Source organism: Rhipicephalus microplus, chromosome 7 (assembly GCF_043290135.1).
Source record: "Rhipicephalus microplus isolate Deutch F79 chromosome 7, USDA_Rmic, whole genome shotgun sequence".
Lineage (NCBI taxonomy): Eukaryota > Metazoa > Arthropoda > Arachnida > Ixodida > Ixodidae > Rhipicephalus > Rhipicephalus microplus.
In genome coordinates, this window is record NC_134706.1 from 56,879,350 (window position 1) to 57,023,528 (window position 144,179).

Consider the following 144,179-nt stretch of genomic DNA (forward strand, 5'->3'; position numbering starts at 1 on the left):
GAACGCGATAGCGAAATCTGGCCCCTAGTGTGCCCTTCAACCACTAAGTGCATACTTATTATTATGATGTGTTCCATACACACACACGCACACACGCACACACGCACACAGTAGATCGTACCAGGGCGCCCTTTCGTATGCGGGCCCCAACCTAGCCTCCCGTCAAACTTGCTTTCCCCCCTTTCCCCTCCGCTTTCTAAATAATAAAGTTTATTCCTCTTCCTCCTTACGGCTCTAGAAAGGCATGATATGTTTTCCGCTAGATGGACATAGCTCCCTATTTGTAGAGCTGTTTAAACGTTTCTGTGTATTTTTAGCGGCGATGGCTGCACTGTCCCGGCCCTTTTCAGCGTAGATTGAAGCTTGCCAAGTGCGCATAAAATCACCGAAAGGGCTTGTTTTCGTCGTGACACCTAACCAACTAAATGCGTTCAAGAGGCCCTGAAACACTTTTTCAAATAACCATGGAATGAATTCACTAGACGAGCTTATTGTCTCACGAATTCAACACAGCAAAATTTTTAAGAATACGTCCAGTGCAGGTGGAACTACCAAGGTCAGTCGTATGCTGCAATTGCATTATCTCTTTTCTAGTCCCGACAAAACCGATGGAAGCTAAGCAGGGAAGGGTGGCAGGGGCAAAGAAACTACCGAGCCTTGTGGCCTTGAGCACTTTTTTTTTCTTTGAATGCGCGGCAATATCAGTGTGATCACGCGAACACGCGTGGGCAAGTAGCGGCCTCCCGAGGTCATCTGAGTAACTTCAATTTTCGGTCACAGACGCACGGACAATTTTTCCCTCACAACCAACGGGGCCGACGCTGACAGCGGGATTTCTACAACACGAGCTCTCTAACGCTATCACGTTAAAACGTGAGCACTCCGTAGTCTGATGGCAGACACAATTAGCGCAGCCCGGCGGCAACCGGTGCGAAATGAGACATGGTGCCTTTCGCGCCGACAACCTTACTCGTACAGCACTGGCTCTGCCTTAATCGCGATGAAGGGACACCGGGCGTGCTCAAGTGCGCATGCGTCAAAGCAACGCAGCGCGGTGCGCGCCTGCCAGTATATGGCGGGAAGATTGGCGCCTGGGGTGGCATTGCCGGTGTGACGCAACGAAACGAACACCGGCGCACTCGCGCTCCGGGTCATGTCGTAGCCTATTGGTGTGTAGTCATGTTTAACATAACACGCATCTCATAATTATTACGTTTCCACTAGTCACATAACTTGATAACCCATTCAAGTGACGTCATACCAAATTTATCATATATGAAGCTATTGAAACAGCCGCGAGCGCATCATCAGTCTAGCATGTAGTCATGTTGTTACAAGGTACCCATGTCATGATTATAATGTTTGGACGTGTCATTGACCCCTGGCTTCTGTTCGCGTCACGTAATATCGAATTTGGTAAATGTGAAGCTAGTGAAACGGCCGTGAGCGGAGCGTGAGCGCATCATGTAGTCATATTGTTACATGACACACACCTGATGATTATCATATTTTAACCAAGCATATACCTTCGTCGTCCATTCCCGTCACCTAATACCAAATTTGGTACATGCGAAGTTAGGAAAATGGCCGCGAGCGTATCATGAGTTTGGCATGTAGTCATGTTGTTATGTGACATGCATATCACGATTTTCATGTTAGGGCCTGTCGCTTGTGTTCGCCACGCAATCATGTCACACCATACCAGCTCTGCAACGTGTCATGTGAACGAAACGACTGGAAGAGCAGCAAGACAATGAAATGAAAATCTTGACAATCATGATAAACATGTCATGATTTTCATGTTATGACTAGTCACTTATGCTCGTCAGTCATGTTATGCTATACCAATTTTGGTATCTATACCATTATCGAAACGGCCAGGAGAGCTAAAAGTCATAGGTGGCTGGATAGATAGATAGATAGATAGATAGATAGATAGATAGATAGATAGATAGATAGATAGATCCTTGAATACTCTTGCTACACAGCTCCAGAGTTGAGCGTGTCAACTTTAATACATGACAACTCTAGTATTTCCTTTTTATGCTAGTGCTCAACTTGATTGCAGCTCTTATTTGATTTTATTATATGGCTTTATGCCTGTTTACTGCGAATGTTTGTCTTTATTGCCTTTTTTTTCTATCTTCTGAAGCCTTACGTATTTTACTCGTTTTATTTTTATTCTGTTTGCCAATTTGTAAAGTTAAAATTGTGCATCCACTCTGCTAAAACACTATTTGAGGGTTGCAGTATTCATAAATAAATAAGATAGATAGATAGATAGATAGACAGATAGATAGATAGATAGATAGATAGATAGATAGATAGATAGATAGATAGATAGATAGATAGATACGCTGAAAGTCACCGAAGACCCTAAATTGTTTCGCATTGATAAAAAAAGAGAGGGAAATCTCGAGAGAAGACATCTCGGCTCTTCGAGTCCCTAAACTGTCGGCCCCAGTGCCGAATTTGTAATGCCTCTATTTTTATGCTGTCCATAAACCTTGCCTTAACCCATCGTCGTCTCGTCCACTCGTCTATCAGCTCTGCGCAGAAGCAGTCGCGAGCTGAGTAACAGACGCTATAAAACGGCTGGTGACCGTGTCGGCAGAGTTTGAAGCAGTGGCGCCTTCGGGACTGTGTTGGCGTCTCGCCTTCGTAACAGTGGGTACACGTTCAAGAGCTCCAGCCCATCAAAATTTTGTGGAGTCGTCCTCCACAATGTGTGTCAAAATCAAAACTGACTTTTTAAATGCGAAGCCACTCATAGTCAACCCTCACCCTCTCTCCTCTCCTACGCTTCCTATTTTTTGCTTCACAACGCAACGCAGACAGCGTCTTCTAGCATACGCTTGGTGCCCCCCACCCCTTCTTCTCCTGCAATCCCTGGTGTTAACGTCCAATCGCATATCCCCTTTCCGCTCTATTTTCTCCTACTCTTCTCCCTCTCTCACCTTGCAACACCTTTGCAGGTAGCGCTTGGTAGCGAGCTCTTAAAAAACCAACGGCTCGCACTCACGAGCTATCACTGGTAAGCCTGTATAAAAGGCATTGGGTCTTGACCTCCAAGGTAGTGGCAGTAGGGGATTTCTCCTGTGCCTTGTTTAAAAATAAAAATGCAACCATCAACTCCTGAAATGGGGAATGGGTTTGTGCCCACGGTAAATGCCTACGGGATTCTCTGGGCTGGTTGTTTTCGTCATATTATTCTTTGAAATGATAGAGGGTGCAAACAGTTTGAAAATAACATAAATCACCAATTTATTAGCAGTGGCAATGGTTCATGGTTAAGTGCTTTGTACCCACTGCTTATATGTATTTCAAAGCTGGACCATGAATTATTTATTATTTTATGATAGGTCTTAATTTTACAATCTGTTCATTACAGTATTGTTCCTGAAACTATAGCACACTTGTAAGTACACTTTATTGCACTAGCCAAAACTTAATGTATGTCGGTCTTGTTGGACATCATAAATTCTTCAAGATGGTTGTAGACTGAAAGGCTCAATTCTTCTTATGGCCAGTTTGTTCATTCTTGGTTGTATATAGCAGGGCTGCTAAAAAACACGGCCAAAAAATGTACCCTAGAATAGGCGCACAATTTTTTTATCACCTCCTCGTTCTAACTATTGAAGTGGGCTGCTAAAAATGCTAACTTTAAAGAATCGCAAAACACCTTCCTAAACACGAAAATTTACTAATCTATGACAAGATGAAATAATTTCTTTAGAAACGGTAATCCTCTGCCGTTCTTGAATTCATCGCTGGCGTATTACCTTTTCCTAAAATGGCAAAATCAAGTGTTCGTAAAAAAACTTTGCACTCTTACAGTCACGCCTAATCAACATTAGACCGCAGAATTGCAAGAAACCCTTTTGATTTCAAGGGCCTTGAGACAATCAGTCCTAAATATAATTTAAGTAAAGTGATAACCAGTTGGTATGGCAGGGTTTCTGTTGTGGCCTACTTTGCCGCAAATTGGCAACTTTCTGGGTCCTTTTCGCGACAAAAAGTGCTGTTTCACTTCATGGGTACATCCTGGTTATGTTTTGTCTTCTGTTGTGCCGCGTTGGGCAGCACTTTTTTTACAGAAAAAATGCAGTGGTTTTAAACGTTTCTGTCGAGTAAACCAACGCACAGTCACGGTCTCCTCTCTCTATCAGCAGACCGGTGCTGACAAAAGTATCCTGAAGCAGCGTCTAGCGATCCAGAGAAGTGGTGAAGTTGTAGGCATGTAGGCAAACGCGCCAGGGCAATATCGACTACCGGTAATTCTACTGAAAACATTTGTGCTCCTATAAAATTGCATGAAAATGATATTAGTAAATTATTTTGTTAAACACATTTGAGTGGTCGTGACAACATTTATAGTATTCCAGAAAAAAGAGTAAAAGTTGTGAATAATTTATTCATATATAATGTTGAAAACTGGAAAACGACAAATTCTGTTTTAAAGTATTCTACCATCAATTTAATTTTACTGATGTCCCAACTAAAACAATATGTTCAATTTTTGCCATAAATAGGGTTATCCAAGATAAAAAAACATGAAAGATCAGGCTTTCAAATGTTGTGGTCGTTTTCGCTGTGAGAAATTTTTACGTCTTTCATAAATTGACGTAGAACTACTGAAACTTTTTCTACCCATGTGAAGATTTAGTTATTGAAAAACGAGCTTGCAAAATTGACAAAAATGACTTTTTCGGGATATCGCATCTTAAATAGGCATTGGTCATTGCAATAAAACTATGCGAGATAACTCATCTCATGCACCAACGTATTGTCTAGGGGTGAGAAAATTGTTCTTGTAAATTTCGTTCAAAGTGATACAATAACTTTTGATCTCCAAAACCAAATAGCCTGGTAAACGCGGGCAAGGGCAAGCGTTTTCCGCAATATTAAGTAACTTATTCGAATCGGTTATCAACTTTTATGTAGTTTACGTTGTTTCACAACGTGTTAAAATATTTTTAATAATTTTGAGCATCGATAGCCTGGCTTTAGTCATTTATTTAGTGCGGTGGCACCATAAACCTTGAGACAGTAGACGGAAGACAATATGGGTTTCTAATTGGCTACAAAGTTAAAACAAAAAACCCATCTACCACTAAAGAGCACCATGTGTAGATATGAAGCAGCGGGCGCTAATGCTTTTTTTTACTGGTGGCGACGTTGACGCTGCTGATCATCGCGCTGTTTCGCAGGAGAGGAACCTGGGATGGAACAAGGTACACAGTGATTGACCAGCGCTTCCTAGTGGAACATGCAAATCACTGCTAATGGGAAATGAGACAGAACACTTTGATTAGACCCACAGATTTGTAGTAAGCTCTTAGTTAATGCGCACGCTGCAAACTTTTAATGGTAAAGAATGCACAAGAGGCATTTCCCACCAACAGTATCTTGAAGATTAAAATACAGTGTCTTTATACACGGAGTGACAAGTGAACGGTTGTGAAGCGCGAGCAGTCGGTTTTTTTAACCAAGAAGCTTGATAGAAAACGCAACCTGCGCCGACGTTGCGATGCGAAAGAGGGGAGAGCGTAGAGGCAAGGAGAGGGGGAGGCACATGTGCTATGAGAATGTACACACCGCGGGGATAAATGGCTTAGGCGAGAGACTGTAGCTTGTGCATCAGCGTGTCAATTCGAGAGAAGGGAGAAGGGAGGGGAGTATGAAAGGAGAGAGAGGGGAAGCTTGCACGCATGCGCAGTAAGAGTGGTCACCCGGCACACCAAGTCTAGGTCGACGTTTAGCTGCTTCGCATCTAAAACAGCTTCTTGAATATCTTGTACCGTTAGCAGGATCACAATGTAAAAGCATTCTGATACTTCTTTGCCAATTTCCATGGCAAAAGCGCATGTGACTGTGTCAGAGGCCCACTTGGTCGTCAGACGGCCGCAAGGAATTCGCAGAGGCCATAAGGTGGTCAGATGTTTACATCACAGAATTTCCAACAGGACACCAAAAGACACTATAGGAGTACCGATCAATCTTAACTGTAGAACGCATGCTCTAGGTGCTTTTGTGGGCTTCAATGAGGACTCCGTCAGTTGTTCACGTGAACTGTGAGAGTGTGGCTTCGCATTAGTGTATACATATTGGAACTAGTTAAATTTTGTTCCTTGATAACAGCTTTTCTTGACACTTGGGGAAGTAAGGCATTCAATTAGAGCACAGACATAAGCGTTTGGACTTTGTACTCATTCGTTGACTCTGCTTCAATTCCTGCAACATATATGCGTGACTGACTTGCTTGTTTTCTCTTAATTTTATTGATTGATATGTGGGGTTTAACGTCCAAAAACCATCATATGATTATGAGAGACACCGTAGTGAAGGGCTCAGGAAATTTTGACCACCTGGAGTTTTTTAGCGTGCACCCAAATCTGAGCCAACGGGCCTACAGCATTTTCTCCTTCATCGAAAATGCAACCGCTGCAGCAGGGATTCTATGCAGCAACCTACGGGTCAGCAGCCGAGTACCTTAGCCACTAGACCAGCGCTGCGGGGCACTCTGATGTTTTTCACTAAAAAACAACAATTATAGGTTTAGTAGCATTTAAAAGTGGAAGCTGGGGCTTCCAAAGCAATATTTATTGTTGTTTTTGTAGTTCGAGTTTTGGTGTATCATCCTCTGTTCGCATTTTCGACATCCTAGTTATTAGGATCGGAATGGGCTGCCATGTTGTTGGAATCCACTTTATCCTCTGACTTTCAAGGGTGTTCAAAGGCGTAATTCCGTAACAAAAGACGTTCTCATAGTAGGCGGTTTGACGTGATGCAGCTGTCTCTTTAGAGCATCAACATGGCGAATCATTGTGTGAGCAGTGTGGGCGCTCTCTTCTTGAAATGCGGAATTCAGCATACACAATAGTGCAACACCATTTACGTTTATTTTGGTGCAGCTAAACAAATCATATGCCTTCTGAGTCTGACTAACTTACAGCCTAAGCAGACTTGTTGTTGCTGTCAGACTTTGAAGTAGGCCACCGACACAGTTGCACGCACTTTTCATACGTGAGGTGACGAATAACTTTCACTGTGCTTTTGTATTGTGATCCTCCTTGTGGTATAAATTGTTGAACAAGTTTTCGTGTTACTTGTGTATTTATTTGGAAGCACAGCTTGTCGTCCCTCCACTGTCTCTTGTTGCATGGTGAAGTACCACTCAATAGAGGCCCAAAACAAGACTATCAATGCTCAAAAGCAATCAAAATAATCTAACATGTTGTAAAACAACATAAACTATGAACATAACCAATATTCGAATGCAATAGGATGATTGATATTGGGGAAGACGCTTCTGTTGGTCAGCGTCTACCATTGAAATCAGTTGTGCTAATCCAATACATTTTTTCCTTTAAAAATTTCACAAGAAGGAAAAAAATTGGCAGATCTCACGTATAGTGGGAATCGGAGATATGTAGAGCACGAATTCGGGAGATTCATATGTCACTTTATTATCAGCAACACGTTACAAGGTGAAGCTAAATTATGCCGTACAACACTTCCATATCATTATTTTAATGTTTGGACGTGTCGTTCACCTTCGTCATTTATTCACGTCACCTCATACTTATTTTGGTATATGTGGAGCTAGAGGAACGGCCACAAGCGTTATATGAGCGTAGCATGTAGCTATATTTTGCATGACATGCATATCCAAAATACTATGTCTTTTGGACGTGTCATTTACCTGAGTCATCTGTTTACGTCAAGTGATACCAAATTTGGTAAATGTGGAGCTGCCGAAAGGGCCGCGAGCAGGCTATGAGCGTAGAAAGTAGGTATGTTTTACATGACCAGCATATTATGATCACCATGTTTGGACGTGTCATTCATCTTCGACGTCCATTCAAGCCACAGAATACCAACTTCGGTATGTGCTGAGCTTGCGAAGTGGTCGCGAGCACGCTATGAGCGTAGCATGAATTCATGTTTGACATGACACCTATGTAATGATTATCATGTTTGTAAGTGTCATTTACCTTCATCGTCTATTCACGCGGGGATAGCGAAACGACCAGGAGCACACCATGAGCGTGGCGCGTAGTGATGACTTACATAATATGCATGTCATGATTTCTATGTTATGGTCGGTCACTTATGTCCGCCATGCTGTCATGTGGTTCCATACAAGTTTTGCGATATGCCATGTGAGTGAAACCTACCACAAGGGCTGCAAGCCCATGAATTCGAAATCATCACATTCATGACGTATAATGATATTCCTGTTATGACTAGTCACTTGTGCTTGCTATACAGTCATGGCATACCAATTCGCTTAATGATACCACAATCAAAACAGCCAGGAAAGCTAGACGTCATTGGCGGCTAGACAGACAGATAGATAGATAGATAGATGGATAGATAGATAGATGGATAGATGGATAGATAGATAGATGGATAGATAGATAGATAGATGGATAGATAGATGGATAGATAGATAGATACGCTTTATTTTGCCGAAGTTCTCTAAGAAATCTGTTACATTTAAAAATTCCACTTCACGGGAGATGGTGTTGGGGCACTCAATGAACTCTCTCATATATTTTTCTCGTGATGACCTTCATGCCTATTTAATGAGTAAATATCCCCAAAATATTTACGTGTGCTTTTAAAGCATGTGTTTTATAAACAATTGCTTACATTTGAAAATACTTTTAGCACATACTCGATCGGTTAATCGGTAACGATGTAAAAAAAATTTTATGTCTAAAACAACCCTGCCATTTTTACGCAAACAACCCTGGTATTTTACGCAACTTGCGTATTTTGTTGTTTTATATTTGTAAAAATACAAGGTTTTACTTGTGATGCCAGGTAATGTAACTGCAACGTTGTAAGGCTCTAAACAGAATTTGTCATTCTACACAGTTTTAAAGTAGAGTTGGAATAAATTATTTACAAATGACTTTTCTTTTTGCCGCAACAATAAAAGAGTGGTCTGGCGACTGCAAACTTTTTTGAATGAACATAATTCACTTTCACACTAATTCCATCGAGCTCATTTTTTTTACTTGATTTACCGGCAGTCGAAATTCGGGCTGGGACGTATCACTATGAATGGCCAATATTGCCGGCTAGCACTGCTAAATCTGTCCACTCTCTGTGCTGATGGTACGTGCAAGTTTCAGCAATTAAGCATCACACACTTGATTTCAAGTGGCGCACAGTACGCGTATTTCGCTTTTCTCTTGACCTGTGTGCATCTCTGAAGCACAATATTACCTTTCAAAACTCAACTGCTCAATAAATAAATGAACTCTACAATCGATCAAAAATGTCATCACCTGCCAGCCCACAATAAAGTGTACTTAAAATAAAGGTATTGAAGTTTTCACTTGCGCTCTTCTTAATCCTGAAACACTTTTCCAGAGCCGGCACCATGAAATTGATCAAAATGTAAGTAATGAAATATTTCGTTCTCACGTTTTGTTCTCTATGAAATTCCATATAACGGTTGCAGAATATAGCTTTAACAATACAAAACTTAGAAGAAGTGCTGGTTATCCATGCAATGAGTTGTCTTCAACCAAAAGCCTATTTCATTTCTAACCAAACTGTGCTAATGAATACAACCTTGCCTAATTGCGCTGCCGATACCAAATAATATAACACATGACAGTGTGATCTACACGTTCTACGCCCTGTGAAAAAAAAAACAGTGGTTCTTGTGATTGAAATAAAGCAGTGCGTTGCCAATCACTCAAAACGATATACACGCTAGTGCTTCACGTTTGAGTCAGCTCAGATGAATAGTAGGCTAGATCAAATTACCAATGTTATTGTCAGTAAAATTGTGCAGTACACTACATGCACGGAAATTCTGAATTTTTAGCTGAAACAATCACGCAGGAAGGAAGGAAGGAAAAATAGAGGGAAAAGAACGGCAGGGAGGTTAACCTGCTATAGACAGCCGGTTTGCTACCCTGCGCATGGGAGAGGGATGGAGGAGATGAAAGATAGAGAGCAGAGAGGGAAGAGAGAAACACCGCACATTCAGCAGCACACGCGTGCACACTCATATTTCAGTCTAGTCTTTCACGGTGTGTGACATTTCTGTTACAGTCGCTTGTTCAAGTCCGTGTCGTGTAGGAATTTCAACAGAGCTTTTGTCACCTTCTGTTGCAAGTTCTTCTCTCCGGCACTTGACAGAATAGTGTCCACAGACATTTGGCTGTTGTCGATGCGCGCAAAAGCGGACGCCAGTGACTGTCTCTGGATTTCATACAACGGACAGTCACACAGGATGTGGTGTAGCGTCTCTTCGCAATGACAGGCATCGCAGAGGGCGTTGTCGGCCATTCCCATGACAAAGGAATAAGATTTTGTAAATGCCGCTCCTAGCCATAAGCGATGATGAAGGGTGGCTTCTCGTCGGTCGAGCCCAGTGGGAATGCGGAGAGCCATCAAAGAAGACAGGTGATGTTGACGATTCGTCTGGTTGCTTGGTAGGCACCATAGTGAAAACGTGATTTCACGCGCAAGTCGTCGAAGATTACTGGCAGAATTGGTCCGCGAAAGTGGTATGGCTTCTTGTGTTTCTTCAAGGGCTGCCTGCGCGGCAGTATCGGTATGTTCGTTCCCTATGATGCCGCAGTAACTTGGCAGACATTGAAGCGTCACATGATGCCCTTTCTCGTGTGAAGAGTGGAGAAGGCATCGAATTCCGAAAACAACCTGTTCGTATGGCCCGTGACGCAGTGCTGAGAGCACAGATTGTGGGGCAGCCCTTGAGTCGCTGAAAATAGACCATTGTTGCGGTGGTTCCCGATTGACCACACAAAGTGCAGCGCGCAAAGCAGCTAGTTTCGCTGCTGTAGATGCCGTGGAGTGGTCAGTACTAAAGCTGATGGTAACACCTCTTGCTGGGACAACTACTGCCCCTGACGAACACTGGCGGTTCGTGGAACCATCGGTGTATACATGTATGCTGTCTGAATATTTCTCGTGCAAAAGAAGAAGAGACAGTTGTTTCAGCATGGGCGACGAAAGCTCAGATTTCCTCCGGATCCCTGGTACACTAAGATGCACTGTGGGTCGAATAAGACACCAAGGCGATATGGATGGTTTAGATGCAGGAGTAAAGCCCGAGGGAAGTTTATTGTTGTATTTCACAATCATTTTGGCGAACGATGCTTGGCGCCTCTCTGAAGGCAACAGTGCAAAGTGATGACAGGCAGCACGTGCGAAGTGTCTGATGTGCGTTCTCAGGACTTCTACAAAAATGTGAGTTTGTATCAGATAGTCACCAGCAATTGCAATTGTTGCTTCCGTCGACGTACATCTGGGCAGACCGAGGCACACTCTTAGCGCTTGGGCTTGTACTGCCTATAGAACACGAGCATTGGTCTTGCAGGTATTGCTAAGCACAGGCAAGCTATATCTCAGGAAACCGAGAAACAGGGCTCTGTATAGCTCCATCATTGCGTCTACTGACATCACCCACGTCTTTCCTGCCAGGAACTTGAACAGTTGGGAAATAGCGGTCAGGTGCTTCTTCATATAGGTCACATGCGGACTCCAACAGAGGTCCCTATCAATAATACTGCCCAGAAACCGGTGGGTTTTGGCGTAAGAAATCGGTCACCCGAAGATTGAGATGGCATAAGGGGTCATTGCTTTGCGAGTGAAGGCCACCAGCGCGCATTTTTCTGGTAATATGCTGAGACTTTGTTTTAACAAGTAGTTGGCAATCATAGTTGCTGCTTTTTGAAGCAGTGAACGTATGTGAGGGCGTGTGACTGCCGAAGTCCAGACACAGATGTCGTCTGCGTATATTGAGATTTTAATGGTGCTTGGCAAGTATTCAGCAAGGCCAATTAGTGCACGATTGAATAGCGTCGGGCTGAGACCTCCGCCTTGAGGAACACCCCTGGAAGTATAGGGTCGCGTAGTTGGGCCATCTTCTGTTAACACAAAGACTGATCTTGCTGCCAGGTAACTCGAAATCCATCGAAAGACTCGACCACCAAAGCCAACCACCACAAGAGCACCCAAAATGGCTTCATGTAGTACATTATGATAAGCGCCTTTCACATCTAGAAACAAAGCTGCAGATAGTCGCTTACGGGATGTTTCGTGCTGAACGTACGAAACAAATCAACGACATTGTCAATAGAAGAGTGGTCGCGTCGGAAACCAGCCACTGAATTCGGATAAATCTTGTAGTATTCAAGATACTACTCCAGGTGGCCTAGTATCATCCGTTCCATTATCTTCCCTACGCAGCTGGCCAGTGCTATTGGGCGGTATGAGGTGAGTTCGAGTGGGGATTTACCCTGCTTCAAGATGGGTAACCAGCGGCTTACTTTCCAGTCATCAGGAACATTGCCATCCTGCTACGAGATGTTGTAGAGGCTCAACAGTTCTCTCCTTGCACCTTCCCCAAGGTTGCACAAGGCTCGGTACGGAATGCCATCTGGGCCCGGAGAAGTTGAATGCCTGCAGAGAGCGAGTGCCGCCTCAAGATCCTCCATTGTCAAAGGGAGGTCCATGTGGTAGTCACGGGAACGGGGGGCGTCACGTGACCTCTCACTGGAGAATCTGGACAAGTGGCTTGGTTGGCGATCTGCGCACGGAAATCTTCTGCGACATCGATGTCTTGCCTCCTTTGAAATAGCGCGAGCACTTTGAATGGAAAGCGCTGTTTCGTAGAGTGACGCAGTCCTTGCACCGTTTTCCAATTGTGTGAGAGTGGCCTGCGAGGGTCTAGTGACTGGAAAAACGTTGTCCATCGTTCCGACGCTAATCTACCCATGCGACGCCGAATCTTCTTTTGCATCCTCTTGGCTGCCCTAAGATCGTGAATTGATTTTGTACGCCGATACCGACGCTCCGACCGGCGTCACAGTGCTCGGAGTCGCTCCAACTCTATATCGAAGTCGTTTCGTGTGGAAGATATCGTCACCGTGCGAGTGGCGTTTCGCATTGTACTCTTAATTGTATGCTCTAACCCAGATCGTAGGTCATCGCTGCAAGCATCTTCCATGTCAGATTTGAAGTTGGTCCATTGAACTGCTCAAATGATCGTTCATGGACCATAACTAGACAATCCTTTGATGTTAAGGTAGACTGTATTGCGACCACTTCCTCGTGTCTCAACATCTGAAAACCACTTGACGTATCTCGCGAGGGAGTTGGAGACAAAGGCAAGATCGAGACAGCTGCCGTATGTCACCCCTCAAAGAAACGTGGGGCTGCCGTCGTTCAGGAGAGTAAGGCCATAGTTGTAGGCGATGTTTACTAACTTGCGTCCTTTTGCATTTGTCCGCGTACTTCCCCATTCGTGATTGTGCACATTGAAATCACATATGATGACCCATGGTGCAGGACAAACTCTTAAAATATCCGCTAATCTCCTCGAATCGAGATTATTCGAGGGCGATATATAAACGCCTTTGAGAGTAAACATGAGTTTCTTCTTTTTCACAGTGATGCAGACATACTGATTGTCATCGTGAGGTGCAATTGGTTGCACAACATACGTCAGTTCACGACGAACAAAGACGATGATTTTGCTGCACGCACCGTTCGTTGAAGACATGACAGCTTCGTACACCGACAGTCTTATTGGTTTTGACCAATAGGGTTCACAAATGACGATGATTGGAAACACGTTGGTAAACACAAACTGACGAAAATCTAAAAGGCGTGATTTTAGTTCTCTGGCGTTCCATTGGATGACGGATGCAGCCTTGACTTCTTTACGAAAGGATGAGGTATGAGTAGCCATCTTCCTAGTTGATAGATTCAAGCACTGGGCTTAGAGCGTCCAATCGTCCAAGTGTGCTTCGAGCAGATGGTGTCTTCATGTCGACTAATATCGCTCGGATGGCTTCTATGAGGGAACGCAGCACCGAGATCATTTGACGATCAGTTTTAGGCAAATCTTCCATGGCTGGAGACGGCTCTGGTGTGGCTGCAACTTGCTGAGGTTCCTCGGCAGAAGAGCGCGTCGGGAGTGTGGGCCATTCCTCCAGAGAAGGAGGCTTCTCTGTTTTTTTCGTAGAAGTGGTGGGCCCTTTCGCGGTGCTACTAGATGGAACCGCTAAAGAGTGGGTAGGAGCGTCTCGGGAATGTGCCTTCTTTGAAGACTTTCGATGATGCCGACGCCGACGCCGGACCACTTCGGCTGCCTCCCTGTGTGTCGAGTTGTCTCGGGCCATTTGTCTGAGAACCGCGCGCTCCTTTTGGATTTGAGGACAGTCTTTCGACGAGGCAGCATGAGTACCGCTGCAGTTAGCGCACTTCAGAGTAGTCGCCCGGCAGGCGTCTTCAGCATGAGGTTCAGCGCAGCGGGGACACAGTCGTAAGTTGGGGCATACGCTCTTGACGTGTCCTAGCCAGAAGCACTGATGACATTGAAGTGGCTTTTGGATGAATGGTCGAACCGGATGTCTGAAATGTCCAACTTTAACGTGGGACGGTATGAAATCTCCCTTGAAAAACACTTTTACGCAGCGCATGTTTCCAAGGCGCCGCACTTGCGTAATGACAGTTCCCTCGTTTGCAGGCTTTATGAGGGTAGACAAGTCAGCATTAGGAATGGCGATGTCGATGTCATAAATTACATCGGCAATTGATTCATCGTTCACCGGGATAAAGGGGAGCATTTTAATGCCACCTAGCTCAGTCATTTGCTGCAGCTGTCCTAGCGCACTCACATCGTGCACGTCTATGGCGAGAATGTTCTTCTTTGGGTTTACTCGCACTTCTTTAATTTGTTGTGGCACCACACATTCGAGAGCAACAGAAAGGGCTTGCCTGTTCAGAAGCCGTAGATTGCTTGATGGATCTTCGGGCATGAAGATGATGACGTGCGGCCAGCGCGCAGGCCTTGACTGCACAGTCGCTGTGCGTGCAGGAGCTGATGCTGCTGTACTCGCCGTCCTTCTCTTCACCCTCTTACCCCAGACAGGTATAAAGCTGCCATCGGATGTGTCGTCTTCCGACATAGAATAGAAATCGGTGTCCTCAGTGTCACTGGGCGAGCCAGCTCGCTTCCTTGTGGTTGACGGGTGTGAGGACTTGTGACCAGGCGGGCCTCTGGCATGCTCCACGGCCATCACCGCAAGACGGAGAGGCGAGGCACCTCAAAAGACCGATGATTTCACTAAACAAATACAGAGCGCAGAAACAAGAGTTCTTCTAAAAAGACACTTCTTCTTCTTCTCCATCACATCATGCAGAGTTTTTTACAATGTATTAACCACAATAAACTACCAGGCACGAAGAAATGAATGCACTGTTCGCCTCATGAACATGAATATTTTACACTGACCCGTCTTATGAGGTGTGTTCTCCGTGAAAATAGTCAAAGGCACCCTTTTTTATTTTATCCTTTTCAACATGTAAATTTACACTGGACGATGCTGTGTTTTTCCGTCTACTGAAAAGATACGGCACGATCCACTGCCTGACTTTGTGTAATGGTATTCAATTTTGTCACCAATTTACACGCATATTAACGGCCAAAGTCAAGTTTGTGTTAGACGAATTTCATTTGCTTGCGTATGAAAGCAACACACTCTTCAGTGATTTGTCTGAAATTTAGGAACGTTTGAGGCATGCGTTGCTCCATATATTACGTCCGTCACGTAATGATTGTAAAATTGATGTCATTTACCTTTCATTGAAAGTTTGGGAAATATGTGTAACAAAAACATGACACACCGTTCTTAAAAATCTTCAAAAAGGGTTATTTTAGAAATGTTGGTGCCGTATCTTCGTACATTATTGGAAAGGACGTCGAAAGACGACAGCCTTTTGTTTGAAAACTTTGCATATAATATGGACGCCATCTCACAGTAATGCCAAGAAACGGAAGTCTTCTAGAACGCACAGCAGTGGGTAGGTGACAGCACCATGTTTTTTTAGCAAAGATCAAGAAACACAACTCTCTCATTCATCTGGCTTTTGTGATATGAATACACCTTCAGTTTAATATAAAATGGGCCCTTACCACCATCACTGCCACCAGGGTCATGACAGCGGGCATAGGCTGTTATAAAGATAACAGATTCCACCGGTAATATCTGTCTCACAGATTGGCTTGATCGCTTGTGCATTTTAAAATGAAGTAACATAAAAATGATTGATTGATATGTGGGGTTTAACGTCCCAAAACCACTATATGATTATGAGAGACGCCGTAGTGGAGGGCTCCGGAGATTTAGACCACCTGGGGTTCTTTAACGTGCACCCAAATCTGAGCACACGGGCCTACAACATTTCCGCCTCCATCGGAAATGCAGCCGCCGCAGCCGGGATTCGAACCCGCGCCCTGCGGGTCAGCAGCCGAGTACCTTAGCCACTAGACCACCGCGGCGAGATAACATAAAAATGTTTCGTATGTTTTTTTTTAAAACAAAGTAACACGCTACGTACCACTAATGTGTTGGGCCCAAATATGAATAATATTTGCTTTTTGATTGACAATGTTCAATAGCGTGAACACAAATGGGAGTTAGAAATGATGGGTCGCTCCGCAAGAGGTTAAACTTTTGCTCTCGTGGCTGAATCGAGTGACCGACAAAAACAGAAAGACAAACACAGGCATAACGACAGACCAAAATTGCAACATGGACGTATCCCAGGCAACACCATCATCTTTATTTGATAAAGGGTTATTCCGCAGCGGAATTACGACACATTGGGTGAAATCGAAGCACAGAAAGTTATGACGCTCTAGAAGCCAAGGGAGAGATGGTAGCATAAAGAAGGCGCACAATAGTCTCGAGGTTGCGGCTACCTAGAGACAAATAACCTACGATCGCGGACAGCTACCAACCCTGAGTAGAATGCATTTACTTGCGCTCGGGGCTCTCCTCAGCATCCCACCCCAACCTGTTTGACGGTGGCACCACAGGTCATCTGGTTATCAATGCGAAGCAAAAGTTATATCGCCGTAGTAGTGTCTCCCTTTCCGATATTTTCTGGAAAGCACCTTTACTTGCCAGCGAACATATTTTGACCGAACCACAGGGCTAGAAAATCACGCGCTGGTAGACGTCATCGGCCCAACAACTTATTCTTATATACAGAAAGCACATTACAAAGGTGCCTATTTTCTCATCTATGCTGCTGGCCAGTCATGGGAGCCCTTTACTCTGCCGGGGCGTAGGAAGTGTAGTTATATTGTGAAAATAGGCAGAAACTCGCTAAAACTAGTGAATCAAGTTATCCAACAGTTTCATTTTCTGTTCGGAGGGCAGTGATAGCGAAAATGAAAAAAAGCTTCAGTATAGGCGTCACCGATGCTTTGCTCCTGATCGCCTTTTATCATTGTAAGTTGTATCTGGCTTCGCCTTTTTGTGTTAAGGTACTCCAAATTGCACAATATTAGCAATATTAATATCATGACATAATAAGACTGAAATCACATTTGTTACGCTGAAGTCACTAGTGTGGAGCAAGAATTCCAGAAGAGAAACTGCACTGGCTCGGGGTTCCTTGAAAGTCACGAAATCAGGAATAGCACTTACACGCCCTCTGTCGTGCAACTTCGCTAGCGGAGAAGGAAAGATGCGCGCGCCGCTCACACCGCGCACTCGTGCAAGGCCACTGGTCACTTCCATGTAGGCGTGTTTCTGAGCGTCCTCAGCGGCTTAAAATTTTAACGTGACAGCGATAAAAAGTTGGCCCCATATCTGCATGTTACACTGCAAATGCCGTCGAAAGACGATAGTGTTGCGTCAGGAGAGAGTGAACAAAACGTTTATTTGAAGTTCTGCGCAATAAAATCGGTAGATGGTATTGCGGAGGCGCTGCGTTAGAGTGCCTCTAGCGTGCAGCGGAGGCGAACGAGCGCATCAAGTCACGTCCCGCATGAGATATGAGCGCTATCTGGCAGTTAGAAAACAAAGTGTGCGCGCCCTGCATGCTCGTCTCGGAGGTGATAAGGTGTACTACGCAAGGCGACGGGTAGGTGCCACCACCGTGTCGCTTTAGCAAAGCGTTGGAAACACTTGCCTTCTCGTGCAAGCATTGTATGGTCAGCGCAACGTGATAAACTCAATGGTCTTTAGAATTACTTATGTATGCCTTTTCTAGTAAGAGGTACACATAGAGAATATTGACGTGTTGTTATCGTGCCTCAGTTATGTGCAATGATTGCTTTTTATTTGACAATATTACAAGTATAAATGCTGAATCTAGATTAATATTGGTGGGCACTGCGGATGGGGTCAGCCATTTTCAATATCGTTTGGCCACTTTTCTGCTGTTTAGGATACCATTAAATACGTACAAACAGACAAATGTACAGACAGACAAACAAATTTTTTGCGTTGAAGGTCCCCAAGAAAGACTATTGCCTTTTAATATCGTTTCGCAATATCGCCGGAATCGGCGTCCTTACTTGTGAGTGAAAAATATAGTCGGTTTGTGACTGCAAAATCAGGACGCAAATAAAAAGAGCTGGAATGTTTTCCTTGAGCCATTAGAGTATTTGTTTGATGTTACACCGATTGATGTTACGAAATGCTACTCCTTCCACGCAGGCCGGCGTTTTTGTTTTAGTGTGATGAATAAGGCGGCGCGAAATAGCAAACGTAAGAAAATCTAGTTTTTTGAATTGGACATTTTCTGAATAGCATTTAAATGCTAGTACGCCAGCCATCATCACGCTACCGCTTCTTTCCACACACATCGCGTTGCGTCGCAACGATGGCCCCATCTCTTCCGTGAAAAGCAGGTATAGCATGATGAGGAAGACCAACCGCAGCTTAGGGTCAAATGTTCGCTCTACCACTGCCATAGGCACCGTTTCTATGCGTGCAAAAAGCACCGGCGGCGCCACATAACATCTGCGTGTTGTCTAGTGAAGCAAATATAGCTAAGGAAGTTGCTGTTGTCGCTCAAAAAACTAGGTATAACTGCATGAAACCCGGTTATTTTGACCGTACAACTATAAATCGCAAACCTTGTTTTTGGGAAATCAGTGTATGATCTACAAATTTACGTGACCATTTTTCAGCATGTCATGGCCTCACAAATAGACATTAAAAGCCACCGTAGGCATTTTAGAAGCATAAAAATGAAAGGATTCGCGCCGCCTAGGCTGGGGCGATAGAAGCCAATGTAAGAACTGGGGGCCCTGAAGCTTCGTCATTAGGCGCTGAACGCGGTAGCGATATCCTGTTTTTAGTGCGTACTTCAAAAACTTATAAATAGTGCATGAAACCTTCTCGAACTTGCTATGCACCCACTCACGTGTCTTAAGGGAATTGGCGCAGTAGCGTGTGCGCTTTTCCTAGTGGGTGACCGTCTTAAACCATGGAGCCATTCTGACAATCACATGTTCTGACGCCCGCCGGCACTGGGCGCTTGCACCACGTCTTATCACTGCAACATTTCAGGTCGCGTTATGAATCATGTATACCGGACGCATATGTTTGCAAAGCATGAAATCTACTCTCACTGCATTTGCAAGCAGAGGAAGCTCTTTTCGCCCCATTCACAACCAGCTGTGTCGCAGTAAAACTGCCTCTTACAGCGAAAATGACCTGCGTTCAATCCCCGCTCAGACCCCAATGACCCTGGTGCAGTCCCCACTCTGACCTATGCCTTTTTATCATTTATTTTATATGCACAGCACTCGTTTTTTTTTGGTCACGCAAAGGATTATGACTTTTCACTCGCAACCAACGACGCCAACTCCAAAATTTCTGCAAAACGAGGTCTTTATTGCTGTGAAGTTAATATCAAAAAATAGTATTAAAAGGCGAAGCTTTCACTGAACCCACGCAAGAGCTGAAACAGGGTGATAGTAGGTGATAGTAGGTGATAGTAGGTTAGTAGGTGATAGTAGTAGGGAAGCAACTTGTAGCGTGCCAGACATTATCTCTGAAGCGGAGACTCACCGAGGACACGGGGGCACCCGCAGTTGTGCCATGCAGCAAGCAGTTCGTCTCAGGAATCAGCGGTAAACAGAAATCTTTCATTCACGTCTAGGCAAGCAGTCATTTCGCAAGATTTGTTGGTGCCACAACTCAGAGGTGCCACTCGAGATATTTCCTTTGCCGTCACAGCCATGGCAAACTCAGACCATCTATCCAAGAAGCATGCTTCTATCAGTGATACTTCTAATGGACCCACTGCAGCAACTGAATCTTGACGCCTTTAAGTGTAACGGCCATTAGATCACCTCAAGGACAAAAAATTAGCACTTTCAAAGCATGAAGACGTCATCCTTGCAACCAAAAAAGAAGAAATTTAACGAGGAGATTCTCTACGAGGCTTGGCGGGACAAGTTGTGACTTCAAATGTGTGACAGGACAGCCAGAACGCAGGCTCGAGCTATCAAATCAACGTCTAGCTACTCCGAATTTACGAAATTGATCGACACAGCAGGCCCAGGTACTAGAGCAGTATCAGGATTTAATTCAGCTACAAAAGCTGTGAGATACAAATTTTTGATGATAGTCTCCGTGGATGTGAGTCTTTATAGACAATGTCAACGCCACAATCTTCAAAAACAGTGAACTGCCACAAATGTGAAAGCTCAAGGGACTCCTCATTTACTTAATCTACAACACAAAGTGGGCTATCGAGGATATCCGTATAGCCAAACAAACTTCGACTTTGCGATAAAGACACTCACAGACCGCTTTGGACACCGAGATCTGCTCGTGAATAAGCATGCCAATCGCCTTTCCGGGCTAAGCCCATTTGAAAAGCTCATCAGTGATCAGCAACTTTTGTGTGCTCCATGACAAATACGCTTTCATGTCATCCCCTTAGAATGCCTTTAAATTTCACCAGACCAGTACACGGTCTGGTGAAAGCAAATGGGATAGGGGGTTGGTTTACGGAAATGCGCGTGCTTTGAATGCGCTTCCATAAGCCTCATGAACTTCATGGCTTCAATTCAGGCTGGGGGGAGGGGGTGCGCGATGGGCAAGGCGGCTGCTGATATAACTGTATGGACTGCTATTTGGGCCTATTACTGACTTCAGCATGTGTAGGTGGTGCACCTGCATCAAATACATGACGTACAGGAGCGGCCTCGGTGTAACGCAGCACGCCAGCCCCAGTGACTGTTAGGTCGGCCTAGGTTTCTGCGGTGAGGCTGCCTGGAATTTTATTGCGGTGCTTCGTAACGGTGAGCTAAACGCAATCTGCTGGAACGCGCTTATGAAATGTGTCGGGAATGGCGCATTTCAGTAACATATTTACTTGCAGTAAATATTACGCCCAATCTGCGTTTTCAGGATTGTTTCATAGTGCTATCGTTGATTCGTTTTGTCACAGTCGGACTGGATATGCAAACGAGCAAACGTAACAGTCACGCGCCTTTTCAATCTGGCTGTGGTTCTACAGGCCGACGAACATAACATAAAATTCGTCATTTCTATTCAGCTAAAAAGCAGCGCAGAGGTATCTTTTGTAACTGGATTTAAACTGAACAATTCAATTACTCAAAAGCATTGTGCAATGAATAAAAAAAAGAATGAAAAGAGAAGGGATGACCAGTCCTTTTTCCTTCTTGCTACGCAATGATTTTTGCTTTGACACACATTAATTTTGAGTGGACAGTGGTGGTAATTTGTTTGTCGTTCCACTAAGTGCGGAAGTGCACCCATGCAATAAATGTGTCAGAAATATTTCTTGATGATATGTTTTGAAGGCCTGGGATGTTACTATATATTTTGAAGCTGTTACTGTCTACTCTGAAAATCTTTTTTTAGAAAAATCAGCATGGCGGCCTCAGAGATAAGTTCCGGCCGGGCGTGTTACAACATCGTCAACCCGAGGCCACGTGTTAACTATCATGGTCTGCCTATAAATTGTAGCGTGCTGCTAGGTCGGTGCGCACCTTTTTTGTAGTCTTCATTGTCCGCTAGCACCTGACTACGTGGGGCTGGCCAATTAGCTAGTTGGCTGGACGGCATACTTTGAAATTAGGCCCCGACATGCTTTGATCAAGCTAATCTTACCAATCTATGGTAAGGTCGAGACAGTGGCGTAGCCTGGAGCCTACCAGGCTCATGCGCCCCTCCCTCAATTTTTTTTCGCCGTGGCACAGAGAGCGAAATATAACCATTTCAAGAGGGTGCCCCTCCTGAAAGTAAGAAGGTGCCGCCCCCCTCGCAAAAAAATTTCTCGCTACACACCTGGGCTGAGGTCATTACGCCACATCTTGAGAAGACCACGCTATTGAAGCTAGATAAATCTAGCACCGGGCAAACTAAAGCATGCGAGTTAATGAGCTAAATAAACAGCCCCAATTAACGCGACTTCCTTTATGAGCACACTAAGTCATACTATGCTTATTACCTCTGCCAAATATGATGACAATTAGTATCGTCCTGATCGAGATTACGTTTATTAGCTCCCTACTGATCATGGTCTTTGTAAATACACCCACGACAATTTCGCTTTAATTAAAATCTTACCAATGAAGGCATCACTGCTCATTGTATTAGTGGTTAAGCCTTAGTCAATTAGTACAATCAAAGTTAAGACAGAGCTGATGCGTTTTTCACTTCGAAGCCGACCAAGAGCACCAGTAGATGACCAAGGTAAGAAGCTGCGAGGAGCTAGGTTATACCTCCTGCCTTACACAACTCTAATACAAGCTCATCAGATCATTTCATACGGGAAGAAGCTGCCGCTTTGTATTCAACTCATCAAATGCTCGACAGTCACATCGGTACCGTGAAAGCCACGAGTTCAACTGGGGCGTTATCAGAATCAACTAGTATAAATCCGAGTTCACGTGCCAACCAGACTGATTGACAGACGCCCGTAGCAAAGATCGGATACGCCCACCACATTTGCTCTTGCCCAGGAGCAGTACTCACGTCTAGCGGCGCGATCAATCTATCAGCTTCATTGAGTAGACTATGCACACACGCACGCAGAAGTAAAAGTCATACGATGACGCTTTCAATCCCAGTCACGTTCCCACAATGATGCGAGTGCCCCTTGTGCCCACATGTTCTTATATTTATCTGCAATATTTCATAGAAGCGAAGCGAGCAGCGAGAGAGTGCTGCGTGTGTACCCTTGAGAGTGGGAATTTCTATGCTGAAAATTGAAGAAAAGAACCTGTCTGAAAGAGATTAAACGCCCCCGAACATGCCTGCGGGAGGCGTTTGCTGAGTTTGCAAAAAGATGGCGCAACAATCACCCCGACGTCGCTGTACTGTTCAAATGTTGAGTAAGTAGAGGCGCTGACGTGTTTGCAGGTGGTGTTTTTTTATAACCACCGCAAATGGCCCAGATATGTTTCCAACGCCATGCGCATTCTTATAGCCATTTTTATCAAGGCTGCTATACCGTACTCCACACTACCTTCATGCCATAGCCGCCGCAGAGCGAGCTTGGAGTGAACTCGTCTTCCCGAGGAGCTCGGATCATACTGCATAGCACCCCTGGGTAGATTAGCACACACGCGTAAATTTAGGCGCAAAATCGAAATCATCCCTAATTATTGAGGCAAATTTCTACAATATGCTAGTTGGCGTGATATACATTTTATAAATATTTTATGTTTGGTGATTGGCATTTAGCCGTTCGAGATTTTGCCCAAAGTAGGTGGAGTCTTATGCCATATGAGAAAGAATGTCAGGAGTTGGAAATTTAAGAAAACACCATATAACAATGCATTTTCTTCCACCTCAAATTGCGATGCATTGGAGGAGTAGTTAGAGCACTCGGCAGGAGATCCTTTTATCGCGAGTTTGACCGCTGCCACAGTGTTCACATTTCAGTGAAACTAATATAGTAAAGGCTCATGTACTGTTCGACATCCATTCGCATTAAACAACATCAGATGATCTAAATTATTGAAGGCCTTCGCTATGGTGTTCTTCCTTATCATAGGTTGGCTTTGTAAGGAAAACCTTACATAGTATCAATAGATCAGTCGCACTCTTGCATAGGTGATCTAGCGCGCTGAGGTTGTTTCGCTAATTCGGCGGTGCACGTTTGACCTGAAACTCGCTCATTGTTTAGCACAATGGGTTGAAAAATATGCTAGCATAATTATTCGTGCATAGTCGCGATATGCGTTTAAGTTACTTCAAATTGATTTTCGTTTTTTTTTGTACATTGCGAATTTTCAGATCAAGGGAAGTCGAAGTTACGGTGGGGAACTGGAACACGAATGGTAAAACAAAGGTTTACCTCACTCCTGCTAAGCGAGGTACGTATTGATACTGTGCATGTATTATATACCGAATACATAAATTAAGTATTTCTCACGAAATGTGCAAAAAGCACATTTCCTTAGCCCAGGTAATATCAAAGCAATAAGTGTCGCTGAAATATGCTTTGAGCAGCCATATATTTTCCGCATGTGCGTGTTTACAGACTTATAGCTCAAAACGTGAATGTAAATATGTGACGAGCGACATCCCTCGCGCCTCTATATTTCCACTTCCTCTCTATGAACATTATCAATGGTTATTAGGAACGCAGACACGACCGTACAGAAAACACCCATGGTGTAAAAATTTTTCATGTTGCATGGAACGGCACATAGTTTTTAGCATGCTTGAGCCTTAAAAAAGTATCTGGCTTGTACAATTAGGAGACGCAGGTGGAAACCATGCAATCTTTCTTAACTAGTGAAGTACTCTCTCAAAATAAATCAAATCAAAGTTTTCTTTCCGTTATGTAATATAGAATGTTATGGATGTGAAAAAAAGGTGTGTTTTAAAACGGCTGCACTAGTTTACAGCACCTTCAGCGTGAATTCTACTAGACTTGAGAAGTTACCACAAAAGAAAAAGGCCACAGCTTCAGCGCTTGAACTTCACCTTAGAGGATTTCGTGAAAGCCGTCTGTGGCGTGTGGTGCGCGTTCGCATATGCGTCTTTAAAACGTGTGCGGAGAAAAATGAAGAGAAACAGCACAGATTTTGCGTGGCTGCGTAAGCAACTATGACGTTGAAAACGTCAAGTGTGAGAGTGCAAGAACAGGTAACGCGACGTCAACGAGAAAAAAATCAAACACATTCAAAGGTCAAAACACGCAGATTTCATGGGTCAATCACTGGGTAGCGCATGCTATTAACTAGTTAACCACACTATGATATTTTAACAAGAAAGTGCTTTATGCTATGATTCCACTCATTTATTACCGTCACGGATATGTTGTTTTAAAATATTGCTGCGTGTATGAGCCATTGTTGGCGACAACGAAGCAGCGTGAGCATCCTTGGCCGAGGGCAAACGACGAAGAAGTCGTCGTACTTTTGCCGACGTCACCAGGGGCAGGTCCCATAGCCCGCGATGGGGCAACTAGACGCAGCGACCTCGTGGGGGAGGGGGGTTGCCAATAATCGAATTTTAGGACTGCCCATACCATTGCAAGACATTTTTTCTCCGTCGTAGTGTAGTTAGCCTCCGCTCGGGACAGCGTCCTGCTGGCGTAGGCGATCACCTTTTCGTTGTCGCCACCACTGGCACATACGCGCGGCAATATATACGAAGAAATTTCACTGCAAAAATTGTCCCCGCATCTGCATGTTTCACTTCAAATGTCGTCGAAAGACGATAGTCTTGCGTGTGGAGGCAGTGAACAAAACGTTTATGTGATGTTCTGTGCGAGAGAGAAAATCGGAGAATTGTATTCTGAAAGCGCTGCGTTAAAGAGTCTTGATTCGTGCAGCGAAGGCTAACGAGCGTATCGAGGCACGTTATACACGAGCGCTATCTGGCAGTTTTCTTCGAAAACGAAGGAAGGAGGGTGCGCCCGCGGAGAAAGATGCGTGCCTGTCTCGGAGGCTATGAGGAGCATGAAAAGCGACGGGCAGGTGCCATCACAGTGTTGTCTTAGCGAAGCGTTGGAAACACTTGCCTTTTTGGGCATCGCGTTGCACTGTCAGCGCAGCGTGATAAACGCTACGATTATTAGAATTCCTTGTGTGCGCTTTCTAATCTGTAAAGGCACACATACAAAGCATTGACGTGTTGTTATGGTGCATCAGATATGCGCAATATTGCTTTTTAGTTGACAATCACACAATGCATCAACGCGAAACTTGAGCAATATTGGTGGGCGTTGCGGATGGGGTTGGCCGGATTCTTGCTGATAGAATTCGACCTGAAACGTTTTGTGAGAGCAGAGTCATCCTTCTGCTAAAGAGTGGTGGTGAAGCGTCAGACCTAAAGGCATGGAGACCCATTTCTTTACTGAACTCTGACTATAAGATATGAACTGCTATTTTAGCGCATCGCATATCATCCGCCTTACCTGAAATAATCAGTAATGTGAAAACTTATGTTCCAGATCGTAGAATTGTTTCTTCACTTGCTTTGACCCGTGATCTGTTCACCTTTGCTACGAGAACACAAGTGTCTGGTGTTTTTGTCGCCCTCGACCAAGAAAAAGCTTTTGACAGGGTTGAGCACAGTTATCTTTTCGTCGTGTTGAAATGCTTTGGTTTTCCTACTCGTCATGTCGAGGTTCTTCGTCTGCTTTATACTGACTTGGAAGCTTGCTTAGTAGTGAAGGTCCACACCACTGAACCCATCGCTGAGAGTCGCGGTATAGGACAAGGATGCCCTCTCTCTGCGCTTCTTTTTGTACTCTGTATCGAACCTCTGCAGGAACAGATCAACAGATGTAGTTCAATACGCAGATTCCCCCTTCCTGGCCTGATTGAAGTGAAAGTGGCAGCCTATGTTGACGATAGTTCACTTTTTCTCAAGAATATGGATAGCTACAGCTCTTTCTTGCAACTCTTTCACACCTACAGCAGCCTTTCGGGAGCACAAGTCAATCCATATAAGAGTAAAGCAATGCGCTTTCGTAGCTTCGCTGAACAGTTTCCCGATGGAGTCCACTGGGTAGACGGAGTAAAGGTTCTGGGGGTCACCTTCCTTGCATCCGGTGAAGTAGCCTGCACCACCCGGAATGAAATTAAGTGCAAAGTTGATAAATGCATTGAGATTGCGAGGACTTTTTATTTACCTTTTAGTGAACGTGCGTAGCCCCGCCGCGGTGGTCTAGTGGCTAAGGTACTCGGCTGCTGACCCGCAGGTCACGGGTTCGAAACCCGGCTGCGGCGGCTGCATTTCCGATGGATGCGGAAATGTTGTAGGCCCGTGTGCTCAGATTTGGGTGCACGTTAAAGAACACCAGGTGGTCGAAATTTCCGGAGCCCTCCACTACGGCGTCTCTCTTAATCATATGGTGGTTTCGGGACGTTAAACCCCACATATCAACCAAAACTGAACGTGCGTATCTCATCAAGGCAAGCATAGAAGCGTTTCTTTTTTGTATCGAAACTTGCATGGCCACCTCGACGAATTTTGCTAAGAGTAGTAACCACATGTGGCTCCTTTTTTTAGGATTGCCATGCGGAAAGCGTCGCCAGAGCACAAGTCCACCTACCAACAAAAATGGGAGGTTTTCGCATTCCGGACTTCGAAGTTGTGTGTCGTGTGTCGGCCTTGAGAACAACATGGAAACTCATCTCAAATACGACATACAGAGGACGAGAACTCACAAAGTACCTCTAGGGAACTTCCCGTCATTTCTTTAGATTAGTAGACGAGGCGGGACCGGCTGCTGAGCGGCCGCCGCCCTACTATACGTACGTGTTGAAATGTCTGCAATTTTTTTTCAAAATAACTTACTACACGGCGAACTCATGAATATGTCACTCACTGAAATATGTGAATGTATTGCTGTACAAAATTTAAACGATGATCAGCACAAGAAATGCCGCAAAAGTCGACGCTGGTTCATGAAAACCACCACCCTACCCGCTGAAGTCCGAGGCTTCACTTGGTTGAAAGAATGGCATGCGTCGCCAACAGTCGACCGCCTTGTGGCGTGGGGTGTGGCGCCCTCCGCCTCATGTCCGCAGTGTAGCCGGACGGAAACTCTAAATCATGTACTTTATGAATGTCCTATGGCACGTAATTTTTAGAGTTAGGTGACGAGCATGTTTGAAGTCAGGATGCAATGGCAGTCGCGGCACAGAGGCATTTTTGTTGAGTTGATAGCGTGTATTGGTGCTTTTGTATTGTGGAATTGGAGGGGACTAGCATGCGTGCGGGGATGCCCTCAGAGGGCCATGTTTCCTCTTCTACATCTTTTAAGAACGATGATGCTAACACACTTGAACGAACAGTTATTCGTTCTGGGGGAGGGAGCCTTCCTCCTGCGGTGGTCAACAGGATTTATTATTCTCAGAAAGAACAATGTGTCCATGCCTTGCCTTCATTACTGGGAAAGTATACTAGTGCTTGTGATTTCTCTGAACCTACTTCAGTATTGTATAAGTATTTACTTATTCTTATACGCATTTTTAAATACTGTATTTTGTTCCTTTTCATGAATTGTACGTACCCTTGAGCGTAGTTTACTTTATGCACGTTAGAATTTCTGTTTACAGGTACAAACAATTCCTGTTGTGCATTTGAATGTATATTAAGATATATTAGCATGTCGTGAGAACGAACAATGTTACACGTGAATGTTTTCTGTGCATGTATGATTTTTTTCAGAAATAAAATTCTCTAAAACATGCCCATAGAACTGATGGGGACAACTATGATTTTCTATTGAGGAAGTGTCCCCTGGACACTTGGGGACGGCTTTAAGCTCTCCCATAGTAGAGTACCGAGTACTCTAAATTGTTTGCCACTTTTTATAAACACACACACAAACAAATGTACAGACAAACAGACCAAAATTATGGTTTCGATGGCACCTAAGAAAAAACTATCGCCTATATGTCGAAAGACAAACAGACAGGAGAAGTAAGCGCAGGAGGGGAGTGTAGGAGAGGGGAAAGGGCGAGAGTCAAGCATGCACTGTAAGCATGGCCACGTAGCATACCGGATTAAGCTCGACCAGTAGATCGTTCGCACCTGAAAAACCAGAAAAAAAGCTCCTCCGTGCGCGCAGTACCAGCAACGTCTCGCTTGTTAGCGCGCGACGTAAACCACTTTCAAAAATTGGCCCCGTATTTGCATGCTACACTGATAGTCCTGCGTCTATAGAGAGTGAACAAAAGGTTTATTTGATGTTCTCCTTAAGAAAATCGGTGAATGGTATTCTGGAGGCGCTACGTTAGAGTGCCTCGAGCGTGCAGCGGAGGCGAACGGGTGCATCAAGTCACGTCACACGTGAGACAAGAGCGCTATCTGGCAGTTATCTTGAAAAACGAAGCACGCGGCGTGCGCGCCCGTCTCTGAGATGATAAGGGGTAGCACGCAAGGCGGCTGGTAGATGCCACCACCGTGTCATCTTAGCAAAGCGTTCGAAACACTTTCCTTTTCGTGCAAGCGTTGCATGGTCATTGCAGCGTGATAAGCGCTAGGGTCCTTAGAAATATATATGTATGCCTTTTCTTGCAAAAAGACACACATGCAGATTACTGACGTGTTGTTCTGGTGCCTCAGATATTCGCAATAATTGCGGTGGTTTGAGGTATTGTTAGGTGCCATTCAGTGTACCGTTAGGAACAGACAAACGAACAAATGTACAGACAGACAGACAGACAGACAGACAGACAGACAGACAGACAGACCAAATGTTTGCGTCGAAGGTCCCCAAGAAAGACAATCGTCTTTAAATAACCAGTGCGTGCACGTTTCTTACCTTGATAACTGCAAGCCAGCTATATACACTGTGTACAGTTGGCTGTCTTGAGAGCTCAGCAACTTCAGAGCAATTTCAGCATTAGAGCCAAGATTGCGTGAAGGTCATGCGTTCATGCGCACGTGCTATGCAAGTCCAAACCTCAAGCCATCCCACTTCGTTGCAACACAAGCGCGCCTCCACATCACGTGGTCAAAGTCGGTTCCATGTCGTGGTCGCACACACGCGCGTTTTTTATCTTGGTATTCGGCTGCTATGTATTTCTTGTGCTCCCACTGTAAGCTTGCTTTCAAATTAGAATGGATAAAAGGGGAACGAAGGTCACTTTATTCGCTGCCACGGCCGCGTTTACAAAAGGAGAGTGCTCCTCGCACACGAAGTAATAAGTGTGGCAGCTGTTCACGCTCGTTCATGCATATACTATGCGCCTGTTTAGTGCGTCTTTCTTTTTGTTTGTGGAACGTGCTTCACTGTGATAATTTTGTCGACGCTCGTCCTGTGTGTGCTTATTTCGTGCGTGCTTTCTGCTTGGGGTGCCCGCACGAAGTTTCGAGCTACTTGCTGGTCGCGTGACATTGCAATTTGTTGCTATAGCATCCATTCCTTCACCCTTAAATTGTGGCGAAAGAACGTACACAGAACGGTCAAGTACCTCGGTGAAGACAGTTTTTTTTTGTTAAACCTGTTTCCAAAGAGAGGAATCATTTTTTTGTTACCATGGTATCTATAAGTTTAGATGAAATCTACTGAAGTTAAAGTAGGGTGTCTGTCTGTCTGTCTGTCTGTCTGTCTGTCTGTCTGTCTGTCTGTCTGCCTGTCTGTCTGTCTGTGTCTGTCTGTCTGTCTGTCTGTCTGTCTGTCTGTCTGTCTGTCTGTCTGTCTGTCTGTCTGCCTGTCTGTCTGTCTGTCTGGCCGCTAGCCAGCCAGTGATCTGCTTCAGCTAAACGATTTCGTAGTGTTCTTCCTACGTTATTATGCACAGAATTCATGGTATGTCGGTATTCAAACTGCATTGAAAGTTTCGTTAGCTGAAGAGCTGTGCATATTTGTGTGGTAGCAGCATGTATGGGGGCATTATTTAAATAACCACGAATTCTTTTTAAGTTCGCGCTCTTTGGCCACGTTTTTTTGTGTTTGTAAACCCAACTATTCATGAAGTGTCTACTCGGCGCTGCATTTGGGTGCAGCGAAACAAAATAAGCTGAGCATGCTATGCAGTGCATGCTCTACGCCTTGCAATGAAACACATTGCCGCTAATGTTATTCACGCAATAATTTAGGTGATGTCGTTAAAATGAAGTTACTGATAAATTTTACGTGCAAATTACGTGTAAGTGTTAAGAACAACACGAATATTCTTGCGATTCTTCCAGCAAATGGCATATCAGAAGTCGACAAGTCACTTTTTGGTCTATGGAACGAATACAACATTCTTATGGCGAAATCAACTTGTGTGACTCTTACATTTCCATCAACCATAAATGGTGAGTTCTATGATAGCATTCGCAATGCTTATAGATTGTCACGCCGCCAGGTGGAATTCAGGACCGTCCCCCCAAGGAGGGTTCGTGAACTACTAATTGGAAGTACTATGCTGTCGCTGCCTAGATCAGCTGCGGTCACCTCATTGTCAACACACTTCCAAGGATCTAACACAACGACATTGTGAGTTTTCTGCATCTGAGCGCGAACCGCCCTTCCACGAACAGAATAAATCGTATTCGTTGTTGCGAGCCATGAAGTTTTTGTGAAAATGCATCGCAAACTGAACCACGAGTGGTGGCCCACGTGGTATACCTATCAGCTTTCCGAGCGTTTTTAATCCAAGAAGGTGATACTAACATTACCATCTCCACTTTGCATTGAAAACTTTCATAGTTTTATTTTCATATACCATTTGCCATTTTTGTTTGTGGTGCATGAGTTTCATAACACTGTTGTTCGTGAATCCTATAATTTTGGTGCATGAATTCCATAACACCTCTGCAACTTTTGGCGCTTTGCCACGTTCGTGCGGACAGCGATCGCGTTGCGTTCACATTGAGTGTGTGCCTGCTCTCCCCTACTTCAGCAGGAGTACTCCAGTTTCCTCCGTCGAATCAGCAGAAATAGATGCTGCAGACTCCAAAAAATATCTAGTGGATCCGGTCGATTGTTCTTGGTTTACTGCTGCCCGCCGACGCAAGCCCAAGACCACAACTTAAGCTGCACCCGAGGCCTTCCCTACCAAAAATCAAGTGACTACCACGGCCGCCACCCCTACCTCTGGATGACGTAAAGTTGGTCTTAAGACCACAAAGAGGCTTCGCCTGAGTCAAAGGGCACATTACGGGGGGGCACGCACCAACTTCATGACTGCTGGGCTGCCGGTAAAAACGGTCAACATGCTCCTTTTTCGTATACAAGCGGAACGCAGCATAGTGATTGCGAGTACGCCAGACGAAACTATTGCTACAAAGTTACAAGCAATCACTGACCTAATCAAGGATCGCAGAGATATGAATCGCCCTCTTATATAACCGCAACAGACAACTATTTCAAGGGCGTCATCATCGGTCTCGAGAACAATACTTTACCCACCGAACTCCTCGACGACATTGTGCACCCGACGTCGAGTTCTGCACGCCCGGTTGATGGAATCTACAGACATAGCGTTGACAACTTTTGCAGGCCTTCTATTTCTACGCTATGTCTGCTACATACAAATGCTACATTCATCGACCTCCTAAAGGAGTTTACGAAATCTGCCTTGCATTTTAACATCAGACAGATATATGTCCAACTCCGACAAAAAGCCAATGCAAAGCCTGTGGAGTTGAGAAACTAGCACCGGAGCACAGCAGTACAACTTAATGCCTCGACTGCAAGGATGACCACCTAGCTACGCAACGTAAATGTCCTACCAGAGAACAGAAACCTCCAAACAAGCATTACGTGAAGAATGCACTGGAGGTGAAAACACTAGCACAACCACCTGCATCACCAACCAAGGGACACCAGCCCCAGTCCAGTACGAGGCGCAGCTAATCCAAGAGCAGGAGGAAGTCTCAGGACAGACCATTAGAATCCTTAAACAACACGCCAGGAACCACATTCAAAACCAGCACCACAACTCTGAAACTGATTCCCAAAATAACTGAGTTGAAACTGCAGAGAGACAAGAATCGCCACCAGCCAAGAAGCCAGCGGCCGAATGACAGAGGTTAGTTGGGCAGCGGGGCCCCACAGCCTGAAATATTCTTTACGTCATGCCTCCCATTTACCCTCATCACACACACACACACCCGAACATACCTCTCACATCTAACGTGGCCCGCCGCGGTGGTCTAGTGGCTAAGACACTCGTCTGCTGACTCGCCGGTCGCGGTATCAAATCAACAAATCCCGGCGGCGGTGGCTGCAATTCCGATGGAGGCGAAATGCTGTAGCTCCGAGTGCTCACATTTGGGTGCACGTTAAAGAACCCCAGGTGGTCGAAATTTGCGAAGACCTACACTACGGCGTCTCTCATAATCATATGGTGGTTTTGGCAAGTTAAGCGACTCATATATATCACCAATATTATATCTGACGCACATGACTGCGCTAAGCAAGAGCTGCTAGATGCCCTAGCAATACTGAGGGACTTGCTCAAGGCTGAAGTTACCAAGCATGATTACTCAGGCAAATAATGATTTCCGTAAAAAACTTAGGGATATGTTGAAGGCCCAAGGCCAAGCACTTGTAACAGAGCTAAAGCAGCCCATACAAGTAAACTTTAAGTCATTTAGTACAGGGCCCAAAACTCATTCGCAGTAGCTTCCAACACATAAAGTCTGACCAAGCTACCACACCCTTACATCCGTCCACCACATTTAACTCAGGACACAGTCCACAATAAGCAAGATGGGCTGCACGCAACGCCTTAGTCTCACCGTCACAATGTGGCAGTGGAAATTCAGGGGGTTTCAACGAAAGAGGAGCTCATTGTAACAGTACACAGCCACTTAAGCGCGCCCTCCGGGTATTGTGGCTCTGCAGGAGACGCACTGCACAAATACCTTTTCGGGCTTCCATACACACACCGATCACGAAACAGCGTTATATTCACAATACTCCTATTGAAGCACTTGACAGCTATAGAACACTTACTTTCGTCATTCATTTTAAATGTTCGGGTAGAAATTTCTCCTCGAAAACGTAGTCAGCAGAGCTTGTGTATACTGTAGATCTACAGCTCTCCTAAATCTTGGACGGATGATGATTTCGCGTACCTTATAGCTGAAACGTTGAAACTAGGAGAACAAGTTCCAGTGGTCGGTTATTTTAACGCCCCACACACTTCTAGGGATACCTATCGGCCACACGTAAATGTACGAAGTTAAAACGCCTCATCTGCATGCACAGATTTACACTGCTAATAGATGCACAAGCACCAACCAGAATAGGAACCATCACAACCAGAGATACGTGCCCTCGCCTACACTTTGTATGAAGAGTAAGCATTTATAGCCGGTCAACCCTGCATGAAACGTTACGCAGTGATCATTGTATCACTTCCACGACGCAACATATCTCCCACTCCCGTTCTTCAGAGTAGGAGGTCAGTCTCACTAATTGAGAAACATTTTTAAAAAGAATGCGATCAGACAGACAACACTGGGCTACTTTTAAAGTGAATGGCTGCAGTGCCTCAAGCTGAGCCTAATAAACCAACGAAGAGGATAAGCACTGTAACCGCAATCCCAAATGTAGACAGGCGCTTTCTACGCCTGTGGGAAGCACGCAAAAGCCTCATAAAACGCTGGCGTAGGCAGACGCACAATCACAAGCTTATATTGGCCGTAAGAAATATTTGGTTTGCGTGAGGCTCAAACTCACAAAATAGCATAAAAAGAATATATATATATATATATATATATATATATATATATATATATATATATATATATATATATATATATATATATATATATATATATAATATGAAACCACGTCCGGTATGGCAGTAACCAGGTTATCTTTTTAATTCAGACGCACAAGCCAGAAGATGAAGTACATAGTCAGCGCTCATACTATTTTCCCCCCTTCGCGAAAGAGGGCAGCAAGTTAGAAAGGGTTGGGGCGCCGAATATATCGTTGCAGTCGAGAGACGTGGGCGATATCTGTGTGGCGGCGACGGCGATCAGGAGCCGCGTTGACAGGAGCGACGCGATAGTTGACTTCAGATGTTCGTTCCAGGACGGTGTATGGACCGAGATATCGGTGAAGGAATTTTTCGCAGAGCCCAGGTGCACGAACAGGTGTCCACAAAATGACTTCGTCGACTGGGCGGAACACAACAACTCGACGCTTTGCATCAATGTCGATTTTTCTCTTGTCCTGAATGGTAGCAGTGTTGGCGTGGGTAATTTCACGGCAGCGGGCCACGCGAGTGGTGAACTCTTCCGGAAGAGATGAAGATGGATTGGAAGATGTGAACAAAAAGGTGGTGTCCGGAACAAAAGTCAGTACACGGCCATACACGAGAAAAAAAGGGCTGAAATTCGTCGTACGCTGTATGGCAGTATTATATGCCAACGTGATGAAAGGAAGTATTGTGTCCCAGTTTTTGTGATCCGGTTGCACGTACATAGAGATAATGTCGGACAAAGTTTGGTGAAAACGCTTGAACAGACCATTAGTTCCTTGGTGATACGCTGATGTGGTCTTGTGGATGGTGTTAGAGGCCTGTGGGACTTCCCCAAGGACATGTGAAAGAAACGTCTTGCCACGGTCACTAGCACACGTGGCGCGCCAAGTCGTAAAATAATAGCGCGAAGGAAAAAAATTGGATACTTCAGAGGTAGCATCAGACGAAAGAGCTGCCGTCTCCGCGTAGCGAGTATGGTGGTCTACAGCAGTAACAATCTATTGTTGACCGGCTGGCGTAAGCGGAAAAGGTCCCTATAAGTCTGTGCCCACAAATTCAAAGTGAGTGAACGGGCACAGCAGTGGTTGAAATGGCCCCGCCGGAAGAGACGTGGTACGTTTTCGGTGCGGGCATGACGCGCAGGAAGCGACGTACTTGGCGACAGAAGTGGAGAGGCCAGGGCAAAACCAGCGAGTCTTGAGGCGGTCGTAGGTCTTGTGGAACTCTAAGTGGCCAGCTGTCGCATCGTCATGAAACGCTTGTAGAACTTCCAGACGAAGTGAGCGAGGAATGACGGGAAGCCATTGGTTACCGAGAGGATGGTAAATTTGCCGACGTAATTTTCTATCTTGAAGCTTGAAACAGGCAAGTCGTTGTCTTAGGCGGCTGTTTGGAGCACGCGATAAGCCAGTGAGCCGGCCCGTGTGACATACGATGATGATCGCTACAATTGTTTGGTCATACAGATGAAGATGAAGTACATAGTCAGCGCTCACAATATATATATATATATATATATATATATATATATATATAATAATTTTATCACGTGGAAAATAACAGTAGTCAGTCCGCAGCCACAACACAGCTCACTGACAACGTCCACTTCTTTTCTCTCGATCTGGGGCGCCCTTTTTGGTTATGTCTCACGATGCCTTGTTACAGTCAGCTGAAACCACGTAACACAACCCCCGGCGGCAAAAGCGCCGACCCGGCGAGCTTATGAGCCACAGCAGGAGCAGTGTGGTAACGCTTGAGCCTTGATACGCGGGTGATGTCCCGGCACAGCAGAGCAGAAGATCATCAGGAACAATTTCATATGTAGGGTCGGTCACTCGTCTGAGCACGAGGTATGGGCCCGTGACACGAGAAAAAAACTTCTCTGAAAGGCCTGCATGTCACCTAGGGGACCAAAGAAGAACAGGGAAGCTGTCGGAAAGTGTTCGTCGCGATGCCGTTCGTCGTAACGATGCTTCTGTGAGTCTTGGGATGCCGTTATTCTGCTGCGAGCAAGATGACGGCAAGGTCAGCTCGGGCAATAGCGTCGCGTGCATATTCAGAAGTAGACTGCGCAGCGGCTGGCAGGAAGGTATGCAACGGCAATGTAGGTTCGCGTTCAAACAGAAAGTAAAATGGGGAGTACCCAGCAGTGTCATGCTGGGAAGAATTCTACGCGAACGTCACACATAATCGGTCCAAATCACGATGGTCGGCCGAGACGTATTTCCATAACATGTCCGTCAGGGTGTGGTTTAAACGTTCTGTAAGCCCGTTTGTCTTGGGGTGGTACGATGTCGTGAGCCTATGTTGGATAGAGCAAAAACGCACGATATCGCCAACCACTTTCGAAAGAAACGTACGGCCTCGATCTGTCAGCAGTTGACGACGGGCTCCATGCACTAAAATAAGATCGCGTAGTAGATAATCAGCGACACCTGTAGCGCAGCTTGTTGGCATGGCTCGTGTAACTGCATAGCGGGTCGCGTAATCTGTAGCAACCGTGACCCACTTCTTTCCGCAAGCGGTTGTTGGGAAGGGACCGAAAAGGTTCCAAACCCACAGGGAAGAATGGCTTTGATGGAATGTCGATGGGCTGAGGATACCCGGCCGTGAGTCCCGACCGCTTCTTGAGGCGCTGGCAAATTTCACAAGCGTTGACATAACGACGTAGAGAGCGTGAAATGCCAGGCCAGTAGAAGCGGCGGCGCACACGGTCATATGTGCGAGAGGCACCAATGTGACCCGTTGTTGGCGTGTCATGGAGCTCGTGGAGGACTGTGCCGTGCAGGTGCTTTGGTATGACCAGAAGTAGGTCGTGACCATTGGGCGATAAATTACGCGTATATAAGGTGTGGTCTTTTAAGGTAAACATGCGAAGGGAAGTGTCTGGCGGTGAAGATTTGAGCTGTTGTAATAAGCGGCTTATATCCAGATCACGATGCTGCTCCTCCCCGAGGTGAAGCAGCTGGGAGATGGAAAGGACGCCACTCACAGAATTATTGCTTGTATGATCGCAGACAAAAATAAAACCAAGGGCCACAGGGTAGCGTGACAGACAACGCACATCTTTATGCAGTTTTCCTTTATGCAGTTTTCCTCATTTACTACGGTGTAAGAATACTCATGGAGGCGGAGTGCCCAGCGGGCGAGACAACCTGTGGGATCTTTGAGGGAGGCGGGCCAGCAAAGAGCGTTGTGATCGGTGAGAACTATAAATGGTCAGCCGTATAAGTAATGGCGAAATTTTGCGACTGCGCAAACCAGCGCAAGGCATTTATGCTCTGTGATGGAATAATTACGCTCCAAGGGGGACAGCAGCCTACTGGCATAAGCTATCACGCGATGCTGCCCACGTTGTCACTGAGCCAACACAGCACCTATTTTGTAACCAATGGCATCGGTATGGACTTCGGTTGGTGCCATAGGGTCGAAGTGAGCCAGAACAGGAGAGGAAGTGAGCAAAGTGGTGAGGTCGCAGAATGCTGCTGCTTGCGAGAGACCCCAGGTAAACGTCTCATCTGGTTTGAGTAAATCTGTTAGGGGCCGAGTAGTTTCCGCGAAGTTCTTGATGAACCGCCAAAAGTACGAGTATAGCCCCACAAAGCTGCGGACATATTTGGTGGTTTTTGGCACAGGAAAATCTTTCACAGCTTGAACTTTCTCCGGGTCCGGTTTTACGCTGTAAGCGTCAACAATATGCCCAAGTATTGTAATGCGGCGGCGACGAAACCGGCACTTGGATGAACTCAGCTGAATGCCGGCGAGACGGAATACATAAAGAATTTTGGACAGTCTCTCAAGGTGCACATCAAAAGTGGGAACAAACACAATTACGTCATCCAGATAACAGACACGTAGACCACTTGAATCCATGGAGCAGGGAGTCCGTCATTCGTTCGAAGGTGGTGGGGGCATTACATAAGCCGAAAGGCGTGACATTGAATTGGTGGAGGCCATAAGGTGTTACAAAAGCCGTCTTCTCTCGGTCCATAGGGCCCACAGCAATCTGCCAATAACGAGAACGAAGATCGACGGAAGAAAAGTAGGTGGCCCCACGGAGGCAATCAAGGGCGTCGTCAATTTGTGGCAGTGGGTATGCGTATTTCTTGGTGATATTGTTAAGGTGATGATAGTGCACACAAAATCACGACAATCCTTCCTTCTTTTTAACTAATACAACTGGGGATTCCCAGGGATTGGAGGATGGTGCAATAATGTCCTTCACTGGCATCTTGTTCACCTCCTTCAGCATGATGCTCCGCTCAAAAGCAGACACTCGGTAGGGACGGTGGTGAACAGGGTTGGCATCACCTTTTTTTATTAAACGTATGTAAGGAGAGGTTGGTGCCAATGCGTGGCGCCAGCTGCCGCTCTCTCTTGCACAAAAGTCAACATCACACATTTTGTAGCAAACACAAGGCTATACATATGTACATAGCACAACACTTACACACTGAGTTCACGTTTTTTCACACTGTGTGTCCACACCACACAGAAATGAGTCCACACTGCGTAGAACTGTGTCCGCACCACACTGGGCTTGTAAAAAAAACCACACAAGTAATCACGCCAATTCAATTGCTCACACAAAAACGTGAAAGTTCATTAAAATGTCTAAGGTGATCTTGTCGTTTTAATACTGACATGTTTTCAGAAAGGTTTTCCCAAAAATGTCGTATTGAAACACGAAAATACTGCTTTGAAATATACCGCGGTGAACATTTGTTTTTGTTTAGTACTTTTGAGCTATTTCTGATTCCTCCAGAAAGTGAACGACTGCACGTGCTGCAGGGGCTTGTAGCTTTCCTTTTGGCCATGGACCCAAGATTTTCGGAATTGATGGAGGTCGCTTATCCAAAAAATTGAGTTTTTGAAAAAGGTTCTTCCGAGGTACGTCATGCTTTTTACAATGCAGAAGAATATGCTACACGTCTTCTTGAGGTTCTCCACATGAGCAAGTCCTTCGTGTGTGCGATGCTGGACAAAGGACGTCTGTCCTAGAGGTCAGTCGCCAAAATCGAAAAGATCCTGATAGGCCTCGAGAAGATGCTGTAGGGCTTCGACGGAGAAGATGCTGAAGGGTTTCCGCGGAGGTGGAAAATCAGTGGCGATCATGTCTACAGTTTGACGGCTGCTCGAATGTGCTGCCAGCGGTGTGCGTTGCGTTGACAAGAGGGTATCTAAAGCAAGCACTTTGGTTTGTGAATGGAGCAACGGACACAGGTGCGCTACAGAAATGCCTTGTGGAAGCACATGATTCATGTAGCCGAAATTAACAAGAGGTAGACAAGTTTTGTTATCTGTGATGCTGAGCACCATATAGGGCACTGCAACATTGTGCGCAAGGAGTACGTTAGTGAGAGGCGTAGCGTAATAGTCACCGTCGGGCACAGCTGGTGAGCACAGGAAATTGATATACGTCACAGTTTCGGAGGGTAGGTGAACAAAGTCACTGCATTGTAATCGGCATGTAGGTTGGTATGGGGCGTCACTGATTTTTGGCAGTTCAAGGCGGAGCACGCCAGCAGAGCAATCAATCAGAGCAGAATTGGCAGCAAAAAAAAGTCGAGGCCTAGTATGAAGTCGGGACGACAGGTGGCTAGGACAGTAAAAAGGGCGACCACTTGATGATTGGCTACGGTAAGTTGAACTGTGCCCATATCGAAGACAGCGGCTGTTGCACCATCTGCGACTTGGACGGCACTGGTAAAGCAGGCCTTGGGACCTTCTTTATGCGACGACGAAAATGCGAACTCACAATGGAGACGTGAGCGCCCGTATGAATCAAAACTTCAACAGGTGTGCCAAAAACATATACTTCAAGGTTGTACCGGTTCAACCGAAAGGGCAACAGAGGATATTTGGGTAAGGTAGATGGGGCAGCTTCACCTCCGGAAGCTGCACAGCCTATTTTCCGAGGACATGCGGCGGTAAAACGTAGCGAGGGAGAGCGGTGACGCGTATTTGAACGAGAAGGGTGGCTTTGAGGTGGCGGCGACGACGGGACAGGGTGGCTGTAATCCTCAGGGGCAGTAAATGCTGTAGACTCAGTGCGGTTCGGATAAATGGTGGTTTGGTGGACGAAATGAGTTACTGTAAGTGAGGTACGAGCCAGAAGGCATAGATGGCCATTGATTGCAGCAGTAACGAGCGATGTGTCCCACGTGACCACTGCGGAAGCAGTTTGGCTTATTATCAGCTGTTCGCCTTTCAGACGGGTTCCTGGTTCGAAGAGTGTACGGACGACGACGTCTCATGTCCACAGAAGCTATCGAGGGATCAGTATTATCCAGGGTGGGTGCAGTGGACAGGATACCTAGGTTAGTGAATTCCTGGCGGACAACAACTTGCATCAAGGAGACAGCTGGCGTTGAAGCGTCGGGCAACGTCGGTTTTTTGGCAGCCTGGTAAGCGACCTCGAGTTCACGTCGGACAATGCGTGTCACGTCTTCTGTTGCAGACGGCTGACAGAGAGTGGCTTCGCAAGACGACGTTGCAGCGGTGTTGGGTAGGCGCTGGAACTGGTGTAAAATGCGTCGACTCTTCGCCTGTTCGAGACGGCGGCACCCTTTGATAACGGCGTCGATGGTCTGTACGTTCGTAAATACAGTCAGGCTGAATGCATTGTCGGCGATTCCTTTTAAAATGTGCGATATCTTGTCAGACTCAGTCATGTTGGGATTGGTCCTTTGACACAACGCTAAGACGTCGTGAATATAAGTCAAGTAGGGCTCGGTGGGCGTCTGTGTACGTACGGCAAATTGCTTTCGGGCATCAAGCTGTTCATTAAACGGGTTACCAAAAAGCTCGCGGAGCTATTGTTTAAACATTTCTCAGCTTGTGATTTCGTGCTCGTGGGTGTCAAACCAGATGAGAGGTGTCTTGTCAAGATAGAATATGACATTCGCCAGCATAACGTTGGGTCCGATCCATATTGCTTGCTGACGGTCTCGTACAAACTAAGCCACTTGTCTACATTCGCGTTGTTCTCTCCCGTAAAGCACCAGAATCACGGGGATGCGTTAGGGCGACGTACCGAGTTTCTGTCGCTGCCGAGGTAGGTGGCGAAAGCGTATTCTCACCCTAAGCCATGGTAGCAGACTTAAGGAAGCGCCCACTGCTTAGCTCTATTGCCATAGGAGCACCTAGCACTTCCACTCAATATTACGTCTAAAATAACAGTAGTCACTCAGCAGCCACAACTCAGCTCACCGAAAACGTCCACTTCTTCACTCTCAGTCTGAGGCGCCCTTTTCGGGTACGTCCTAGTATGCCCTTTTACAGTCAGCCGAAACCACGTAAAAAATATATATATAGTTTACCGGTGCACATCGGTGCCAGCGAGATACAAGACGATCACGTTTGCGCGTCGCGTGCTCGGCCTCCTGTTTTCAGCACTGCAGCTGTCTTGCTTGCCTTCGCACGTCTCTAGCCGAAACTCTTCCGAAGAACACGTTTGTTACATTTGGCGGAGTGATTCGGCTGTTCCCCTTCTCCTCCTGGAGCTCTGCAACCGGACTTTATCGTCTGCCCCCGAAGTTGCCAAGGACGCTGCTCCTTCCATATTTCCACCTACGCCCACGTCAGTCATGTGTGCTGGGATACTACATCAACATGACCCATGACCCTCCGGTGTTCAGCGACACCGAGGAACTTGACGACGAAGACTGGTTTGTGGAATCTGAGCGTGTTAGTGGTCCAGAAAAATTCACTTCAATAGTGCAACTGTCATATTTGAAAACTAGGAGGGAGCACTAGCGCCGAATACCCCCTTCTTACTGCTGCGAAATGAGCAAAACATTCGTGAGGAAGTGGCTCGTCAGCTCTCTATTGTCACATCTGTCATTTAGAGTCCCACAACAAAGAACCACTTGCTCTGTCGTGTCAATCAGTCTCAAGTTACTGAGGCGCTCCCACCTTCTGTACCGCCAACTCAGCTTGCGGTGCCTCTCATTTATGCTAAGGCTGGCACCCATTCCTATAAGAATAAGTAACGGCCTCAGCATAAGGCGATATGCTCGACCAACACCCGCACCATGCGCCTCAGTCACTAACTTCTACTCACCGCCATGCCCTGTTCACCCAGTACGCCCTGTTTCTTCCGAAATGTAGTCCTCTTGCCTCCAGGACTCCCTCACAACCTTTGGTGCACCTTAGACAACAGGCCCACCAGCTACGCCTGCTTTATTCCTGGCCATGTTGCACGTCACTGTCCTTGTCCCCGCAGTCTTTTTTCCAACGACGACATCCCCAACCTCGGCTATATGCCACCGCATCTAGCACACCCTGTTTATGCAACTCGTCCGGCGCTCATTCGTGCCGTGACAGTTCTCCCTCACGTCGATGTCCTTCTCCCCGGCGTCATTGCATTTCTCCATTTCCAACCCAACGCAAGAGGAAAACTAAGTGCCGCAGTTCCTAACGCAAGAGCTGCGCCCTCGTCGAAAACTTTAAGGCATCATCTTTCGCCTCCAAACGATTTATTTTCATGACTAACGTTCTTGTCAACACAGGAGCTGCAATTTCTGATTTAAGGGAAATTTTGTGCTGCAAATTGCAGAAATCGGCAAAACACATTTGTGATGTTTTATTACGGATGGCGAGCTCACAGTAGGTAATGCTTCAGCGACATGCACATTCTGTGTTTTTATTGGAGATCCGCTAGGTGGCGTGAGGCGGTGAGGACGTGCTCACATCACTCTCCGCTTTATGAAACGCTTTCAGGCGAAAATTTCATTCAAGTCTACTTGAAGAGTGCGTCATCTTTTCCGTGAAGTTGCGAGGACTTGAAGGACACCAAAATCTGGGACCTGGACCAGCTTCACGAGAAATTATCAACGTTTGAAGATACGACGTGCACGAACGCAGCTTACCGTATCACCGGCTTCGGTCGGCGGCGCCGGGACGCTAAACCGGGCGCGGTGCGGCGACGGGTGCGTCGACTGGCTCAACACTATTCGACCGACTTTCTCCGACATTTTCTGACCGAGTTGGAAGGCAATGGTGAGTGCCATTTAACCTCCTTTTCGGACTGTGCGTCTTGCGCAGAGGAAAACGGAGGTCGGCCCATTCCCCTGTTTCTACTGAGCATGCATGCATAAGGACGCCTAGAAATTCTTCGTCTACATGGACGTTGACGAAAACCCTCCCGGCGCATCTCCGGTGTCGGAGAATCAACCGAGCGACGCGAACAGCGTCTCGTCAAATGAGGAACCAAGTAACGACGCGCGAGCGCCCAGCGCCGCGTCTCTCGATAACAAGAACGATGACGACGCGGGTCTGGCTCTTACTTGGACGGAGGACGGCTGGCACACCGTCCTTTCACGCAGAAGAAAAAAGAACCTTAAAAAAAGCCAGAAAGAACCCGAAAAGGGACTAGAGAAGAAAAACGAAAAGTCAGCAGGCCATCCGCTTGCCGACGCAGCACGGGACAGCCAAGTCAAGCGCGATTTCCAGCGCAGAAAACGCCGAGGACCGACGCCCCTTCCAAAGGAAGACATAAAGGTTATCCTGAGACCGCACAAGGGCCTCACAGTGAAAAATCTATTTGGATCCGAGCTCTCTGTGGCAGTGATAGAGGCCTGCCGGAACAGCTTTGGAGGAGAAAGTTTTTTGCTGCGGGTCCACCCCGGATCGAACATCATAATATTGTCCACGCCACACGAACAAGTGGCAGGCAGGCTGAGAGAGATCAACCAATTGAAAATGAGAGGACGGATTCACCCCTTCAATGCGTACGTGGCCGACCCAGAAGACGTGCTGCGAGGCATCGTTCACGGACTACCACCCGGAACCACTCAGGCCGACCTGATGGCAAACCTACGAATACGGACACAAGGGGTGAAGATAGAGAGAGCCAGAATGCTGGGCTCTTCGAAGTCAGCAATAATAACTTTTACGGGTGACGTGCTCCCCAGGTGTGTCTATTTTATGGGTGCAGAGGCGATCTGTTATCCATACAAGCCTACCATACAGGTTTGTAAGATTTGTCGATCAACTGGACACCGAACCGACGTGTGCCCGACTCCGAACGCCAACGTGTGCTACAAGTGTGGGACGTGTGATCCTACTCAAGAACATTAATGTGCCCTGAACTGCGCCATATGCGGTGAAGAGCACGCTACAGGAGACAAATCATGCAAAAAGAAACTGAAAAATGTGGCCCCCCGAAAATCACGAGTGGAGACGCCTCGAAGACAAACAGAGTGTACCTATGCCGAGAAGGATTTCCCATCATTTGAGCAACACCAGCAGAAACCTCGTCGTTGGTTCAGCTCAGACCGAGAGGAAGCGACGCTTCAGACGCGGCAGGCATCTAGATCCAGCTCCAGATCACGATCAAGATCGAGATCATCATCAAAGACCCCGCAACAGCGGAATATTAGCAAGCCTGCGGAGGCCCCTGGCAAGCCAAACTTGAAGAAAACACCGAGCAGCAGCTTGGAAACAAGCTCCGCCCATGCCAGGAAAGAAGAAGCAGTAGCAGCAACCACTGGCCTTAGTACGCAGGACGTACAAAACAACCAACCAAACAAGGTGAGCTGGGCGAGTCCAGTGCCTCCCAATGTTCCTGCAACTGATAGCCCACAGTATAGGAAAATTCTAGAGGAGAACAAAAGATTAACACAAGAAATTAAACAGCTTAAAAATCAAATGACTGCGGAGCGGAAAGAGTATAAAATGGCCATCTCGTCAATGGAAATCAAATTAGAAAATGCAATTAAGAAAATACAAACCCCAGGGTCGATAGGCAACCCCACCGTGGGCAATAAAGAGGCGCGAGAGCGTCTAGCCCACATGAAGGATAGTGCAGAAACGAGCGCGGAAACGATAGACGAAGACTCGTTCGCTAATCAATCAGAAAGCAGTGAACTAGTAAAGCGAGTGCAGACGCAGGTTCAAGCAAACAGGGAAAGCATAGCTACTTTACATAAACTTCTAAGTGATTTCATGGCGGAAATGAAAACGTTTGTCGTAGAAGAACTGAAAATTCAGAGGCAGTATGTTAACGATGCTGTGGGAGGCTTGCAGAGGGCACTAAACAAACGCTCCATGTCCGCTCCAGGTATTGACAAACCATCCAAAGCGGGCCGCGACAGCATGGGTACGACCATGCAGCATGGCCAAAAATAATATAAAAAGTGTAGAACATTTAGAGATTTGGCAGTGGAACTGTCGCACTTTTCATAAGCGCGCCGCAGCACTCCAAAATTACATGAACTCGGTACCAATTCAGCCAGACTTAATATGCTTGCAGGAGGTTGGGCCCAAGATGGTCAAACTGCAGGGATATTATTGTTTGCAAGATCCAAATTATCCCCGCGTAGCCTCGCTGGTTAGCAAAAGTATTGCAGCAAAGGTTGAGCACATAGAAAGTCTGCGGATAAATCATCAGATAATCACCCTTCTTCCTCTGAAGAGAGGCAAAGTGAAAACCGTAATATTAAATATATACAGCCCTCCCAAAGAGAAACACGAGGACTTTGGTGCACTGCTTAAAAATGTCGTCGGTATTGCAGGGGCGAAAGATCGACTTGTGGTATTGGGCGACTTTAACGCACCCAGCACCACATGGGGTTATTTGAGAGATTCCCCTAAAGGAACACGTCTCGAACACGCCGTATCCAAACTAGGATTGAGCTTAATTACTCTACCCACAACACCTACGAGGCTGGGTAACAGCGTAAGTCGAGACACGTTCCCAGATCTGACATTCACACGTAATGTTAACGACGCTAACTGGACAAACCTGGAAGAGAATCTTGGCAGCGATCACTACATAATCAGTATTTCCCTCTCAACTCCAAAACTCCGCAGGGTCATAGGAGACGTGGTGATCACTGACTGGGAAAGATACAGACGACGTGATCCCTCACCCGACTCTGTACCGCAGTCGATTGGGGAATGGTCAGAGTACATAATCTCAACTCACAAACAAACATCTAAACGTATCGCAAGAACAGCAGAGACTCCTGCAGTCGACAGGCACCTGCTCCACCTGTGGGAGAGCAGGCGCCGTATGCTGAAAAGGTGGAAAAACCAGCGACTCAACCGGAACCTTCTCCGCAAAATCGCTGCTTTAGGAGAGGAGGCAAATCAATACGCTAACAAAATTGCAACTGAGGGATGGATCCAGTTCTGCAGTTCACTACAGGACACTCTGAGCACTGCGAAAACTTGGGCCATCCTAAGGAACATGCTTGACCCAGAAAAATCAAAATCGGCCTCGAACAGAACACTACAACGAATAATGCATGATTTTCCGGGCACAGAGGAGGGGTTAATACAAGCACTTAAGGACAGATACATAGGAGAGAATACCGATAGTTGCAGTATTGAAATGCAGTACACTGGTGCGAAAAACGAGAGACTCGATGCCCCAATCACCACGGGAGAGGTCTTTGCGGCTGCCCAAGCAGCCAAGAGAAATTCTGCCCCTGGCTCAGATCAAATCACAAATGCAATTATAAGGAACCTCAGCGATAAGGTTATAGAGGCACTGACAAACCATTTTAATGACAACTATTGGCTCAAAGGAAATATACCCGAGGAATGGAAAGTAGCCAAAATTATTATGATACCGAAACCCGGGAAGAAGCCCTCCCTGCAGGCACTCAGGCCCATATCTTTGACGTCATGCATGGGAAAGCTTTTTGAAAGGGTTATTCATAATCGGCTCCAAAACTTTATAGAGGACAACGGCCTTTTTCCAGCCACTATGCTGGGTTTCCGCAATGGCCTCTCTACCCAAGAAGCATTTCTCCTATTACAAGAGGAAGTATTGAGCTGTATACCAACAGGAGGAGAACATCTAATACTAGCCCTTGATTTAAAAGGAGCATTCGACAATATCTCGCATAAGGCCATCCTAACAGAATTAAACAACATGGGATGTGGTACAAACACCTACAATTACATTAAGGCATTCCTCACAGAAAGGCGGGCTTCGATAAGCGTAGCACAAGTCACGTCAGACGCTTTTGAGATGCCAAACAAAGGTACCCCTCAAGGAGCCATCCTCTCTCCCCTGCTCTTTAATATCGCCATGTTAGGACTCACGCGAGCTCTGGATGGAGTTCCGCAGTTAGGATACACTCTCTATGCGGACGATATCACCCTATGGGCAACGCGTGGATCTCTAGCTAACAAAGAGCAGACACTTCAAGAGGCTGCAGCAGCAGTTGAAAACTTTGCGAAGGCAAGCGGGCTCAGCTGTGCCCCAGAAAAATCTGAAATTATCAGGGTACATGGAAAAAGATACAAAAGTAACGGAAGCATTGACATAAACATTGAAGGTGTCAAAGTACGTGAGGTGACCGTCGCACGTATTCTGGGTTACTGGATTCAAAGTAATGGACGAGCGAATCATACAATAAACATATTAAAATCAGTCACGAAACAAGTTGCACGAATGATCCATAGAATAACACATCACAAACAGGGCATGAAGGAAGGAGACACAATTAGATTAGTACAGGCACTTGTACTGAGTAAGGTTACGTATAGTCTTCCTTTCCACGTGTTAAACAAATCAGAAGAAGAAACCATCGAGTCCATAATTAGGGGCGCCTACAAAGTGGCCATAGGGCTACCGGTAAGCACACCAACCCAAAAGCTTTTGGACCTCGGTATATATAATACATACCCTGAGCTAAAGACAGCGGTACTGACTGCGCAGAGAAATCGTCTAAGTCAAACGAAAGCGGGGAGAGAGATACTTTCTAGGGTGGGCTTTCCGCCATACCCCCAGAACATGGACGAGGTTCTTGTAGAAATCCCGGATCCCGTCCGCAGCAAGATCTCGATCTCACCGCTGCCCAAGAACATGGACGTAAAAACAAACAGAAAGCGCAGAGAGGAGAGAGTGCGATGGCTCCGAAAAACATTCAAAAACAAATCAAATGTTTTGTATGTGGACGCTTCAAGGTACAATTTTAAACGGTCAGTTGCATCGGTACTTAGCAACGACAACTGCATGGTGACATGTGCATCACTGTACACGTCCTCGATCGCCAAGGCGGAATGCTTTGCCATTGCCCTTGCAATCAGGGCGCAGGAACAAAGAGATGAACCGCAGACAACTATCATTTCCGACTCGCAGGAAGCGTGCCGTTTATTTTTAAGAGGCCGCCTTCCGTTAAAAATAAGCAAGTTCTTAGGCGGGAGCTTGACGAACAAATACAGACTGATCTGGTGTCCAGGACACGCAGGCCTGGAGGGGAACGAAAGTGCTGACGCTTGTGCTCGAGGGCTCACGAACCGAGCAGAGCTTCAACAGCACATTCAATCCTTTGAAACACTCCAGGAGGAAGCTATCGAGGAGGATAATGACCCATCCAGAATGGCCCCTCGCGAAATTCTTGCTAACCAGCGAGGCATGCGACAAAAATACAGCGCCCCCCACAAATCATTAGAAGGGGAGGACGCAATTGACCTCCGCCGAATTCAAACGGGGGTCTTTCCTAATCTTCAAAGGTTACACAAAATTTTTCCAACGCTGTATGGGCATGCTTGTCCGTGGTGTGGCGGCTCGCCATCGCTCTACCACATTTCGTGGGGATGCCTAAAACGACCACCAAATTTAGATACCTTTTTAGGTCAGTACAAGCTTTGTAATACTTTCGAGCAATGGGAGGCACAGCTCGCCAGCTCTGACCCAGAGGTGCAGCTTGCACTTCTGCGGCACGTCAGACAGACGGCGGCAGCCAGTGGAGCCCTGGACTTGGGGCCCCGCCCATCAAGCTCATGACCCCTGTCCCAAACCCTTGCAAATAAAGTTTTTCCTTCCTTCCTTCCTTCCTTGTGTTTTTATTAGTGACGCATTCTAGGTCTTCGTTGTCGTCCCGCATGCGTCCCATGACGTGATCATCGCTTTGAATTTCTGTTCTCGTAATAATGTTGTCGTTGACTGCGCTGAAGATTGACTCGATTTGTTGTATTTCAGTACCAAAGTCGTCTTGTGCCTAAATTGGTGATCGCTGCTTACGCCACCATACTGCCCTGTTTACACCGTCTGAAGAACGTGCACGCCTGTGGAACCTCATGCTCCTGTTAGCCGTGGTTATTCTTGTGCATGTTGCTAGTGTGGTCTACGCAGACCATACATACCCTTGCTGGTAACTCTGCTACGCTGCAAATATGTTGGACGTTTGGACAGTTTTGATGGCTTCTCCCCTTTGGATACAACATGCGATAAGACACCATTGACGATAAATGCCCTCACTTCCGCCGAGGTTACCACCTCCACCGTCCAAGATGACCTGCTGCCGAGCATCAATAACGCACTTACGCTAGTGCAGCGCACAAAAGTTGTTCAACTGCTTGAATGCTTTTGTGGCTCTTTTGACGTTAGCCAGCCATTAGTGGGGCGCACAACCACAGTGGTTCATCGTACTGACACTTGTCACCGTGCTCCCCTGCGACAGCGTCCCTTCCGAGTGTCACTGGCTGAATGCCGCGTTATAAGCGACCACGTCGATAACACGCTGAAGAGTGGTGGGCTGAAAAGGGTTGAATATATCACTTTGACAGTAATTAGAAAATGTAAATAACGACCTTTGTAATCAGTACAGTTAGTCCGTCTTGTCAAAGGGAGCATTAAATATCTTCAGGCGGAGAACCCATTGCCGCTTTTAGATTTCAGAAAAGCGGCCTCTACTAATAACAGCTCTAAGATATGGAAACTTGTCTCTATCTTCCACAGATACAGATTCGGCTGGCACGCGTGACAGCCAATCAGCATTGCTGTGCTTGCGACTCAACCTGTAGACGACTGCTATGTCATATTTTTGCAAGGCTTCTTCAAGCAGGTCGTCCTGAAGGGTCCTTTAGGCCTAAGAGCCAGCACAGTGAGTGATGGTCACTCACTGCTTGAAACCGTCTATCATACAGATATGGTCAAAATTATCATAAGCTCCATATTACCACTAGACATTCTTTTGCCGTCGCCCCTTTTGTCAGACCACGTTCGTCTTTTTTTCCAAACGGTGACCACGTATCGCGACTCTTCGCAAGCATACTTGACACCCGACGCAAGGCCTTCGACTCTTTCTTGGTGCCTGACTCAGGCTAACATCAGACTATCAATATTTGGCATCCAAAAAAAGCAAATATGTCGCCACCTGCTCTTAAGCAGCTTGTTATACGAGACGTATACCAAGGCTGTATATAAGTATACACGGACGGCTCCGTTTAACCGACCAGCTGAGTGGCATCTGTTATGATACCAGTAAAAGCCACAAAAGAACTTAAGACCCCCCCCCCCTTATTACAAGGACGGCAGCGGTGTTCCCAGCTCTTCGAGCCACACTGCAATTTGTTAGCGATCAACGGCCATAACATGAACTATTTTCAGTGGTTGAAAGGCGGCATTGCAATCCCTTTTATCACCTTACAACCTGGCCCGCACGAACAACTGGTGTATGAGATTGCTGAAGATACTCATCATTTAACTGAAAAAAGCACAAAAAATAGCCTTTTGATAGCTTTAAGGTCATTGTGAAATCATTGGCAATGAATGGGCCGATACAGCTTCCTGTTTCGACCATACTCAGAGCAATGAAATTTCTATTCCGCTCTCCAGAACTGACGCTGCACCGAAACTCCGCATGCTTGCTCGCGAGCGCCCCACACTGCAGTAGAGCGAGCCACATTTCCCGCACGCAGGATTACATACCCTATACCTAACTCTCAATCTTAAAATTCCTCCAGAACCCGGCCAAGGCGACGCTACTATGCTGCGCAGGTTACGGTTGGGTGTCCATATACCAATGCCTCCGTGTTCCGCATCATAGGAGCCCACCCTGCAGCATATGACTATGGCGGCACTGATGAAACATCTTGGCATGTTCCGCGTGAATGCCCACAGTAATGCTTGCAGAGACAGTCACTCTGTAATGCACTAAGCCAACTGGACAATCAGACTCAGAATAAAAAATCCTGTGCTACAGACAAAAGTTTATGCCGCAGAAGAAAGCTGTGAAGGCGCCTGTGCTTCCTGCGTTTAACCGATCTCTCCAGGCGACTGTGTTGAGAACGCAATGCATGTGCGGGCATGAGTTTTTTTTTTCCTAATTCATTTTATATTTCTTTATCTCTTTTATCTTTAGGACCCTTACTTCCCAACTCCTGCACGGGGTAGCAAACTAGTTCTACCGGCTGGGTTAACCTCCTTGTCTCTTCGTTTTATTCTCTTTTTGCGTCGCTTTTTTTTGCGTCGTATGCAACCTAACGGCACTAAGTCTGCCAGTACGAGACCCTCGTACGAGACTTGGTGCCGTTATGTTGCATACGACGGACTATTGGTCAGCTACCAGCTCGTAATAAGTTCGTGGGCTACGTGATGCCACACGGGCTCATAAAAGAGTGTACACACTCGCCGCCATGGCTACAGATGGACCTGACTGCCACTCCCACGTTTAAATTATTTTATAAAACTTAATAAGGTGGATGGAGGGATAGCAGCCGTGATAGCTCAGTCGTAGAGCATCGAAAGCGTTATTCGAAGGACGTAGGTTCGATTCAAGCTCACTGCAAGTCATTTATTCACCCACATTTGTTTCTTCTTATATACATTACATTGGTTTTAATACCTTCCCCTATACCTTCCTTGGCATTATTTTGCGTTAGATCTCATAAGAATAAATAAAGGAGCAGACTTACGAAAATTAGATACTTTCTTACTCTACGTTCTGGCCTTCCTGGAGAAGGCCGAAACAAGGGATGTTTATACATTACATATATATATATATATATATATATATATATATATACTTTTTTTCTTATTCATTAACGAAGGTCTCGTACTGGCAGACTTGGTGTCTTTAGGTTGTATACGAGGGACTACTGGTCAGCTGCCCGCTCGTAATAAGTTCACGAGCTACGTGACGCCACACATGCACATAAAAGGGTGTTTCACACTCGCCGCTTGGCTTATACATGGCGCTGACTGACACTCCTACTTCTAAATTCACACCTAAACACAAAAAAGTGGACGGAGGGAGGGCCGCTGTGATAGCTCAATGGTTAGAGCATGGAACACGTGATTCGAAGGTCGTAGTTTCGATCCCTGCTCACGGCTGGTTACTTTTTCACCCACTTTTCTTTCTTCTTATTTACATTCCATTTGTTCTAATAACTTTCCCTATGTATTCCTTGGCATTACTGTCTGTTAGTTCTCATTATTATTGTGTAAAAACACGGAAAAACGAGCCCTTAGGTATACACTTCTTTTCTTATTCATTAACGAGTGTCTCGTACTGGCAGACTTGGTGTCATTAGGTTGTATACGAGGGACTAATGGTCAGCTGACCGCTCGTAATAAGTTCACGTGCTACGTGACGCCACACATGCGCATAAAAGGGTGTTTCACACTCGCAGCTTGGTTATGGATGGCGCTGACTGACACTCCTACTTCTAAATTCACATCTAAACACAAAAAGTGGACGGAGGGAGGGCCGCTGTGATAGCTCAGTGGTTAGAGCATGGAATGGGTGATTCGAAGGTCGTAGTTTCGATCCCTGCTCACGGCTAGTTACTTTTTCACCCACTTTTCTTTCTTCTTATTTACATTCCATTTGTTCTAATAACTTCCCCTATGTATTCCTTGGCATTACTGTCTGTTAGTTCTCATTAATACTGTGTAAAAACACGGAAAAAGGAGCCCTTAGGTATACACTTATTTTCTTATTCATTAACGAGTGTCTCGTACTGGCAGACTTGGTGTCATTAGGTTGTATACGAGGGACTATTGGTCATCTGCCCGCACGTAATAAGTTCACGTGCTACGTGACACCACACATGCGCATAAAAGGGTGTTTCACACTCGCCGCTTGGCTTATAGATGGAGCTGACTGACACTCCTACTTCTAAATTCACATCTAAACACAAAAAAGTGGACGGAGGGAGGGCCGCTGTGATAGCTCAGTGGTTAGAGCATGGAACGCGTCATTCGAAGGTCGTAGTTTCGATCCCTGCTCACGGCTGGTTACTTTTTCACCCACTTTTCTTTCTTCTTATTTACATTCCATTTGTTCTAATAACTTCCCCTTTGTATTCCTTGGAATTACTGTCTGTTAGTTCTTATTGATATTGTGTAAAACACGGAAAAAAGAGCCCTTAGGTATACACTTCTTTTCTTATTCATTAACGAGTGTCTCATACTGGCAGACTTGGTGTCATTAGGTTGTATACGAGGGACTAATGGTCAGCTGCCCGCTCGTAATAAGTTCACGTGCTACGTGACGCCACACATGCGCATAAAAGGGTGTTTCACACTCGCAGCTTGGTTATGGATGGCGCTGACTGACACTCCTACTTCTAAATTCACATCTAAACACAAAAAGTGGACGGAGGGAGGGCCGCTGTGATAGCTCAGTGGTTAGAGCATGGAATGGGTGATTCGAAGGTCGTAGTTTCGATCCCTGCTCACGGCTAGTTACTTTTCACCCACTTTTCTTTCTTCATATTTACATTCCATTTGTTCTAATAACTTCCCCTATGTATTCCTTGGCATTACTGTCTGTTAGTTCTCATTAATACTAAGTAAAAACACGGAAAAAGGAGCCCTTAGGTATACACTTCTTTTTTTATTCATTAACGAGTGTCTCGTACTGGCAGACTTGGTGTCATTAGGTTGTATACGAGGGACTATTGGTCATCTGCCCGCACGTAATAAGTTCACGTGCTACGTGCCACCACACATGCGCATAAAAGGGTGTTTCACACTCGCCGCTTGGCTTATAGATGGAGCTGACTGACACTCCTACTTCTAAATTCACATCTAAACACAAAAAAGTGGACGGAGGGAGGGCCGCTGTGATAGCTCAGTGGTTAGAGCATGGAACGCGTCATTCGAAGGTCGTAGTTTCGATCCCTGCTCACGGCTGGTTACTTTTTCACCCACTTTTCTTTCTTCTTATTTACATTCCATTTGTTCTAATAACTTCCCCTATGTATTCCTTGGCATTACTGTCTGTTAGTTCTCATTATTATTGTGTAAAAACACGGAAAAACGAGCCCTTAGGTATACACTTCTTTTCTTATTCATTAACGAGTGTCTCGTACTGGCAGACTTGGTGTCATTAGGTTGTATACGAGGGACTATTGGTCAGCTGCCCGCTCGTAATAAGTTCACGTGCTACGTGACGCCACACATGCGCATAAAAGGGTGTTTCACACTCGCCGCTTGGCTTATAGATGGCGCTGACTGACACTCCTACTTCTAAATTCACATCTAAACACAAAAAAGTGGACGGAGGGAGGGCCGCTGTGATAGCTCAGTGGTTAGAGCATGGAACGCGTGATTCGAAGGTCGTAGTTTCGATCCCTGCTCATGGCTGGTTACTTTTTCACACACTTTTCTTTCTTCTTATTTACATTCCATTTGTTCTAGTAACTTCCCCTATGTATTCCTTGGAATTACTGTCTGTTAGTTCTTATTGATATTGTGTAAAAACACGGAAAAAAGAGCCCTTAGGTATACACTTCTTTTCTTATTCATTAACGAGTGTCTCGTACTGGCAGACTTGGTGTAATTAGGTTGTATACGAGAGACTATTGGTCAGCTGCCCGCTCGTAATAAGTTCACGTGCTACGTGACGCCACACATGCGCATAAAAGGGTGTTTCACACTCGCCGCTTGGCTTATGGATGGCGCTGACTGACACTCCTACTTCTAAATTCACATCTAAACACAAAAAAGTGGACGGAGGGAGGGCCGCTGTGATAGCTCAGTGTTTAGAGCATGGAATGGGTGATTCGAAGGTCGTAGTTTTGATCCCTGCTCACGGCTGGTTACTTTTTCACCCACTTTTCTTTCTTCTTATTTACATTCCATTTGTTCTAATAACTTCCCCTATGTATTCCTTGGCATTACTGTCTGTTAGTTCTCATTAATACTGTGTAAAAACACGGAAAAAGGAGCCCTTAGGTATACATTTCTTTTCTTATTCATTAACAAGTGTCTCGTACTGGCAGACTTGGTGTCATTAGGTTGTATACGAGGGACTATTGGTCATCTGCCCGCACGTATTAAGTTCACGTGCTACGTGACACCACACATGCGCATAAAAGGGCGTTTCACACTCGCCGCTTGGCTTATAGATGGTGCTGACTGACACTCCAACTTCTAAATTCACATCTAAACACAAAAAAGTGGACGGAGGGAGGGCCGCTGTGATAGCTCAGTGGTTAGAGCATGGAACGCATGATTCGAAGGTCGTAGTTTCGATCCCTGCTCACGGCTGGTTACTTTTTCACCCACATTTGTTTCTTCTTATTTACATTCCATTTGTTCTATTAACTTCCCCTATGTATTCCTTGGCATTACTGTCTGTTAGTTCTCATTAATACTGTGTAAAAACACGGAAAAAGGAGCCCTTAGGTATACATTTCTTTTCTTATTCATTAACAAGTGTCTCGTACTGGCAGACTTGGTGTCATTAGGTTGTATACGAGGGACTATTGGTCATCTGCCCGCACGTAATAAGTTCACGTGCTACGTGACACCACACATGCGCATAAAAGGGTGTTTCACACTCGCCGCTTGGCTTATAGATGGAGCTAACTGACACTCCTACTTCTAAATTCACATCTAAACACAAAAAAAGTGGACGGAGGGAGGGCCGCTGTGATAGCTCAGTGGTTAGAGCATGGAATGGGTGATTCGAAGGTCGTAGTTTTGATCCCTGCTCACGGCTGGTTACTTTTTCACCCACATTTCTTTCTTCTTATTTACATTCCATTTATTCTAATATTTTCCCCTGTGTATTCCTTGGCATTACTCTCTGTTAGTTCTCATTAATACTGTGTAAAAACACGGAAAAAGGAGCCCTTAGGCATACACTTCTTTTCTTATTCATTAACGAGTGTCTCGTACTGGCAGACTTGGTGTCATTAGGTTGTATACGAGGGACTATTGGTCAGCTGCCCGCTCGTGATAAGTTCACGTGCTACGTGACGCCACACATGCGCATAAAAGGGTGTTTCACACTCGCCGCTTGGCTTATGGATGGCGCTGACTGACACTCCTACTTCTAAATTCACATCTAAACACAAAAAGTGGACGGAGGGAGGGCCGCTGTGATAGCTCAGTGGTTAGAGCATGACATGGGTGATTCGAAGGTCGTAGCTTCAATCCCTGCTCACGGCTGGTTACTTTTTCACCCACTTTTCTTTCTTCTTATTTACATTCCATTTGTTCTAATAACTTCCCCTATGTATTCCTTGGCATTACTGTCTGTTAGTTCTCATTAATACTGTGTAAAAACACGGAAAAAGGAGCCCTTAGGTATACATTTCTTTTCTTATTCATTAACAAGTGTCTCGTACTGGCAGACTTGGTGTCATTAGGTTGTATACGAGGGACTATTGGTCATCTGCCCGCACGTAATAAGTTCACGTGCTACGTGACACAACACATGCGCATAAAAGGGTGTTTCACACTCGCCGCTTGGCTTATAGATGGAGCTGACTGACACTCCTACTTCTAAATTCACATCTAAACACAAAAAAGTGGACGGAGGGAGGGCCGCTGTGATAGCTCAGTGGTTAGAGCATGGAATGGGTGATTCGAAGGTTGTAGTTTTGATCCCTGCTCACGGCTGGTTACTTTTTCACCCACTTTTCTTTCTTCTTATTTACATTCCATTTGTTCTAATAACTTCCCCTATTATGTCTGTTAGTTCTCTATAATACTGTGTAAAAACACGGACAAAGGAGCCCTTAGGTATACACTTCTTTTCTTATTCATTTACGAGTGTCTCGTACTGGCAGACTTGGTGTCATTAGGTTGTATACGAGGGACTATTGGTCAGCTGCCCGCTCGTAATAAGTTCACGTGCTACGTAACGCCACACATGCGCATAAAAGGGTGTTTCACACTCGCCTCTTGGCTTATAGATGGAGCTGACTGACACTCCTACTTCTAAATTCACATCTAAACACAAAAAAGTGAACGGAGGGAGGGCCGCTGTGATGGCTCAGTGGTTAGAGCATGGAATGGGTGATTCGAAGGTCGTAGTTTTGATCCCTGCTCACGGCTGGTTGCATCTTCACCCACTTTTCTTTCTTCTTATTTACATTCCATTTGTTCTAATAACTTCCCCTATGTATTCCTTGGCATTACTGTCTGTTAGTTCTCAATATTACTGTGTAAAAACACGGAAAAAGGAGCCCTTAGGTATACACTTCTGTTCTTATTCATTAACAAGTGTCTCGTACTGGCAGACTTGGTGTCATTAGGTTGTATACGAGGGACTATTGGTCAGCTGCCCGCTCGTAATAAGTCACGTGCAACGTGACGCCACACATGCGCATAAAAGGGTGTTTCACACTCGCCGCTTGGCTTATAGATGGAGCTGACTGACACTCTTACTTCTAAATTGACATCTAAACACAAAAAAGTGGACGGAGGGAGGGCCGCTGTGATAGCTCTGTGGTAAGAGCATGGAATCGGTGATTCGAAGGTCGTAGTTTTGATCCCTGCTCACGGCTGGTTACTTTTTCACCCACATTTTTTTCTTCTTATTTACATTCCATTTGTTCTAATAACTTCCCCTATGTATTCCTTGGCATTACTGTCTGTTAGTTCTCATTATTTCTGTGTAAAAACACGGAAAAAGGAGCCCTTAGGTATACACTTCTTTTCTATTCATTAACGAGTGTCTCGTACTGGCAGACTTGGTGTCATTAGGTTGTATACGAGAAACTATTGGTCATCTGCCCGCACGTAATAAGTTCACGTGCTACGTGACGCCACACATGCGCATAAAAGGGTGTTTCACACTCGCCGCTTGGCTTATAAATGGAGCTGACTGACACTCCTACTTCTAAATTCACATCTAAACACAAAAAAGTGGACGGAGGGAGGGCCGCTGTGATAGCTCAGTGGTTAGAGCATGGAATGGGTGATTCGAAGGTTGTAGTTTTGATCCCTGCTCACGGCTGGTTACTTTTTCACCCACTTTTCTTTCTTCTTATTTACATTCCATTTGTTCTAATAACTTCCCCTATTATGTCTGTTAGTTCTCATTAATACTGTGTAAAAACACAGAAAAAGAAGCCCTTAGGTATACACTTCTTTTCTTATTCATTTACGAGTGTCTCGTACTGGCAGACTTGGTGTCATTAGGTTGTATACGAGGGACTATTGGTCAGCTGCCCGCTCGTAATAAGTTCACGTGCTACGTAACGCCACACATGCGCATAAAAGGGTGTTTCACACTCGCCGCTTGGCTTATAGATGGAGCTGACTGACACTCCTACTTCTAAATTCACATCTAAACACAAAAAAGTGGATGGAGGGAGGGCCGCTGTGATGGCTCAGTGGTTAGAGCATGGAATGGGTGATTCGAAGGTCGTAGTTTTGATCCCTGCTCACGGCTGGTTGCATTTTCACCCACATTTCTTTCTTCTTATTTACATTCCATTTGTTCTAATAACTTCCCCTATGTATTCCTTGGCATTACTGTCTGTTAGTTCTCAATAATACTGTGTAAAAACACGGAAAAAGGAGCCCTGAGGTATACATTTCTTTTCTTGTTCATTAACGAGTGTCTCGTACTGGCAGACTTCGTGTCATTAGGTTGTATACGAGGGACTATTGGTCAGCTGCCCACTCGTAATAAGTCACGTGCTACGTAACGCCACACATGCGCATAAAAGGGTGTTTCACACTCGCCGCTTGGCTTATAGATGGAGCTGACTGACACTCCTACTTCTAAATTCACATCTAAACACAAAAAGTGGATGGAGGGAGGGCCGCTGTGATAGCTCAGTGGTTAGAGCATGGAATGGGTGATTCGAAGGTCGTAGTTTTGATCCCTGCTCACGGCTGGTTGCAGTTTCACCCACTTTTCTTTCTTCTTATTTACATTCCATTTGTTCTAATAACTTCCCCTATGTATTCCTTGGCATTACTGTCTGTTAGTTCTCAATAATACTGTGTAAAAACACGGAAAAAGGAGCCCTTAGGTATACACTTCTTTTCTTATTCATTAACGAGTGTCTCGTACTGGCAGACTTGGTGTCATTAGGTTGTATACGAGGGACTATTGGTCATCTGCCCGCACGTAATAAGTTCACGTGCTACGTGACGCCACACATGCGCATAAAAGGGTGTTTCACACTCGCCGCTTGGCTTATAGATGGAGCTGACTGACACTCCAACTTCTAAATTCACATCTAAACACAAAAAAGTGGAAGGAGGGAGGGCCGCTGTGATAGCTCAGTGGTTAGAGCATGGAATGGGTGATTCGAAGGTCGTAGTTTTGATCCCTGCTCACGGCTGGTTGCACTTTCACCCACTTTTCTTTGTTCTTATTTACATTCCATTTGTTCTAATAACTTCCCCTATGTATTCCTTGGCATTACTGTCTGTTAGTTCTCAATAATACTGTGTAAAAACACGGAAAAAGGAGCCCTTAGGTATACACTTCTTTTCTTATTCATTAACGAGTGTCTCGTACTGGCAGACTTGGTGTTATTAGGTTGTATACGAGGGACTATTGGTCAGCTGCCCGCTCGTAATACGTTCACGTGCTACCTGACGCCACACATGCGCATAAAATGGTGTTTCACACTCGCCGCTTGGCTTATAGATGGAGCTGACTGACACTCCAACTTCTAAATTCACATCTAAACACAAAAAAGTGGACGGAGGGAGGGCCGCTGTGATAGCTCAGTGGTTAGAGCATGGAACGCATGATTCGAAGGTCGTAGTTTCGATCCCTGCTCACGGCTGGTTACTTTTTCACCCACATTTGTTTCTTCTTATTTACATTCCATTTGTTCTATTAACTTCCCCTATGTATTCCTTGGCATTACTGTCTGTTAGTTCTCATTAATACTGTGTAAAAACACGGAAAAAGGAGCCCTTAGGTATACATTTCTTTTCTTATTCATTAACAAGTGTCTCGTACTGGCAGACTTGGTGTCATTAGGTTGTATACGAGGGACTATTGGTCATCTGCCCGCACGTAATAAGTTCACGTGCTACGTGACACCACACATGCGCATAAAAGGGTGTTTCACACTCGCCGCTTGGCTTATAGATGGAGCTAACTGACACTCCTACTTCTAAATTCACATCTAAACACAAAAAAAGTGGACGGAGGGAGGGCCGCTGTGATAGCTCAGTGGTTAGAGCATGGAATGGGTGATTCGAAGGTCGTAGTTTTGATCCCTGCTCACGGCTGGTTACTTTTTCACCCACATTTCTTTCTTCTTATTTACATTCCATTTATTCTAATATTTTCCCCTGTGTATTCCTTGGCATTACTCTCTGTTAGTTCTCATTAATACTGTGTAAAAACACGGAAAAAGGAGCCCTTAGGCATACACTTCTTTTCTTATTCATTAACGAGTGTCTCGTACTGGCAGACTTGGTGTCATTAGGTTGTATACGAGGGACTATTGGTCAGCTGCCCGCTCGTGATAAGTTCACGTGCTACGTGACGCCACACATGCGCATAAAAGGGTGTTTCACACTCGCCGCTTGGCTTATGGATGGCGCTGACTGACACTCCTACTTCTAAATTCACATCTAAACACAAAAAGTGGACGGAGGGAGGGCCGCTGTGATAGCTCAGTGGTTAGAGCATGACATGGGTGATTCGAAGGTCGTAGCTTCAATCCCTGCTCACGGCTGGTTACTTTTTCACCCACTTTTCTTTCTTCTTATTTACATTCCATTTGTTCTAATAACTTCCCCTATGTATTCCTTGGCATTACTGTCTGTTAGTTCTCATTAATACTGTGTAAAAACACGGAAAAAGGAGCCCTTAGGTATACATTTCTTTTCTTATTCATTAACAAGTGTCTCGTACTGGCAGACTTGGTGTCATTAGGTTGTATACGAGGGACTATTGGTCATCTGCCCGCACGTAATAAGTTCACGTGCTACGTGACACAACACATGCGCATAAAAGGGTGTTTCACACTCGCCGCTTGGCTTATAGATGGAGCTGACTGACACTCCTACTTCTAAATTCACATCTAAACACAAAAAAGTGGACGGAGGGAGGGCCGCTGTGATAGCTCAGTGGTTAGAGCATGGAATGGGTGATTCGAAGGTTGTAGTTTTGATCCCTGCTCACGGCTGGTTACTTTTTCACCCACTTTTCTTTCTTCTTATTTACATTCCATTTGTTCTAATAACTTCCCCTATTATGTCTGTTAGTTCTCTATAATACTGTGTAAAAACACGGACAAAGGAGCCCTTAGGTATACACTTCTTTTCTTATTCATTTACGAGTGTCTCGTACTGGCAGACTTGGTGTCATTAGGTTGTATACGAGGGACTATTGGTCAGCTGCCCGCTCGTAATAAGTTCACGTGCTACGTAACGCCACACATGCGCATAAAAGGGTGTTTCACACTCGCCTCTTGGCTTATAGATGGAGCTGACTGACACTCCTACTTCTAAATTCACATCTAAACACAAAAAAGTGAACGGAGGGAGGGCCGCTGTGATGGCTCAGTGGTTAGAGCATGGAATGGGTGATTCGAAGGTCGTAGTTTTGATCCCTGCTCACGGCTGGTTGCATCTTCACCCACTTTTCTTTCTTCTTATTTACATTCCATTTGTTCTAATAACTTCCCCTATGTATTCCTTGGCATTACTGTCTGTTAGTTCTCAATATTACTGTGTAAAAACACGGAAAAAGGAGCCCTTAGGTATACACTTCTGTTCTTATTCATTAACAAGTGTCTCGTACTGGCAGACTTGGTGTCATTAGGTTGTATACGAGGGACTATTGGTCAGCTGCCCGCTCGTAATAAGTCACGTGCAACGTGACGCCACACATGCGCATAAAAGGGTGTTTCACACTCGCCGCTTGGCTTATAGATGGAGCTGACTGACACTCTTACTTCTAAATTGACATCTAAACACAAAAAAGTGGACGGAGGGAGGGCCGCTGTGATAGCTCTGTGGTAAGAGCATGGAATCGGTGATTCGAAGGTCGTAGTTTTGATCCCTGCTCACGGCTGGTTACTTTTTCACCCACATTTTTTTCTTCTTATTTACATTCCATTTGTTCTAATAACTTCCCCTATGTATTCCTTGGCATTACTGTCTGTTAGTTCTCATTATTTCTGTGTAAAAACACGGAAAAAGGAGCCCTTAGGTATACACTTCTTTTCTATTCATTAACGAGTGTCTCGTACTGGCAGACTTGGTGTCATTAGGTTGTATACGAGAAACTATTGGTCATCTGCCCGCACGTAATAAGTTCACGTGCTACGTGACGCCACACATGCGCATAAAAGGGTGTTTCACACTCGCCGCTTGGCTTATAAATGGAGCTGACTGACACTCCTACTTCTAAATTCACATCTAAACACAAAAAAGTGGACGGAGGGAGGGCCGCTGTGATAGCTCAGTGGTTAGAGCATGGAATGGGTGATTCGAAGGTTGTAGTTTTGATCCCTGCTCACGGCTGGTTACTTTTTCACCCACTTTTCTTTCTTCTTATTTACATTCCATTTGTTCTAATAACTTCCCCTATTATGTCTGTTAGTTCTCATTAATACTGTGTAAAAACACGGAAAAAGAAGCCCTTAGGTATACACTTCTTTTCTTATTCATTTACGAGTGTCTCGTACTGGCAGACTTGGTGTCATTAGGTTGTATACGAGGGACTATTGGTCAGCTGCCCGCTCGTAATAAGTTCACGTGCTACGTAACGCCACACATGCGCATAAAAGGGTGTTTCACACTCGCCGCTTGGCTTATAGATGGAGCTGACTGACACTCCTACTTCTAAATTCACATCTAAACACAAAAAAGTGGATGGAGGGAGGGCCGCTGTGATGGCTCAGTGGTTAGAGCATGGAATGGGTGATTCGAAGGTCGTAGTTTTGATCCCTGCTCACGGCTGGTTGCATTTTCACCCACATTTCTTTCTTCTTATTTACATTCCATTTGTTCTAATAACTTCCCCTATGTATTCCTTGGCATTACTGTCTGTTAGTTCTCAATAATACTGTGTAAAAACACGGAAAAAGGAGCCCTGAGGTATACATTTCTTTTCTTGTTCATTAACGAGTGTCTCGTACTGGCAGACTTCGTGTCATTAGGTTGTATACGAGGGACTATTGGTCAGCTGCCCACTCGTAATAAGTCACGTGCTACGTAACGCCACACATGCGCATAAAAGGGTGTTTCACACTCGCCGCTTGGCTTATAGATGGAGCTGACTGACACTCCTACTTCTAAATTCACATCTAAACACAAAAAGTGGATGGAGGGAGGGCCGCTGTGATAGCTCAGTGGTTAGAGCATGGAATGGGTGATTCGAAGGTCGTAGTTTTGATCCCTGCTCACGGCTGGTTGCAGTTTCACCCACTTTTCTTTCTTCTTATTTACATTCCATTTGTTCTAATAACTTCCCCTATGTATTCCTTGGCATTACTGTCTGTTAGTTCTCAATAATACTGTGTAAAAACACGGAAAAAGGAGCCCTTAGGTATACACTTCTTTTCTTATTCATTAACGAGTGTCTCGTACTGGCAGACTTGGTGTCATTAGGTTGTATACGAGGGACTATTGGTCATCTGCCCGCACGTAATAAGTTCACGTGCTACGTGACGCCACACATGCGCATAAAAGGGTGTTTCACACTCGCCGCTTGGCTTATAGATGGAGCTGACTGACACTCCAACTTCTAAATTCACATCTAAACACAAAAAAGTGGAAGGAGGGAGGGCCGCTGTGATAGCTCAGTGGTTAGAGCATGGAATGGGTGATTCGAAGGTCGTAGTTTTGATCCCTGCTCACGGCTGGTTGCACTTTCACCCACTTTTCTTTGTTCTTATTTACATTCCATTTGTTCTAATAACTTCCCCTATGTATTCCTTGGCATTACTGTCTGTTAGTTCTCAATAATACTGTGTAAAAACACGGAAAAAGGAGCCCTTAGGTATACACTTCTTTTCTTATTCATTAACGAGTGTCTCGTACTGGCAGACTTGGTGTTATTAGGTTGTATACGAGGGACTATTGGTCAGCTGCCCGCTCGTAATACGTTCACGTGCTACCTGACGCCACACATGCGCATAAAATGGTGTTTCACACTCGCCGCTTGGCTTATAGATGGAGCTGACTGACACTCCTACTTATAAATTCACATCTAAACACAAAAAGTGGACGGAGAGAGGGCCGCTGTGATAGCTCAGTGGTTAGAGCATGACATGGGTGATTCGAAGGTCGTAGTTTCGATCCCTGCTCACGGCTGGTTACTTTTTCACCCACTTTTCTTTCTTCTTATTTACATTCCATTTGTTCTAATAACTTCCCCTATGTATTCCTTGGCATTACTGTCTCTTAGTTCTCATTATTACTGTGTAAAAACACGGAAAAAGGAGCCCTTAGGTATACATTTCTTTTCTTATTCATTAACAAGTGTCTCGTACTGGCAGACTTGGTGTCATTAGGTTGTATACGAGGGACTATTGGTCATCTGCCCGCACGTAATAAGTTCACGTGCTACGTGACACCACACATGCGCATAAAAGGGTGATTCACACTCGCCGCTTGGCTTATATATGGAGCTGACTGACACTCCAACTTCTAAATTCACATCTAAACACAAAAAAGTGGACGGAGGGAGGGCTGCTGTGATAGCTCAGTGGTTAGAGCATGGAACGCGTGATTCGAAGGTCGTAGTTTTGATCCCTGCTCACGGCTGGTTACTTTTTCACCCACATTTTTTTCTTCTTATTTACATTCCATTTGTTCTAATAACTTTTCCTATTATGTCTGTTAGTTCTCATTAATACTGTGTAAAAACACGGAAAAAGGAGCCCTTAGATATACACTTCTTTTCTTATTCATTTACGAGTGTCTCGTACTGGCAGACTTGGTGTCATTAGGTTGTATATTAGGGACTATTGGTCAGCTGCCCGCTCGTAATAAGTTCACGTGCTACGTAACGCCACACATGCGCATAAAAGGGTGTTTCACACTCGCCGCTTGGCTTATAGATGGAGCTGACTTACACTCCTACTTCTAAATTCACATCTAAACACAAAAAAGTGGACGGAGGGAGGGCCGCTGTGATAGCTCAGTGGTTAGAGCATGGAATGGGTGATTCGAAGGTCGTAGTTTTGATCCCTGCTCACGGTTGGCTACTTTTTCACCCACTTTTCTTTCTTCTTATTTACATTCCAGTTGTTCTAATAACTTCCCCTATTATGTCTGTTAGTTCTCATTAATACTGTGTAAAAACACGGAAAAAGGAGCCCTTAGGTATACACTTCTTTTCTTATTCATTAACGAGTGTCTCGTACTGGCAGACTTGGTGTCATTAGGTTGTATACGAGGGACTATTGGTCAGCTGCCCGCTCGTAATAAGTTCACGTGCTACGTAACGCCACACATGCGCATAAAAGGGTGTTTCACACTCGCCGCTTGGCTTATAGATGGAGCTGACTGACACTCCTACTTCTAAATTCACATCTAAACACAAAAAAGTGGACGGAGGGAGGGCCGCTGTGATAGCTCAGTGGTTAGAGCATGGAATGGGTGATTCGAAGGTCGTAGTTTTGATCCCTGCTCACGGCTGGTTGCACTTTCACCCACTTTTCTTTGTTCTTATTTACATTCCATTTGTTCTAATAACTTCCCCTATGTATTCCTTGGCATTACTGTCTGTTAGTTCTCATTAATACTGTGTAAAAACACGGAAAAAGGAGCCCTTAGGTATACACTTCTTTTCTTATTCATTAACGAGTGTCTCGTACTGGCAGACTTGGTGTCATTAGGTTGTATACGAGGGACTATTGGTCATCTGCCCGCACGTAATAAGTTCACGTGCTACGTGACACCACACATGCGCATAAAAGGGTGATTCACACTCGCCGCTTGGCTTATATATGGAGCTGACTGACACTCCAACTTCTAAATTCACATCTAAACACAAAAAAGTGGACGGAGGGAGGGCTGCTGTGATAGCTCAGTGGTTAGAGCATGGAACGCGTGATTCGAAGGTCGTAGTTTTGATCCCTGCTCACGGCTGGTTACTTTTTCACCCACATTTTTTTCTTCTTATTTACATTCCATTTGTTCTAATAACTTTTCCTATTATGTCTGTTAGTTCTCATTAATACTGTGTAAAAACACGGAAAAAGGAGCCCTTAGATATACACTTCTTTTCTTATTCATTTACGAGTGTCTCGTACTGGCAGACTTGGTGTCATTAGGTTGTATATTAGGGACTATTGGTCAGCTGCCCGCTCGTAATAAGTTCACGTGCTACGTAACGCCACACATGCGCATAAAAGGGTGTTTCACACTCGCCGCTTGGCTTATAGATGGAGCTGACTTACACTCCTACTTCTAAATTCACATCTAAACACAAAAAAGTGGACGGAGGGAGGGCCGCTGTGATAGCTCAGTGGTTAGAGCATGGAATGGGTGATTCGAAGGTCGTAGTTTTGATCCCTGCTCACGGTTGGCTACTTTTTCACCCACTTTTCTTTCTTCTTATTTACATTCCAGTTGTTCTAATAACTTCCCCTATTATGTCTGTTAGTTCTCATTATACTGTGTAAAAACACGGAAAAAGGAGCCCTTAGGTATACACTTCTTTTCTTATTCATTAACGAGTGTCTCGTACTGGCAGACTTGGTGTCATTAGGTTGTATACGAGGGACTATTGGTCAGCTGCCCGCTCGTAATAAGTTCACGTGCTACGTAACGCCACACATGCGCATAAAAGGGTGTTTCAAACTCGCCGCCTTGCTTATAGATGGAGCTGACTGACACTCCTACTTCTAAATTCACATCTAAACACAAAAAAGTGGACGGAGGGAGGGCCGCTGTGATAGCTCAGTGGTTAGAGCATGTAATGGGTGATTCGAAGGTCGTAGTTTTGATCCCTGCTCACGGCTGGTTGCAATTTCACCCACTTTTCTTTGTTCTTATTTACATTCCATTTGTTCTAATAACTTCCCCTATGTATTCCTTGGCATTACTGTCTGTTAGTTCTCAATAATACTGTGTAAAAACACGGAAAAAGGAGCCCTTAGGTATACACTTCTTTTCTTATTCATTAACGAGTGTCTCGTACTGGCAGACTTGGTGTTATTAGGTTGTATACGAGGGACTATTGGTCAGCTGCCCGCTCGTAATAAGTTCACGTGCTACTTGACGCCACACATGCGCATAAAAGGGTGTTTCACACTCGCCGCTTGGCTTATAGATGGAGCTGACTCACACTCCTACTTCTAAATTCACATCTAAACACAAAAAAGTGGACGGAGGGTGGGCCGCTGTGATAGCTCAGTGGTTAGAGCATGGAATGGGTGATTCGAAGGTCGTAGTTTTGATCCCTGCTCACGGCTGGTTACTTTTTCACCCACTTTTCTTTCTTCTTATTTACATTCCATTTGTTCTAATAACTTCCCCTATGTATTCCTTGGCATTACTGTCTGTTGGTTCTCATTAATACTGTGTAAAAACACGGAAAAAGGAGCCCTTAGGCATACACTTCTTTTCTTATTCATTAATGAGTGTCTCGTACTGGCAGACTTGGTGTCATTAGGTTGTATACGAGGGACTATTGGTCAGCTGCCCGCTCGTAATAAGTTCACGTGCTACGTGACACCACACATGCGCATAAAAGGGTGATTCACACTCGCCGCTTGGCTTATATATGGAGCTGACTGACACTCCAACTTCTAAATTCACATCTAAACACAAAAAAGTGGACGGAGGGAGGGCTGCTGTGATAGCTCAGTGGTTAGAGCATGGAACGCGTGATTCGAAGGTCGTAGTTTCGATCCCTGCTCACGGCTGGTTACTTTTTCACCCACTTTTCTTTCTTCTTATTTACATTCCATTTGTTCTAATAACTTCCCCTATGTATTCCTTGGCATTTCTGTCTGTTAGTTCTCATTATTACTGTGTAAAAACACGGAAAAAGGAGCCCTTAGGTATACATTTCTTTTCTTTTTCATTAACAAGTGTCTCGTACTGGCAGACTTGGTGTCATTAGGTTGTATACGAGGGACTATTGGTCATCTGCCCGCACGTAATAAGTTCACGTGCTACGTGACACCACACATGCGCATAAAAGGGTGATTCACACTCGCCGCTTGGCTTATATATGGAGCTGACTGACACTTCAACTTCTAAATTCACATCTAAACACAAAAAAGTGGACGGAGGGAGGGCTGCTGTGATAGCTCAGTGGTTAGAGCATGGAACGCGTGATTCGAAGGTCGTAGTTTTGATCCCTGCTCACGGCTGGTTACTTTTTCACCCACATTTTTTTCTTCTTATTTACATTCCATTTGTTCTAATAACTTTTCCTATTATGTCTGTTAGTTCTCATTAATACTGTGTAAAAACACGGAAAAAGGAGCCCTTAGATATACACTTCTTTTCTTATTCATTTACGAGTGTCTCGTACTGGCAGACTTGGTGTCATTAGGTTGTATATTAGGGACTATTGGTCAGCTGCCCGCTCGTAATAAGTTCACGTGCTACGTAACGCCACACATGCGCATAAAAGGGTGTTTCACACTCGCCGCTTGGCTTATAGATGGAGCTGACTTACACTCCTACTTCTAAATTCACATCTAAACACAAAAAGTGGACGGAGGGAGGGCCGCTGTGATAGCTCAGTGGTTAGAGCATGGAATGGGTGATTCGAAGGTCGTAGTTTTGATCCCTGCTCACGGTTGGCTACTTTTTCACCCACTTTTCTTTCTTCTTATTCACATTCCAGTTGTTCTAATAACTTCCCCTATTATGTCTGTTAGTTCTCATTAATACTGTGTAAAAACACGGAAAAAGGAGCCCTTAGGTATACACTTCTTTTCTTATTCATTAACGAGTGTCTCGTACTGGCAGACTTGGTGTCATTAGGTTGTATACGAGGGACTATTGGTCAGCTGCCCGCTCGTAATAAGTTCACGTGCTACGTGACGCCACACATGCGCATAAAAGGGTGTTTCACACTCGCCGCTTGGCTTATAGATGGAGCTGACTGACACTCCTACTTCTAAATTCACATCTAAACACAAAAAAGTGGACGGAGGGAGGGCCGCTGTGATAGCTCAGTGGTTAGAGCATGGAATGGGTGATTCGAAGGTCGTAGTTTTGATCCCTGCTCACGGCTGGTTACTTTTTCACCCACTTTTCTTTCTTCTTATTTACATTCCATTTGTTCTAATAACTTCCCCTATGTATTCCTTGGCATTACTGTCTGTTGGTTCTCATTAATACTGTGTAAAAACACGGAAAAAGGAGCCCTTAGGCATACACTTCTTTTCTTATTCATTAACGAGTGTCTCGTACTGGCAGACTTGGTGTCATTAGGTTGTATACGAGGGACTATTGGTCAGCTGCCCGCTCGTAATAAGTTCACGTGCTACGTGACGCCACACATGCGCATAAAAGGGTGTTTCACACTCGCCGCTTGGCTTATAGATGGAGCTGACTGACACTCCTACTTCTAAATTCACATCTAAACACAAAAAAGTGGACGGAGGGAGGGGCGCTGTGGAAGCTCAGTGGTTAGAGCATGGAATGGGTGATTCGAAGGTCGTAGTTTTGATCGCTGCTCACGGCTGGTTGCATTTTCACCCACTTTTCTTTCTTCTTACTTACATTCCATTTGTTCTAATAACTTCCCCTATGTATTCCTTGGTATTACTGTCTGTTAGTTCTCAATAATACTGTGTAAAAACACGGAAAAAGGAGCCCTTAGGTATATACTTCTTTTCTTATTCATTAACAAGTGTCTCGTACTGGCAGACTTGGTGTCATTAGGTTGTATACGAGGGACTATTGGTCAGCTGCCCGCTCGTAATAAGTCACGTGCTACGTGACGCCACACATGCGCATAAAAGGGTGTTTCACACTCGCCGCTTGGCTTATAGATGGAGCTGACTGACACTCCTACTTCTAAATTCACATCTAAACACAAAAAAGTGGACGGAGGGAGGGGCGCTGTGGTAGCTCAGTGGTTAGAGCATGGAATGGGTGATTCGAAGGTCGTAGTTTTGATCCCTGCTCACGGCTGGTTGCATTTTCACCCACTTTTCTTTCTTCTTACTTACATTCCATTTGTTCTAATAACTTCCCCTATGTATTCCTTGGCATTACTGTGTGTTAGTTCTCAATAATACTGTGTAAAAACACGGAAAAAGGAGCCCTTAGGTATATACTTCTTTTCTTATTCATTAACAAGTGTCTCGTACTGGCAGACTTGGTGTCATTAGGTTGTATACGAGGGACTATTGGTCAGCTGCCCGCTCGTAATAAGTCACGTGCTACGTGACGCCACACATGCGCATAAAAGGGTGTTTCACACTCGCCGCTTGGCTTATAGATGGAGCTGACTGGCACTCCTACTTCTAAATTCACATCTAAACACAAAAAAGTGGACGGAGGGAGGGCCGCTGTGATAGCTCTGTGGTTAGAGCATGGAATGGGTGATTCGAAGGTCGTAGTTTTGATCCCTGCTCACGGCTGGTTACTTTTTCACCCACTTTTCTTTCTTCTTATTTACATTCCATTTGTTGTAATAAATTCCCCTTTGTATTCCTTGGCATTACTGTCTGTTAGTTCTCATTAATACTGTGTAAAAACACGGAAAAAGGAGCCCTTAGGCATACACTTCTTTTCTTATTCATTAACGAGTGTCTCGTACTGGCAGACTTGGTGTCATTAGGTTGTATACGAGGGACTATTGGTCAGCTGCCCGCTCGTAATAAGTTCACGTGCTACCTGACGCCACACATGCGCATAAAAGGGTGTTTCACACTCGCCGCTTGGCTTATGGATGGCGCTGACTGACACTCCTACTTATAAATTCACATCTAAACACAAAAAGTGGACGGAGAGAGGGCCGCTGTGATAGCTCAGTGGTTAGAGCATGACATGGGTGATTCGAAGGTCGTAGTTTCGATCCCTGCTCACGGCTGGTTACTTTTTCACCCACTTTTCTTTCTTCTTATTTACATTCCATTTGTTCTAATAACTTCCCCTATGTATTCCTTGGCATTACTGTCTGTTAGTTCTCATTATTACTGTGTAAAAACACGGAAAAAGGAGCCCTTAGGTATACATTTCTTTCCTTATTCATTAACAAGTGTCTCGTACTGGCAGACTTGGTGTCATTAGGTTGTATACGAGGGACTATTGGTCATCTGCCCGCACGTAATAAGTTCACGTGCTACGTGACACCACACATGCGCATAAAAGGGTGATTCACACTCGCCGCTTGGCTTATATATGGAGCTGACTGACACTCCAACTTCTAAATTCACATCTAAACACAAAAAAGTGGACGGAGGGAGGGCTGCTGTGATAGCTCAGTGGTTAGAGCATGGAACGCGTGATTCGAAGGTCGTAGTTTTGATCCCTGCTCACGGCTGGTTACTTTTTCACCCACATTTTTTTCTTCTTATTTACATTCCATTTGTTCTAATAACTTTTCCTATTATGTCTGTTAGTTCTCATTAATACTGTGTAAAAACACGGAAAAAGGAGCCCTTAGATATACACTTCTTTTCTTATTCATTTACGAGTGTCTCGTACTGGCAGACTTGGTGTCATTAGGTTGTATATTAGGGACTATCGGTCAGCTGCCCGCTCGTAATAAGTTCACGTGCTACGTAACGCCACACATGCGCATAAAAGGGTGTTTCACACTCGCCGCTTGGCTTATAGATGGAGCTGACTTACACTCCTACTTCTAAATTCACATCTAAACACAAAAAAGTTGACGGAGGGAGGGCCGCTGTGATGGCTCAGTGGTAGAGCATGGAATGGGTGATTCGAAGGTCGTAGTTTTGATCCCTGCTCACGGCTGGTTGCATTTTCACCCACTTTTCTTTCTTCTTATTTACATTCCATTTGTTCTAATAACTTCCCCTATGTATTCCTTGGCATTACTGTCTGTTAGTTCTCAATAATACTGTGTTAAAACACGGAAAAAGGAGCCCTGAGGTATACATTTCTTTTCTTATTCATTAACGAGTGTCTCGTACTGGCAGACTTTGTGTCATTAGGTTGTATACGAGGGACTATTGGTCAGCTGCCCGCTCGTAATAAATCACGTGCTACGTAAAGCCACACATGCGCATAAAAGGGTGTTTCACACTCGCCGCTTGGCTTATAGATGGAGCTGACTGACACTCCTACTTCTAAATTCACATCTAAACACAAAAAAGTGGACGGAGAGAGGGCCGCTGTGATAGCTCAGTGGTTAGAGCGTGGAATGGGTGATTCGAAGGTCGTAGTTTCGATCCCTGCTCACCGCTGGTTGCAGTTTCACCCACTTTTCTTTCTTCTTATTTACATTCCATTTGTTCTAATAACTTCCCCTATGTATTCCTTGGCATTACTGTCTGTTAGTTCTCAATAATACTGTGTAAAAACACGGAAAAAGGAGCCCTTAGGTATACACTTCTTTTCTTATTCATTAACGAGTGTCTCGTACTGGCAGACTTGGTGTCATTAGGTTGTATACGAGGGACTATTGGTCATCTGGCCGCACGTAATAAGTTCACGTGCTACGTGACGCCACACATGCGCATAAAAGGGTGTTTCACACTTGCCGCTTGGCTTATAGATGGAGCTGACTGACACTCCTACTTCTAAATTCACATCTAAACACAAAAAAGTGGACGGAGGGAGGGCCGCTGTGATAGCTCAGTGGTTAGAGCATGGAATGGGTGATTCGAAGGTCGTAGTTTTGATCCCTGCTCATGGCTGGTTAATTTTTCACCCACTTTTCTTTCTTCTTATTTACATTCCATTTGTTCTAATAACTTCCCCTATTATGTCTGTTAGTTCTCATTAATACTGTGTAAAAACACGGAAAAAGAAGCCCTTAGGTATACACTTCTTTTCTTATTCATTTACGAGTGTCTCGTACTGGCAGACTTGGTGTCATTAGGTTGTATACGAGGGACTATTGGTCAGCTGCCCGCTCGTAATACGTTCACGTGCTACGTAACGCCACACATGCGCATAAAAGGGTGTTTCACACTCGCCGCTTGGCTTATAGATGGAGCTGACTGACACTCCTACTTCTAAATTCACATCTAAACACAAAAAGTGGATGGAGGGAGGGCCGCTGTGATAGCTCAGTGGTTAGAGCATGGAATGGGTGATTCGAAGGTCGTAGTTTTGATCCCTGCTCACGGCTGGTTGCAGTTTCACCCACTTTTCTTTCTTCTTATTTACATTCCATTTGTTCTAATAACTTCCCCTATGTATTCCTTGGCATTACTGTCTGTTAGTTCTCAATAATACTGTGTAAAAACACGGAAAAAGGAGCCCTTAGGTATACACTTCTTTTCTTATTCATTAACGAGTGTCTCGTACTGGCAGACTTGGTGTCATTAGGTTGTATACGAGGGACTATTGGTCATCTGCCCGCACGTAATAAGTTCACGTGCTACGTGACGCCACACATGCGCATAAAAGGGTGTTTCACACTCGCCGCTTGGCTTATAGATGGAGCTGACTGACACTCCAACTTCTAAATTCACATCTAAACACAAAAAAGTGGAAGGAGGGAGGGCCGCTGTGATAGCTTAGTGGTTAGAGCATGGAATGGGTGATTCGAAGGTCGTAGTTTTGATCCCTGCTCACGGTTGGTTACTTTTTCACCCACTTTTCTTTCTTCTTATTTACATTCCAGTTGTTCTAATAACTTCCCCTATTATGTCTGTTAGTTCTCATTAATACTGTGTAAAAACACGGAAAAAGGAGCCCTTAGGTATACACTTCTTTTCTTATTCATTAACGAGTGTCTCGTACTGGCAGACTTGGTGTCATTAGGTTGTATACGAGGGACTATTGGTCAGCTGCCCGCTCGTAATAAGTTCACGTGCTACGTAACGCCACACATGCGCATAAAAGGGTGTTTCACACTCGCCGCTTGGCTTATAGATGGAGCTGACTGACACTCCTACTTCTAAATTCACATCTAAACACAAAAAAGTGGACGGAGGGAGGGCCGCTGTGATAGCTCAGTGGTTAGAGCATGGAATGGGTGATTCGAAGGTCGTAGTTTTGATCCCTGCTCACGGCTGGTTGCACTTTCACCCACTTTTCTTTGTTCTTATTTACATTCCATTTGTTCTAATAACTTCCCCTATGTATTCCTTGGCATTACTGTCTGTTAGTTCTCAATAATACTGTGTAAAAACACGGAAAAAGGAGCCCTTAGGTATACACTCCTTTTCTTATTCATTAACAAGTGTCTCGTACTGGCAGACTTGGTGTTATTAGGTTGTATACGAGGGACTATTGGTCAGCTGCCCGCTCGTAATAAGTTCACGTGCTACTTGACGCCACACATGCGCATAAAAGGGTGTTTCACACTCGCCGCTTGGCTTATACATGGAGCTGACTCACACTCCTACTTCTAAATTCACATCTAAACACAAAAAGTGGACGGAGGGTGGGCCGCTGTGATAGCTCAGTGGTTAGAGCATGGAATGGGTGATTCGAAGGTCGTAGTTTTGATCCCTGCTCACGGCTGGTTACTTTTTCACCCACTTTTCTTTCTTCTTATTTACATTCCATTTGTTCTAATAACTTCCCCTATGTATTCCTTGGCATTACTGTCTGTTGGTTCTCATTAATACTGTGTAAAAACACGGAAAAAGGAGCCCTTAGGCATACACTTCTTTTCTTATTCATTAACGAGTGTCTCGTACTGGCAGACTTGGTGTCATTAGGTTGTATACGAGGGACTATTGGTCAGCTGCCCGCTCGTAATAAGTTCACGTGCTACGTGACGCCACACATGCGCATAAAAGGGTGCTTCACACTCGCCGCTTGGCTTATAGATTGAGCTGACTGACACTCCTACTTCTAAATTCACATCTAAACACAAAAAAGTGGACGGAGGGAGGGGCGCTGTGGTAGCTCAGTGGTTAGAGCATGAAATGGGTGATTCGAAGGTCGTAGTTTTGATCGCTGCTCACGGCTGGTTGCATTTTCACCCACTTTTCTTTCTTCTTACTTACATTCCATTTGTTCTAATAACTTCCCCTATGTATTCCTTGGCATTACTGTCTGTTAGTTCTCAATAATACTGTGTAAAAACACGGAAAAAGGAGCCCTTAGGCATACACTTCTTTTCTTATTCATTAACGAGTGTCTCGTACTGGCAGACTTGGTGTCATTAGGTTGTATACGAGGGACTATTGGTCAGCTGCCCGCTCGTAATAGGTTCACGTGCTACCTGACGCCACACATGCGCATAAAAGGGTGTTTCACACTCGCCGCTTGGCCTATGGATGGCGCTGACTGACACTCCTACTTATAAATTCACATCTAAACACAAAAAGTGGACGGAGGGAGGGCCGCTGTGATAGCTCAGTGGTTAGAGCATGACATGGGTGATTCGAAGGTCGTAGTTTCGATCCCTGCTCACGGCTGGTTACTTTTTCACCCACTTTTCTTTCTTATTTACATTCCATTTGTTCTAATAACTTCCCCTATGTATTCCTTGGCATTACTGTCTGTTAGTTCTCATTATTACTGTGTAAAAACACGGAAAAAGGAGCCCTTAGGTATACATTTCTTTTCTTATTCATTAACAAGTGTCTCGTACTGGCAGACTTGGTGTCATTAGGTTGTATACGAGGGACTATTGGTCATCTGCCCGCACGTAATAAGTTCACGTGCTACGTCACACCACACATGCGCATAAAAGGGTGATTCACACTCGCCGCTTGGCTTATATATGGAGCTGACTGACACTCCAACTTCTAAATTCACATCTAAACACAAAAAAGTGGACGGAGGGAGGGCTGCTGTGATAGCTCAGTGGTTAGAGCATGGAACGCGTGATTCGAAGGTCGTAGTTTTGATCATTGCTCACGGCTGGTTACTTTTTCACCCACATTTTTTTCTTCTTATTTACATTACATTTGTTCTAATAACTTTTCCTATTATGTCTGTTAGTTCTCATTAATACTGTGTAAAAACACGGAAAAAGGAGCCCTTAGATATACACTTCTTTTCTTATTCATTTACGAGTGTCTCGTACTGGCAGACTTGGTGTCATTAGGTTGTATATTAGGGACGATTGGTCAGCTGCCCGCTCGTAATAAGTTCACGTGCTACGTAACGCCACACATGCGCATAAAAGGGTGTTTCACACTCGCCGCTTGGCTTATAGATGGAGCTGACTTACACTCCTACTTCTAAATTCACATCTAAACACAAAAAAGTGGACGGAGGGAGGGCCGCTGTGATGGCTCAGTGGTAGAGCATGGAATGGGTGATTCGAAGGTCGTAGTTTTGATCCCTGCTCACGGCTGGTTGCATTTTCACCCACTTTTCTTTCTTCTTATTTACATTCCATTTGTTCTAATAACTTCCCCTATGTATTCCTTGGCATTACTGTCTGTTAGTTCTCAATAATACTGTGTTAAAACACGGAAAAAGGAGCCCTGAGGTATACATTTCTTTTCTTATTCATTAACGAGTGTCTCGTACTGGCAGATTTTGTGTCATTAGGTTGTATACGAGGGACTATTGGTTAGCTGCCCGCTCGTAATAAGTCACGTGCTACGTAACGCCACACATGCGCATAAAAGGGTGTTTCACACTCGCCGCTTGGCTTATAGATGGAGCTGACTGACACTCCTACTTCTAAATTCACATCTAAACACAAAAAAGTGGACGGAGAGAGGGCCGCTGTGATAGCTCAGTGGTTAGAGCGTGGAATGGGTGATTCGAAGGTCGTAGTTTCGATCCCTGCTCACCACTGGTTGCAGTTTCACCCACTTTTCTTTCTTCTTATTTACATTCCATTTGTTCTAATAACTTCCCCTATATATTCCTTGGCATTACTGTCTGTTAGTTCTCAATAATACTGTGTAAAAACACGGAAAAAGGAGCCCTTAGGTATACACTTCTTTTCTTATTCATTAACGAGTGTCTCGTACTGGCAGACTTGGTGTCATTAGGTTGTATACGAGGGACTATTGGTCATCTGCCCGCACGTAATAAGTTCACGTGCTACGTGACGCCACACATGCGCATAAAAGGGTGTTTCACACTTGCCGCTTGGCTTATAGATGGAGCTGACTGACACTCCTACTTCTAAATTCACATCTAAACACAAAAAAGTGGACGGAGGGAGGGCCGCTGTGATAGCTCAGTGGTTAGAGCATGGAATGGGTGATTCGAAGGTCGTAGTTTTGATCCCTGCTCACGGCTGGTTAATTTTTCACCCACTTTTCTTTCTTCTTATTTACATTCCAGTTGTTCTAATAACTTCACCTATTTTGTCTGTTAGTTCTCATTAATACTGTGTAAAAACACGGAAAAAGGAGCCCTTAGGTATAGACTTCTTTTCTTATTCATTAACGAGTGTCTCGTACTGGCAGACTTGGTGTCATTAGGTTGTATACGAGGGACTATTGGTCAGCTGCCCGCTCGTAATAAGTTCACGTGCTACGTAACGCCACACATGCGCATAAAAGGGTGTTTCACACTCGCCGCTTGGCTTATAGATGGAGCTGACTGACACTCCTACTTTTAAATTCACATCTAAACACAAAAAAGTGGACGGAGGGAGGGCCGCTGTGATAGCTCAGTGGTTAGAGCATGGAATGGGTGATTCGAAGGTCGTAGTTTTGATCCCTGCTCACGGCTGGTTGCATTTTCACCCACTTTTCTTTCTTCTTATTTACATTCCATTTGTTCTAATAAATTCCCCTATGTATTCCTTGGCATTACTGTCTGTTAGTTCTCATTAATACTGTTTAAAAACACGGAAAAAGGAGCCCTTAGGCATACACTTCTTTTCTTATTCATTAACGAGTGTCTCGTACTGGCAGACTTGGTGTCATTAGGTTGTATACGAGGGACTATTGGTCAGCTGCCCGCTCGTAATAAGTTCACGTGCTACGTGACGGCACACATGCACATAAAAGGGTGTTTCACACTCGCCGCTTGGCTTATAGATGGAGCTGACTCACACTCCTACTTCTAAATTCACATCTAAACACAAAAAAGTGGACGGAGGGAGGGCCGCTGTGATAGCTCAGTGGTTAGAGCATGGAATGGGTGATTCGAAGGTCGTAGTTTTGATCCCTGCTCACGGCTGGTTACTTTTTCACCCACTTTTCTTTCTTCTTATTTACATTCCATTTGTTCTAATAAATTTCCCTATGTATTCCTTGGCATTACTGTCTGTTAGTTCTCATTAATACTGTGTAAAAACACGGAAAAAGGAGCCCTTAGGCATACACTTGTTTTCTTATTCATTAACGAGTGTCTCGTACTGGCAGACTTGGTGTCATTAGGTTGTATACGAGGGACTATTGGTCAGCTGCCCGCTCGTAATAAGTTCACGTGCTACGTGACGGCACACATGCGCATAAAAGGGTGTTTCACACTCGCCTCTTGGCTTATAGATGGAGCTGACTGACACTCCTACTTCTAACTTCACATCTAAACACAAAAAAGTGGACGGAGGGAGGGCCGTTGTGATAGCTCAGTGGTTAGAGCATGGAACGCGTGATTCGAAGGTCGTAGTTTCGATCCCTGCTCATGGCTGGTTACTTTTTAACCCACTTTTCTTTCTTCTTATTTACATTCCATTTGTTCTAATAACTTCCCCTATGTATTCCTTTGCATTACTGTCTGTTAGTTCTCATTAATATTGTGTAAAAACACGGAAAAACGAGCCTTTAGGTATACATTTCTTTTCTTATTCATTAACGAGTGTCTGGTACTGGCAGACTTGGTGTCATTAGGTTGTATACGAGGGACTATTGGTCAGCTGCCCGCTCGTAATAAGTTCACGTGCTACGTGACGCCACACATGCGCATAAAATGGTGTTTCACACTCGCCGCTTGCCTTATAGATGGCGCTGACTGACACTCCTACTTCTAAATTCACATCTAAACACAGAAAAGTGGACGGAGGGAGGGCTGCTGTGATAGCTCAGTGGTTAGAGCATGGAACGCGTGATTCGAAGGTCGTAGTTTCGATCCCTGCTCATGGCTGGTTACTTTTTCACCCACTTTTCTTTCTTCTTATTTACATTCCATTTGTTCTAATAACTTCCCCTATGTATTCCTTGGCATTACTGTCTGTTAGTTCTCATTAATATTGTGTAAAAACACAGAAAAAGGAGCCCTTAGGTATACACTTCTTTTTTTATTCATTAACGAGTGTCTTGTACTGGCAGACTTGGTGTCATTAGGTTGTATACGAGGGACTATTGGTCAGCTGCCCGCTCGTAATAAGTTCACGTGCTACGTGACGCCACACATGCGCATAAAAGGGTGTTTCACACTCGCCGCTTGCCTTATAGATGGCGCTGACTGACACTCCTACTTCTAAATTCACATCTAAACACAAAAAAGTGGACGGAGGGAGGGCCGCTGTGATAGCTCAGTGGTTAGAGCATGGGACGCGTGATTCGAAGGTCGTAGTTTCGATCCCTGCTCATGGCTGGTTACTTTTTCACCCACTTTTCTTTCTTCTTATTTACATTCCATTTGTTCTAATAACTTCCCCTATGTATTCCTTGGCATTACTGTCTGTTAGTTCTCATTAATATTGTGTAAAAACACGGAAAAAGGAGCCCTTAGGTATACACTTCTTTTCTTATTCATTAACGAGTGTCTCGTACTGGCAGACTTGGTGTCATTAGGTTGTATACGAGGGACTATTGGTCATCTGCCCGCACGTAATAAGTTCACGTGCTACGTGACGCCACACATGCGCATAAAAGGGTGTTTCACACTCGCCGCTTGGCTTATAAATGGAGCTGACTGACACTCCTACTTCTAAATTCACATCTAAACACAAAAAAGTGGACGGAGGGAGGGCCGCTGTGATAGCTCAGTGGTTAGAGCATGGAATGGGTGATTCGAAGGTTGTAGTTTTGATCCCTGCTCACGGCTGGTTACTTTTTCACCCACTTTTCTTTCTTCTTATTTACATTCCATTTGTTCTAATAACTTCCCCTATTATGTCTGTTGGTTCTCATTATTACTGTGTAAAAACACGGAAAAAGAAGCCCTTAGGTATACACTTCTTTTCTTATTCATTTACGAGTGTCTCGTACTGGCAGACTTGGTGTCATTAGGTTGTATACGAAGGACTATTGGTCAGCTGCCCGCTCGTAATAAGTTCACGTGCTACGTAACGCCACACATGCGCATAAAAGGGTGTTTCACACTCGCCGCTTGGCTTATAGATGGAGCTGACTGACACTCCTACTTCTAAATTCACATCTAAACACAAAAAAGTGGACGGAGGGAGGGCCGCTGTGATGGCTCAGTGGTTAGAGCATGGAATGGGTGATTCGAAGGTCGTAGTTTTGATCCCTGCTCATGGCTGGTTGCATTTTCACCCACTTTTCTTTCTTCTTATTTACATTCCATTTCTTCTAATAACTTCCCCTATGTATTCCTTGGCATTACTGTCTGTTAGTTCTCAATAATACTGTGTAAAAACACGGAAAAAGGAGCCCTGAGGTATACATTTCTTTTCTTGTTCATTAACGAGTGTCTCGTACTGGCAGACTTCGTGTCATTAGGTTGTATACGAGGGACTATTGGTCAGCTGCCCGCTCGTAATAAGTCACGTGCTACGTAACGCCACACATGCGCATAAAAGGGTGTTTCACACTCGCCGCTTGGCTTATAGATGGAGCTGACTGACACTCCTACTTCTAAATTCACATCTAAACACAAAAAAGTGGACGGAGGGAGGGCCGCTGTGATAGCTCAGTGGTTAGAGCATGGAATGGGTGATTCGAAGGTCGTAGTTTTGATCCCTGCTCACGGCTGGTTGCACTTTCACCCACTTTTCTTTGTTCTTATTTACATTCCATTTGTTCTAATAACTTCCCCTATGTATTCCTTGGCATTACTGTCTGTTAGTTCTCAATAATACTGTGTAAAAACACGGAAAAAGGAGCCCTTAGGTATACACTTCTTTTCTTATTCATTAACGAGTGTCTCGTACTGGCAGACTTGGTGTTATTAGGTTGTATACGAGGGACTATTGGTCAGCTGCCCGCTCGTAATAAGTCACGTGCTACGTGACGCCACACATGCGCATAAAAGGGTGTTTCACACTCGCCGCTTGGCTTATAGATGGAGCTGACTGACACTCCTACTTCTAAATTCACATCTAAACACAAAAAAGTGGACGGAGGGAGGGGCGCTGTGGTAGCTCAGTGGTTAGAGCATGGAATGGGTGATTCGAAGGTCGTAGTTTTGATCCCTGCTCACGGCTGGTTGCATTTTCACCCACTTTTCTTTCTTCTTACTTACATTCCATTTGTTCTAATAACTTCCCCTATGTATTCCTTGGCATTACTGTCTGTTAGTTCTCAATAATACTGTGTAAAAACACGGAAAAAGGAGCCCTTAGGTATATACTTCTTTTCTTATTCATTAACAAGTGTCTCGTACTGGCAGACTTGGTGTCATTAGGTTGTATACGAGGGACTATTGGTCAGCTGCCCGCTCGTAATAAGTCACGTGCTACGTGACGCCACACATGCGCATAAAAGGGTGTTTCACACTCGCCGCTTGGCTTATAGATGGAGCTGACTGACACTCCTACTTCTAAATTCACATCTAAACACAAAAAAGTGGACGGAGGGAGGGCCGCTGTGATAGCTCTGTGGTTAGAGCATGGAATGGGTGATTCGAAGGTCGTAGTTTTGATCCCTGCTCACGGCTGGTTACTTTTTCACCAAATTTTCTTTCTTCTTATTTGCATTCCATTTGTTGTAATAAATTCCCCTTTGTATTCCTTGGCATTACTGTCTGTTAGTTCTCATTAATACTGTGTAAAAACACGGAAAAAGGAGCCCTTAGGCATACACTTCTTTTCTTATTCATTAACGAGTGTCTCGTACTGGCAGACTTGGTGTCATTAGGTTGTATACGAGGGACTATTGGTCAGCTGCCCGCTCGTAGTAAGTTCACGTGCTACCTGACGCCACACATGCGCATAAAAGGGTGTTTCACACTCGCCGCTTGGCTTATGGATGGCGCTGACTGACACTCCTACTTATAAATTCACATCTAAACACAAAAAGTGGACGGAGGGAGGGCCGCTGTGATAGCTCAGTGGTTAGAGCATGACATGGGTGATTCGAAGGTCGTAGTTTCGATCCCTGCTCACGGCTGGTTACTTTTTCACCCACTTTTCTTTCTTCTTATTTACATTCCATTTGTTCTAATAACTTCCCCTATGTATTCCTTGGCATTACTGTCTGTTAGTTCTCATTATTACTGTGTAAAAACACGGAAAAAGAAGCCCTTAGGTATACATTTCTTTTCTTATTCATTAACAAGTGTCTCGTACTGGCAGACTTTGTGTCATTAGGTTGTATACGAGGGACTATTGGTCATCTGCCCGCACGTAATAAGTTCACGTGCTACGTGACACCACACATGCGCATAAAAGGGTGATTCACACTCGCCGCTTGGCTTATATATGGAGCTGACTGACACTCCAACTTCTAAATTCACATCTAAACACAAAAAAGTGGACGGAGGGAGGGCTGCTGTGATAGCTCAGTGGTTAGAGCATGGAACGCGTGATTCGAAGGTCGTAGTTTCGATCCCTGCTCACCGCTGGTTGCAGTTTCACCCACTTTTCTTTCTTCTTATTTACATTCCATTTGTCATAATAACTTCCCCTATGTATTCCTTGGCATTACTGTCTGTTAGTTCTCAATAATACTGTGTAAAAACACGGAAAAAGGAGCCCTTAGGTATACACTTCTTTTCTTATTCATTAACGAGTGTCTCGTACTGGCAGACTTGGTGTCATTAGGTTGTATACGAGGGACTATTGGTCATCTGCCCGCACGTAATAAGTTCACGTGCTACGTGACGCCACACATGCGCATAAAAGGGTGTTTCACACTTGCCGCTTGGCTTATAGATGGAGCTGACTGACACTCCTACTTCTAAATTCACATCTAAACACAAAAAAGTGGACGGAGGGAGGGCCGCTGTGATAGCTCAGTGGTTAGAGCATGGAATGGGTGATTCGAAGGTCGTAGTTTTGATCCCTGCTCACGGCTGGTTAATTTTTCACCCACTTTTCTTTCTTCTTATTTACATTCCAGTTGTTCTAATAACTTCACCTATTTTGTCTGTTAGTTCTCATTAATACTGTGTAAAAACACGGAAAAAGGAGCCCTTAGGTATAGACTTCTTTTCTTATTCATTAACGAGTGTCTCGTACTGGCAGACTTGGTGTCATTAGGTTGTATACGAGGGACTATTGGTCAGCTGCCCGCTCGTAATAAGTTCACGTGCTACGTAACGCCACACATGCGCATAAAAGGGTGTTTCACACTCGCCGCTTGGCTTATAGATGGAGCTGACTGACACTCCTACTTTTAAATTCACATCTAAACACAAAACAGTGGACGGAGGGAGGGCTGCTGTGATAGCTCAGTGGTTAGAGCATGGAATGGGTGATTCGAAGGTCGTAGTTTTGATCCCTGCTCACGGCTGGTTGCATTTTCACCCACTTTTCTTTCTTCTTATTTACATTCCATTTGTTCTAATAAATTCCCCTATGTATTCCTTGGCATTACTGTCTGTTAGTTCTCATTAATACTGTGTAAAAACACGGAAAAAGGAGCCCTTAGGCATACACTTCTTTTCTTATTCATTAACGAGTGTCTCGTACTGGCAGACTTGGTGTCATTAGGTTGTATACGAGGGACTATTGGTCAGCTGCCCGCTCGTAATAAGTTCACGTGCTACGTGACGGCACACATGCACATAAAAGGGTGTTTCACACTCGCCGCTTGGCTTATAGATGGAGCTGACTCACACTCCTACTTTTTAATTCACATCTAACACAAAAAAGTGGACGGAGAGAGGGCCGCTGTGATAGCTCAGTGGTTAGAGCATGGAATGGGTGATTCGAAGGTCGTAGTTTTGATCCCTGCTCACGGCTGGTTACTTTTTCACCCACTTTTCTTTCTTCTTATTTACATTCCATTTGTTCTAATAAATTTCCCTATGTATTCCTTGGCATTACTGTCTGTTAGTTCTCATTATACTGTGTAAAAACACGGAAAAAGGAGCCCTTAGGCATACACTTGTTTTCTTATTCATTAACGAGTGTCTCGTACTGGCAGACTTGGTGTCATTAGGTTGTATACGAGGGACTATTGGTCAGCTGCCCGCTCGTAATAAGTTCACGTGCTACGTGACGGCACACATGCGCATAAAAGGGTGTTTCACACTCGCCGCTTGGCTTATAGATGGAGCTGACTGACACTCCTACTTCTAACTTCACATCTAAACACAAAAAAGTGGACGAAGGGAGGGCCGTTGTGATAGCTCAGTGGTTAGAGCATGGAACGCGTGATTCGAAGGTCGTAGTTTCGATCCCTGCTCATGGCTGGTTACTTTTTAACCCACTTTTCTTTCTTCTTATTTACATTCCATTTGTTCTAATAACTTCCCCTATGTATTCCTTTGCATTACTGTCTGTTAGTTCTCATTAATATTGTGTAAAAACACGGAAAAACGAGCCTTTAGGTATACATTTCTTTTCTTATTCATTAACGAGTGTCTGGTACTGGCAGACTTGGTGTCATTAGGTTGTATACGAGGGACTATTGGTCAGCTGCCCGCTCGTAATAAGTTCACGTGCTACGTGACGCCACACATGCGCATAAAATGGTGTTTCACACTCGCCGCTTGCCTTATAGATGGCGCTGACTGACACTCCTACTTCTAAATTCACATCTAAACACAGAAAAGTGGACGGAGGGAGGGCTGCTGTGATAGCTCAGTGGTTAGAGCATGGAACGCGTGATTCGAAGGTCGTAGTTTTGATCCCTGCTCATGGCTGGTTACTTTTTCACCCACTTTTCTTTCTTCTTATTTACATTCCATTTGTTCTAATAACTTCCCCTATGTATTCCTTGGCATTACTGTCTGTTAGTTCTCATTAATATTGTGTAAAAACACAGAAAAAGGAGCCCTTAGGTATACACTTCTTTTTTTATTCATTAACGAGTGTCTCGTACTGGCAGACTTGGTGTCATTAGGTTGTATACGAGGGACTATTGGTCAGCTGCCCGCTCGTAATAAGTTCACGTGCTACGTGACGCCACACATGCGCATAAAAGGGTGTTTCACACTCGCCGCTTGCCTTATAGATGGCGCTGACTGACACTCCTACTTCTAAATTCACATCTAAACACAAAAAAGTGGACGGAGGGAGGGCCGCTGTGATAGCTCAGTGGTTAGAGCATGGGACGCGTGATTCGAAGGTCGTAGTTTCGATCCCTGCTCATGGCTGGTTACTTTTTCACCCACTTTTCTTTCTTCTTATTTACATTCCATTTGTTCTAATAACTTCCCCTATGTATTCCTTGGCATTACTGTCTGTTAGTTCTCATTAATATTGTGTAAAAACACGGAAAAAGGAGCCCTTAGGCATACACTTCTTTTCTTATTCATTAACGAGTGTTTCGTACTGGCAGACTCTGTGTCATTAGGTTGTATACGAGGGACTATTGGTCAGCTGCCCGCTCGTAATATGTTCACGTGCTACGTGACGCCACACATGCGCATAAAAGGGTGTTTCACACTCATCGCTAGGCTTATAGATGGAGCTGACTGACACTCCTACTTCTGAATTCACATCTAAACACAAAAAAGTGGACGGAGGGAAGGCCGCTGTGATAGATCAGTGGTTAGAGCATGGAACGCGTGATTCGAAGGTCGTAGTTTCGATCCCTGCTCACGGCTGGTATGACAACAAGCCGACAAAACTTCTAAGTTCCTTCAAGTTCTTTGGCTTCGGAAAATCGGCGACTGCTCGAAGCTTGGCGGGGTCGGGAAGTATGCCGTTCCGCGATACGACGTGGCCAAGAATGGTGAGATGCCGGGCACCAAAACGACACTTCTTGAGGCTGAGTTGAAGGCCGGTGTCGGTGAGGCGTGTGAGGACGTACTCCAGCCAATTTAAATGGGTGTCGAAATTGGTGGAAAAAACAACTACGTCATTGAGGTAGCATAAACATGTGTTCCACTTAAGGCCTCGTAAAATAGTGACCATCATTCTTTCAAAAGTGGCTGGAGCGTTACAAAGGCCGAAAGGCATAACGGTAATTTCGTGTAATCCTTCGAGTGTGACTAATGCTGTTTTCGGTCGGTCAGATGCCTCCATAAGAACTTGCCAGTATCCACACCGTAAATCCAGCGAAGAGAAGTATTCTTCTCCCTGCAAACAGTCAAGGGCGTCGTCTATTTGCGATAACGGGTAAACGTACTTACGGGTGATCTTGTTTAAGCGTCGGTAGTCGACACAGAACCGAATGGAGCCGTCCTTCTTCTTAACAAGAACGACCAGTGACGCCCAGGAACTGTTTGAAGGCTGTACAATACTTTGCTGAAGCATGTCAGCAACCTGATCGTCAATAACACGGTTCTCCGACGCTGGGACTCGGTAGGGGCGCTGCCGTAGAGGCGTATGGCTTCCTGTGTTAACCTTGTGAGATATGTTCGATGTGCGACTGAGGCCAGAGGCGTGGCTGTCAAAAGAAGTACGAAATTTTGCAGCAGGTTCACCAACTGGCGTCGTTCGGAAGAAGACGTTGCGACATCGATGGAGCGGTGGAAAGCGTCGAGGAGTGACTGGTCAAAATCAGAGTCAGAAATGAGTGCGCTGAGGTCTGTAGAAAGTAAACTAGATGGAGCGTCAAAAATGTGACGGGCATCGATCGGATGCACGTGACCGAGACATTCACCATAGAATAAAGGTAAAGGCCCTTCTAGCGTATTGTACACGAGCGTCTTCGTGACGCCATGGTGGAGAGTAAGGAGAGCAACGGGCAGTGGAGAACATTTGCGTTGAATGAACAGGGCAGAGGGAGTAAATAAAACATCACCGTCGGAAATAGCGTGACACGACACAGTCACCAGCAGAGAAGAGCGCGGTGGTACGGTGGTGTCGTCGGAAACAGACAGTTTATAATACGGCAGGGAGGCTTCGACAGCGTCAACATCAGGAAGTGCAGATAGCTCAAGTTTAGCGCGACAGCAGTCATTGACGGCATTATTATTCGCAAGGAAGTCCCAGCCCAGTATAATGTCATGGGAACACGAGGGCAGCACTATGAATTCGACGATATACACAATCCCTTCGATGACGACTCGTGTAGTACATGCTGCGAGAGGTGTTACACTTTGTGCGTTAGCCGTTCTAAGAGAGAGGCTGGATAATGGCGTCATAACTTTGTGGAGCTTGCGGCACAAGTTGATGGAAAGGACGGATAGAGTGGCTCCGGTGTCGACAAGCGCCATGACGATGATACCATCGACTGACACTTTAATGACGTTAGCTGGATGGGGGCGAGGACTTGTGCAGTCAGCAGCGTGCGGCCAAGCACAGCAAGCATGAACTTATGCTGATGGCGATGCCCCTGAGGCACCAAGAAATGGCGCTGAGGCTCTCTTCTTCACTACAATATATATATATATATATATATATATATATATATATATATATATATATATATATATATATATATATATATATATATATATATATATATATATATATATATATGCGTGTGTGTGTCTGTGTAAAGAAAAACGTGTACGCTTGTCAAAAACTGCTGATTTGTCAATGTGTCAATAGGAGGCAGTTCTTCATGAAGAGGTCTTAATGAACACTGGTCCCCCATCGAAACTTCGGCCAGCGTACACGTTTCCGCTATTTGTATACGGCAACAGAAGACAGCCCTTTCGTAATCTACGTTATGTGTGCGTGTGTACTTGTGTGTGTGTGTGCGTGCGTGCACGTGCGCATCTGTGTGGGACACAGAGGAAGCAGTGGCTCTCGAATGATATGTTAATAATTGTACCCCAACTGCTTCATTTAACACCACCGTTGCACGACCCCGTCCTCAAAAACTCATGTACAGCAATACCAGCATTAAGTGTTCTTCATTAGATTTTTCTTTCACAGGGAAACCACACTGCATGATATGGGGAATACGATCTGGTGAAAAAATTGAAGAGAATGATTGCTACAACAGCTCCTACTCAACCTGCGGTGAGCTCTCTATAGCAATAGAAAACCCAACGACTGATCCCTGCTATTCATACGATGTAAGCGAGGAAATTGCTACAAAACTTGCTTACAAGAAGGAAGGAATTGTAATATAGCCATTATGTGTGGCAACCAGTCCATAAAGGTAACTAAGCTACCATGCCTTGGAGTAATAAACTAGTATTTATAAACCATTGTTGAATACTACCGTTCTTACTCCTTCACTAAAGGGTTAAGCACAAAAAACACTCTATATAATATTCAATAGCGCCGGGTGCTCAGCCTTTTTGCTGAATAATTCATCTGATTTTCACGTTGTGCTGGGGCTGTGAAATCTAGAAGCAAATGTTTGAAATGAAACTTGAACCTATCACTTCGTGAAATTGCGTCCATTTAAATAAATATCACCGCAATGGCTTACCGAAGCCCTGACTCGAACGAACATTGCATTAGGACCATAGAGAGTTTAGAGTTTCAGCAGAAGCACACCCTCCGCCGATGAATTATCACTATAGAGCGCTTTAACTTACCAGACAATAATTGAGACACAAAGCAATATTCAACATACGGATTCAAAGCGTTGATTGATACAATGGTAAATTTTAATCTAGAGAAAGTAGTCAGCCATACAAAGCAATCGCAAGGTACTGCAAACAACAAACACATCAAAAATTGACATTATTGGAAGACTATCCGACCACGGTATCCCGATATTTCAGCTCAATTTTCATGTTCTATTTCGTGAAAGTTCTTTAAAAGCAAAATCATTGACTTTGAGAAACGAAACGACGCTGGCGTTCTTACTTACCTGGTACACGAGTTCACAACATTTTCTGAATGGGCGTCTGATCTGTCGGCAGACATGAATGCCGCCTGTAAGAATTGTAAGGGAGTAAAACATGACTGCGTTACGAAATCGATACCGCGAAAAACTAGGAAACCAAGAAAGTACAACCCATGGGTAAATGGTGAGGTTACGCATGCGAAAAGAAAGCTAAAAGGCTACGCCGCTCACCGAAGCACACAGAAAGCAAATCTGTATAAGATTCTATGGTTTTAAGGGCCAAGCAGGAGCTGAAACACAAGCTGAAACAGTCACGGAAACCATACTTCAACACTATCCTACCGAATTTCCGAAGAATAATCTACTGATATTTCAGATTAAATTTCGTGTACGCAGTAAATCAATCCCAGAACGCACTCACAATGAAAGCATTGTTTAGGCTGATGCATTGAAAAAGTACTCTGAATCTGTATTTGTTACAGAAAACGAACTTGTTCCATCAGCTGGTTCTACGGCTCCAGCATTGAGCCAATTACCATACCCAACTCGGGATTATAAATCCTTTTACTTGGATTAGACGCGAAAAAATCAATCAGCTATGACAACGTTACAAATAAGTTCCTGAAACAATAGGCAAAATGGTGCAGCCAATACCTTGCTGCTATTATCTTTCGCATTTAACTTTCAACTACACGTATGCCAAATCACTGTATTGAAGCGAAGGGGATACATATTCATTAATCAGGTGATACATACTCGCCTTCTAACTATCGGCGCATACCTCTTACCAGTACATAATGTAAGATTTTACCAGTACAAATGCAACCTTGTGTAATGGGTCTGGTATCTTTCGCCTCTCCCCCGTAGACTCTGAGCAATCATGTGATGGCGGTGTGGAACGAGGTCCTGCAGGTGCGAGAAGAATCAACCCGTTGTATCCTAGTCAGAACACGCTGGTAAACACTAGGGCATTCCGGCCTGCCTAAATTATTGTGTAAGAGGCGGTGGCCTCTCCCTTTTACGATCTCTTTCAAATCAAGTGATGACGTCGGGGAACGTGATCTTGCAGACGTGCGATAAAACATTGGACTATCACGTGGCGTGGCAATAAACCCACATGTCGTTCTCCAACAAGAGTTTGGGACGAATGACAGCAACAAAAACTAAAGTGAAGTCATGTTGTGCTCCATTTGCAATGATGCAATAACATCGGGCAAGATGCCCGTGATACACACCTGTGCTTTTTTTGCATGACACTCATGGATTTCTTTAGTGGGAAATGGTGTAATTTCTATGTGTCTATCGAGCCATCCTTGTGCGTGAGCGCCTGAGCCTACAACGTTATCAAAATTTTGATTAGCTGGCCATCATCTTGAAGTACACAAGAGGTAACGAAAGGCACTACGGCATAGGCAAAGACCTCAGAATGACAGGGGCTGAGCTCTAGCTATGGGATTATGTAGAAATCAGAAGGGAACGAGAACAGCGTATTTATTATCTTGAGCTCATGAAAAACCGGCTAAACAAAATCGCGAGAAATTAGGTGACAAAAAAATGAACGCCCAAGGCCAAGATCGAGTTCCTCGAGAAGACTTTTGGTTTTCGAGGCATGTTGTTTTATCCAGATGCGGAACAAGCAGTTACTACGCCGGCTGGTAATGTTTTCAAGCTCCATCAGCTGATTTCGCCATTCAAAAAGTACGATATACTTTAGACTCGTACTTGCAACCCTTCGAACGAGTTTCTACCAGTCAGGAATGACCCTGTATGAAATGCCGCGATCCTGCAGGGTAGGTCTCATAGGAGAAGTCTTACTGGGGATAACGACACTCACTTCAACGCAGCCAGAGGGTATGGCAGCTACACTATGACCAACTTCCGAGTTTCTGTTACACTGCTGAGGCATACCGGGAAATGCTGCGAACTGCGAAACTCGAAGACACCACGACCGCCATGCAGCAGGCCGGAAGAATATCGGGCAGCTTTAACCACTGGTTGAAGCTGCGCCAAAAAGAGAAAAATCTTGATTCTCTTCGAGACGTCATGATTGGTCAGCAATTCTGGAGTCTGTACTTTGCGCCTGTTAAAGTATTGCCTAAAGAAACAGATTAAAAGGCTCTAGTCTTTTTGGCGAGTATTGTCAACTGCTTCATATACGCAAGTACATCACTAATGTGAGCAAGTATGAACGCGATAGCGTAAGAGAGCTCGTGTCGCTGAAACCTCGCCGTCGGCCCCGTAGGCTGTGAGTGATAAATCGTCTTTGCGTCTGTGAGTGAAAAAGCAAGTTACAGAGATCACTGCGGGAGACTGCTACTTGTCCACGCGTGCGCACGCGATCCCAATGGGAAAGCTGCGCATTCATAGAAAAAACTGCTCAAGGTCACTAGGTGCAGTAGTTTCTTTGCGCCTGCCACCCCTCCCTACTTAGGTTCCAGCGCTTTCGTCGGTACGATAGAAGAGATAGTGCAATTGGAACGTGCGACAAAGTTTTAAAACTCCACTCGCACTGAACAAATTGTTAAAATTTTTGTGATGTTCAATTTGTGAGGCAACAAGCTTTTTTAGTGAATTCATTCCATGGTAACTTGAAAAAGTGTTGCGGGGCACCTTTAACGCGTTTTATTCGACAGGTGCTATGGCAAAAACGAGCCCGTTAGGCGATTTGTAGGCGCATTTGGGAAGCCTCAAATTACGTTGAAAAAGGCCGGGATAGTGCAGCCATCACCGCTAAAACACACATGAACTTTCAAACAGCTCTAAAAATGGACAACAACGTACATCTAGCGGAAAGCATATTATGAGTTTCCAGAGGCGTTCATCAAGCAAACAGGAAACGCCCGATAATAGGCTGCTATCTGTGAGGCATTGTGAGACACTTTATGGCCTCCAAGAGGGCGAGTACGCGGCGTGTATCTTAGATGCCATGCGACTCTTGCTTTAGATCAAAAACCTGTATGTACCATTTGCATGCGCGTGTTGGTACGATCTACGGTGTGCGTGTGTATGTATGTAACAAAAACATATTAATAAGTGTGCACTTAGTGGTTGAAGGGCGCACTGTGGGCCTGATTTCGCTATAGCATTCAAGTCTTATAGGCGAAGCATAAGGGTGCCCCAATTTTTAACAACTAAGGAGGTCATGGTGTAGCTGTACCAGCAGTCATATTTCCCAAACAAGACAATGAAGACAGCTGAGTGGTGTTTTCTCGGTGATATAACTTGACATTAGGCTGCCGAGTGCTCGTACCACGTGATGAACATCCTGCATGATATGACTGGTTCCGCAAAAGTGGACGGCGCGATAACCCAAGACAATGAGCGGGAGAAGCACACCCACCATTTGTACTGGTGTCATCGCAAGCAGAACATGCGAACGCAGAACGTTATCGTTCTGTCGAACTAGAATGCCGGGAGACAGTACGAATAGCACTCTAAAAAATATGGACTAAAAAGGGTGTCTTTGTCCCACAACAGTAATCGTCATCAGGCTTGCGTACACTTCCTTTCTTGAAAACTCGGCGCTGGCCACTTTCCTATTGAGATTGCAATGTAACCCTGATAATGGGCATGTCGATCGTGACCGGAATGTACCGGGCGCGGAGCGATAGCGCAAGAATGGAACGCAATACAGATGACGATTATTGTTGTGGGACAAAAAGACACTATTTTTACTCGTTCTTTTTTAGAGTGAGAAAACACTACATTATTGAAACCAATGCTCGATGGTGAAAGCAATAATATGCCAGTTGTAAGAGCACTCCTGGAATCACAGCGTGTCGTTGTCTCACGAGGCACTTCATGCAACACTATGGTCACGCGACACGTCTTCATCTTCAAGTGAGAATGACTGGGACTAAAATAACGGTACTTATTTTCGATTACCCAGTTCACCAATTGCAGGAACTGACAGTGATTTTAAACATTGCCTTCATCACAGCATCCCTCGTGCTGAATGTATATGAGGGATTTTTTACTTGACGGCGTGCTCAGAAATAGTGACGGTGCCTGTCTACATAAACAAACACGCGGCTATTTCTGAAGAAGCTAAGGCTACTGAGATGAATTTCTCAACCATGAGGATGTCACGATTATAATAAATATACCTACCAGACAAAAAGGACCGTGATGTATGTGGCTACAAGTTCAACCTCACGCAAAACAAAAGACCAGGACGTGTCGCGAGCTGACATCATTGCTGTGATAAGAACCACGTCTGCACAATTGCTGCGAACATTGATGGTACTGCAGCCCATGGTCGTCACATAGGTAAAGCGAAGAAAATGGAACGTCTTGCAAGAGCAAAATTCGTTCGTGACGCATTGCTTGAAGAAGATCGACAAAATAGCAATTATGAACGAACACAAAAATAAATATTACTCCTATACTGACACCCTATACACGAAATAAAATATAGCATGTGGTAAACTAGTTGACCAGTTGGTCATAAAAAAAAACTTCGAAAGGCCATAATGATATCACCTCATTAAGAAACCACACTCGTAAGCAAGGATGTAACAAGGACGGTCAGTCGAATAGTTACTGAATTATACCGGGCGCGACTCCAATAAGAGACCAGATTATTCATTAGTTCATGCGACGTGTGTCCAGAAGCAAAGAGTTACATATCGCGCGCTCTCACGGCCCCGATTCTTTAGATACTCAATATTGAAACAAAAAAACCTTTGTTATCAGTGAAGACCTCATAGAAAATTTCCTCCTAGTGCTTCAACGAAAACAAAAAGAACCTGGACTAACGTACTGATCTTCGTCCAATAACTTCTGTTTCATTTGTGCTCCGCGTGACCGACGTCGTATTGCCTTTTCGCTCCTCCTCGACTTTTTTAAAATTGAGGGTAAATGTGAAACGAATTTAGCATGTTATAAAGTCTGTTATGTCTGTCGGTTCACATGAAAGTAGAGACGCCGATGGGCAGATCTCGTAATCGATGGTCGGAAATAGCCCCTCCTGATTGCTCTTTTTGCGGAGTGAATGAGTCACCCCAAAATTACCTCATTTCCTGTATTAGATACTCGGCCTTACGCAAAAACACGTTAGGTGCCGTGTGCTGCCTCCTAAGAATAGACTTAAATGCGCAAAATGTACTTTCTTTTAAGGTTTTGTCTTTTGGCCACAGCGACAAGAAGATTGCTGACGCATCGCAAGAGTTTGTCAGAAGTTCAAAGAGGTTTAAGTGTTGAATTCATTCTTCAGTATATGTTACTACTTTTCCTAATTCATTTTAGTTCAAATGCGCCACTTGGTTGCAATACACTATAATTTATTTACTATTCCACTATGAAGTTTGTCATGTTTTATCTTTCTTTTTCTTTCTCCTATATAGGCCAATCGTAAGTGGTTCATAAAGAAGTCTTTCATCAAAACTATCCGGTTCTTGGCCAATCCCGCAGCGTGGGTGTGTGCCAAATCTTGAAGGAACTTGACTTTGCACTAGCCTGAGCTACCTGGGTGAAACCCACGTTTCAGATAAAGAGAGCGTCACTGTCACCCAAAGCTTGTGGTGCCAGCCGTCTTGGTATCGCCGCCACCTACGGCTCGTGTGACAGGTATTCACGCGGCGTTGGTGCGTTTTGGAGTGGCCGTGCCTTGAGCGTGGTCTGTCTCGTGCTGCGTGACGACCCATACTGACACTGCTAGGACTATGTCCTGTATGTTATCTGGATCTACCACAACAGTATCATCGTGTAGCCGAACGCACCGTCAGTGTGCCATTTCCAAGAGGATAGGTGCTACCGACAAAACGATAGACTTGAGTGTGTTCTTTGTATCTGTGATGGTTCAACATGCGCGTAAGTTTGTCGAGTCTAAGCCCACGTCACACAATTGACATAACGACATAACTGTTCCGGTTAAAAAAGTCATAGCCTTGCCGCAAATGCGAAGAAATGAACGCGATAGCAACAAATTTGAAGGTCACGCACAGAATGGCAAGCATACCGAAACGTGTCTCGCGTTTCTCACGCACTAATGACGCACGAAACGTACTCACAGGTGCAGATGAACACGACTAAACCCCGTATTCACAAACGTTCCTCGACTGGACTTTCACCCTTCACTTGACAGGGTTGAGCGTTGCGTCGCCGCTCGGCTGAAAATGACGCTGCGCTACTTAAAAATCACAGCAGATTATCACTTATATACAGTAACTTGTCGTGACTAGAGATGGCGCTCCCTACGGCTTTCTCAGGTGAAGGTGGAGCGTTGAGTGAAGGGACGTTCTAGAATATGGGGGCAAGTGTCTCAGTTGTTACTTCGCTGCGTCTGAAAAGCGCACAATTTTCGCAAGCAGTTAGTGTGCAACGATTTCAATTACCTTTGTGCGCCCCATGACTACAACAAAATCGTTCCAGCTCAAGCCCTACGCCAGCGAAGACATATGATCCTCACCCCCGGTAGATATGGGTGCGTGAGAAATTGTCCACTCCTCCTCACCACAGGCCAAGGTACGCATGAGAGATGAGAGCCACCGTTAGGGTTCCTCGATGCACGCGCGCCCCTTCGCTGCTTTGGAGGGTGGAGACAAGCGCGTCGTCTGCACCGGAGTCCACCATTACGATGCCCTCTACGCAAGCCGCCTATACACCAGAACACAGCAAGCTCAGTGCTTGCTGCCATATTGAAAAGCGTGTTATGCCATCTGTTGCAAGTGCGGCGAAGCAACATCCTCAACTGCCACGCGAGCAGACGCTCTCCAAATCAAACGCGAAACTTCACAACCTGAGTGTTGCTGTAATCATGTTTCGCGCTGTTCCTGCGCTGGAATTTGATGATGATGTCGTGTGAAACGTCGAAGAGACCTTTCTCAACAGTGCGGAGTGTGTGCAACACGCGCATTGCAGACTGCAGATGCAATTTCATCAGGTATACTTATTATTGGCCTGAAATAAACGCGAACAGCATTTACTGTGGCGTGCCTTTGCTGTGACAAGGCAGACTTTGTGCTGTAAATGCTAGAATCTTGTGCTGTAAATGCTAGAATTGTGCTGTAAATGCTAGGCAGACTTTGTGCTGTGTAGCGCTAGAATCTAGCTACAACTTATGCTTATGCACCACATGTGTATCAATTTCCTGTCCTTCCAAACACTGGGGGGCGGGCAATTGATTTAAAATGCTACGGTTACGCCAGCCGAAACACATGTAGATTCGCCTAGTGACGGTCAAGGCTTGGTGCAGTTCGACCGAGTCGAAAGCCATGTTTCCCGCGCCGTTCACATCTCCTTTCATCGCGATAGTAGGCCGTTATGCGCAGCGCGTGCGTCCACGCGTGAGTCTCAATACGTATATCCTATTATTGACATGCAGCCTGCGAAAGAGTACCGCAATAGTTTTATGCCGCGTACTACAGTCATACTGCACGCAAATAGCGGCTGTAAGATGGAACAGCGTGGAATCACGCTTGGCCTCGCCGCGGTGGTCTAGTGGCTACGGTACTTGGCTGCTGACCCACAGGTCGTGGGATTGAATAGCGGCTGCGTCGGTTGCGTTTCCGAAGAAGGTACAAATGTCGTAGGCAGTGTGCTCAGATTTGGGTGCACGTTAAAGAACGCCAGGTGGTCAAAATTTCCGGAGCCCTCCACTATGGCGTCTCTCATAATCATGTCGTGGTTTTGGGACGTTAAACCCCACAATTCAATCAATCAGTCACGCTTGAATAAACGCAATAAATATACATACTCGTACACTTCATTGGGAAAGTAGTTTTGCTGCTGATTGCGAGTATATCCTATAGGGCGGCGGAGCTCAGCGTTTTTCGTTGTGAACGGAACTCTGTGCAATCGCAAAACACCGCACCAGCACGATTCCCGCGATGCGATGTAAACTTCACAGGCAGTGCTCAGCAATCTCTTTCTCTTGCGCTTGTTTTTGTCGCATCAGATGATAGCGCAGTGGTGCCCAGATGACATCTTATAAGCGGGCGCAGCGTAAACAAACGCTTTTTGGCATTTTAAACTTCCAGAGTGACTGCATTCCATGCTAGCGAGGCGTGCCTTGGCAGTTGCAAACAAATTAAGGCGTCTCTGGGAGCGAGGGTATACCGCCGAAGGCGCCTGGGTGCGAGATAGGCGTGCTCTCGTCTATAGCCACGAAGGCCAGCTAACGAGTGTTGCGTGGCTGCATACAAAGTTTGTTGCATAAAAACGTGTGGTACTCAAACAACATGACAGAAATACAAAGTTTTTTCATCGAGTGTGTGAAGGTCCTAGATATTTACTCCCTAGTCTTCATTCTTAAAGTGACATTAGCAGCTGGAGTTGCTCGCAGCAGAAAAATACCATCGACGCAGGCCGCGTCAACACCTTCAATTAGCGTCTTTTTGAACTAGCCGCTAACTACTTATATGGGTTAAAAGGGGAAACACCTGCACCTAAGTCACATGAGCTTTCAATATGTCTGTGTGTTGTGTGGATTCCACAAAAGTGTAATAAAAGTTTGTCATTTGCCAGCTGGCTGAAAAAAAATTACGTGCTGTCGAGAGAGAAGAGAAAAATCACAGCATATTCACTGAGTGAATGTTGATGTGTCGGACGAAGCGTTTATCCGTGTTTTCGTCCGTGCTTCTGTCCGTGCGTCCGTTCATGCGTCCGTCCGTCCGTGGTCCCTTCATATGTCCGTCCGTCCAGCAAATCTATGGAGCACAGCATAGCACGGACGGAAGAACCCTTCGTTCTAATCATCGTCGTTCATGATGAGTGTGGCTAAGCGTACGTCTGTCCGTCTGTTCTTGCTTCCGTCCGTCCATGAATGTCTGTCTGTCCGTCCATTTGTCTGTCACTCACACTAGTACCACATGCTCAGTAAGTCATACAACTAGGTGGTTACGATCTGGTCATAAACACGCGTGGACAAACCCATGGCTTTAGAAGACTCGCCTCTAAAACTGTGATTGCGTACCATATTTTCATATATTGTTTTTGAATTGTCCAATATCTATCTCACTTACAGATCACACCCTGCAATCCACAGTATATTGCACATTGTTTTCATCTCTTGTACCTTACTGCAAGAACAGATTAGCAAAAAATTGTTGACAGCTAATTATACTATTTGGTGATTTACGTGTAATTTTTATGGCAACAAATCACTGCTCGCACGCTGACAATCACTGTCAAGCCAGATTTAGCGTGTTTTCTATAGGAATATATTGTAAATTATTATTTTTAAAGCATTCATTGATAGCGTTAAAATGAAGCGACCACACGCTTTACAACAATGAGAAAGCAAATTGCATTTATTATGCAGTAGTTTCGGATGCCACGGCTTTATTTGAACGATAACTTTTTTATATTTGAAAAACAAGCGTTTTGAATCCCTGCAAGTTAACCACAGGGCATGCCTTGCTTCCACTTCCACTGGTTCTCGTTGTTTCGAGCAGGCGCCGGTAAATGCGCAGCTTTACTTGTGCATAACTTGATTTCAACTTTTTTTCCCTGAGAACCCCTCTATTGCTGGCATGTCTGCACGCTGCACTTCGCCCTTTTGATTGAATATTCAGTTACAGCTTTGAGAGGGGACATCAGGGTTAACAGGTTGTCTGCTTAGGGTGTGATTAAGTCCTCTTCATAATATAGGAGAGAGCTCATAACCTCACCGCTCGGATAACACAAGTTCTTGCCATCCTGAACACACTCCTTCAGTGCAGTTCAATGCGCGTGTTCATTACTCGCCGAGCCTTTCATTGCAGCCCTGTACTGACCACAATCCCTTTTTTTTCAAGAATCCTTACACAAGAAATCCTTCTATATGGTGCGAAATGCTGCATTTATTGAAGTCAACACTTCAATCAAAATATTTTCTCTGTCATCATTTTCCTCTTTGGCATCTCCACGACACTCTACTTTCCCTTGGGAAATCTTGTCAACAAGGTACTATAAGTCATTATTTTCATAACTAGAGTTCACCGGCATGCGCAAAAACTGGCTGACACACACAAGCTTTAAGGCGCATTTCATGTCTGTGATAATATGGGCAGAAGAGTGAATACGACAAGAAAGAGCGCACGGAATCCGGAAGTGCGTGACAACGTTCGAGGCAGCGAAGCGGGCAAGGACAGACGCTTCTTGGCTGGACGCCCGGTCCGGGCCACTAGGAGACGTCCTCTAGGCGCTGTACTGTCCTCGACTCCGGCTGGGTGACTGGTCCAGAGACAAGGCGATCCGCTTCTGTTCCGGCTGCCGTTCCTGACAGCTGGAGAACCGGTGAACGAGGCCTGGACTCCAGCTGGGTGACTAGCCCAGAGACCAGGCGAGGTTCCGCTGTTCCGGCTGCCGTCCCGAGTGGTTACGAGTTTCCGTTTGCTGTGGGCCATTGGTCCTGCTGCCGTTTCGGGTGGCTGGCACTACCCAGGTGTGCTACTGGGACAAACGCGGCGGCTGAGAGCTGTTGCTCTAGTGCGGAGCTTCTGAGCGACCGCTACCCAACTGCTGCTACTGCGGCAGAAAGCCGTGAGATGGCGTGGGCCAACTCACGTTGAAGACGTCAACGAGACAGACGGCACGTCACGCCGAGCGATCGGCGTCCAAGCCTAAGCAAAAAAACAGCGAGGGACTTCTAATTTAATGAGAGATTTCGTATAGAACTGCATGTGACAGACTGTTCAGAGATGCTCCATTAGTAGTCGCTTTTCCGTGTAAATATATTTTGTGTGTGTGTGTGTGTGTGTGTGTGTGTGTGTGTGTGTGTGTGTGTGTGTGTGTGTGTGTGTGTGTGTGTGTGTGTGTGTGTGTGTGTATGATTGGTTCTTGGCTAGTGGTCCTGGGCCCTAACCTGACACTACATCACAATGTCGTAGCGTAAGGAACAGGCGCATGGGCGGACGCACAGACGAATGCATGGACGGACGAACGCATGGACGTATGGATGGATGCTCGAACTAACTCAGAGACGGACTAACACATGGACGGGCAGATGGACGGACGCACGTAAGCACGAAAGGACTGATGGACCCTTCGCCCCACTCATCATCATTCACTCCGTGGATATGCTGTGGCACCGTTTTAATTAACATGCAATGCAATGCAACTGGCTACTACGACGACACGCAACATACGACCCTCGGCGTAAAGGGCTTTGCCCCTAAAAGAAATAGTTGAAAGCGCCGGCAGCAACAAGTGCACAACGTAGGCGCACATCTTCGCGCAATTGAAGCTTGTGTACAAGAAGCGATTGAGAACAACACACTTTGTGCGATCCAAAATGAACGAGTTAAATGCGCATCTACACAGCATGCAAATGACGTGTATTGTACCCGATGCACTGGTGATCGCAATTAAGCCCAATCGGAATCGAATTTCACAACAGTGATTGGCGCCGTTCGGAATCTGGTGCTAGAGAGTCAATCACATCGAGCTTTATCGCGATTGAAAACGCTCGTGTGGCAGCGCTTTAGGTTACAACTCTCCAAATGCTGAAATGCCCTAAATCACGCTGCACAAAAATGAACGGTCCGTGGGTTGCCACTTCTCGCACGTGATCTTTACAGGGCACAAGAGCCGCCTTTTTGGATATTTCGGGAATCTGAACATCCTTTAGCCATTTCGCGAGCGGTTTGTGCACTGTGTCACGCAACACCCAGGCATTTTGCCCGAGAAAACGACGTGTACGTGTCTCACTCAACCAGCCGCGTCGAGACAGGGGGAGCCGAATGGCGGCCGCCGATCGGAAGGCGGCACTCACCCGTTCAAAGAGTGGCTCCATTCTCCAAGGGGGCGCGCGCATCGAGGAACCCTATCCGCCTTGCGCTCATTGTGCCATCATGATGATAATGCTGAAAACACAATAGTTCCTCCCGAGGCGTCCGCCAACAGCAGTAAGTGGTTGATATAGATAGCTTGCCGTATAATTAACGAAAGAAGTACCCTTCGGTGGCTCAGTGATTAACGCCTTGCATTCATGACGCGAAGATCCTACGTTCAATTTTGTGTGCCAGAGTCTACTTTGTGGATTTTTTATTTCTTGCGTTTTTATATATATAATTACGTATACAAATGCGTGACAACGACACCGGCGGTGAAATCCAGCCGAGGGTGTCCACATAATTGCTATCGCAATAAGAGTGAATTGCTTTAACTTTCTGAATTTGCGACCCAAGCCATGTCTTTAGCCACTGTAAGAAGCTTGCAGCTATGGAGAGAGTGACTGCACCAGCATTGAGCAAATTTTGCATTTGCTTGGTTGTTCAGAACTCGCGACAGTCTTATAAAAACACCCTGTATACGATACAGTTGAAGAACCGATATTTCTAAATATTTTCTTGTGACCAGTGAATGGTTTCATATTCATGGGGGCCAATATTTAGAAATATGTGCAGCATTTTCTGTTAGCCTTAATATTGTGGATGCAGAATAGATGATCATGATCTTGAAACTACCCGTGAGTTCGTGCACACAACAAAAAGAAATGACTACGTATCTCGGTGCTTAGCGGCAAATGTCATCGAAAGAGGATAGCCTGCCAGCCGGCCTTTTATCGTCATTTTTAGCGCTCCACTTGTCATTCCACGTAATATGTAAAATATGCATATTGCTGTTCAAGAACTTAAGGGAAAAAACTATGTTGTTTTTTGAACTTTCCTTGTGGACTATATGCAGAGCCTTCCGACCTTGAGGCAGTATGTCAATTTTAAGAAGGGCGTAAAAAAAGCTTGAATAATTTGTCTTCGTGTTCTATTTCGCATCCTAGCAGCTCAAAACTGCCTTCTTTGCAAGTTCGCCTCAATTATCAAACGGTCATAAGGATGCTAGTTATTCAGATAAGCCAGTTAATCAGCACACACGACGTGCATCACTGCTTCTTTCTTGACAGGATGTGCTTGATATGTTTTGTCTCACTTTATTGGCTCCCTTAGTCAGGGCATATGCGTGTTCGCGTATAGTGTGCAGCGCAGTGAGCTATATAAAGGGCAGCTCTCTGTGGGCTTCGAAAGTAATCAATAAGTATAGAATGTGCTTCAGCTATCCTTCATGAATCAAAGACATATTTAAAGGTTAAAGTAGAATCTTCAAGCTTGAAAAGCTTAAGACCGCGTACGACTGGCGATAAATCACGAAAAATATAAAAATGAAGAGGAATGAAGAATTGGAAGAGGAAGAGAGAAAGCAGAAAGGGTAATAAGAAAAATTTTCGTTTGGACCCTGTATGATTAAAAAAGGGCAGCACAAACATAACGAGACGGAATGAAGGAGATATATAGGCTGTTAGTTAACTACAGTGTACTGGTGTGCACCACAAGATGAATGCGTTTGCACGAGACCATCGTACCTAAAAACTATCTCGTCATATCCACGAAGCGAAAGCTCACGAGAAGGCGAAGTAGTTGGATCCTTTCGAGTTACCCTAAATCACCCGTAACATTTAGCACTCACGTATGTAAATGAGTTCAGGATGGTGTACAGATAGAGACAATCATAATTGGTCATAATTGGTTTGTTGTGCTGAGTTTGCTCTCATTAATACTGCTTTGTGGCATCGCATCTAACCTGAAGTTGGCAAATACGAGGCCTGGGCTTGTTTTCTGGTGGTCGTTCGTCTTTTTGAGTTACACCAAACGTGTTCTCCAATGACGCTTGCCCCGCATGTGGGGATGTATCCACGCTGGCGCACATGCTCTGGGAGTGCAAGGCAATGTACACTAACCCCAACACTACATCGGTCAGGTGGGAGGCGGCTCTACGCAGCTCCCTCCTGGCCGACCAACTTTGAGCCGTCCAGCAGGCGCGCGGAGCGGCCGATAGGCTTGGCCTAATGGCCCCAACGTGGGAGTCGCCCGCTGCGCGCTGACGCGCGCCTTGCAGGACCACAATAAAGTTTCGCAACCTACCAAACTCATTTTAGGCCATATCAAGACGTCATCTATAACACAAGCCAGTCCTTTTTCATGATCATCATCAGCAGCAGCATCATCACAATCATCGTGGCGTATAGTCGGTCCCTCTGTGGGTCCCCTTGCATGTGCTGTGGTAGCACAAACAGAATTCGTGGTCTGGAACGTGCTTCTTCTTCGTCATCGTCATCGTGGTGAGATATTGTGGATACCTTGCATGTGCGGTCCTGTGATGGTGAACAGAATGTGTGATCTTGAAAGCGATTGCTATTCATCGTCATCAGTTCCGTGATCATCATCAGCGGCAGCCACAGCGCGACAGAGGAAGGGATTCATTCATGAGCTGCTTCACATCTGAGAGAAAAAAAAGTGCATGAAAGGCTTTTTGGGCCGACGTGAGATGGGGCTGGTGTTCGGTAGCACCAGAATGGGAAGTGTGCAATCAGCCTATCATCTAAGTGCCTTAGAAATTACCTTCCTCTCTGAGGTGAATCGGAAACTAGAGCGCAGCAAGCGCTCATGTCTTCCTTGGAGCCGCAAACAATGCAAACCGCACTTTCGGTCATTGCGATTGGCGTTGTATACACTTTTTGATATAACGGGCTGAACAAAAGCAACCAATAACATTGGCCCCGTGTCTGCATGTAATCTGCAAATGTCGTCGAAAGACGATAGTCTTGCGTGTGGAGAGAGAGAACAAAACATTTATTTGATGTTCTGCGCAAGAAAATCGGTGAATGGTACTCCGGAGGCGCTCGTTAGAGTATCTCGAGCGTGCATCGGAGGTGAACGAGCGCATCAAGTCACGTCACACGTGAGACATGAGCGCCATCAGGCAGTTTTATTTGGAAAACAAAGCGCGTGGCCCTGACTGAGTCTCAGAGGCGATAAGGTGTAGAATGCAAGGCGACGGTAGGCGCCACCACCGTGTCATCTTAGCAAAGTGTTGGAAACACTCACTTCTTCAGCGCGGTGTGATAAGGGCTACGGTCCTTAGAATACTTAAGTATGCCTTCTCTAGTAAAAAACGAACATGTAGAATATATAGGTGTTGTTATGGCGCCTCAGATATGCGCAATATTGCTTTTTAATTCACAATCGCACACGTATAAACGCTGATTCCTGAGCAACATTGGTGGGTGCTGCGGATGGGGTTGGCCATTTGGGGTATCGGCTGGTGCTGTTTAGAGTACCCGGTTCGCGGTAACGGTGGACAAACAGACAAATGCACAGAGAGACAGACAGACAGACAGACAGACAGACAGACAGACCAAAGTTTTTTCATCAAAGGTCCCCAACAATGACTATCGTCTTCAAAAAAACCATGGTGTAAAAGAGGATGGAGGCAATAACATGGTAGTCACTCATCTTGGAGCGATGGCGTATCTGTTTATGAAGGAGATATGATAGACTACCTCCGAATATGTCAAATTCGCAGAACGTAATGATAAAGCACTAGATACTACACTTGAAAAAATACAGCACATCCACGGAGTGAATGATTATGAATAGGGCGAAGCGTCCGTCAGCTCGTCCGTGCTTCGGTTCGTCCGTTCCTTCTTGCTTCCATCCGTCCGCGCAACTATTCATGCGTCCATCCACCCGTCCGTCCATCTGTCTGTCCATCTGTCCGTGCATTCATCCATGAGTCCAATCATCCGTCTGTCGGTCCGCTAGTGAGTCCATCTGATCATACGTCCACGCATCCGTCCGTCTGTCCGTCCGTGTTCTAGTCTGTCTGTCCATTCGTCCGGGCGTCCATCTACTGAACACTCCAAGTACCGCCATCTCGCATCCTCTGTGACACATACCTGCTCCGCACGTCCATCCATCCCTCCGCCAGTCGGCTACTCTGTCTGCCCGTCTGTCCATGCGTCTGCCCGTGAGTCCATCTAAAAAACACTCCAAGTACCGTCATCTCCCATCTCGCATCACCTTTGCACATACCCGCTCTAGAGCGGGTATAAGCTATCGGTGGCTACGTACAACATCAGAGGATGTACAGACCCACGACTTAAGGAGCTTCGCCCCTAAAATAAAATCAGGTAATGTATTATCCCATGGACAATACGATAGTGAAAGATAATCCAAATTGAATCTCTACGCGCTAGATGTCTCAGCTATTTGGACGGCCACACATTTGAATTTTAAAGAGAAAGCAGTGGCCTAAATCGTGTATGCGAGGATACACGTATACGTGTATCCTCGCTTACATGCTATAGCGTGAGTTACGGGCGGATGCACGGACGGGTGGATGGACAGAGCTGCAGGCACATATACACATAGATGGATGAATGGACGCAGGAACGAAGACATGAATGGACGGGCGCACAAAAGGACAAACAGATAGACGGACGGACTATTGAGCGAGTTCACGCGAATCCAGCGCCAGCCCAATAATCACACGTCACTCTAGAAGCTTCCTAGTTTTCTCCGGCACTCCAGCTGTGCGCCATGTGACGTTACTGCTTCTCTGGCATGCGCTGCACAGGTTTCGATAAGCCAAGCGAAACTACTATGCTTCGGCCAATGTATTTTACGCTAGAAGACATCGCCCAATCACTTCATCCAGATGGTAAAACAGCGAAGCCGAAGCGTGTGGCTACAGGCGGTTGCAGACGTCGCAGTCGAAGGCAAAGTGTCACTCCAGAAACTCCCGCCGAAAGCGGGCGTCGGCCTCAGTGGACGTGGTCCTGCTATTTCCTTGTTGAGTTTGCTGTGCCTGCAATGCCGTTTCCACCCCTTGCCATTGCATTCGGCCCGCAACGCTGCCGGATACTGGGTGAGCAGTTGCTGCTAGCGCTTCGCCACCCAGTCTTGTCTTTACGTCTACATTGCTTCAGTGGTCATTCAAACATGAATTCTCTGACGGATCAGTTGCCCACGCTATTCCTAGAAAGTTGTCGGCGGTTCGGCCGTTACTACGGGCCCATGCCTTCCCCGTGTTGAAGCTCTAAGATAAAAGCGTTGCGCCGCTACTGCGCATGGGCCTCACGGCATGGCTGTGAAGGGGTCACTGACAGCCTTTCCAATGACACACGCTCATGATTGTGACGTATAGAACAACATTGCTGACGAAGCAGCCAATAGAGACCGTTATTGTTACTCGTGGCGTACAAATTTTTCTTTATCCTAGCCTTATGCAGCTTTCGCTGTAAACGATTAGCTCATTTGTTGGCTCGGAAACCTAAAATTCTTCACATATTTTCAAGATATATGTTTTTCGCTCCCATGGGAGCTCATAGACTTTCGCAGATGTTTATACAGGGTTTACTTTTTGAAACTTTGTTTTGAGAGAACCGTTCTTGTTTCAATGCCGAATGTGGTTTACACATACTGCTAAGTCCTTTCTGGAAGATGTTTGTGGCTAAATGATTTTTTGGCACTTTCCTGCATGTTCATTTTGATAAATTGAGCCGCTATCTAGCAAAATATTTGTAGTGATAGAAAACAAAAATACACTATTCTTACAAACTGCGTCTTCCCTATTCTTTCTATGGCAAGACATTGAAATACACGTCAGATGTCATGGCCCAAGCAAACTTTGCTGTTTTTAGGCTGCCCGTATAAATGACTCCTCCACCTGGATATGATAAACTTCAATAAACAAAAGCAAACTTCATCGTTCTGAAGATTCTATACTAATGCTTCATTTGTTAGAATAAAGTTTTGATAAATAAATTCAGTGGGTTTTGGACGACCTGATCAACCAAATGCTTCTTCATTGCAATAAATTAAAAGAACCTAATGAATGAGACTTTAAGGGTCCAAATTACATGAGATATGTTGATAAAATTGACAGATAAAAAAGAAAAAAGTGTGATGACGCTGACAACGGGTAATGACTGCAGGCAGTCAGGAACTTCTGTACTGGAAAAACTGAAAACCGGTCTGTGAGTTAAACTGTCTATTTCATTGTCACTGACAGTGACATTGAAGTATAGCTCTCAGTTCAGATCTGTTGAAGACGGCAAATGAAACAGCCGGGACGAAGTGGGGTTGTTGGTAAAAAAAAAAGACAGGAAAATAAATTCTTCTTTACAAAGGGACTGCCTGAAAGTAAATGGAAAGAAGTGCGACTTGGAAAAAAAGGAAAAAAAACTACCTACGACGAGAGATGGATGGATTCCCGAATGGAGACCGAAAACCTGAAAATTTTTCCCTGCAACCATACTGTTGAAAAAATTGAGGTGCTTGTCAAGACAGTGTTGAGTATGGCGAAAAACATTAGAAGCAAGGCATGTTATGGGAGGGCACCAGAAGTATAAAAAACGAAACGAGAGAAAAGATGTACGGACCAGTCAGGTGAAGTGGAAATTTAAAGCTGAGAGTGTTGGGATGGTAAATGGGACAAAAATAACGAGAAATATTTATTACCGCTTCACAGCATGAAGACACGAAACTGAAAGAAACGCCATGTATGATGCGGCATAGCAACAGCGTAAATATTCCTACCTGTTCGAAAAGCATGCAGTTTTGTGCTTAATCAGAAAGATTCAAGTTCGGTGTCTTTTAGTGGCCGTTTTCACCTTGATTTGTACGCTGGATGGCCCCGATAGATGCATTCCGGTTAGAGCAGAGTAATGTGGTTTTCCAGCGTCAGTAGATGCTGGCGTTGGAAGAGGCAATGAAGTTTCCATTGTCGGAATTGTCTTATAGGTGCTCATATTCTCACAACATGTGACTAAGAGTGGCAACCTCGACCATTGACATGAATCTGTTGCTAGGGTACATGTCTGGATACGTGGTGTGCATGAGCCTGGAGATTCCGTATTGATTTCTTTGCAATTATCTGTTTTGTACCACTTGCGTCCTGGTTAGCCCAGCTTGAGGATATGGGTATATTCGTCTCTTTAACGGGTGGCCCCGCCGTGGTGGTCTTGTGGCCAAGGTACTCGGCTGCTGACCCGCAGGTCGGGGGATCAAATCCTGGCTGCGGCGGCTGCATTTTCGATGGAGGCGAAAATGTTGTAGGTCCGTGTGCTCAGAATTGTGCGCACGGTAAAGAACCCCAGGTGGTCAAAACTTCCGGAGCCCTTTCCTGCGGCGTCTTTCATACACATATGGTGGTTTTGGGACGTTAAATCTTACACTTCAGTCAATCTTTTTAACGAGTGGTCTTTCGTGATATCGCGAAACCTGGTCATACAATCTTCCCACGGCTAGACGTTTGCAGTAGCAATAGAGTCTCTGCTTGATCCGACGTTGCTTGGTGGGTGAGGTACGTGGTTTCGGAGAAAGAAAGCGCGAAGAAGTCTATTCACGATTACTGCTTCCGCTCAAAAATATTCCAAAATCAATACTACTTTTTAGAGTTTGTGGTTACCTAAAACACAAATAAAGCAAAGGGGATGTTGAGGACATGATGGTTATGACGATTGAATTCGTTGCAGAAAACTGCTGCTCAAATTATTGACGTGGAGTGCGCTATTAACACTTTTCGCCTTATGCTTTCTGGTGGCCACTGAGGAGGTCCTACTCTAGCTCCTCGCTGACGTCAAAAGAGTGATTACGTCGGTGAGGCTCTCCCGAAATTTGGGTCAAACAGAGCCAGTGTAGGGCGACGCCCACCGAGGGCGCGCAATCTGTCGTCTCCACTATCAATGAAGACAGCGGGTACGACAGGCGTCCGACAACGACGAGCTCTACTCGGCTCTTCCGCTTGTGATTGCTGTGCGCGGAACTAAGAGCCTAATGGAGACAATGTGGCCTGCTGTAATTGCACATACAAATATAAGAGGCTTATAACTTATCCGGTGGCCATAAAACTCTTTTCTTGTGTTTTCCTTCTTTTCAAATATCTGCGATAGAAAACAGGACCTACGTTTTCGTGCCACGCTGGCCGTCGTTATTTTACAGCCTTACAATAGAGGCGCATACCCACTATGGGGGATTGGCCAAGAATCGAGTGGTTTCAAAAATTACTGTTCAGATTTAAAAAAAAATGGAGGTAAAACAGAAACATTATCGGTAGCCTAGGAAAAGGTGGTGCTTAATGTAATGTGTAAAAATATTTACATAAACGAATTTATTCTTAGAATAGAGCAATAATCAGATTTTTATACGTATATAATTTTGTAGAGATGTTAGGATAAGGAAACAGGTTAATTAGTCAACCTAATCATTACATCAATATAGTCCCGGACGGCCGCGCATACTGTTGCATTAGAGAAACTTGAAATGGAAGCTCCAAAAGACAAAATGAAAGGCACAGATAAGTCCACATCAACACCACGTAAAGGTATTTCTAAAAGGGCTTTTCGTAATGTGTTAAAGCGCCTGCAGGACAAAATGAATTGATCTATTGTTTCCAGTTCATCACAGAACGCACAATGGCGAAGGTGCCTGAGCAGACCTGTGTTTATAGAACTTTGGTACCCGGCAACGGAGCCTTGTGGTAGCTACTTCTTGTTTACGAGTGCGGCAAAAGTCTCTTCGCCAGGGATATAATAAATGGCGATATTCTTTAATGTTTCTTAGTGCTGTACCTCTAAAGACTTCCATAAGCGAACGTCTGCGGAATTGAGCAGCAGTCACATAAACGGATGATGGACAGTGCGGTAGAATCTGTTCGCTGATTGACAACTTAGCTAAGAAATCGGCTATTTCATTTAGAAACAAACCTTTATGTCCAGGCACCCAAACTAATCGTACTTTTCTCAAATGCGCAGGTACTAGTGCAAGGAACGCCTTTGTTACTTGATTATGAGCACGAACAGAAAGTGCCGCACAGAGAGATAAGGAATCTGTTAATATGACAGCTGATGTAATTGCAGTATCTAACTTGCGTAAGGCGAGCACTACTGCTAGACATTCAGCCACAAAAACGGCTATGAAGTCGGGTAGTCGAAGGGAATGAATCCAATCTAAAATCGGGCTCAAAATACCAACTCCTAATTTTTCGTCATATTGCGATGCGTCTGTAGCAATAATAACGTTCATTGTAATACTGCGCAGGTTATCTTGTAGTAAACCATCCAAAATATTATGGGGAAGTAATTTGGCATTATTAGGAAAAATGTTATGAAATTGAATTTCCACAGGGTATGAATTATCACGTCTCGGCATGATGTCGCATATAAGTACGTTCAGAGGCTCCAGTAAATTTTGCACAAATATAATTTGTGGGGTGTGCGATCGCGGCCATCTAGCACCAAAAATGATTCCGGGTTGTAAATAAAGGCTGTTTCTGAAAGTCGTAATGGTGATTCATAAATTCTTAAGGATGTCTGAACCGTCAGAAGGCGAATTCTACAAGAAAGCGGAGGGACCCTCGATTCAAGATACAACACGTTGTTAGCAACTGTTTTGGGAAGGGTAAGGCAAAGCTTCTCTTTCCAGAATAATTAGAGGCCGCAACTTGTAAGCTGGAACTCCAGAGAAAAGAGAAAAGCTGTTATGAGATCACAACTCGGGTCACGCGCAGTTGCATGTTGGCCGCCTCGACCGCTGCTGCCACCGCCGGTGTCCGTAACCACATTATGAGAAAGAAAAAAACTTTCGCCAATGACACAGTAGGACTTTAAACTCGGGTCCGCTGGGCGCCAGCCCAATATTCTACCACTGAGTTATGCCGGCGCTAGTAACATGTCACACTTGCCTTAGGCAGGCATAGCACCAACGGCACAGTGGGGCTCGAACCCAGCACCGCTGCGTACCAGCCTAGTATTCTACCACTGAGCTACTCCGATGCTTGTGACATGTTGTCAAACTTGCCTTAGGCAGGCTTGATTTCGGGAAATCAATCCTGTTAGTAAGACTTATAAAGCGTTTTACATCACCGAAAGAACAACCAGTTGTCGCACAATGCGAATAGCGTTACGAGTGGACCGTCCAATGCTCCAACCCATTACAAATGCTAGTTCTTGTTTCCCTAATAACTCTGGTGCATACCCACTCCAGTCATAATTTCTCATCATCGTCAGCTTCTGCATGCACAATTGGCACAAAATTCCTAGCAAGTGTTTAGAGGATACCACGTTTTTCTGAAGAATGACGAAAAATAGCATAGAAAATGCCGGCCTACTACCGAAATATTTATTAATAATGCCCTTGTGGGTGCCAAGCAAGTGTGCTTGCAATAGTTACCAAATGAGTGTTTTGAAAAGGTTCTGAAAGGCCGTTATTCTAGCTTTTGTTGTGACTCTGCAGCGCCTACCACGCAGGCCTGGCGTTTTTTAGAACAAATTCTTAACTAAAAAGACGCAGACAAGAAATAAGAAAACCCAACCCAAAATACACACTCGGTGTGTTTTCTATGTCGTGTGTGTCTTTTTTGTTGTTACCGGAAGTGGTCTGATGTTTAAAAGCCTTTATCAGTGTCAAAGACGCACCCAGAAAGCCAAAGCAGGAAAAGAATTTGTCTCGCCAGAGTCTGTGACTGATCGTTAATGGACTATATGGAGGAAGCATCATGGAGCACAGTTAATTACGTGCGAATGAATCCCCAAACTTCTCCACGTCTCGCACTGTACACAGCACTAGACAGGGGTTTCCTTTGAAAAGAGATCCCATTCAAGAAACATTCCTTTCTTTGAACTTCGTGTTGTCATGCTACCTTTTTTTAAAAGATACGTGAATGTTCTTATCCAAGCATTTATAAGCAAAAACTTATTATTTTTGTTTTGTTTTCTAGACATTTATCAATAGCTTATTGGTGTACAGGCGGCCGCTACTTGGCAATTCACAGAAGTTTTTTTAAAGATTGCACGCACGCATACTTTTTATTCAAATAAGCCACTTGAGAAGCGCACTCGACGTCAGCGCTGCCTCCTCCTCGCTGGGATGTGCTCGATTTGTATTGCCCTGTTTTATTGTTTCACTATTCAGACCATGCGCATTTTCGCCTTCGTTCGCCTAGCCGCTGAGCCATATGAGAAATAATAAAAGAAAACTATCCGTAGGCTCGAAAAAACACCAGAAAAAGTACCGCGATAACCATATTTACAACACAGCGACAAAAATACGTGAAAATCTGTACGATGTTTTGGCTATTGCTATGAATGTGCTTAGATCATTTTTTCTCGAATCAAAGGCGTATTTGTACGTTAAAAAGAAATCTTCAAACACGAAAAACCTATTATTCAGCACAGCTGGAGCTAGTGCGTTCGATCATGCAAAAGAGAGGATAAGAGCGATAGAAGAAGTGAAGCGCAAAGGGTGAAGGCACGGTGCAAAATGAGGAAGATTTCCTGTTATCCACTGAATGATTAGAAAAGGGGAGAAGAGATATAAAAAAAGAAAAATAGAAAAATTGATATTTGGGCAGTAAATTGACCGCAGATAGCGCGCAAAACTTAACAAGGCAGAAGCATTCGCCCATACCCGACGTTCGTAAAAGGCGCAAGAGTGCATTCACTGTCTGATGGGCCTACGAAAGATGGACACCGTTTTCTAGAAGCAGCTCAACGGAAAATGATTGATAACCTGTCGCCTTAGCGCGTTGCAAAGTACTTGTCTATCCGAGGCAGATTGTGGACAATGGTACGGTAATTGCTCTATGTCTTCTTTGGTGTAGCCAACGTCACGAACAGCAGTACCAACCTTGCCGGTTGATGTTTCATATGAAACCACTTGCAGTGATGTAAAGTGACACACTTATATGAGCTTGTATCTACTACACTTAGTGGATTGGAAGAACCGTGTGATCGGGGCTTTTTTGTCTGCTATCTAAGCTTACGTCTTTATTATTCCATGACGAAAATTTCCAACCAAATGAGATATAGATGAAAAGCCCTCCGTTAAATCGATACAGAATATAACTTACGGCCTTGGCTCATCTTGAAATTTCGACGTATCTCTTCGAATGAGATACACAATGGACTGCCTCTAAGTAAGTCATATTCAATGAACACAAAGATAAAATACTATATATTACAATACAAAGAAAAATTAGGCAATACGCCTTTTTGTTCGGGGCGCAGTAATGAACCACCATTAACATGAAAATCTCACCCTGTAAAACGTTTCACTTATTTTGACAAAAATCACAAATGCATTTGAAAAAAAAGTGATGCACAGTTATTGATTTGAAACTGTGAATCGTTAGCATATTTTTAGAGATAAATTTTCGCCTAGGCCAAGACGGCAGCCGGAGCTGAGGGTTCCTGGACTAGGAAACTTTCGCCTTACATTGCCCGAAACGCTGTTTTGAAATAAACGTTTATTTCTCTCTGTCTCGTGAGAGCTTTTTGACTTTACAAGATTTTCCTCTGGTTGATCGTCGTTGAAAAAAAATTAGGTGAGTGGTATTTCTTGTTTCACTATGACACTTTTTTTTTTACATAAAGGCCTCGATGTGAGGTTCTCGAAGCTATTCAAGCTAAATATGGTTTTTGAAAGATTTTTGCGTATGTATCTCAAGAAATTTTAGAGCTACTCGTTACAACACACTCGCAGAAATTGAGAATATAGAGCATTCTTGCGATATTCAAACATCCAAACGTGCATCCTTTTACACGTTTCTTTACGGCGAAAGATTGTAGCAGTAGTCGGTTGCAGCACAAATTGCGCATGTTCATGCAGCCAGGCTAAATGACCCTGCCACCTAGAAGAAGGTATACTGAATTGCTGGAAAGTTTATGATTCCGTAGACGGTCTCATAGTTATCTATTTGTTAGACGAGAGCTTAACCAAATGTGAAGATATGCTTAAAAAAGACATTACAGATCGCATGGCTCTTCGTTGCGATGATACATACATTAAAAAGGTAGAAGTAAATGAGAGATAAAAGGTCTAAATACTCTTTGCATTAAAGAAAAAAACAGCTGAATAAAAAGAATGAACTTGTGGTGCCACCGAAAATCCGTTATGATTACAGCAATCTCGGGCCTTCTGAACTGTAAAAATAGAAACCCGGCCTGCGAAATAAACGATCCATTTCACTGCATCAAACTCAGAGTGGCGTTGGAAATTATGGGCTGCCCACAGTGCAAAGTTTCTTTCAGTTGGCAAGTGGAAGTGCAAAATTGAAGCGCAGCTGCCTTACAAATGATTAGAAAAAACAGAAAAGTTTAGAAAAGATGTGGTACAATTGTGAAATAAACGGGAAGAGAAAGTTTGACTCTAAAGGAGCAAAAAAAAAGGTTCCAGAAAAGAAAGATGGATGGGGTACCGAGAGTAGACCGTCGACTTTAAAATCGTTTTACGGAACCCGGCCACTGTATTTTAAAAAAAAACAAACAAACGTGGAAGTGAAGTGAAGACGTGGTAGGAAAAGTATGAAAAAAAAATGTTCGATGAAAAGCATCTTATGTTAGGGCGCCAAGAATAGAGAGATAAAATGAAACAAAATGCTATCAGGACACGTCACGTGAAATGACAATATGAAGTAGTGATTAATGGAGGCAGGTGGTTATATAAAACACAAAAGAGAACAATTATATATAACCATTTGATTACATACGAATAGAAATTCAAAAAAAAACTATTTACGCAATTAACATTGCGGAATCGTTAGTACCCGTTAAAGATACAATTTATAATTCATACAAACTATTTTGCAAATTTTAAGTACGCGATGCACTCCTAAAAAGATGTGATACCACTGGTTGTAGTCTACTTCAACCTCATCCTTCTAGTTATTTTACTCTCATGGTCTGGCTTCGCGGTTACTACATGTTAGGACATATTTCTTTTCAACTTCCAATGTGTCTCCACCTATCGCAAAGAGCTGTTTTTTCCGAGACTGCGGCACACTACTTTAGTCTTTATGCACATTAATTTTCAGACCTACTCTTTAGCTTTCCGTGCGCAGTTTAGTTCATGAGTTGTTTTTGTACTTTGGGTAACTCCTCAAAGTAATATTATCAGTGGATCGCAGGTTTGTGAAAGACTCTTCGTTAAGTGGGTATGGTAGAATAAATAATTTATGTCAGTTCTAGCGTTAAACGTTAGAAACTGCCCCAAGTATTTTCATCAAACTTTATATGCTCACAGAAAATGCCACTTGCTATCAAATTACACAATTTTTTATGCCTAGCTTACGTATCCTTCCTATGGCCTACTCCCAAGTTTAAAGCGGCGTTTACTTGTTCAAAGTACTGTTCCTCTGCAACTTTCAAAAGGTATATAATATATTCAGCCATGTTACAGTAGAGGCTCATAGGCTAAATCATGACTAATAAATAAAATATAATCTATGAATTTTTGATAAAAATAAAAGTACTGCATGTGCAAGGCCAGGAGGGTGTGCTTTGTTGTGTATCTTTTCGCAGCTCTACTATTTAAGAAATCTGGAATATTTATAGCTCTAGTTGTGTCTATTTTTTGTATCTTACACATACAAAGTTTCATAAAAATCTATTCATTCCTTTTTGAGAAAAGGTACGTTGAGAGAAAACGAGAGAGAGAGAGATGTAGACTTTATTATTTCCGGCATATTGCTTGAATGTACTTCCACCTAGGGACCAACAGAGAGACCGTAGTTGAAAATTTTATTTTAAAATGCAACTTTAGGAAAACGAAGTTTTACGTGCGAATTCCGCTTGTGTGTGGCTCAACATATACATCGCTTGGAGCGGCCGCTTGACGTCGGGATTCCATAGGTTTGTTCGGCAGAGTGCAGTGGATTTTGTGGTTTCAAAATTACAAATTCAATTTTTGGGGGTGTACCTAATTATCCTCAATAATATCCCAAACTATTCCCATTATGGGGCCCTGAAAACCTGTACACACGCGATGAATAGCAATGAAGAGATAATGTCTCCTTGTCTCCATCACCTTGCACCCTCCTTTATTGTGATTCACTCGCTTCTTTTATCTATGGCAATCTACCCCAAACCATCAAGAGCAAGTATGTAACAACACTATATTAGTGAAACTTACCTTTGGCGAAGAAGTCTGCAGGCTCACAAAGAGGGTTTAGCTTTACTTCAGAAAACGCATTGAGCGATGAAAAAGAAACTAGTAGGTGTAACCTTAAGAGCCAAGAAGAGAGCAGAGTGGGTCAGAGAAAAAACCGTGGTTGAGGATGTCATGGTTGAAATTACAAAGAAAAAATAAACGTGGACCGGGTACGTAGCACATAGGCAGGATAACCGGTGGTCATTAAGGGACACTGAGGGGATTCTCAGAGAAGACAACCACACGCAGGGGAGACAGAAAGTTAGGTGGGCCGATGAGAATAAAAAGTTCGCAGGTATAACGTGTCAGCAAAAATCAGAAGAACGGTTTGATTGGCGGATCATGGGAGAGGCTTTTACCATGCAGTGGGCGTAGTCAGGCTGATGATGATGATGAGAATGATGATGAAGTGCCAGATGCACTGCTAAAAGACGTGAAACTGCCCGGCAAGCTACATCTCTGAATTTGCTTATAACTCATGAAAGGCTGCCAGGATATTTTCGATTCATTCTTTCTCATTAAATTAGACATCTGCAGGACTTAAATAAAATTTTTTTCATTCCATTCCATAATCTTTCTTAGCAGCAGTAGTGATCACAATTTTTCTACATTTATTTTCATAGAAGCTAATTCTATGACATTAGTTCCGGAGCGCAAAATCTGAAGTCTGAAAGTTATCTAAGGGTGCGGTGTGTTTTCTCACTTTTTTAACTTTATCAGGCAACTATAATCACCATCTCTGATGCTGGCCGTCCCTTGGTTCAGGGACGCACTCCTAGCATACTTCCTTGTTACGAACTGTCGGCACACTATCGTTTAAAGATAAAGTTCATGGTCAGAAAGTGGTAATTGTGCAATTGCACAAAAAGCAAGCGCGAGTACACCTGATCACGATTAATTTTTTGCTCAAGAACACTCCAAGAACCGTGGTAGTCATTTTTAGCGTGTAATTACGTAAAGCAAAAAGAGATGGAGGGAAAGTGGAGCAGATCACAGTGATGAAGCTCAAGTGCGTTGGAAACAAGTGCTGGAATTATTGCCCTACGCGGAGAGCAATAATGACGCTTCTCGCCTTGTACTAACCGGCCGTCACTCGAGAGGTGCTGCTCTGGGTCAATGCTGACGTCACAAGAGTTGTTGAAGGTACGGCACTCTCTCGGAATCTGGGTCAAATTGAGGAATGTAGGACGACACCCGCCAAGTGCCCGCAGTCTGTCGCCACCACTACCAATAAGGCTACGACAGAACCCAGACCCCAACGCACCCTGCGGGGCTCCTGCAGTTGTGATCACTGTTGCACGGTACTTCGGTCGTGTTGTGGTTTGCGATACGTGGCTCGATTAACAATAAACGCAGGCTGCTCCCGCGGGATAAACGGGTGGTGCGTAGAGAGCCGAGAATGCCTGAAGATGAGGTTGGCATCGCAAAGCAGAAAACATGTGACTCTCCGGCCTCTCTCAATAGAGGGAACAGGGAGAACAGAAGTGTTTATATCGACAATTTCGGCCAGAGTCTAGCCACAAACACATACAACACGCACACACACACACATTATATATATATATATATATATATATATATATATATATATATATATATATATATTTATTTATATATATATATAATGTGTGTGCGTGTGTGTTGTATGAGTTCGTGGCAACACTCTGGCCGAATCGTCGATATAAACACTTCTGTTGTCACTGTTCCCACCACTGAAAGAGGGCGGAGGTTCATATATATATATATATATATATATATATATATATATATATATATATATACATATATATATATATATATATATATATATATATATATATATATATATATATATATATATATATATATATATATATATATATATATATATATATATGCAAAGAAATGTGCACTTAAGGGCTTGTTTTTTCATGTTTAGAAAATATTATTGAGATCAAACAGACTAAAATGCCAATGAATGTATAAGGGGACGTTATTATACCTACTTGTAAAGTAAAATATCAAGAAAGAAAAGGAGCTGGAAAGACAACTTGCCGTGGCCAGGAACCGAACCTGCGCGCTTCGAATAAGGCGCTCGATGCTCTACCAACTGACCCACCACGGCGGCTATCCCCCAGGCACTTTATTGGGTATATATATATGTGAATTAAAAGTGGGAGTGTCAGTCAGCGCCACCACTACTGACAACTGGTTTCTCTGCGTACTGCAAGCACTTTTGATATCTATCTATCTATCTATCTATCTATCTATCATTTTAGTTATTTATTTCTTTATGAATACTACAACCCTCAAACAGGGTTTAAGCCGAGTGTATGCACATTTTTAACTTTACTGATTGCAAACAAGATAAAAATAAAGTGGGTAAAATATGTAAGGCTTCAGGAGATCGAAAAAGGGAAAAACAAGACTATGATTTGGAATAAACAGGCTTATGGTCATATAATGAAATAAAATAAGCGCTGCAATCAACGCGAGCACTACTGTAGAAAATAAATACTACAGTGATTGAAATAAACAGCAACAGCTCTTGTATTAGAGTTGACACACTCAACGCTGGAGCTACATAGCAAGACGATTCAAGAAAATATATATCTAGTTATCTATCTAGCTGCCTACGTCTGGGTGCTCTCGTGATCTCTCCCTTAACTTCAGGTGAACCAAAACTACTATAGTAGTGTATAACTTCGTTTGGAAACTATGACTCACTGGACATTACATCTTGAAGTCCTGTCACGTTCGTCGTGAAAATCTTTACGCATGATGTGTGTCATATACCAAGTGATAGGGTCTACGGGTGTGTGCCACAGGTGATTGCCAGTTTAAATCTGCCAAGGCATGCCGAGAATACACGAGTAATTTTAACGCGTGAACATTAAGAAAACACTGACGTCGGTAGCTTTCACCGGCAAATGTAAAGAATAAATTGGAAGGCCCCAGCAAGAATCTAACTCCACCATTCTGCGCGGAAGTCAAGTAATGTACCGCAGCGCCAGGCTGGGTCTTAGAACTACTTTTCAAATAGACTCTAGTGTTCTTTAAATGCCAAATGTGGTTGCAGTTCTGGCTATCCAATCTAGTAAACATTACATATTAACTCGTATGATACAAACGTCGCGGTGGGTTAACGCCATTTGTAGGTGAAAGCCATTCGCTGAAGCTGTATTCTGTAGCTGTGTCCAGAGCGGCGTTTCTCGCGAGCCCCAGAGCTTCATATTAGTTCAACGTTTCTGGTGTTGCTAATATTTATGCTGGTGTTGGCGCGATCCTAAATAAGTGCTGCTACAAAAGATAGGCAGCTGTGGGAATTATTGAGTGCAAATAATTGGTGCGAATATTTTTACAATTGTACAGATAATAAAATGGACGCGTATTGATGATGACTGTTTTGAGAAGAAGCAATAGTAGTCATTAAAGAAACGCCAGGCCAGTGTGGCAGGTGCAGTACAGTCACAGCGAAACCTAGAAGAGCAGCTTTTCAAAGCCTTTTCAAAACACTCATTTGGTAACTACTGCAAGCACAGTTACTTGGTACCCACTATAGGGCATTACTAATAAACTTTTGAGTAGTAGGCCGTCATTCGCCATGCTATTTTTCGTCATTCTTCTGAGATGCGTGGTATCCGCTAAACACTTGCTGGTATTTTGTACCACTTGTTCATGCAGTTGCTGATGACGATGAGGAATTACGGCCGAAGTGGGTATGCGCCACAGCTAATAGGAAAACAAGAACAAGCTTTTGTATTAAATTGGAGCATGGGACGGCCCATTCGTTACGATAATCCCATTGTGCGACGACTGGTTATTATTTCGCCGTTGTAAAACGCATTATAAGTCGTAATAACGCGATTGCTTTCCCTACATCAAGCCTGCCTAAGGCAAGTTTGACAACAACTCACAAGCACTGGAGTAGCTCAGTTGTAGAATACTGGACTGGCACCCAGCGAACGTGGGCTCGAGCCCCACTGTGCCATTGGTGCTAGGTCATGCCTGTCTTAGGCAAGTTTGACGACAAGTTAAAAGCACCGGCGTACCTCAGTGATAGAATATTGGGCAGGCACCTAGCAAACCCGCGATCAAGCCCTACTGTGTCATTAGAGCAAGGTTGTTTTTTTTTTCTAATTTCGCGCTATGTGGTTACGGACACCGGCTGCGGCGGCGGACAACATGCAACTGCGCGTGACCAGAGTTGTGGTCTCATAACAGCTTTCGCTGTAACAATTGCGGAGAACCAAAACGACGTAGCATCGTGAGACAGACGAAGGTTAATTCAATAGCGGGAAATGGCGGTGTAACACTTTGTAGAGAAATTCAGAAAAAAAAAATGTTTCTCAACACGCTGTACGCCAGAAAATAGTTTGCCAACGCTGAACTAGGAGCGGTCCTTTCATTAGGAACTACGTCGATTCGGCTTCATTCAGTACTAATTGTGTTATTGCTCATACTCGATTCTCATCCACTATAGTCAAATATTATTTTCGCACTTTTCTTGCTTTCAGTGCTCAAGGGCCTCCATAGGAAAATCTAACTAGCGCGCACCAAGAAGAAATGACCCGGGGCTCAGATATTATAATTTTCCTTCCGTACGTCCTCTTGTTTTTTTTTTCACTTTATTCATTCGTCCACAAAGCCACGTATGCCAATCGATGTTTCTCAATGACCTGAGGTTAACACGTGTCTTTAGCCTTGGGCTAAAGAACTCTGTGCTTATTAAAATGCTCAGTACACGAAAGAAATAAAGAAAAAAACCAGCAGCTTCTTCTGACTTCATAACCTAGAGAGAGAGAGATAAAGATGCAAAGAAAAACAGGGAGGTTAACCAGACGCACATTCGGTTTGCTACATAACCTAAGCTGGTAAGGAAGTACGTAAGATGAAAAAGGCAGCAGACAAGTAGACGGTATATAAATGTTGACGCGTGACATTCACAGGGATCACTCCATGGGGCGTCAAACAGAAAGCCGTCACGAGCACCTCAAAACAGTTCCTGTTTTTTAATAGAAAAACTGAAGTGTTCTTGCATCATCTTGAAAATCTGAACGGCTCTGAGAAGTTCTTTCGCATTGTTGGTTCTATGCAGAATTCATTCACTGTCAATCTTATTAAATGTGGAACGTGGTTATAGATAGATAGATAGATAGATAGATAGATAGATAGATAGATAGACAGATAGATAGATAGATAGATAGATAGATAGATAGATAGATAGATAGATAGATAGATAGATAGATAGTGTAATTAAATTATTGTTTAATTAAACAATATAATTGGAGTGAGTGAGTGAGTTTGTGAGTGATCGATTGATTGAGCACTCTGCCAACTACTCTCGATTTAGTTAAATTCAATTGAAAAATTCCACTTACGTATCAGAGTTATTTGTACAAAATGTGCTCGCAAATTTTGCGGGCAAAGTAGTCAAGTTTTTGGTTTTTAAGGGGGAAAATAAATATCATCACACGATCTTATCTCAATGCCTGTGTCACGTCTACAAATAAAAGACGTAGAAAAACACGTGAAAAGTACAGCAAAAGCGCCACACGAATAGAGCATCTCGATTGAGCTCTTTAAAAAATCAATCTTGAAAAAACGTAGAAGTGTAGCTAATAACTGTGTTCTCCGGCCAGCCAATCAAACTGTTGCGCCAATGCGCGAAATTTAGATCCTTTTTTCAGAGCACACAATTCCAAATTCCATGCATGTATTCTCTGTAACATGATAGCCGGTAGTATTCGAGAAATTGGATATCTATTTCCCGCAGAGCCTTGAACGCACCATGAACAGACCGCGTCACATATGCTGTTGTGGTTTCACGTTGAAACAGCACTGCATGGAATCAGAGCCTGCACTGGGAAGAGGCTCTCCCAGGTGTACCAGCACGAATATCGATCCTGAAGGATGTACCAAAAGATGCAACGACAGTTTTTTGTTTCGGTCAGAGTTGTTTGTCCGCACAAACGGGGATGGTGAATTCGGACTGCTATATAGCCTTGGCTGAACAGATCTGCCCAACAAGCTATGGAGCTTCGTTCCGGTCACAGAGCGAAACAGGGAATGACCATGACACCTTTTCTTTCGTCCAGACAGCGACGAGGCCGTTCGGCATGCCAATAGCTCCACAGTGTTCTCGTTCATATACCGAGGACCTGTTTTTCTGATACTTGTCAGGTAAGGTAAGTTATAGGGTGCAAAGAAGCTCGCCGCATAAAATATTGGTGCTCCACTTTCAAAAGTGAATGACGGCAAAATTGGTTCCAGATTAATAACGGGCAGCGTCTTTATTAAACTACCCAAGGTAAAGCTCTAATTGAAAACCCTTTTTATGTACTTTAGCATCGGACCTTTGGGTCAAGGCTGTTTTCTCAATAACATGAACTACAGTAACGTTACAGAAATAGGATTTCAATTTCCCGCATTGTCTTAAAGGTGCCCTGGATAGGCCAAACCTTGTATGCTGTTTGTATTAATCAATATTTTTCTACTCGTCGGGCTAAAACATGTCTGGTAATGTTTGTACTGTATGCTAAGTTTGCATTGGTGATTTCTTAGTTTCATTCTCTATCTTTTCTGTTGCTCTAGCTGTTCCGTTTTTTTTCTCTTCTTGGACGCATGTGATTCTACAGACGAAGAAACGCATATAGAAACAGGAAGAGAGAACAACCACTGTTAACATGAAAAATGAAAAAAAAATTTTTCATTGTACGATGTACCACTTATGCAAGGCATCGCTAGCTATTCGCAAGTTCTGTAGACTGTCACGCCGCCCCACAACCGCCAGCGTAATTTTTTAAAGAGTATCGGAGTGGTGGCAGGGAACTAGTACCATTTGCCCGTGCATGTACGTCTTGGGTGGCGTTGGGCTTTCACTAAAACGTTTCTGTTGTAACTAGCGGGCGCTCAAAGGCCACTGCAATCGTCGCACAGTCTCCGTTTGTCAAAAGGGTGTTCTTTTCAGACACAGCGAGGTAACAACTGAGACATTTATTGGCGTTCATCTGTACTTGTGAGTACGTTTCATGCATCATTTGTACTTGAGAAACGCGGGGCTCGTTTGGATCTGCTTGCTATTCGGCGCGTCACCTTCCGATTTGTTGCTATCACGTTCATTGCTTCACCTTTGCGGCAAATCTGTGACTTTTCTGAAAAATGCGTCAAACATATTGGCATTGTGATAACTTAGCAACATCTCACATTGGTAGGTATCAACTCAAAATTGAGGACGTGAAAGGAAATACAGAAAGCTATAACACTATTAGGGGTTTTGCGTGACAAAACACGTAAGTATGGTGAGGCACGTCTTTAGTTTAGTGCAACGTACATGGACATTGCCCACCACAACTGATGTGTTTGGCATTCAGGACCTCTTCGCCAACGAGGCATCGTATCCGAGTTCTTCAAGGGTCTAGGTAGCGCATAATATGTGACTGCAAAAAAGATTAAAGCCATTGCGTTGCAAAAAAAAAGCACTGCAGTGCAGGGCGCACATGTGCTTAGCGACTCCGATACTCTCTGTGGACGCCATAGTGAACCATCGTGTGAGCCTCTATAGGCAAAGAAACTTGCGAATAGAGGCTCCTCATGCCTGGTCAAGGGTTGTCATTTAGTTTCGCAACGTTCATTCAGAGAGTAGCGTCTCCCACGATGAAGTGTGCATTCGGTGCTCATGTCCGGTGTGAAAGGTAGCGCAGTGCTCAGGAGCGTGCCATGTTATATCTGTCATTGTAGGATTATCTTCACAGCGTGGACATGCCTTGGAATATCTCTCCGGGTAAATGTCGTGAAGCTTATGCAGATCCGGAAATGTCTTCGGACAGCAGCAATCTCGTGCTTCGTGTCTGTAGAGGTCCTTGTGAGGCGGTGGCCCAGTGCGGCGATCAGATTTTTTTTTTGTCAAGAATGACACGTCGTATAACCTAATGTCTCTGGCCTCTTCAGAGGCGTTAAGTCATGACACTTGACTGTCGGATACTCGAACTTCACCTTGAACTAGTTCATTGCCATCCTTGCTTTCTCCGGACAGAAGACTGTCCTATGACTGTTCTGTGATTAATGATGATTGACAGGGTAGCCTTTCGTAACATGCTCGCAGCTTTGAACATCGTGCATCCCATACAATCATACCGTACTTTTCAGAAGTAAACACCTAAAATTATTGTATTTTATTTGAGCAAGCTACTAAATATTGAATTCAAATAGTGTGGCGCTTGTGCTTCTGCAACACAATACTCGTTCTTTTAACAAACACTTTTGTGACCGCGCCTGTCCCTATCGATAATATGTTTTGAAGTTTACAACTTCAATATTTGCCCAGTTTCGAAAGATCTTGGATTCCTTGCGGTACCTAACGTGTAAAAGAAGTACTTTATCAGTTTTGCTTTTGTGTTTCTCTTTTTTTTTCACCATGTGGTAATTTCAAATAGCCTATTCATAGCGCGCGAATGAGCGTGCATAATTTCAATCATGGCGTCGACGTCGCGTGAGACAGCTTCACGAAAATGGTCCATTTCGGTGGATTCTCGTGCGTCTGGGCTGGAATATTCACGTGACAACAGCCCAGACTCAGAAGACGACATCGACACTTTTGATTTCAGCGCGGACGGCGAGAGTTCATCAAACCGCCTCGGAACATCAGCGGTCGTCCACTGGTGAGTTTAGCTTTGTGCTCGGACCACGTTATTGCCGGCGTGTGTCGGTGTAAGTTGATTTAACGGGCTCTGAAGGTTAGGCCTCTTATCTGCACGACGTCCACTTCCTCCGAACGGGACCAGGCGTTTGCTGGCGGCAGCGCACAGAGTGAGTGCAGTTTTGTGCATTGAGGCAGCCGGGAGTAGAACATTGTAGCCGGGAGGAGAACCAATGTAGGACATTGGAACTGCGCTCCTTGGTGCCGCGTGGCGCCCTACGTAACGCGGTGCGTGAGCGCTGCCGACTTTTTGTTTTTTACTGTTCAAGGTATTGGCGGAAATAAATATGCTTGGATGCATATTTTTCAGAAACTGACGTTCACCGACAGAGACGGTCCTTGGTGGTCTCAAAGTCCATCTCGATGCTCCTACTCGAAACGCCCCATATATATATATATATATATATATATATATATATATATATATATATATATATATATATATATATATATATATATATATATATATATATATATATATATATATATATATATATATATATATATATATATATATATATATATATATATATATATAAGCAACTGTCAATTATTCTATGAACAAAAGAAAGTTGAACAGAAAGCAGTTGTTTTCTGTGAAACATGCGTAGCAAACCTGTGTTTTACCGCATCGCAAAACTGCTCCGCACGGTGGCATGAAAGACACTACGTGTAATGTTACTTTAAGTACGCGCGAACTTTTGTATTCACAGCACTTATACTTACAGGAAAATTGTGTGTGCTCCTCGCACAATGCATATTTTGATTTCTTTTTATGCTTAGCCTATTCAGAGCAGTGTTGATGGTTTTATGAAATTTCTTTGTTAGTGTTTACAATGTTTTTCGTTTGATATTTTTTTCGTATTATTCCTAATAAATTTGTGCATTTAAATGTGCCATGTTTGAAAGATAAGTGGTAGCTGTACAATTTGACATTATAAACATTTACATCAGTAACATTAGGTGCCATGAAAAAAATACGATTTCTGGACTACCCAAGACCGGCCCAATTTCTCGTGGTCACGAAAGTGTTCTGGTGACTTCTTATCTGAGACAATGCCTGTTGATGTGCTCTATTTAAGGATGGTTTAGAGCATGATCATGACTATGTGGTACGAAGTATGACAGCTGCGCCAAATACACGGTTCTGGTCGGGCATGTAACCCTCTATTTGGACAGATTTTCATCACGTCACATGCGTTTTTGTTTGAGACTTAGCATCATTCTAGGCAAGAGTTTGATGAGATAAATGAGTTTTTGCCTGATAAACACAAAGGACTTTTAAGCAGCAACTTTGGGAATGCAGACGGTAATATTACTGTATTTTCGAGAGCACACATTCATAAAGTTGCTACTTATTTTCGCAAGAACATGTGCGCCTTCGTGGCTATTTCCGGCATCTCATATATTGAAGAAAACTGGAATAACGACAACTGTATTTCATGATGTACAGGTACCTAAAGGTAAGCACTGAGTAATTTTTCCTAATAAAAATTGCAGACAAAAATGGCCCTGTATCTGCATGTAACCTGCTATTGTCGTTGATAGACGATAGTCTTGCGTGTGGAGAGAGTGAACAAAATATTTATTTGATGTTCTGCGCAAAAAAATCGATCAATGGTACTCCGGAGGCGCTGCGTTAGAGTGCCACGAGCGTGCAGCGGAGGCGAACGAGCGCATCAAGTCACGTCATGAATGGATGGATAGATGAATGGGTGGATATGGCTGTACCCTTTAGATTGGGCGCTGGCTAGCGCCACCAAACCGTAATACTTAATGAACCAAAAACTAGATTTATTTCCTTTAAGTAGTGAGGTTGAGGAATCGTTTATTGCAGTGAAGCGTTTAATTTTCACTCGTGCCTTGACTTTAGCCACCAATCAGATAACCTCCTTCTAGTTACTTCCACCCGCTTAAAGTCTATTTTGCCCTACCTGTCCCTAAACCCCAGTGTTTTGAAGAACTCTGCACCATCATCCTGAACTATAGGGTGAAGCCCTTTACAGAACAATATTTAGTGTTCGGCAGTTTCTTCTTCCTCTCCACACGCACTGCATACCGTGTCTACCCCTTCGTATTTGGCCCGATATGTCTTGGTTCGCAATACTTCCGTCCTGGCCTCAAACAGTAGAGAACTACCCCGAGTGTTATCATAGATTCTTTTCTTGGCAATTTCCTGCTTAATGTTCGACAGATCTCTATACTGCGGACTTCTTAATCATGCCGATTCTGCACTTATTGGTCTCAGCTTCCTTCACCTTCTTCTTAACCGAAAATTCTTTTTGGTTTGGCCCCCTGCTGTTTTCTAAGTATTTACCAGTCAATTTTCTGGTTCTCTTCCTCCATTTTGTATTGACATTCTTCATGTACAAGTAGCTGAATACCTTCCTAGCCCGACGCTCCTCCCCCATTTCTCTCAATCGATTCTCAAATTTTATCTAGCTGCTAGCTTCCCTGTCCTCAAATGATGGCCATCTCATATCACCGTGTGCTCCCTGATGTGGTGTATTCCCGTGATTCCTAAGGCAAGCCTACCTATTCCACGTTGCTTAATTTCTAATCTTGCTTGAACTTGTGATCTCATGCACAAGACCGCATTGCCGAACGTCAGACCAGGAACCATGACCCCTTTCCATATTCCTCGCACAACATCATACCTATTGTAATTCCATAGTGCCGTGTTTTTCATTAACGCTGCAATCCTGTTACCTTTAGTCGACACGTATATTTCGTGTTTCCTTAGGTACTCAGCCCCAATGCTTATTCATACGCCCAGATGTTTGTATTTATCTGTTATCTCTAGCATGACCTCCTGTATTCTAAGCTCATTACCTTCATTGTCAATAAAAATTATGACTGCTGATTTTTCCTCTATGAATCTGAAATCTAACCTATCTCCCTCATTACCGCAGATGTCCACCAATCTCTACAAATCTTCCTTGTTGTCGGCCATTAGCACTATATCATCTGCGTACACGAATGCTGGTAGTACCTGTTCAATGTGTTTTCCTTGTTTGACGAAAGAAAGGTTGAAGCCCTGTCCACTTCCCTCTAGTTCGGCCTCTAATCCTTGTAGGTACATCATGAATAATAAGGGTGACAGGGGACACCCATGCCTAAGCCCCCGTTTTACCTCTGCAGGCTTGGATACCTGCTTTTCCCACTTTATAACTACTTCGTTACCTTTATAGATATCCTTTAAAAAGATAAGTGACTACATCTCCAACGCCTAGTGTGTCTAATAATCCCCACAATTCCTCCTAAACCACGCTATCGTACGCTCCTTTGATATCCAAAAATGCTAGCCACGGGGGCCTGTGTTCCTTTTTTGCTATTTCGATGCACAGCGTCAGTGAGAACAGATAGTCTTTCAACCTCCTGTGTTTCCGAAACCCATTCTGCAGTTCCCCCAGCACCCCGTCATCCTCTATCCATGCATGCAGTCTTTTCTTTGTTATCTGCATCGCCAGCCTGTACACCACTGATGTCACTGTTATAGGACGGTAGTTGTTTATGTCAATTTTGTCCCCTTTCCGTTATGAATCATGCTCATCCTGCTAAGTTTCCATCCATCGGGAACTTCACCTTCGATTATTATTTTGCTCACTGCCTCTCTCAAAGCCTGCTTAGACTTCAGACCTAATGTCTTTATCGGGATAATTGGAATGCCATTTGGGCCTGTTGATGTCCTACTAGGAACCCTTTTCTCAACCCTTTCCCACTCTCGTGTCACCCTTATTCTTATATATTCCATAGCTGTGTCCCCTTCTAGCCTAGCACCTTGAGCTGTAGTTATAGACCTCTGCTCTAGGCTCGTTTCTTTTCTTAGGGAGTTAAGGTGGTTCCAAAAGTTCGCAGCTGGCTTTCTATCTTCTTTATGTACTTCTGCCAGCTACTGAGCTCCCTTTCTTTTAATCTTTTCATTCACCAGAAAGGATGAATTCCTTCTACAGCTTAGAAATATTTCCCATTTTTTTCAGCATCATCTGTCGGTTCATCCTGCTGCTTAGCGTGTCTGTGTTCCCTAGAGGCTTCCTGACGTTTTGCTATTGCTCTCTTAACTTCCTCATCCCACCAACTTTTGGGTTTGTGTCTTCTTTTCCGGGGTGACTTGTCACGTGCCTTTTCAAGCTCTAGCTCAAACAGTCTAAGTAGATTCGTGTATGTCCACACTGTTTTATTATTCTTAGTTATTACTTTCTTAATTTGTTTAGTGGCTATTTCAATTTGCCTTTCTGTATAAAAATGTTCCTCTAGTTGCTCATCTTGTCTCCTTCCCACTTTCTTTGCTCTTCCTTGATACGTTTGTGATCACTTCCCAGACTTCTGGAGCCACCATCATCTATGTGAATTTCCCTGAGCTTATCATACATCCTATGTGACATCAGTGCGTAATCTATCGTCGACTGCAGCCTTCCTACCTCCCATGTTATTTGCCCTTCACACTTCTCGTTATTGTTGCAAATGATCAAATAAAGTCTTTCACACATATCCATGATCATTTTGCCTGTCGGGTCGGTATACCCATCTATATCTTCTATGTGCACATCCATATCTTCTAGTATAACTATATTGCACTTTCCTTCTAACTCCTGAATGTCCTTTGATATACACTCTACCATTGCCTGGTTTTCCTCTCTGGCCTTTGCTCCCGTTCACAAGTACACGAAACCAATCATGTCACACGTGAGACATGAGCGCCACCTGGCAGTTCTTTTTTTTTTTGAGAAAACGAAGCGCGTGGCCCTGAGACGACGGGCATGCGCACCCGTCTCAGAGGTGATAAGGCGTAGAACGCAAGGCGACGTGTAGGTGCCACCACTGTATCCTCTTTGCAAAACGTTGGAAACAGTCGCTTCTTCGTGCAAACTTTGCGTGGTCAACGCAGCGTGATAAACGCTCCGGTCTTTAAAATACCTTATGTATGCCTTTTCTAATAAAAGACGCACATGCTGAATATATAGGTGTTGTTCTGGTGCATCATATATGCACAATAATTCATTTGTAATTGACAATTTCACAAGTATGATCGCTGCAACTTGAGCAACATTGGTGGGCGCTACGGATGAGGTCGGACATTCAGGGCATTATCTGGTGCTGTTTAGAATACCCAGTTTGCGTTAAAGGTGGACAATCAGACAAATTTACAGACAGACAGACCAAAGTTTTTGCGCCGAAGGTCTCCAAGAAAGACTATTGTCTTCAATAAACAGATACGCAGAACCGGAGAAAAATAGAACTGTTGTCAATGATCACATACATTTTTATGTCTCACTTTTCAATCAATTTGCTGGTGAATACCGTTCACAAGAGGAGGAGGAGGACAAAAACAACAAGAAATAAGGCTTGGAAGTTAACCAGGCACATGCTCGGTTTGCTACTATATGCTTGAGGAAGGAGGACCATATACATTATTCATTGGATTGACCGACAGTGCAGAATGCGACGTCGGCGGCACCGATGCAGAGATCAATCATCTGATATGCCGTTGCCCTTGATTTGCCTCTGAAAGACAGAAGCTTTCTGACGCATCGCGGCAATTAGACGATCGGCCACTCTCTATGCAGTTGCTACTGGAGCACCGTTCTCGTCTTTCATCGGCTCAAAAGGAAGTCAAAGCCGTTATGCGCTTTTTGAGGGTATCAGGCCTATGTCAACACCCTTAGCTTTTGTGTATAGTGTCACCGCTGCATATGCGTCAGCCCGTTGACGGACAATTTTTTTTTTGTTTCTCCTCTCTTTCCTCTCTCTTTCATCTTTATGCTCTGTTTATGAGAGAATAATGAACAATGTAATTGGTATACCTATCTATATTTTCGTCGTAACCCATGTTCTCTTTCTGAAAGCTGTCTATAGTGTTTTCATGGACGTATATCTGAATATTAGCAAAATTTTCGGCAGGAAGTCGATTGTTCAAGCCTAAGTAAACAATGTGGTGACTGATTTTAGATAAGTATGTAGCTTCCGTTATTTAGAAATAAAAGTAGTTTAGGGTAAGCTTTTTATCGCTATTTCAACATGACTTAGCAATGAATGTCTTGTTGCTATGATCATCATCTCGGCACGCTTCGCAAATCCATGTAAGTTAAAATTTTATGAATTTGCAAGAGTGGCATGGTAATTTTTTTCAGGAATCATTTTGTAGTGTCCATTAGAAAGGAATAAACAAAAACTGTCCTGTTCTCCTCGAATAGGGTATCTAGAGTCAATAAACCACTTTTACTGACTCGGTTACAATATTGCTGCATCTATGTTCTGCACAATGAATAGTGATCTTGATCAGATCATCGGTTTACTTATTTCATAATCCGGTAGTGCAAAAAGACTTTTATATTCAAATTATTTTTTTTAGTATGGTGAAGTGTATTGTGCGACGTTAGCAAAACTCAGCCCAAGAAGGTCTTCTGACGATTCCTCGCGTCGTCGCTTTATTACGAAGAATTTAGGTAGGCCTAGATGTGGTGTAGGGTTTTTTTTTTCTCTATTGCTAAATGCGAATATGAATAGGCACTCAGTTCACCTGTTTAGAGTCTTAACTCCAGGCCTTATATATTCAGCATTATACATCCGTCTATCTTTACCTTCATGAATATCTCATTGTCGTTGGCAACGATAACTCACGGGGCTTGTTCAATTGTATTTTATTCATTGTTCATTATTATTTACTGTTTAAATTATTCCCTCTTTATCACCTTCAGGTATGGCTTGTCAACTGAGCGAAAGCTTGGCTACTCTTTGATTCATTACTTCATTTTTTCTCGCTAAGCCTCTCTCTCTCTCTCTCTCTCTCTCTCTCTCTCTATATATATATATATATATATATATATATATATATATATATATATATATATATATATATATATATATATATATATAATATATATATATATATATATATATATATATATATATATATATATATATATATATATATATATATAATATATATATATATATATATATATATATATATATATATGTGTGTGTGTGTGTGTGTGTGTGTGTGTGTGTGTGTGTGTGTGTGTGTGTGTGTGTGTGTGTGTGTGTGTGTGTGTGTGTGTGTGTGTGTGTGTGTGTGTGTGTGTGTGTGTGTGTGTGCGATATATTGGCAATTATTGTTTTGTCGCTTAGTCTATTTTATTTCAAATTTTCGTACCTAATTATTCGGCTTGTCCAGGCCAAAGGAGAACATGAAGCGACAGTGTTGCGTCTGTCCTCTTCGTACAGCAATTTGCAAACCTGTCACTCTCTTAGCAGCTATCGCTCCGGCACAACAGGTTATCCTGAGGCAAAACAGAGTGGTGAATGAGTTGGTCCTGATTCATCATGGCATAATAGTTACGAAAAGAAACGACTAGGACAAGAAACTCAATACCTGAAGCACTTGCTCACAACTAGAAGTGACATATATTTTTTTGTTCAAGCAATAAAACATTCAGTCGTGAGTAAGCGCTGGTTGTCTTCGCTTTCTTGTCCCCGTCTTTTAATGGGCTACTTTTACACCTAAATGTTCATTATGGGCTCTATAAGCAGAAAACACTGAAGCCTAGTTGCCCTGACAATGAGCGAGGCTGGCGAAGGTGGCCTTGCCGTACTAACGTCCCTGTAGCACTGCAGCGTCAAGGAATACATAGCCAAGTGATTGCTACAATTGCAGTAAAAAAACACTGTGCGGAAATAATAAGATATCGCTGCACCAATAGCTTCATCTGATTCGCATTGGGCCGGTCGGAAGTGAACGGAAATCATATGTCACTAAAGCTAAACTGCTAATATTAGTTAACACTTATAGAATCCTTTTGTCGACAATACAAACGAATACGGTTGAGAGAATGATGACGCGCAAGGAATGTTTTTTCCTCATAAAACACGTGGAGAATGGAAACAGTTCGACGCCCACTGTGGCTTTCCGATCGACCAAATGATACATCGAAACACTTCACGTTTATCATGTTTTTTTTTTTGCTAAATACCAATGGCACCGGGACATCACGAGACATGGACTCTTTAACGCTGTTGCATTATCACACCAATGAACATTACCTTTGACTTCTCCTTTTTTTTTCAAGTGTTCTGGTGAATTCCCAGCCATTACGAGAGAAAGCCACTGGCTTCGGTGTAAAATAAGTGAATCAAAAACGAATTTATGCTGGTTTGCTCTTCGCACGCTTTCTAAATTATTCGCATCATTGTGGAGTGCCATACACTGTTATTCGAACGCAACATTGCGCTAAGAACAAAACAAAGCTAACTAACTGGTGGTCTATTGCAGTTTTGAAGCCGATTTTAACGCTCCAATGTGTTTGAGGGCATCACCCCGACCAGTGGGACCAGTGGTAACACAGGGTTTTCAAGACAAAACTAAGAAAAGAAAAAGAAGCACCGGGAAGTTTTATGCACTCTCTGTCTTCAATATCATATCTGACATGCGCGGTCCAGCGTTTCATCGTCGGGCGCACGTCCCCGCCCACTCGCTCAGCCCCTCCTTTGCCTGTTCATAACTCTCTTGCATTGCATTTATCTTAAGATTGCGTTCATCGCCAGGTGGTGTGTACGCTCGTCAGTGGCCGAGGTTTCGCGCAACCACGGTGAACACGACCTCTGCCGCGTACCGTGATTCAGAACCGGAGCTTTCGCACTATGGTAAGCTACAGCTCTCGGTGTGCTATGCGTTTCACAAGAAGGGAGAAGCCCTCTCTCGATTCCCTTGCCCTCAATGGTTAGACCGCACGGCTCAACTGCAGCGACGGCAGTGTCCCCGCTATACGTTGTTTCTCGCAGTTTCTCGACTAACCTACGAAAATGTATCGCCGACGCGCTGTACGAGTTCGCAGGCCACGGAGGGGGCGAGACACGTCCTGCCAAACGGAAAAGATTAACTAGGCACCGATGAGAGGACATGTTCCGTAACCCTGCAGCAGTATGCATGGCGTGCTCCGCTTTTGTGGCAGTGGGCCGGGAGGCCGCCGTTTGATGTCACGATGTGTTTCGACAAGTCCTCATAACAACAGAATCAGCAAAACCTATTGGTTCGCCTAGCGTTGAAAGTGGTCCGTGAGTATAACTTCACACTTTCCAAGCAGTGTTCTCACCTTGAGCGCACCATGCGCAGCTAGTTGCCTTACACAGGCTCGGCTTCTGTATGTCGGTTCCGCACTGCGGTTATTTTCGGCGGCCGCTTGAGTTTTAATAAAGCGCTCACTTGTGATGTTCGTTTCGTGGTTCGGATAAGCATCGTTTGTTCAACATATGGTAAAGATTTCCGGTTCAAGGAATCGTGAGCGTTTAAAGACGATGAAAAAAAAAATTATCGCTAGGCCTGCGCGGAAGGCACAGCATATTTAAAGCCTTTTCTAAACACTCATTGAGTAACTGCTGCAGGCACACTTGTTGGGTACTCACTACAGCATTAATAATATTATTACTTTATGGGTAGCAGATCGCAGCATTTGCTTCGACATTCTTGATTGTTCTTCTGAGAACTATGGTATCTTCTAAACACTTGAAAGGAATTGGTGCCAATCGTTCATGCAGTGCCTGGCGCTGACAATGAATTATGCCTGAAGTGGGTAGGCAAAAACAAGCTTTCGTAATGGGTTGGAGCATTAGACGACGCACTCGTCACAATTTTCGCATATATTGCGACTACTTGATGTTCTTTCACTGTTTTAAAGCGCTTTATAAGTCGTATTAACAAGATTGCTTTCCCGACATCAAGCATGTATGCATGCCTAAGTTGAGTTTGCGAACAAGTCCCAAGCAACGGCTTGGCTCAGTAAGAGACTACTGAGTTGGCACGCAGTGGACTCTGGTTGAAGCCCCACTAGGTCCGTTGTACAACTTTTTATTTAATTCCGTGCGGTGTGGTTACGCACAGCGGTGGCGGTAATGTCTGTTACTATAAAAAATGAACTTTAAAATTTCTGTATGCCCAAAACATGACAATCTCATCTGAAGTGGTGAATGTGGTGACATAACGTATAAACGTTGCACTCAGCACACAATACGTAAGTGAACACGCACTGCTAAAGGCTAACGTTCATTTTCACGGATTTCTTGGGATGTTTGCCGATCATTCAGTTTTGGAATCCAGCTCTATTGCCTTTTCCGTCTGGCACAAACAAGAAATAGACAACACTATCAAGACTGCGTTCGACCTGAATCACACTCGCCTTGCAGATTCAAGCAGATTGTTGCACACTGCACCTTACTCTGTTCGAAACGCTCTGCAATAAATTTTCCACATATCCTGCGTCTTTAATTTAATATAAACACGCACGTTGCCAGAGAGGTACACGTTTTTACTTTCATATTTCTCGAAAAATGGTGGTCTATTCGCCATTGTAAGGAAGGGATTCAGACTGCCTTTACCGGGTTATTCGCGAGTCCTCAAATTTTTCTATCGAACATATCACCAGCACCACGCGTTCATTTCACTATGCATTTTTCAAACTGGCAAGCGCGTTCCGGTTACTACAACTGCGACCCTTTCAACCACTCGTGTTTTTTAAAAACAGAGTAACATATATGTTGTTTATGTACTATAGGAACGTATCTCGACATTCGATGTTTTTTTCTGCTTTCAAGCTTTTAAACAAACCTCTGAAGCAATTTCAAAAACTGTGTAATGTTTCAGGTCTAATATATTCTTCGAACACCTCAAGATTAGAGCAGATGAGTCACACCTTGTAATTTTAAGCATAGTTCAACCCGTTGTCTTAGCAACTTTTACAACCTACTCCTGAAATCGGTAACTCCTGGATGGCTTTGGTGGAGTGCTTTAAACACAACCAGGGCTTCAGTCATGCACAAACAGTCTCAATGGCAACGCAGTAGTCGCGTCCGTTGTCTGGCTTTTGTCGTGTGCCTCATTCTTATTAGATGTGGCAAAAACAGATCGCGCGCTCTAGCTCTGAACGGACCTGCTTTGGCCGCGGTTTGAACCCAGATTCTAGAAGAGCCAGCATTACTCTAACCACTTCTTTATATAAACATTGCCCCTCTGCGGTATTTCTGTGCAGTTTACTTGGACGTCGATTGTCAGATCTGTCATTTCCGTTCTCTATTCGAAACTCACAAAAAGTTTGATCTGATAATTTTTTTCCTTTAAACGTTGTGTAGCCCAACATAATGACACAGAGATGATGAAGCGTTGATATTCGCTATCTCCTTCGCTTCAACTGCAATCACACAACACCGGCTTAATTATTTGGGTCGTGTCATATCAGCCTGCTTCTAAAGTAATCGTGTTCAACTGTTGTGCGCTACTTCAATAATTCCTCTCCAGCCAACAATTTGTGCAAAAACACTGCAAGAGTCTCCCACCTTGCGTGACTTGTGTTGTAAAAATTGGGAAAAAAAGTAACGCGCAGATGGAGGATACGAAAAAAGGTAACACCGCACAAGCACTGGTACTCAACTTGGAATTTAATGTGATATTCAAATTTTGGGGGCAAAGCTTCTTCAGGCGTGGCTTGTGTGTCCCTCGTTCTAGTGCGCAACCACCAGTGGCACATACCCAAAAAAGTGGTCCTTAGTATGTCCGCTGGATGGCAGCACTTGTATATGATGAATACACCATGAAAAAATGTTAGATGGCTGTTCTTGGAGTGTTCACTAGATGGACGGACGAACGGATAAATGGACATAGACATGGATGGATGGACTGACAGACGTAGAGAGGAGTGGATGCATGGATGGAGAAACGGACGGACAGAGGGGTTGCCACATGAACAGAGGCATGGACGGACGGACAGACAGACAGTTGTACGAATGAACAGATGGAAGAACTGACTTACGGATGGATGGACGCACCGGCGGTCACGCCGACGGATGGACACACCGACGGACGCATGGAAGGACGGAAGCAAGAGCGATTGGACGGACGGAAGTACAAATGAACTGACGAACGCTTCGCCCAACCAATCATCATTCACTCTGTGGATATGCTGTGGTTTTTTAACATACATCTTTTGAATATTGAGCATGCACAGAGTACTTCTACTGATGTTCTTGATTTATATTTTATGCAAAAATACCAACATTTCACTTACGCGTGACTCTCTTTTTTTTAGTGTGAAATGCTTCTACCAATAAACTTGCCGCCCGATCATTGTTTGTCAAGAGCACCATCGTATCTCTGAAAAATGGCGGGCTTTGGCACAAATGCCCATAAGAAAGCGAATAGGCGGATCGCCGGTCTTCATTTATCAAGAGTGTTCGTTTAGCCTTACATTCAGGCAGCACCCAGCTTGGTCTTCGTACGCTTTATTACAGTTTGAAGGTATACAGTATACACCTAGAGCACAGCACTAGATACCTCCTTCCTATGACTGCATTCTTTAGGCTACCGCCTTCCTTTTCTTATTTTTTGTTTTGGGGGGGGGGGGGGGGGCGGGTCACATATAGGTAAAAGTTGCCTCATTTTTTACTGTTAGTTGAAATAACGTGTATATTCTTGAATGTCCCCAGTTGAGAGTAACTTGTTTAGTGTTACTGTTCCCATCCCCATCAAATTCCGAGCTGTTACTTTGTTTCATAATTCAAGACTAACTCCCCCGATTTTGAGAATTGCGTTATACTTCAATAACGTTCCAAACTGCGTACGTCAAATTAAACTTCTTTTGTAAATTTTTTGTCTCCTATGCTTCTTCTGGAAATCTCGGGCATCCCTGCAGACCCCCACTGCGATGTTGCGTAGGGAGCACAAATCGAATTCTGGGCTTTTTTGTTTCGCCAATTTTATCGCACCTTTTGTTTCTTCAGTTTTGTTCGCAAGCCTCACAACTTTCTCCTGACATTTTTATATTTCTGTTTTCTTCATTTCGCGTTTCACGTCCCTCGTTTGCGAAGAGTTTTACTCCTCCAAGCTGCCCATTTCCTTTAACAGCCGTCCAGTTTTTTTCAAACCTTTACAGGCAGGATTGCTGAAAACAATTTTGCAATCGCTTCCTCCCTCTACTCCCATGTCCATTACCCGTTTTGAGGCCCCTTGCAACCACTTGACCCACATCTCTTATCAGCCTGTATTTTCTGAACTTTCCAAAACCATTTAAATCAACTTAGTTAATTACCCTTCACATCTTCTCATAGTTGCGCAAACCTTTACTTTTCACGCTTGTCACTGGTGACCATGAAGGCCTCAGAAGCCGGTGCCTGGCCTTGTCTCACAAGCGCCACTTCGTGTCTGATGCAATAAAATGGGTCGTTAAACTCACAATTCGGTTTTATTATCTCCCATTTTGTGTGTCTGTTGAAGCCTTTGATATGAACAAGGAGCTTGCTGCGTTATATTTTTAATTATTTTCGTAATGTTTTTTTTCTGCGTCATGTTTGTCGGTCAGTCAACGCTTCTCCCTTTAATTTGCATAAAACACAGCAGCCTTTATAGGCCGGGTACGCTGTTGATATAAATTCCTTTATAGGAATTTGAGCATCGCTTCGTTCTTCTATATTGCTCCAGAATCGATTTCCTTGTATTAGCTTTTTTTGTCCGATTTACTCATATTTCACTGTCACAACTTTTTTCCTTTCTTTCATTATTCTTGGCTCTTGCGTAACGCCTGGGACACCTCCTTTTGTAATGGAGTTTCGCTATATCACACATTTAAGCGAAAAACCTTTCATGCAACAGACACTCATTGTGTACTCGCCAGCTCGAAAAGGTTGTGAATAGCGGCGTGAACAAGTGAGCCATTGTTTGCCGTTTCATTGATCATAAAAAAGGTGCACGTGTTTCGCAAATGAAGAACACACACTATCATCTGTTTTGCTTTCATCAAACAATTGACTGCAGCTTATATTATTAAAGGTTAATGCAACCTACACGCTCTTCATTACACGCTATGAATGACGCTATTGTAGTTTGAGTCAGACATTGAAAGCCACTAATGAAGGTATGCTCAGTCTAAACCAGTCATTTTTAACGCGAGTACTCATCCTTCTCGAAGCCTTAACGATCGCACATCGAAGTGTTGCTTGTCAGGTACGACGGCAGTTTCTGTTTGCAACTTGCGGCTGAACATATTGCTTGCACACGTGCACAAGTGTTATATACTTTCGGTGCAAGCAATAAAGCTTTCAGCTGGGAGTAAGCGCTTGTGATGTGCTCTTTCTTCACCGCGTCTTTTTCGCGCTGCATTTGCGCTTTAATGGATCAATACCAACTCGTTCGCCTCTCCGTTTTGCTTCACCGAGAAGACGTAGCACCGAGCTAGCTGTCCTTCTTACTATTGTCCTCGCCAGTGTTGCCTTGTATTGACGGCATCTTATATTATATACCACGGTCTTTTTGTAAACGCCAACGACAAAGCACCACGTTGCAGCTATTACGTTTCGACAACATGTGTGAGAGAGATATCCTATCTGCATATCACCCTGCAGTGCTGCTCCTCCTCACCACTTGCTTGAAATTGAACGAATAGAAAGAGCAAAAGCTAAGACGGGAAGGCGGGCGCACTCTGGCCCATCTTGCACTTTATGTGTGATTCGACAGCTCTTTGTCGGCATATATATGTAACTGTTTTTTTTTTTTTGCTTTGAAACCGAACTTTGCTCACACAGTGAGCCTACTACGAGAATATGACCTCTCCAGAAGTTTTGTTTTGTATTTCCTTTCATTTTCTTACGTAATGGACATAAGCCCCGTGTCACGCTTCGGACAAGTGCAGCAAGGCTATTTCGGCAGGCTTGACTGAAGTACATGTGCAAACGCCATCCCAACGTACCCGCTCGTAACCACCAACCATGGAATGCCTTACTGTGGGTGTGATCAAAGAGCCCAATACAACAATGGCCACAGAACGCAAGCGGTTATTGTCTCAGTGTAGTGACTGTGCGACTTCATTTGAAAACAACGAGAGAATGACTGATGCGTATACAAGGTACTATCGTAACTGACTGTGTCAGCTGCACCAGACCTTTTTCATAACAGGTGCTACCAATCATTATTGCGTTTCTATGTCCCATAACAACAATATAGGTATGATGAAAGCCATAGTGGAGGGTGATAGAAATTGAGACTATTTCAGGTATTTTTATACCCCTGTCACACGTGGCAACTTAAGTGCACTTTGAGCGAGTTTACTTGCGCTCACAAAGTGTCATTTTGGCGGTTCTCTGCTACACGAAAAAGCGAAGTGTACTTTGTAAGTGATGACAGTGGCAATTGTTGGGTTTGTATAACAATATATATTTGTTTCTTTTGCGCCCGCGTCTCTTCGTCGGACCATGTTGTCTTCGTGGAAGTAGCACCAGTGGCACACGCCACCGTAAACGACTACAGAACGACTCGCCTACACTTGTGCTAATGTGGCTGGAAGTAAACAACGCAACGGACGCGGCCATTGCACCGCGTGTGCTGCCACATTCCCGTAGCGGACGCGGCCGCAAACTGCTTGAGAGAGAGAGCAGCAAGAATATTTGTTGATTCATGACTTGTTTTAGTACATAGCAAAATTCCTTATAACAAAAACATTAGTTTAAAAACAGTATGAGTGCCACTTTAGGCAACAGCGTATTTCTGTGCAAGCCACTGGTACCGAGGCTACACAGTTGGCCGCAGCGAAGTGAGGTTGGGGAACGCACTTGCCGGTAAGTGTACTTTGCAGCCAGTGACACTAAACTTGATCGTGTGACAGCGCTCAGATGACACTCGCGGCTAAGTGTACTCGCTTGCAGTTCACTTAAGTTTCCACGTGTGACAGGGGTATACTGACATGATTTCGCCGCAAATAATACACACACAGAGTAAAGAAACACTCAACGACAAGCAGAAGCGGCACTTTCAACTAAAGTAGACTGGGCGAAAATCCAGACTTAAGTAACAACGACAAGAAACATGGCATGATGTACTGGACATGTGCCCAAAGGCGTTGTTTATGAGATTTCCTTTTCTTGTGACAACTCGTACATCGGGACTACCGGGCGCTGTACTAATGAACGGGTTAGGGAGCATGAATTAAATTTAATGAAACATGGCTTGGCGCATTTGCCTATGCATTGTAAAGCCTGCGGGTGTGTACCACGTTTTAACGAAGTTAAGATTCTAGGTAGAAGTAGGCATAAAACTGCGCGTGAGTTGATGGAAGCATATTACATTAAAAAGAAAGATAAAAATTGTATCAGCGAACCATCGGTGACATTGTACTCATCAGAAGAGATGTTGTTCGATAGCTGGATAGCGTAAAGCTGTGTGAAGACTGCGCATATCTGTATGTTGTTACTTAAGTCTCAATTTTCGCCCGGTCTTCTTTAGTTGGAAGTGCCGCTTGTGCTTGTCGTTGAGTGTTTCTTTACTCTGCTTGGGTATTATTTGCGGCCAAATCTTGTCAGTAAGCAAGTACTAACTAGGCCAACAATCAGTATTGTGACAGGGGTATAACGTGCACCTCAATCTATTTACGTGTGTTGAACGCTAGCACTGCATTTTTCCCAGCCTCCGCAGGGGCAGACGGGATTGTATCCCGTGATGTATGGGTCAGCAGTTGAACAAGGTAAGCACTGGACCAGTAGGCTGGTCTGCCGCACATAGCAAACTCGGGGCACAGGTAAACGTCATGTAGTACCAATGCTGAGTGTCTAGACAAAATTGTATGGAGAGAGTGTTGCCCCACCGTGGCGGTCTAGTGGCTAAAGTACTCGGCTGCTGACCTGCAGGTTACGGGATTGAATCCCGACTGTGGAGGCTGCAATTCCGATGCAGTTGAAAATATTGTAGGCCTGTGTGCTCACCTTTGGAAGCAGGTTAAAGAACCCAAGTTAGTCGAAATTTCCGGAGCCCTCCACTATGGCGTCTCTCATTATCATATGGTCGTTTTGGGATGTTAAACTCCACATATCAATCAATCAACGAAGAGAGTGGTAATCGGTGTCACTACCCCACATTGTTTCGTCTCATGAAACTGTGCGTATGACAGGTATATCTCTACAAAGGCCATTACATAGTCGCACGTAATCCAGGCTGACGGAAGTAACCTTCGTCAGACTTACACTACCTAGCCCACGTTGCATGCAGAAAACCATTCGCAACTATAAGCATTGTCCCTTATTTTCTATAGTGGCGTGCCCAGGCACGATAGTGAACTACTGTATGCACATGCTTGATGTAAATATATAGACTTCACAAGCAAATCAAGAAGCGTGCTGCAGTGGCGTGAAAACTTGGCCCTACCCTCTTTTATGCCAACAAGCATCACCCCATAGTTCTAAGCAACGTGCGTGAGCTAGAGAAACACAGTCGTTGCTTTTTAAATTTGTTGCAGAACCCTTAGCACAGTTGTTTGTGGAATATGGAGTAATTCTGGTAATGAAGTGATTCCTTAAAATTTAGTTTTTTTATTTGCATCTTTTTTAACTTCTCCGTCACGGACAAGTGGTTGAGTTATCATTCACAGGCAACTGCGGCTACGCCTCGGTCTGCATTTTCTGCATGCACTCCTATTACTCCTCATAATTAGCGAGAAACGAATATAGGGTGAAGAAAAAACCAAAATGAGTAATCAGGGCACTATGCAAACTTACGTTAACGTGCTTTAAATGATAGTTAGCGGCACTCGGGTATTTTTTCAGAAAGCTAATCCACTGACACGGAAATTGTACCACGTTTATGAGCGTGCTATAGTGACAGACAGCTGTTCAACCAACATGTAGAGAAAAGCAGATTACTTAAAACGGCACAATTCCTTAGTACTGATGAGGCGTCTTACGCAGGCTGTGCCGATTTACGCTATAACTCAACACCAGCAGCATATTCAAAGCGAGGCCTGACATTCCGCATTGCAATGTGTAGACCACGTCTATTGGCTTCAGTATATTGCGCATTCTTTGTAGCCTCCACGCAAAGAAAAACACTTTATCAGAACCACCTGTTCAATGTCTTTCTCGCTTGCCTTTTTTTTTTAAACAAAAATTATTCCAACAGTTTCTTCCAGACTCCAAGCTACAAGTCATTTTATTTCAGGAGTGAAGGTTGTTTTAGGTACTTTCATCATGTGGTGCGAATTTTGTCTCAGCGTGGACAATTAAGAAGATTTTTCTCAGAGGTGTTATGCTTTGCGGATATTTACAGACTTCGATGGTCGGAGTGCATATAGAATGTAAAATGCACATTTCGTAGACTAACTACTGGTTACGTACATGAACATAGCTGAAGATGATCAAGAAAGAAATGCAAATACAGATCATTTTGCCTCAATTCTTTGGTTGTACATTGCAAAAAAAATGAGCGGCAACACTTTTATAGAAACTCAACCATGTTAAATAAACTTGTTCACTTGCCGTGCAACCAAGCTTGACATAATGCAGGAAGCAATCCACTACAAATATAAAAGTTCTGACAATCAATACTTCGACGAACTTTCGAGAAATTCAAAAGGCTCGCCCATGGTTAAAATTTCTTTTTTTTACCCGTGATATGGAAAATCTTAGCTCTCTATATTCCAAGAAACAGCAAAAAGATTCGTAAGTACACTTTAGGTACTCAATTTAGAATGAAATCGCAGCATTTGCCCTTCTGTTTTGCTCATTGCTGAAACTCAACCACTGGTTTCTAATGCTGCCAAGGGCACGCTATCATTAAAGTCAAAGGTCAACACGTTAATATCGTATTACTTCACTGAAGGCACTCTGAGCATCCACATGTCTGTAGCTAGTAGATTAAGCATAGCTGCTCACCCGTTTCATAGATTCGACGTGAAGCTTCGTTTTACTAAAACATGAGTTGAACCACTTTTGGTGAACTGGTTCAATATAATTTGTTATATATCTCTTTCGTTTACTGTGCAAGCACTGCGTAGCTGGTATTAAATTATCTGAAACAATGAAAGTGTGCAGCATGACGAAATAAACTGATTGGTAAGTAGAAAAAGAAATGCCTCACATTTTGTGCTTACCAATTTTCCTCCCTCCACCACATCGTTTGTACCCGTTTTTGAGAGGGTATATCAAGCCAAATAAGGCACCGTGTAAGCAGAAGTGTAAGAAAATTATAATAGCGCGCATATTCCGCGTCAGCACACAAATAACCATGGCGGGAAAACCAGGTCAAGTTTCCTCAATATGTGGCACACACTTACGCTGGAAAATTGGCAGGGAACCAAATGGCTTTCATAAAAGACTTGTTTAACGAAAAGATAGGATTGGTCCATTCTAAAGAACGGTGAAACAGTTTACTTTGGGTAATGTAATAATAAAATGTATTGAAATAAAAAACAATGAAGTGGCGCGTTTGAATTTAGAAATGAATTTGGAAATGGGAAGAAATGTTAGAGAGAATAATAATTTCAAAACTTGAACCTCTCCGAACCTCTGACGTTCTCCTGCAATGCGCCAGCAATGCGCCAGCAATGCGCCAGCAATGTTCTCGTCAAAGTGGCCAAAAGAAAAATTCCCGGAAGAAAAAGCACGCCGTCCTATTTCTTTATTTTATTTACTGCTTTGTCTTTCATACGACATTCGCTCGCTCTATGCTAGAACCTTTCTCTTCGGAAGT

At 44.3% G+C, this 144,179-nt stretch overlaps 1 protein-coding gene across 3 annotated transcripts; it reads left to right on the forward strand.

Annotated features, from left to right (window-relative positions):
* The first annotated feature begins 9,348 nt into the window (after positions 1 to 9,348).
* LOC119179807 (uncharacterized) lies at positions 9,349 to 88,665 on the forward strand. Of its 3 annotated transcripts, XM_075868152.1 has the most exons (4): positions 9,349 to 9,414; positions 24,087 to 24,166; positions 30,957 to 31,067; positions 88,462 to 88,665. In XM_075868152.1, the coding sequence occupies exons 1-4, from the start codon at positions 9,398 to 9,400 to the stop codon at positions 88,659 to 88,661; spliced, it is 408 nt and encodes a 135-aa protein (XP_075724267.1). In that variant the 5' UTR covers positions 9,349 to 9,397; the 3' UTR covers positions 88,662 to 88,665. The 3 variants fall into 3 exon arrangements, with proteins under 3 accessions (XP_075724267.1, XP_075724268.1, XP_075724269.1); XM_075868153.1 differs by lacking the exon at positions 30,957 to 31,067; XM_075868154.1 differs by lacking the exons at positions 30,957 to 31,067; positions 88,462 to 88,665 and adding an exon at positions 27,321 to 28,528.
* The last annotated feature ends 55,514 nt before the right edge of the window (positions 88,666 to 144,179 follow it).

What these genes read in the sequence shown, in the direction of transcription:
- LOC119179807 (XM_075868152.1), top strand. An exon ending in CCTCACTCCTGCTAAGCGAG is followed by an intron (nt 24,167 to 30,956) that starts GTACGTATTGAT and finishes CGATTCTTCCAG; the next exon opens with CAAATGGCATATCAGAAGTC. An exon ending in ATTTCCATCAACCATAAATG is followed by an intron (nt 31,068 to 88,461) that starts GTGAGTTCTATG and finishes TTTCTTTCACAG; the next exon opens with GGAAACCACACTGCATGATA.